Source organism: Schistocerca piceifrons, chromosome 3 (assembly GCF_021461385.2).
Source record: "Schistocerca piceifrons isolate TAMUIC-IGC-003096 chromosome 3, iqSchPice1.1, whole genome shotgun sequence".
NCBI classification, from domain to species: domain Eukaryota; kingdom Metazoa; phylum Arthropoda; class Insecta; order Orthoptera; family Acrididae; genus Schistocerca; species Schistocerca piceifrons.
The window spans coordinates 846,009,962-846,154,140 of NC_060140.1; the positions used below are offsets into that span (position 1 = coordinate 846,009,962).

At 42.8% G+C, this 144,179-nt stretch overlaps 1 protein-coding gene across 1 annotated transcript; it reads right to left on the reverse strand.

Moving 5' to 3' along the window:
- Positions 1-16,499: 16,499 nt before the first annotated feature.
- On the reverse strand, positions 16,500-116,670 carry LOC124789669 (juvenile hormone acid O-methyltransferase-like). The gene is made up of 5 exons (XM_047257105.1): positions 116,639-116,670; positions 84,856-85,260; positions 70,752-70,884; positions 37,790-37,940; positions 16,500-18,459 (listed from the first exon to the last, which is right to left on the reverse strand). The coding sequence occupies exons 2-5, from the start codon at positions 85,245-85,247 to the stop codon at positions 18,245-18,247; spliced, it is 891 nt and encodes a 296-aa protein (XP_047113061.1). The 5' UTR covers positions 85,248-85,260; positions 116,639-116,670; the 3' UTR covers positions 16,500-18,244.
- Positions 116,671-144,179: the final 27,509 nt, after the last annotated feature.

Consider the following 144,179-nt stretch of genomic DNA (forward strand, 5'->3'; position numbering starts at 1 on the left):
TAATTTTGCTGTCTTTAAGTTAATAACTAAAACAAAGGTCAATTCACACTGGCCATCACACTGCACCTGATTACGTTATATTACATCAAAAAATTACACAGTTTATTTCAAATGGTGACATCCACACAGGCCGTCAACGCACAATCACGTCATTTTGAGGTTTCTTGGGGAAAAAATTTTGATGACGTCGTCTGCTAACATCAAAAGTTAACCTATTTTTGCGACGCTCACTAATGTTATAGTAGGTGATCTTGTGCTTTTGTTTCTTCTTCACCTTTATACTATTATTTTGCTTTGTTTCCGTGGCAAATTGCGAATGTTCCATGACGACTTGAATATTGTTTTCATTGAGTTCCCTTTCACAAGCGAAATCAGATATCTGAAAGGGAAAATGATTTAGGCCTTACAATAACAGAACTGAGCTGATGTCTACATGGTATATAAATAAGAACCTAAGTTGACAAAGCGGTTTTGATTAAACAGCATTTTAAGTAAAATAGTCAGCCCTAATGAAGGAGAAAAATACAGTTGTTTATGACTTTATTAATTAGGTAAGAAAAAATGCTAGATAAAGAAAGAGGCTCTATTTTTTCCTTATAAAGTTTGATTTATGTGTTTGGAACAATAGATTTTCGCTAGTAAACAAATATCGAAGTTCTGTAACGTTTTTTCACTTCTCAGCACTTTGCCATACAAAACTGATCAAGAACATTGGTTAAAGAGCTTTAACAGAGTTTTTTGGTAGTTCCTCAATTCAGATACTTTACATTGACTTTTTGTATCACGGATACTAATGCATAACCTCAGTTTCACCTTTCAGTATAGGGCTAAGCAAACTGGTGTGATGTGACGTGACAGACAGTGTAAATAAACCCTGACATGATGATGTTGTGACAGCCAGTGTCAATTGGACTTAATAGTCTAGTATCTTGTCAAATTTCGATTTTCCATATTATGTGTGTCTATAAATAGGCATGGTGCACAAAGTCTCAGTCAGCCAATGACCAGTAATGGGAACAGCAACTACTACACTGTCATCGAAAGTATCCGGACATCCACAAAAACATACTTTTTTCATATTAGGTACATTGTGCTGCCACCTACTGCCAGGCCTCCACATCAGCGACCTCAGTAGTCATTAGACATCGTAAGAGAGCAGAATGTGGCGCTTCGCGGAACTCATGGGCTTTGAACGTGGTCAGGTGATTGGGTGTCACTTGTGTCATATGTCTATACATGAGATTTCCACACTCCTAAACGTCCCTAGGTCCACTGTTTCCGATATGATAGTGATGTGGAAACGTGAAGGGACATGTACAGCATCAAAGCATACAGGCCGACTACGGCTGCTGACTGACATCTATCCAGACCATCACACAGAAATTCGAAACTGCATCAGGATCTACTGCAAGCTCTATGAAAGTTAGGCAGGAGGTGAGAAAACTTGGATTTCATGGTCGAGCGGCTGCTCATAAGCCACACATCACGCCAGTAAATGCCAAACGATGCCTCGCTTGGTGTAAGGAGCATAAACATTGGACGATTGAACAGTGGAAAAACGTTGTGTGGAGTGACGAATCACGGTACACAATGTGACGCTCCGATGGTAGGGTGGGTATGGCGAATGCCTGGTGAACGTCATCTGCCAGCGTGTATAGTGCCAACCGTAAAATTCGGAGACGGTGGTGTTATGGTGTGGTCTTGTTTTTCATGGAGGGGGCTAGCGTCCCTTGTTGTTTTGCGTGGCACTATCACAGCACAGGCCTACAATGATGTTTTAAGCACCTGTTTGCTTCCCACTGTTGAAGAGCCTTTGGCGGAGTGGTTACAAAGCAATAAGACCCCTGTAATGAACTTCACTGCACCGAGTCCTGACCTGAATCCTGTAGAACACCTTTGGAATGTTTTGGAGCGCCGACTTCGTGCCAGGCCTCATCGAACGACATCGATACCTCCCCTCGATGTTGCACTCTGTGAAGAATGGGCTGCCATTCCCGAAGAAACCATCCAAAACCTGATTGAACGTATGCCTGCGAGACTGGAAGCTGCCATCAAGGCTAAGGGTGCACCAACACCATATTGAATTCCAGCATTGACAGTAGCAAATTAGAATCAGATTGGAGCAATCATCATCATGACTTAAGAATTGAATTGCTTCCAAAAATGGATTTATTTCATTACAAAATAGGTAGTAACATAGATTCAGTTTGTTTAGGAAGTTTAGTTAGGAAGCAAAATATGAGATGTAAAAGAAAATTTGTAATCTAAATTTTCCAAACTGATATGGTGTACAAGAGGAGAGGAAATCATAAAACAATTTTAAGTAGCGGATGGCCCCTGTTGGTCATTCCCGTCAGAGTAAATCAGAGATGGCGGTAGGACAATCATGTTTGCTAATAATAATAATGAAATGATGTATCAAACAGAGCAGATAGAGAATGACTGCATAAAGAAAGTGAAAGAATGAGAAGGAACTGTAAATGCAAGTATTGCTACAGACAGATCAACATGTTTCAGATGAACATAAAATTTTCAAAACTGACAATAAAGTAAATCGATCACAGCTAGATGAGACATGTAAACAGCGTTGAAAGAGTGTACATGCAGGCAGGGGATTAAGAGGCTGAAAAAGTAGAAGCTGACAAAGTAAATAAAACTGTTACAAAATTTCCTTTAGTAAATGTATACAAAATTTTCGAAATTGACAATAGAGTAACCATTCCGCAAGAGATAGTTTCAGTGTGAATGCAGCATATGGAATGGTATTTGTAAACTGTAAAATGTTCAAAGATCTTGATGTGAACTTTGTTGCATGTACAATTGATTTGGACAATGAAAGTAGGATATCAACCAACATTTACAGACTAGGCTGTGAAGTAGAGTGTCAAATGAATCTTAAGTAAATTGATAAGTAGGGGTTCAATGAAGTGCAATTAGTGCTTCTCCAGCTGGGTGAATCCATTCTTAATTTCCTGCTTCATTTGCTTCTCCCACTGTCCCGCCTGTACATTATGAGAGACTAAGAGACTGTAATTATCTTCTGCTGATTTCAGTCACTCTCAGTGTTACAATGTAAATGGATTTTTTGAGTGCCAGTGAGTACTATCATTGCCTTTTTCGGCTTACACTTTGTTTTTTGATAACTCTATGAATCAGATTAAGACTTTTTTCTGAATGGGCCTGTCATTTATTTCCATTATAACAACACTCTTAGAACTATGTGGTATGATACAAAATTGTAACTTACCGCACAACCACGAAATAACATTTAACAAGCAGTAGGCTGTTCAGCTCGAATGGTTTCTGGGCGCTACTTATGAGTAATGACAAGCCACAATACAAAACAAAATACAAGAAAACAAACTTTTCCATGTTCACACCCACACAAATTTCGTGCTGTAACCTTGGCTTGTCAGAACTTTCTTTCGATCGCTGGACTTCTACAGTACCTCATAGCAGAATCTGACTGACAGTAGCTCAGCCAGGCAACTGCCTTCTCAGGTAAACAAAAGTGAAAGTATAAGCAATTTGAAAATAACTAATAAGTAAACATTTTTGACTCCAATGTTTTCCTAATGCTCTAAAAGGCAAAAATAGTTTTGAAATTATCAAAAGAATGAAGTATCAACTATAAAAGTTCTACTGTAGATTCAATTAATTAAACTTTTTGTATATTTTACATTTTTATTTGAAGGTAAAGTAAAACTTACCCCACACAAAAATCGTTTTAAACACTTATCTCTGTTACTAATGGATATGATTTGAATTATCATATCATTATCCTATGAAACCAGACAAGAAACATTTTAAAGTTACCAGAAGGAGTGACATAGCTCACCCAGTGTGAAAAACAAAAAGTTGGTGAGGGATTTAAGTTGAAAATCTGTACTTGGATATGTGTACATATCATGGAACATGCATGTTTGATGTGGCTAAAATAGACTTAGTTGCTAATTAAAACATTGGTCTCACTTTGATTTAAATTTTTTTATTATACTTCCATCAAAATTTTGTATATGTTGATTGAAATTAAAAAACGTGTATAATTACTGAGAGACACCTGGTGGATCCCTCTCACTATTTTTGTTACATTTAGTGTACATACTGACTAATTCTGTCAGTTTGAGAATGTACACAAATTTGAGGAAGGGAAAGGTTGTATCTATCCAATTATTTTGTAATGAGGGAAAGTCAGCTTCATTTTCGTTTTGTACTCCTTGTATCCACAGTGTCTGTGGTGTTTGGGATACTTTGCATAGCATAGACATCTCTGGTGGTAGGCTGTAGCACCCCCAAAGCAGGTGTACCAACAATGAGTGGAGCACTACTCCGAAGAGGCTGACAGGTGCCACAGGACACAAGCTAATGGTCAAGTCATGGTGAATTAGGTTGGCAAGAAAAACAGCACTTTAGAAGGAAGCTGAGTTTGACAGACTTCCACAGTGCACAAAGGAGAGTAATGGTCACCCGTTTTTCCAGCATTGTGGAATGGCAGCTAACGGGACTTGGTTGTAATGCACAATACAAAGGTACAGCGTTAGCATTTTAAGTAATAGTGAGATTCAAAACATGCGTGTGTGGAAAAATTATGGATGTTAAATCTTAATTTCGTTTTCGTGAGAAACTTTATGTTAGATCATGCTCACAATCACGCTGAACACTGGCACAAAAGGATTGTAAGTTATGATGCCTCACAAGTGGAGATTGTTAGCTGCAATTGTAATAAAATCCACATGTGAAATAGATAAATATGTTGTTGATTAAGACCGATTTTACATGTGAAGCTTTGTGTGAATGCATGATCTCACTGGTGCCAAGTGAGGTCACAAAAGGTTTGTAAATTATAGTCTCTTTCAGGTGGAAAATATTAAGCTGTACTACTGTAACATGTGTGTGTGTGAAAATATTTTGCATGTGGTAACTTTTGAAAGGCTCTCGTGTAACTTATGATCAAATACAGCAAGGATGAGTTCAAAAAGTGATTTCTAAGCCAAAAAGTGGAGTACTGGATAATGAAAGGTGAATTTCTGTTGTAGGTGGACCACTTTGTAAGAGTTGATATTCCACTTGGTATGTTCTCTTGATGGACCTCCATCTAAATTTGGTGTCATACTGGTGGATTCCCTTAGGAAAATCAAACTGAGATGACATGGTAGAACGTCTGTCAATATTGTGTGGAAGGTGGCACATAGAGAAATGCTCGTAGGTTTCAGTGTGGAAAACCATCCAGCACAACAGAGCTCAGCCAGTTAACCTGTTTCTGGTCCAATTTACGTTAACAGTCGTATTCTCTTCTGGAAATTGTGTTTAAACGATGTGTAAAGAAACAAAGTACTGTCCCTTTTCGTGAAATCTGTTCAAATTTAGTATCCATATGCAGATTCTTTGTGCTGGAAGTATTTCTATCTCGTGTTCTTTTCTTGTAAATTAATTCACTGTAGAAATATTTCCAACGAAGGGAAGAAAAACTAGGGACTTTGCTGGCACATTCTCCTCTTTATCCACTTCCCAGTTCTTGGTTTTCAGAGAGAATGCCCTGTTAATTTGCCAGGTAGAGAATCCATTGCAACTGGACACCGTCTTTAAATGTGCAATCTCTGTAGGAAAACTATCTGCATCCGACACTGTATAGGCTCTATGTACAGGGTTTTAAGCACACCCATGGTTTGGGATGGATGATGGCAATTTGAAGAGTGCAGGTACAAATCAGTATGAGTGGACTTACGACATTTCCTTCAAAATGGCAGGAATCCTTAGTAATTTTCAGGTGAAAGTGATTTTCCGCGCACCATCTAAAATTTCAGACCTTCTGGGACCGGTGAAGGTTAATTTGTTGCTGGGGAAGACTGGAATTTACAAAATACCTTGCCTGTGTGGTATGGCCTATATAGGATAAACAACATGCACAGTGGAAGAATGCTACACACAACATAAACGCTACATTTGCCTTTTGCAACCCAGCAAGTCTGCAATTGTTGAACATTGTATGCCCAATGGACATTCAATGGAGTATGACAAAACATTAATTTTGGCCACAGCAACATCTTTTTGGGACTCCATTATAAATGAAATCGTTGAAGTAAACACCGTGGAAAATCTAATGAACCTTGACAACGGCTACCAGCTGGATAATGCGTGGAATCCCATCTCCGAGATTTGCTTCAGACGAAGACGCCAGAATACCCCAGTGGCTGCTGTGAGTGGCAATGTCGAAGATAGTTGATCTTCGCAGATCCACCAGAGATGGCACTGCTACCGGGAAGTGTGGTCCATCTGTCATGACTCTGACGCATGTGAGGCGTGTCAGCACACTATATAGGGAGAGCGTAGAACGTCTTCATTAGTGGTTGACGGTTCACATAAAGATGACTGGCTGGTGTCCAGTCGAAATACCGTGGAGTGAAGTTTACAACGAAACGTTTCAATCCCGAAATCTCTTCGAACATGTACTTCACTGTGAACATTTTAAATTTCACAAGAAATAGATGATTTTACCGGAAGAAGTTAAAAGAGCATCGCTCCTTCATTTATTCTTTGTGGCTTTGCATTCAGACCTTTACAATTTCTGTAAGTTTTGCTGTGTTAAATATAGTCTTTGAACATTTGTCAGATACGTTTATTACCGACTGGTTTTTTACAAATGTGTCATACTTTTCTTTTTATGCATCATTACCTTATCAATTATGAGAATAGAAATTAGAGCACAAAAAGAAGTAGTGATATAAAATGCTTTAAAGGTCATATACACAAATATCCTCCAATACTGCAGCCAGCTCTTGCATTAGAACATCTATTTTAACATCGGCCACTTCCACTTTATATGTTGCAGTCACAGGATGTCTATATTTGTCTGAAATGAGATTCAACGCTTCCACGCCGATGTCTTCCAACATTTCTCTTGTCATCACATTATCTTTCCCATACAGGAGAAATGGTAGCTTTGCCTTGACACCATGTCTCACAGTGACGAACTTGGAGAATTTATTACATGGATACTACTTAAATTAACCACACACCTCCATCTTTAACATTACTGACCTTCCTTTTTTAATCACTTCTGACAGTCCACTTGACCACACATTTTAACTAGTGTAATGTTTTTGCAAAACGTTTCTGAGCTAGTGTAAGTTCATTTAAATTCTTCCTGCGATGGATCATATCATTTTCGTTGTAATTTATGCAGCCAATGTTAGTACAACATCGCCCAAGTCATTCAGTAGTAACTACAACCAAAGCATTTGTCGGTTGGTCCCGTTTCTTCCCTACTAAGTGAGGGATGTTCATTAATTTGGAGGAATCCATGTTGACACATTTCACTACCACAGAAGACATTGCTTGCAGCTGTAAAAAAGCACTCCGACTTCAGGCCACAAGAGGCCCATCAGGATCATTCAACCGCCGTGTCATCCTCAGGTGAGGATGCAGATAGGACGGGTGTGTGATCAGCATACCGCTCTCCTGGTCGTTAAGATGGTTTTCTTTGACCAGAGACGATACTAGTCGGTCGAGTAGCTCCTCAATTGGCATCACGAGGCTGAGTGCACCCCAAAAAATGGCATCAGTGCATGGCGACCTGGATGGTGCAGCTGTAAAGCATCATTTTATTTTCTAAACAGCCAAGATGGCGGCACTCTGGCGACTAACACCATGTCACAGCTGTTCCATACGTTATTTTTTAACTGATACTGCATAGAAGTGAACGGTGCAGAGCACAGTGGAGCGCAATGTAAATATTGATTGTTGGTGTTTAGTATACTTAAACAGTGCTGCAAACGGACAATTACATGATCCATTCTGTTCCCAGCTATAAAATTCTATTGCTGCTAAAACTTGTAGTCATCCATTCACTTGATAAAGTACTACTTCTATACATAGGAATTTAGGCAGAATAAAGATTGCTGACATGCACTCTGTCCACCTACCTCGACCTGTTTTCTTACTAGTGCACTATGATTCTAAGATACGCTTTATTTGGGTTCCAAATGCTGTGGAGCGTGAGGTGGCATGAAACGCCTGTATATGTGTGTTGGTCGTGTCGCTGCCTGCTTCAAGAATTACCACATTGTAATTTGTCATTACTGCTTCCACATAATAATGCACACACAAGTTAAAAGTTAAGCTGGATCTTATTAAAACTACACCAAGCAAAAAGAAAGGAAGAGTCGTTTCTGTGTACATAAATCTGTATGTAAAATTTAATAAAGACATTGTACAGGAATATTTTTATTGTATTCCCTGCCTTACTAAAAAATTCTACAAAATCTCCTATTTATAATGAATGTACATGTATGAAACTGGGTAATTGGATGATCTTGAAACGTAGCTGCAACTAGGTAGCTGAACTTACGATATAACGCTAGTGTCTATCCTATGTAAATATTTATTGATAGACTCCTTCTTCCTAGCTGACCTCTGGTGCCACTCCTGCTGATTCTGACAGAGGCGCTTCATACTGGTGACATATAAAAATGGTAAATGACTGCATTCAATCAATTATGCTTTCCCAGAAAATTATTTTGAACAATTAGTTCATGAGCCCACTCGGAGTGCAAATGATTGCGAAAGCATACTTGATCTCTTAGCAACAAATAATACTGGGCAAATAGTGAGTATCGTGACGAATACAGGGATTAGCGACCACAAGGCAGTAGCTGCTAGGCTGAATACCGTAACTCCTACAACCATCAAAAAGTAATGCAAAGTATATCTATTTAAAAAAGTTGATAAAAATGCTCTTAACGCCTTTTTGGGAGACAGTTTTCACTCCTTCCGATCTGATCATGTAAACGTAGAAAAGTTGTGGAATTATTTCAAAGAGATTGTATCGACAGCAATTGAGAGATATACCACATAAATTAATAAGTGATGGTGCTGATCCCCCATGGTACACAAAACGGGTAAGATCGCTGTAGCAGAAGCAACGAAAACAGCATGCCAAATTTAAAATAACGCAAAATCCCCAAGATCGGAATAGTTCTGCAGAAGTTCGAAGTATAGCGCGTACTTTAATTCGAGATGCTTTTAATAATTTCCGCAACGAAACTCTGTCTCGGAATCTGACAGAAGACCGAAAGAGATTCTGGTCATACATAAAGCACACCAGTGGCAAGACGCAATCAGTACCTTCACTGCGCGATCACAAAGGTGAAGTCACTGATGACAGTGCCACTAAAGCAGAGTTATTAAACACGGTTTTTCGAAACTACTTCACCAAAGAAGATGAAGTAAATATTCCTGAATTCCAATCAATGACAATTGCCAAGACGAGAAACATCGAAGTAGATATCCTCGGTGTAACAAAGCAGTTTAAATCACTTAATAAAGGGAAGGCCTCCGGTCAAGATTGCATACCAGTCAGGTTCCTCGCAGAGTATGCTGATACAATAACTCCATATTTAGCAATTATATACAGCCGCTTGCTCACAGAAAGTTCCGTGTCTAAAGACTAGAAAATTGCTCAAGTCATACCAATACACAAAAATGGAAATAGGAGTAATCCGCTGAATTACAGGCTCACATCACTAACGTCGATTTGCAGTAGTGTTTTGGAACATATACTACTGTATTCGAACGTTATGAAGTAGCTTGAAGAAAACGATTTATTCACACATAGTCAGCACGGTTTCAGAAAATATCGTTCTTGTGAAACACAACTAGCTCTTTATACTCATGAAGTAATAAGTGCTATTGACAGGGGATGTCAAATTGATTCCATATTTTTAGATTTCCAGAAGGCTTTCGACAGCGTTCCTCACAAGCGTCTTTTAACCAAACTGCATACCTACAGAGTGTCGTCTCAGTTGTGCGACTGGATTCGTGATTTTCTGTCAGAAAGGTCACAGTTTGTAGCAATAGACGGAAAGTCATCGAGTAAAACAGAAGTAATATCTGGCGTTCTCCAATGAAGTGTTATAGACCGTCTATTGCTCCTGACCTATATAAACAACATAGGAGACAATCTGAGTAGCGCTATTAGACTGTTTGCAGATGATGCTGTGATTTACCGTCTTGTAAACTCATCAGATGACCAAAACGAATTGCAAAATGATTTAGATAAGCTATCTGTATGTTGCGAAAAGTGGCAGTTGACCCTGAATAAAGAAAAATGTGAAGTTATTCACATGATAAGTCACACAAGTCTTAAGACTGTAAATCATACGGGGGTTATCCACAAAGTACATTACGTTTTGGAATTAAAAATAAATAAAATATTGGAATTTTTTTTAATTATATACAGATGAAAGCCACACTTAAATACTACTTTTCTACATAGTTGCCATTTAAATTAAGGCACTTATCGTAGCGATGGACGAGCTTGGAAATTCCTTCGTCGTAAAATTCGACCGTCTGCACCTTCAACCACGTGGTTACCTCTTCTTGAAGCTGTGGGTCGTCATCAAAACGCTGCATAGCCAACCACTTCTTCATAGCTGGGAATAAGTGGAAGTCGTTCGGTGCCAGGTCGGGACTGTACGGCGGATGAGGAAACAACTCCCACTTAAAAGATTCGAGAACTTCACGAGTGGCATTTGCCGTGTGGGCCCGCGCGTTGTCGTGAATCAGCAAGATCTTTGAGCCCAACTTTCCCCTGAGCTTGTTTTGTATTGCTCTTCTGAGGTTGTGCAGAGTTTGGCAATACCTTTGAGAGTTTATTGTAGTGCCTCTTTCCCGGAAATCCACAAAAATCACACCTTTTCTGTCCCAAAAGTGGTAACCACGTGGTTGAAAGCGCAGGCGGCCGAATTTTATGACGAAGGAATTTCCAAGCTCGTCCATCGCTACGATAAGTGCTTTAATTTAAATGGCAACTATGTAGAAAAGTAGTATTTAAGTGTGTCTTTCATCTGTATATAATAAAAAATTTATCCAATACTTTATTTATTTTTAATTCCAAAACGTAATGTACTTTGTGGATAGCCCTCGTAGTATCAAAATTAAAATTTCTGGAAATGGGGGGGGGGGGGGGCGAGCTTGCACGCCATTGGTGCCGAAAGGGCCCATCAGACTAACGCCAATGTCTACAGAGAGAGGGGGAGGGATGATGTGAACATGAATTATTATGAAGATATTTGTAATTGTATCATTGAGAAACGTCACTAACATTACTAAGATCAACTGTTTGTTTCGTATAAATGGGTTTACTGACAGTTTAATGCAAGAATCTATAAATTTCATTGGAGTACTAAGTCGCAAAATATTCTGAATTTGCTCATACAATAACGAACTATCAAGAATTACTTTTGTGCCACAGACGTGTAATCAACAATTATGATATGTATAGTGCAACAGATTATTTTACAGAAGTTTCAGAGAATGCAGGTGTGTATTTCTGAGCTTCTGGTACATCATTCGAAACTCGCCTTGCTGCCTCTTAATCATAACATTCAGATGCAGTCTGTTTCACTGTGGATGTGGAGTGGTTGCAGTCTATGTACCATTAAACGTTGAATGACCAACATAAACTTTATTATGCTCTGGTTGGCCATTAGTGACTATACAAATGCAGCATACACATTTTATTTTGTAATGCACCATGTGCAGGTATAGGCAATGTGGTCAAATATAGCAACAAAACAAAGTGCCAATACATGATTAAGTATGAAAGATGATCACAACATGTGCTTATCACATTGCTGTATATCTGATAATGAGGATGATTTATAATTTCTTAGAGAAAATCTTAGAAATGATATATATTGTACAAGTTTTAATTTGAATAAAGACAAAAAATATACTTTATCTTACCTTGTATCCATCACATAATAGTGTACAGCAAATTAAAAGCCCAGGGAATTTCATTACTTTAGGATCCTGTTAACCTCTGATAAGCCAGAAATTCGAAACAGAACCATGAATTTAAGAGGCAAATCAATATTACTATGGTCTTAAGATAGTTCTGAAAAGCAAATTACTTGTTTGGAAATCGAAACCATACATTTTCAAATAATTAACCGTACCAATTTTAACCTATGGATCCAAAACTTGAACTTTCAGGAGAAAGAAGACATCAAATTAAGGATATTTTAACAAAATATCTTAAGAAAGATATTTAGACCCATATGAACAGTGCTAATAATGAATGCAGAATATTATATAATGATAAAATTTATAACATACAAAGAAGCATGTACAATAGCCAATATTAAATCCAAAATATTCTAATGGATAGAGCACATTATGACAGAACCATCAAGTAAAACCACAATGAATGTGACAGAACTTCTAATTGGAAGTTGATCTTTTTAAGATCCATGTACAAGATTCTAGGACAATATTCAAAGTGGCAAAAAAAGTAACTGGGACAATGTAAATAATGGAAAATTATTGTCAGGAGAAAGCAAAATGGCTCAACATTATTCATAGCAAAGGAACTTCAAGTCTCGTGGAGCTTAATAGTAATAATAATAATAACAGACCCCGTGGAGGCCCGGGAAAAGAATAGGCCACCGGTATGTTCTGCCAGTCTTAAAAGGCGACGAAAAGAAAAAACCACTAATACAGCTAACCCCCATTTTAGTGTGATTAATTGGTTCAGGGCAGCACTAATGAAGCCTCGGACAAAAGCTGTCATGGTTGGGGATGACGCTTGAACCATATGCCCATCCACAATGGTAACGACACTTCTAGCCACACGGGAAAGATTTAAATCCCAATAGAGGTGTTTTGCAGGATGTGCTTCCTGCAACCACTCTAGAAGGAAAACAAAGACAGAGGATGAGATGGTCTGATAAAGTTAACTGACACCTCATGTTCTGTTATTACCAAGCAACAAACTTCGGAACCAACACAACTGGATACAGATCACAAGTATACACAACATTTATTACCAGATACCCAGAATTAAAATTTTTAACAGAACAACGACTAGCTGATCAGATCCGTGTAATAATAATAAATAACAGAATACCCTAGTCAGAATTAGAAAACATCAAACAACAAGTACAACACATACTGGAACAAAATAATGTGCAATCAGAAGAAGAAGAAAATACAGTAATGGACTCAAACATCCCAGAGCAAACAAACAAAGAACAACATGCATCAATTAAACAATCAGAGGAAAACAAAATCTTAAGGCAGCCACCAGAACAAGCACAAATAGAACACGAAGTGACACACATGTTAGATATAGAAAAAAAATTTCAGCTGACATATATAGAATAGATAGACACAAATACAGACATTAGACCATTCTTGCATAGTCCACCAAATAACCCACAAGTTGAAACAACAATAACAACTATCAACACAATCATAACACAACAAAATAAATGAAAATACAACTATGGAAGAGTTACAACTACTGGTTTATATAGGAGCACTCATTACACTAAATATACACACTAGGCAGAGATCAGAACCAACCAACACACAGAAGAAACCCACAAAACCAGCATGGCAACACAGGCTACAGATCAGAATAGAAAAACCAAGAAAAGACATCGGACAGCTAACAAAATTTATAATAAATGAAATATCAGACAAAAAACAAAAAAGGTTAGGTAAAATCTCACAACAAGAAGCGATAGAGCAATTAGATGAAAAGAAGCAGAAATTACAAGCATTGGCCAAACGACTTAGAAGATACAAAGAAAGTGAAAATAGAAGGAAACAAAACCAAACATTAGACACAAACCAAAAGAAATTTTACCAGACAATAGATAACACACACTTTAAAATAGACAATCCACCAAACTCAACAGACATAGAACACTTCTGGAGCAACATATGGTCAAACCCGGTACAACATAACAGGCATTCATGGTGGATACAAGCATAAACAGACACATACAAGAAGATACCACAAATGCCTGAAGTGATAATTTTGCAACATGAAGTCACCCGAGCGATTAATTCTACTCACAGTTGGAAAGCCCCTGGAAAAGATAAAATAGCAAATTTCTGGCTAAAGAAGTTCACCTCAACACATTCACATCTAACTAAATTATTTAACAGTTACATTGCAGACCCATACACATTCCCTGATACACTTACACATGGAATAACTTATCTGAAACCTAAAGATCAAGCAGACACAGCAAACCCAGCTAAATATCGCCCCATAACCTGCCTACCAACAGTATACAAAATATTAACTTCAGTCATTACACAGAAATTAATGACACATACAACACAGAACAAAATTATTAATGAAGAACAAAAAGGCTGCTGCAAAGTAGCACGAGGATGTAAAGAGCAACTGATAATAGACGCAGAGGTGACATATCATGCTAAAACTAAACAAAGGTCGCTACACTACGCATACATTGATTACCAAAAAGCTTTTGATAGTGTACTCCACTCATGGTTACTACAAATACTGGAAATATACAATGTAGATTCCCAAACTGATACAGTTTCTAAACACAGTAATGAAAAATTGGAAAACCACACTTAATATCCAAACAAATTCAAATAATATCATATCACAGCCAATACAGATTAAGCGTGGAATATACCAAGGAGACTCATTAAGTCCTTTCTGGTTTTGCTTTGCTCTGAACCCACTATCCAACATGCTAAATAATACAAATTATAGATATAATATTACTGGAGCATACCAACACAAAATCACACATTTGCTATACATGGATGTTCTAAAACTACTGGCAGCAACAAATTAACAACTCAGCCAATTAGTAAAGATAACAGAAGTATCCAGCAATGATATAAATATGGCTTTTGGAACAGACAAATGTAAGAATAATAGCATAGTCAGGGGAAAACTCACTAAACAAGAAGATTACGTATTGGATAACCACAGCGACTGCATAGAAGCGATAGAAAAAACAGATGCCTATAAATATCTAGGATACAGACAAAAAATAGGAATAGATAATACGAATATTGAAGAAGAACTAAAAGAAAAATATAGACAAAGACTAACAAAAAGAATGAAAACAGAACTGACAGCAAGAAACAAGACAAAAGTTATAAATACTTATGCTATACCAATATTGACCTACTCATTTGGAGTAGTGAAATGGAGTAACACAGACCTAGAAGCACTCAATACACTTACACGATCACAATGTGACAAATATAGAATACATCACATACATTCAGCAACAGAAAGATTCACATTAAGCAGAAAGAAAGGAGGAAGGGGATTTATCGGCATAAAAAACCTACATTATGGACAGGTAGACAATTTAAGAGAATTCTTAACAGAACGAGCAAAAACTAGCAAAATACACAAAGCAATCACTCATATAAATACATCAGCTACACCATTGCAATTTTATAACCACTTCTACAACCCTTTAGATCACATAACATCAACAGATACAAAGAAAGTAAATTGGAAAAAGAAAACACTACATGGCAAGCATCCGTATCATCTAACACTGCCAAACATCGAACAAGATGCATCCAACACATTGCTAAGAAAAGGCAATATATACAGTGAGACGGAAGGATTCATGATTGCAATACAGGATCAAACAATAAACACCAGATATTACAGCAAGCACATTATCAAAGATCCCAATACCACAACAGATAAATGCAGACTTTGCAAACAACAAATAGAAACAGTAGATCACATCACAAGCAGATGTACAATACTAGCAAATACAGAATACCCCAGAAGACATGACAATGTAGCAAAAATAATACATCAACAACTTTCCATACAACATAAACTAATAAAACAACACGTTCCCACATACAAGTATGCACCACAAAATGTACTGGAGAATGATGAATACAAATTATACTGGAACAGAACCATTATAACAGATAATACAACATCACATAACAAACCTGACATCATACTCACCAATAAAAAGAAGAAATTAACACAACTAATCAAAATATCCATACCCAATACAACAAAAATACAGAAGAAAACAGGAGAAAAAATTGAAAATACATCCAACTGTCTGAGGAAGTCAAGGACATGCGGCATCAAGATAAAGTTGACATTATACCAATTATACTATCAACTACAGGAGTCATACCACACAATATCCACCAGCACATCAACGCAATACAGCTACACCCAAATGTATATGTACAACTACAGAAATCTTGTATTATTGATACACATTCAATTACCAGAAAGTTCCTAAATGCAATGTAACATATACTGTACAGTTAAAAGGAAGTCATGCTTGATCAAGGCCCGCATCACTATCCATTTTTGACCAGACATAACGTCTGAGAAAGGAAAAAAATCATAATCGTAATAACAGTAATGAATATCTATGTTCTGTGTTATATATTTAGTGTAGTGTGGTCACATTTGCGTCTTAATTTATTTAAATATTTGCTGTGATGCAACAGAGACAACCATTATATTATTCTGTTTTAATGTGTCCATTACTTCTGTATAACGTGCTTAGTGAATAGACCATTGTAATTTGCTAATGAGACAAGAAATTGTGCTAATAGATTTTAAGGAGTTACATTTCAACATCATTTCCAAATATTAAAAACTCATTTATTAAGTCTGCTGTGAATATACAATATAAGAAATAAAATACATTACTGTCTTCATTGTTGAAGTTGAAGTCAAAACTGCATTGTGGCTACTAAATCCAGTAGGCTTACAAAAGTGAGAAAATAACAACTCATAATGATGTTGGGCTCCTAAGATCTTTGCTGATAAACAAGAATCTGATGTCCTCAGCCAAAGATGAAGGTTGTCCTATAAGACTCATAGAAATTACTTGAATTCAAATTTTACGTAATTTCAGTACATGCTAGGGATAGCGTGTATAGGAGACAAATAGGGTGTAGCAAAATTAATTTCTGTTTTCAAGAATGGAAAGAGACATGATCCCAATACTGATAAAAGTATTAACGTAGTTTTTCAAATACTGATTGCAACATGCATTGGAAAAATTACTGAAGAACAAACAAGTTTCTGGAAAGGAGAATTCATAGTGAGAATATATTTACTGTTGAATTCAGCTCTACTTCTGGCTAATCAACGTTTGCTTGACGTGTTTGTAGCGACTAAGCGATGGACGCTTCAACTGATTCTTTGTAACGTTATTAGAAGCGCCCGTCAGACATCCCTCTTAAATGTAGACAGAACAGAAATGCCATAGTTCTAACTCTAATTCTTGTCATAAAAAGGAGTTGATTACAGCCTACAACTCGGTACTACGTAACAGAAAGTTGGCAAGGAGCATATACTACCAACAAGTTCACAAAAACAGAAAATAAACAGAATGCATAGAAAACATATAAAGGCATAAAGAACACAGCATTCCTGGCGGCTGGGCGTAGAACTGCTCAGAGAGCTGCGATTTGCTGGTTAAGAACACTGTACCATGCCATACACTACACATCACTGAACTTTGTGTTGGCGCATGGCAGCTAATGAGCGGGTCACAACACTATAATAAAACAGACAATTTAAAGAAAAGAGATTTCAACTTGGAGACATACCCAGAACATCAACAGACACGTATGTTCCTTTGGGAATCAAATTAGGAAGCAATGATACACGAACAATTAATGCTGAAGGCCAAGTAATCATTCAAGAATGTGAAGACATACTAAAGAGGGCCAAATGTAAGCTACATGCCTTAGCTCTACATATAATTAAAAGATTTGAACAACTGAAATTAAGGTTATGGTCTTTGTAGGAAGAAAATCAATGAGATCAAAAACCTGCATCAGTAGGCAGAACATTGGAACATACCTATGATTTCCAGTACTTTGGCTGTGACATAATCTATGAAGAGAAAAATTCAAACATACACCTGTCGGCTAATATGAGGAACAATTGCAAGAATACTCAAGGGGAAAGCAAAGAACGAGACACATGTGAATTTTTTTAAAGTAACAGTAGTTTGCAACCTGTATGGAGCAAAATGTTGTGCTCCAAGAAAAAAAGATTTCTTGCAATTGGGAATATCACAAATGAAATTCCTCAGATCTGGAGTTGGTTGTAGCACAGAAGGTAAACTATTTACTTATGGGCAGAATTAGATGTCGAATCTACAATAGGGAAAGTTGCACAGCACAAAAACGATGGAAGCGATGTGTTTTGGGTTTGTCGGAGAGTAGGCTTCCAACGAGTCGTATACCATACAGCTTTCGGAAGACGATCAGTGGGTAGGATGCAGATGTATTAATAATACCAGAACCTAAATCTAAAAAGTTTAAATGCAAGTTTAGTATACTGTGAAAGACACAGATTACACAAATACCAGTACATGTAAATACCCTTGACACACTTGTGCTATACAGGGTACAGAACAGTAAAATGTTCTCTACCCAAGCCCGCCTAGGCACTTTGGTGCCTTTGCTCGTCAGTTTTCACGGCGTGCGCTACCAATACGCTGAAGTTCCAACGATGCAGGTCTGCTCCACCGGTACCGACCCCACGTTCGACGCTGAGGGTCCCGTTGGCGTAGCAAGCACTAACTATCTCCTGGAGGTAGGTCTCTCGCACTGCTGCAGGTATTCTCACCGTGAACGGGATCACCGCCTTCAAGGAGTCTGTCAACATAAAGAGCATACAGTCATCACACCGAGAACCTCTGTGGCCAAGGCAAATAAGTCGTGCTCAGACGTATATGGGCTAGTATACAGGGCGACTTTCTAACTTGTGCAGAAAATTAGATATCATAATGTGACTGTAGGCTTTCTCAGCCTAATAATTGTTGGTAGTCTCGTAAAGTTTTCTGCCGGACCATATATATATATATATATATATATATATATATATATATATATATATATATATATATATACTGGCCATTAAAATTGCTACACCAAGAAGAAATGCAGATGATAGACGAGTATTCATTGGACAAATATATTATACTAGAACTGACATGTGATTACATTTTCACGCAATTTGGGTGCATACATCCTGACAAATCAATACCTAGAACAACCACCTCTGGCCGCAACAACTGTCTTGATACGCCTGGGCATTGAGTCAAACAGAGCTTGGATGTCGTGTACAGGTACAGATGCCCATGCAGCTTCAACACGATACCACAGTTCATCAAGAGTAGTGAGTGGCGTATTGTGACGAGCCAGTTGCTCGCCCACCATTGACTAGACGTTTTCAATTGGTGAGAGATCTGGAGAATGTGCTGGCCAGGACAGCAGTGTATCCAGAAACGCCCGTACAGGACCTACAACATGCGGTCGTGCATTATCCTGCTGAAATGTAGGGTTTCGCAGGGATCGAATGAAGGGTAGAGCCACAGGTCGTAACACATCTGAAATGTAACGTCCACTGTTCAAAGTGCCGTGAATGCGAACAAGAGGTGACCGAGACGTGTAACGAATGGCAACCCATACCATCACAACGGGTGATACGCCAGTACGGCGATGACGAATACACGCTTCCAATGTGCGTTCACCGCGATGTCGCCAAACACGGATGCGAACATCATGATGCTGTAAACAGAACCTGGATTCATCCGAAAAAAATGACCTTTTGCCATTCGTGCACCCAGGTTCGTCGTTGAGTACACCATCGCAGGCGCTCCTGTCTGTGGTGCAGCGTCAAGGGTAATCGCAGCCATGGGCTCCGAGCTGATAGTCCATGTTGCTGCAAACGTCGTCGAACTGTTCGTGCAGATGGTGGTTGTATTGCAAACGTCCCTATCTGTTGACTCAGGGATCGAGACGTGGCTGCACGATCCGTTGCAGCCATGCGGATAAGATGCCTGTCATCTTGACTGCTAGTGATACGAGGCCGTTGGGATCCAGCACGGCGTTCCGTATTACCCTCCTGAACCCACCGATTCCATATTCTACTAACAGTCATTGGATCTCGACCAACGCGAGCAGAAATGTCGCAATACGATGAACCGCAATCGCGATAGGCTACAATCCGACCTTTATCAAAGTCGGAAACGTGATGGTACGCGTTTCTCCTCCTTACACGAAGCATCACAACAACGTTTCACCAGGGAACGCCGGTCAACTGCTGTTTGTGCATGAGAAATCGGTTGGAAACTTTCCTCATGTCAGCACGTTGTAGGTGTCGCCAACTAAATTACAGGCCCATACCATTAACGTCGATAAGCAGCAGGATTCCGGAACATACATTGTGTTCGAACATTATACCTCGAAGAAGATGGTCTATTGACACACAGTCAACACGGATTCAGAAAACATCGTCCTTGTGAAAAACAGCAAGCTCTTTACTCGCACGAAATGTTGGGTGCTACTGACAAGGGATTTTAAATGGATTCCGTATTTCCGGATTTGCGAAAGGATTTTGACACTGTACCACACAAGCGGCTTGTAGTGAAATTACGTGCTTATGGAATATCGTCTCAGTTATGTGACTGGATTCGTGATTTCCTATCAGACAGGTCGCAGTTGGTAGCAACTGACGGAAAACCATCGAGTAAAACAGAAGTGATTTCTGGCGTTCCGCAAGGTAGTGTTGCAGGCCGTTTGATGTTCCTTATCTATACAAACGATTTGGAAGACAATCTGAGCAGCCGTCTTAGGCTGTTTGCAGATGACGCTGTCGTTTATCGACTAGTAAAGTCATCAGAAGAACAAAACAAATTGCAAAACGATTTAAAACAGATATCTGTATGGTGCGAAAATTGGCAATTGACTCTAAATAACGGAAAGTGTGAGGCCATCCACATGGGTGCTAAAAGGAACCCGTTAAACTAAATCTAAAGGAAATAAATTTAACCAAATATCTCGGAACTACAATTACAAAGAACTTAAATTGGAAGGAAGACGTAGGCAATGTTGACCAAAGACTGCGTTTTATTGGCAGGACACTTAGAAAATGTGACAGATCTATTAAAGAGGCTGTCTACATTACGCTTGTTCATTCCTTTTTTAGAACACTGCTTCGCGGTGTGGGGTTCTTACTAGACAGGACTGATGGAGTATATCAGTAAAGTTCAAAGAAGGGCAACACGTTTCGTATTATCGCGAAATAGGGGAGAAAGTGTCACTGATATGATACAGGGTTTGTACATCTACATTATCGTGATTACTCTGCTACTCACAATAAAGTGCCTGGCAGAAGGTTTAATGAACCACATTCAAGCTGTCTCTCTGGCGTTCCACTCTCGAACGGCGCGTGTGAAAAACGAGCACTTAAATTTTTCTGTGCGAGCCCTGATTTCTCTTATTTTATCGTGCTTATCATTTCTCCCTTCGTAGGTGGGTGCCAACAGAATGTTTTCGCAATCGGAGGAGAAAACTGGTGATTGTAATTTCATGAGAAGATCCTATCCCAAAGAAAAACGTCTTTGTTTTAATGATTACCACTCAAGTTCACGTATCATGTCTGTGGCACTGTCTCCCACATTTCGCGATAATAGAAAACGAGGACATCATTAAAACAAAGGCGTTTTTCATTGAGGAGGAATCTTCTCACCAAATTTCAGTCACCAACCAACATTTTGTTGACGCCGACCTATATAGGGAGAAACGATCACCATTATAAAATAGGAGAAATCAGTGCTCGCACGGAAGGATATAGATGTTTGTTACTTCCGCGCGCTATTCGAGATTGGAATAATAGAGAACTGTGAAGGTGGTTCGATGAACCCTTTACCAGGCACTTAAATGTGATTTGTAGAGAATCCATGTAGATGCAGATGTAGATATAGATATAGTCTGCACAGCCTATGGTGTGAAAGTTGTTACTGTTTGACGGCTGGGCGCCGCTAGCGCTCCAGGCGATGAGAAAACAGTCATATGCGCCGTAATGATAATGTTTGTTTATAATTATTTTCTACTTTATTAACGAATTAGTTCTCATATTTATGTGTTCCATGTGTTAGTAAATTACGAAGAGACATGGATTATCACGAAATACATTTAAAAACAGCCTAACCACACTGATTCTTGCTGAAAGCAAGAGAATATAAACATGTATTTCTTGCACGAGGAGCATATATTTCTGTTGTTGTCTGTTGTTATTAACATAGGTACTTTCCTTGACACTTAAATTTTTTTTATGGAGTCTAATAATTCACACTTTCTTACATTTTACTTGATCTTCTAATGCACCAGTATTTTCGCACATGATATTACCTCTGTTTCAAAAGCGAATGTGTTGAAGATTCTTGCTGTTTGTAGTCAGATTCAGCAACAATTGTGGAATTGATTTCTTATGTGCTAGGAAACAGTTTTATTCCCTTTGGCAATTTATTATCTCGTCTACGTGATATTTCCTTAAGATACATCTGTGAAGGCTTGTTTGGTACGTTAAATAATGTAGGTGTTACACTCCATATAGGTTTCTCACGTTCCACATTCACTGTTTTGGCTGAAAGGGCAGCAAACAAAACTCCGCTTTGTTGGGTAGACATTCGGCACGCTTCTGCAAAAGGTCGGGTCCTCTTGTAATTAATTACTATAAAGTTTATCTTATTAAAGGAAAACAGCATTATTCAGCAAATGTCTGTACGTTACAAGAGAATCCTAAGTAAGCTGTCCCCTAACGTGTCGTTTTGTATCTCCCTGGATCCTGAGGAAACTAAATAATGACAAATGTGGTTTCATTTTTTACTTATTTTAGTTTTTCATGGCATTACACACACTGCCTGTTGTAAATACAACGTTACAATTCAATTTAAATGTTAGTGTCCGCACTCACCCGATATCCTATTCGGAATTGTCATTTTCCGGCATTTTGGGGCGCTACTATCGCTGTGTGTAGCAAAGAAGACAGGGAGTACTGGACTGTTATGGTTTATAAGAACGAAATTAAGAATAATTATTTTGAGTATCCGTCAACCTAGTATGTGACCTTGTGATTTACTTGCTTTCGTTTTTTCGTAAGCAAGTTCTAAAGTAAAGAAATACCTAAAGGAAAAGGCATTGAAAGGTGTGTGGGAAATGCCATCAACTACGTCACAGTCACAAGCTGACATTCCAGAATCATAGATCTATAGATCGTTTACGAATACAAGTGCATTTATTTGTTGCATTTGCCGCAGCTGGTATAAATTTAGAGGAATTCCTTAAGATCGTGGGTACTTGTTGGGAATGTTAGCAGTGGCAGAATCGGATCCGCAGCTCGATCGTCCAAATTTCGTGAGTCCAACCACCACGTTGTAAATTTTCATTTCAGTTACTCTGTATGATCATTTTCCAATATAGCTTTAATTTTATTTTCTTACTGTCCTTTCTTGGAATAATTTAAAAAGACTGTTTGGTTTAATGTCAGTCGAACTAAAGTCGAAACAAAGATATCTTTTTCAGTTACTTGTTTCAACAAATATACCTTTTGTTATGAGGGTAGTCAAGTGTTTTATAATAAACGCAATGTGAGTCCGGAGGAAAGGTACATGCTTCGAGGGGTGTGGTATAAGATTAGTGATTGTGAACAAAGAACTTCATATGGACATGTGCCCTATTCCGAATGGTTTTCGAGATAGAACACATTTTATATAACTTTTTTACGTTTTCCTTGAATAACTCTAAAATCACACCCTCCAGTGAAAACTATATTAAATTTCTTACAAAAAAGGTCCTATTCATTTTTTCTCTCTAGATCTAATGGTTTGTGCAAAGAGAGCTCGAGAATGTTGAAAAACTCGCTCGAAGCGCAAATGCTGTAGCTTACATAGTTTTTATAGGCCAATTTGAGGTAGTTTCCCGACTCACGTATCAAACTGTTCGTCTCAACTTGCTCTACACTACTGTGGCTCATTGTAAACAGTGACAATGCTTGATAGAACAGAAAATAAATAACAATGAATGTTAAGTGAGTTCTATCTCGGAAACCATTCGGAGTAGGGCTTAATTAAGTTCATATGAAGCTTTTATTCAGTATCACTAATACTATCACCCCTCAAAGCATGAACCTTTCCTCCTGACTCACCCTGTATATTTCAGACTATCTTTTCTTTGCTTAATTCATAATCCTATTTCTGTGTTACTGTGTCTATCAACTGAGACACGTTAAAAGTTGTTTAATGTGAGACCAGATCATTACACATCTGTAATATGTACTCAAAATTGCGCCATTGTTAAGGAACATCATAGAATTATCACATTCAGCCGCGATCTCTTTTTTGTTACCCATTGCGCCAGGAAGTTTATCATTGAGTTCGGCGAGATCTTGTGAAAGCGAAAGCGAATCGTAATTCTTTATATTGTAAGGTGTCAGGCAAATCCAACACCTTCCATGAAAACCCTGACACGATAAGCAAATCCAGTAGTATGTCACATAGCTCCGAATAAATCGTGACATTAAATTAACCAAAGTAATACGAGTAACGAGTGAGCAAATGGAATACCACAGACTAACACAAGAATGCCTAAATGCATTTCATACCTTCCCACCGTGAGACAGACGCAGTTTCGAGGGGAGAAACGAGAACAGAAGCCGAGAGCAGAACCGTGTTAAGCTAGAAGGCCCTACGGTAAGGGACGGACACCCACGTCGCAGGTAACCACCAGGACCACCTCCCAGCCCATGTTAAAAGCTAGAGCCCTCCAGAAGAACAGTATAGATCTTATGATAACACTAAAAGGGCCACACCTGCCACAAGTTTTAGCGTGAGACTTTTTCGCGTCTCTGTTACACTGCAAACCTAAAAAACATTGCCACATCACGAAAAGTAACCGCCAGGACTACCCCCCAGCCAATGTTAAAAGACAGAGCCCTCCAGAAGAACAGTGTAGATCTTACGATAACACTAAATGGGCCACACCAGCTGCAAGTTTTAGCGTGAGACTTTTTCGCGTCTCTGTTACGTTGCAAACTTTAAAAACATTGTCCCACCACGAAAGGTATAACGTTTCTCATTGGATAGACAGAATTTTTGTAGGCGGAGCTTAAGGTTAACATTGAGACCCTGATTGGCCAGATGAAAACACAGCCAGACAGTTTTTTTTAAAAACCAACTTCGGTAAATTGTAGTAAGGAGAAGTTAGGAAAGAGTTGCTTCCGAGGCGGCGAGATGCGTGGAGCTGTGCCGGCCGCCACCCCATGACGAACACCGACAAGGTAATGAACGCACGCGATGCCGCATTTTTGAGCGCATACGGCTTCACTCAGAACTGCAGAAGTCTCATCTGTTACATCCCCTTTTTACGTAATACTAGTGTCGATCGTCAATTAAATCTCATGGTATTCACATTTGCTACGTAAGTTAAAATCTGAAATGCAATGATTTCTCTGTTATATAATTATTGAGAAGCCACATCAGCCACTGTAATTTACGACAAGTTAGATAAGTAATTAAAGATAATTGAGGGTCACTGTAGACCATTTTGATAGTTTTCTCTTTTGTGAAACTTAAACCCAGATTATAGATGTGATATGGCATAGGTCATCCTTCGATCCATTGTAGAACTTGGAAACCCATTCAGGGAATATTCGTTCACATTTTTGTTGAACGCAGTTGGTTTTTATCATCCTGTATTAAAACATTTCCTTTTATCAATAGTGCAATTTATAAACAATGTTTTGTGAGTAGAATAAAATATCCAGTGGTAAACTTAACTGCTTTTTCGACGTTATTTTACCAGCTAACTAAAAGTAGGAAAGCCTTGAACCCCTCCACTAAATTTAGTTAGTATTAAGATTCTTTTACAGGGAGTGCAGTGGAGCTGATGCTGAAATCATTAAGTATTTGGTTATATCATCGCTAGTCTCACTGAACTCTTCTGAACTCTACATGTCATGTGTGGTCTGGCGTCTCCTCACCAGCAACAGGTCCCAGGTTCAAACTAGTCAATTCCCTAAAAAACACGCTCAGAGCGCTGTTGCGCGAAAGTGGTAGGGAGACACGACGTAGAACAACAGACACCACGCAGAATGTTAGAGAATGGCGACCCTGCCAGGATGGTAAAATACAATGATTGATGGTCGACCACATGCCTAACTAGTTCAGAATAATATCTTGTTGAAAAATTTTTGTAACAAAATTTTTTTCCTAAAGTTATAAACAGTCGAAAACAGTATCTGCAGCGGTAGATAGTAGGAAAGTATTCAATAGAATGTGAGACATTTTAGCAGAGACAATAGCATAATTAAGTTGTGAATTTTAATACTGTTAGAATTAAGTTCTCTCTCCAATGCAAGCGCACAGGTGGCGGATACATCGTTGACAAGTTGGTTCTGACCCAACAAGTAAGTGAATGGATTGTCAAGTCGTGTGTGCAAAACGTTTATGAAACGCGTGAGATCGTATGAGCGCATGTTGACGCGAAGTGGGGCGCGTGAATTGCTTTTAAAACAGAAAATAAGGGATTCGGAAAGATTAGCTATGACAGATCGAGACCTTGACCGAATTGAGGTAGAGACCCAACATGAAGATGGATAGACAATAGAGGACAGTACAACAGATGATGCAGTATCGCGAGAAATAGGACAGATAACGCACCATAACGAGGATAATGTACGCCAAGGCACAGAAAACCTAGGTCAGCATACGACAGAGGAGCAGGAAAGTAGAGAGACAGCCGATGAGGATTCTAACTTGCGTCTTGAATACGTAGAACCCATAGTACAAGTAATCAGAGCTCCCTCACCACAGAGTACAAGGAATTCGAGCAGAAACGTGTCACCGCACAGTTTAATGCAATCGGTTGCAAACCAACACTTGAGCGAAAACACAGAGCGTAGGACGTCGGAAGAAAACGCAATAGGACCCACCAATCTGGCAGAATTATTACAATTAATGACGGAACCCATGGCAAGACAAAATAAAGAAATTGCGAACCAAATTAAAATTCAGAATGCAGAAACGACGAAACAAATTGCAGAAACCACGAGACAAATGCGTGAGATTAAAGAACAAAACAAAAAAATTCAGTTACACCTAAATCATTTTGAAGACGAGGCAAAAGAATCTCGAGTAGTGATAGGAAACTTAGTAACAGGTCACAATAAATTGAGAACAGACATTGACAAGGTATAAGCGGACGTACAAACATTGCGTAATGACACTCAGGACGAGATCTAAACATTACGTAACAACACCCAGGGACAAGTCAAGAAACTAGAGAAACAGATAAACGTAATTACTAGACAAGCAGCAGGTACAGCGCGTGAAATTGTTGAAAACAGTGTGTTACACAAACGTATCACAAAAGCAGCGCTGAAAAGATATGATAACCGCATAGTCAAAATAGAAGCGCAAACGAAGCAACAATTTCAGAAATTGCGAACAGAGTTGTTGCATAATTATTAAAGGGCGTAGTGAGCAGGATCTAACAAGCACTGAGTCTGCAACCACATCCGTATCTACATCTACATCTACATCTACATTGATACTCCGCAAGCCACCCAACGGTGTGTGGCGGAGGGCACTTTACGTGCCACTGTCATTACCTCCCTTTCCTGTTCCAGTCGCGTATGGTTCGCGGGAAGAACGACTGTCTGAAAGCCTCCGTGCGCGCTCTAATCTCTCTAATTTTACATTCGTGATCTCCTCGGGAAGTATAAGTAGGGGGAAGCAATATATTCGATACCTCATCCAGAAACGCACCCTCTCGAAACCTGGCGAGCAAGCTACACCGCGATGCAGAGCGCCTCTCTTGCAGAGTCTGCCACTTGAGTTTATTAAACATCTCCGTAACGCTATCACGGTTACCAAATAACCCAGTGACGAAACGCGCCGCTCTTCTTTGGATCTTCTCTATCTCCTCCGTCAACCCGACCTGGTACGGATCCCACACTGATGAGCAATACTCAAGTATAGGCCGAACGAGTGTTTTGTAAGCCACCTCCTTTGTTGATGGACTACATTTTCTAAGCACTCTCCCAATGAATCTCAACCTGGTATCCGCCTTACCAACAATTAGTTTTATATGATCATTCCACTTCAAATCGTTCCGTACGCATACTCCCAGATATTTTACAGAAGTAACTGCTACCAGTGTTTGTTCCGCTATCATATAATCATACAATAAAGGATCCTTCTTTCTATGTATTCGCAATACATTACATTTGTCTATGTTAAGGGTCAGTTGCCACTCCCTGCACCAAGTGCCTATCCGCTGCAGATCTTCCTGTATTTCGCTACAATTTTCTAATGCAGCAACTTCTCTGTATACTACAGCATCATCCGCGAAAAGCCGCATGGAACTTCCGACACTATCTACTAAGTCATTTATATATATTGTGAAAAGCAATGGTCCCATAACACTCCCCTGTGGCACGCCAGAGGTTACTCTGTAACAGCACCGGAAAAACAAGCAATTAACGCGATTCCAATCACAGGCGGAAAGTAACATACGTGAAATCAAACAGCCTGCACACCAACAAACACGTTTCGAAATTCTTGATGAACAAACGGCATCACAAACACTTGCGGAATCACAAATGTATGTTTCAAGACAGTTTGGATCGTGCAATGAAGCAGCAAGGTTAGCCAGACAAGATACCGAACCAATACCTGACAATGGAAAGCCAGGTCGCGAAGAGTACAGTGCAATGCATTCAGCTATACGTTCACAACCGATGGAAGAAAATTATTGTGTACCATTCCAACGATACTACGGAAGAGTAGGCGAAAGTTACAGTGGACAATATCAAATGGATCTATCACAACCGGAAAGAACGACGGGAGAAATGATCAGAAACAAAAGTGGCAAAGAATCGCGAATTTCATATGGAACTATGACGAAGTACGACAACGATCATTTCCTCACAGTCAGAAACTTCAACACTTTCGAGAAGGAAACTTATTACATCCACGAACTTTTATTGATCAATTCCGAGTAGGATTACCAGAACACTGGACGCTAGCACACAAATTAGACTTTATATGTGCACACATGTCAGGAACAGTCGCAGAAACCATGCAGAATATTGCAGCGACATGCCGATCGTACGAAGATTTAAGAGAGAAGTTTCTCTCACGATATTGGTCCAGCGAACCACAGAACAGAGTGAAGTACGAAAGTACGAATTATTACAGAACCCATATTTTGAAAATTCAGGAGAGAAGAATCCCGTGAAATTTTTCAAATTAATGGCAAAGAAAAATCAATGTTTAGATGTACCATACAGTGACGGAGAGTTGATTAAATTATGCGCGATGAAGTTACCATTGAAATGCCAGCAATCATTAGTAGGTCGCGGAGGCAATGACGTCGAAACATTTAAAGGTATTTTAAGGGACTAGAGTTCATATTTTCGGAAGACGACGCAAGAAAAAGACGAAGCGCACGTGTAAACGAAAGCAAAAAGCAGTGGAATCCACAAGACACAGTACGAAGAAACAATAATTACGAACAACGTGATAACTTCGCACCAAGAAACGACAATAGATCTCAACAAAGAACCGGTTATGGATTTAGAAGAGAATATGGCAATAACTATAATTCACCCAGGAACGGCAACAACTATTACAGAGGGAATAACGACAACCGGAACGGGTATTGGAGCGCCAATAGACCGACAAATTATCAACAAAGAAACCAATATCAACAAGCGGAGCAAGAAAAGAGAATACAGATAGAAGAGGTGGAGGTAAGACCACCAAACCCCGATAAACGTTCGAATTGACAGCTAAGCGCCCATGCCAAAGGGAATGACGCACCGACCCAGGACAATTGCAGCACCTTGAAGAGATAAGTAAATACCTTATCACAAGAAGAGAAGAAGGAAGAAACAAATCCACAGGGGCCAGATGAAAACGAAGACAGGAAAATAACAATATCGTGTTGGGACGAAATTAATTGGGAGAATACTGACGAGGAACTCTTCTGAATTCTACATGTCATGTGTGGTCTGGCGTCTCCTTACCAGCAACAGGTCCCAGGTTCAGACTAGTCAATTCCCTAAAAAACACGCTCAGAGCGTCGTTGCGTGAAAGTGTTAGGGAGACACGACATAGAACAACAGACACCATGCAGAATGTTAGAATATTGGTCCGTAGAATTGTTTTTACCAACAGGAGTGTCTGTAGCGCAATAACCTGCAGCATCAAGAAGAAGGCACTACATTAGCTTTTTTTAGGTTTCCTAACGACACTAGGATTGTTTATATACTATTTTCTTGTAACCTATAGATATTTACTGGAGAATGTCATGTTCTTTAAGAACAAAAAATGTGCTAATAAACAGGAGAGGACTTGACCTTTTGCAGAAAGGTGTCGTGGATCCACTCAAAAACGTGAAATTTCCTTCGATACGATTCCAGCCAAATCAGTGAATATGAATGTAGGTAACGTGTATGGAATGCAATACCTATATTATTTAACGTAGCAGACAAGGTACTATAACTGTAGCTGAAGAAAAAAGCCACAGTCGTGATAATAAAAGAACAAAAGCAATAAAACTGTTTCCCAACGCAGAAGAAACCAATTCCCCAGTTTTTGGTGCATTTGAGTCACAAACGGCAAGGATCTTCAACACATTCGCTTTTGAAACAAAAGTAATAACATTTACAAAAATTTTTATCTATTAGAAAGTAGAATGAAGTGTAAGACTGTGCGAAACACCAACTCCCTAAAAAGTTATTGCATGTCAAGGAAAATGCCTGTCATAATGAGAACGGACAACAAAAGAAATATATTCCTGTCATGTGTGAAATATGTTTTTTATATTTTTTTGATGTCAGTGGAGTAAGCTGCAGTTATACACATATTCGAAAGTATTTCTTCATAATTAAGTTGTTGCTAACATCACTGAGTCAGGGATATTAAGCTGTCTTTACATGTATTTCATGCTCATTCATGTCTCTTGATAATTTAATAATACTTGGAACGCAAAAATTTAGTAACTATTTCACTTATTAACTAGAAAAATAATTAAAAACGAACTTTAATTTTATGGCTGCTTTCTCGCCGCTTGGGGCGCTAGTGTCCCAGTGATGCAAACAGATGATAATCGGACGGAGCCAACAAGTCTGGAGAACAAGCCGCATGACTGAGTACTTCCCAATCTAACGCCTCGATCGTTTACCTGACCCGTTTTGCTGTGTGTGATGGGTCGTTATCATGGAGCAATATTACTTTGCGTTGCCTTTTTCCATATTCCGATCGTTTTTCACGAAATGCTCGATCTGAATCGATCGTTTGCTGTTGGTAGCGATAAGTGTTAACGGTTTCACCAGGTTTTAGCAGCTCATAATAGATGACGTCCTTCTGATCCCACCAGACACAGAGCATTGTCTTCTTTCCAAAGTGATTTGGTCTTGCAGTGGATATCGATGGTTTTCATGGATTCACCCATAATTTACCACACTTAGGATCCTCAAAAGATATCCATTTTTGATCACCTGTCGCTATTCGATGGAGAAAGGACTTTTTTATGTATCTGGCGAACAGCATTTCACAAGTGGTCTTTCGATTTGCTTGCTGTCTTTCATTCAGTTCATGCGGAGTCCATTTTCTCACTTTCTGCACCTTTCCCATATCTTTCAATCGAAGAGAAAAGGCTTTCTGCGTCACATTTAATTGTTCCGCGAGTTCCTGTTGAGTTATATCATCTTCATCCAATAAAGACTGCAATTCGTTGTCTTAGAACTTTTTCAGTTGTTTCCCATGCTCGTCGTTTCTCACATCAAAATCACCACTTTAGAATTTTTTTGAACCACTCGAAACACTATGTTTTCTCAAGAGCATGTTCGCCGAAAGCTTCGACAAGCATTCGATGGGATTCTGCAGTAGTTTTCTTCAAATGGTAACAGAAAACCAATGCTGTCCGCAAACCGTAGTTCGTAAGCACAAAACCCGACATGTTTACGGGTTTGAAATAGATACCGATGTATGCAACTTGGGTTCCTGTCTGTTGACATTCATCGTCAGCCGTTACAGGAAGCAGATGGCGCTGCAGACGCGGTCTCACGGGCCCTACACTGACGGCTAACGCCATCTACAGGGAAATTCCGTTTTCATACTTCTACACCTGTTATACATAGAATAATAGCACTCTTGACGATACTCTTGTCTCTCATTAATACTTGCCGTCAAGGACAACATATTGGGTTCCATTACTTAAGGAGTCTTCGAGCCAGTCACATATCAGGGAGTCTATTCGGCATGCTCGTACCTTTGTTAACAGTCTGCTATGGGGCACTATGTCAAACGCTTCTCTGAAATCTAGGAATATGCTATCTTCTTGTTGCCCTCCATCCAAGCTTCGCAGGATATCCTGCGAGAAAAGGGCAAACTGAGTTTCTCAATTGAAGACATAAAGTCTGCAAATGAGTCCGCAGTCATTTTATTGCACTTTATTTGTAAAGGCCCGTCTTGGTCACGTAAATTTTATAATTCACAGTTACCGGTTTCGGCTAGTCCTATCTTTAGATCATAAAATATTCTGATCTAGGTATCAATGTCAAAATCTATATATGTAGCTACACAGTAAGTGTTTTTACTATATGCCTACATGTACAGATTTCGACGTTCATACCTACATCAGATTATTTTATGATCTGAAGATGGCAATACCTGAAACCCGGTAATTGTGAGCTGTAAAATTTGTGTGATCAAGACAGAACTTTACAAATAAACCTGAGATTCACTCGATTGATGCTTTGACAGCCCGTGCTCATTTGTGGACAGGAACTTTTCTGTGTCAAGGGTATTCATTACATTCAGACTGAGAATGTGTTCAACAATTCTGCAGCAAAACCATGTTAAGGATATTGGTCAGTAATTTTGCGGGTCTATTCTTTTTCCATTCTTCTATACAGGAATCACTTGACTTTTCCCCAGCTGCTTGGGACTTGCAATGAGCGAGAGATTCACGATGAAAACACTGTGCACCGCAGTTAAAATATCACTTTTTGTATCCCGTTGCGACGCATACGTTCCGCATTTGGCTCAAAAGTGACTGTAGCCTTCTTCTGTGATGGTGGACGAGTCACACGATGTGAACGTCGTCACATTTCCTCCTACCCACATTTCACCCCTTCTTTTGAGACCTCCGCGATAGAGATCAGAATAGCGACACCCAGGGTTGAAATCAGGCGGTTTTCTTGTGGGTAGACGAGGAAAACATGTCAGACACACTGTCGCTCAGAATCCATACGAAAAGGCCCTAAGAGGTGGCATAAAGGGCATCAGTCAAACACCCCTTCATTCAGGGCGTTGACTCCATCAGATATCGCAGTCGAAAACGACTGTTTGCAGTGTGATGAGCTACAGGAGGGCGTTCTTGACAAATTCGACATTGCTGACCACCCCCGCCCTCCCCCCAAGACGATTCAATCCTAATCTAAGAACATCTTGGGGCTGCAACCCCGTTGAACGTCATCTAACCGCTTTGGAGTGTAGTGCGATTGCAGTTTTTGCTCTGGCATACAGGATGGAACCACTAGGGACCATTCAAAACAATTCGACAAAGTTCGGACGTGATCCAAAGCAGAAAAGGGTGTTTAAGCTGTTTCAGCCCTCATATTTCGAGCCCTCCAGCGGCGTGATCACAGTGGGTTCCAATATTGACACATGCGTGAATAAAGCAGCAAAGACTCCCTCAAAGACCTCCCCCCCCCCCCCCCCACCCTCCCTCCAGAACGTCAACACCCTCAGTGGCACCCATACACCTTTGTTAGTGCTTTAAAAATGTACGTGTCAGAGTCTTCGACAACCATGCAGCAGAGGGGTGCTGCATTGCTGTTCTATCGCCTGAGGGCAGACAACCCTTTCGTCACACCTCAGGTGGGTTTGCCTGCCCCCAGGCGCTAGAACAGCATTGTAGCACCACTCTGCTGAACGGTTGTCGACCAAGCGAGGTACTCGTATTTGGGAGGACGACAGTTCAAATCTGGGTTCAGCCATCCTGATTTAGGATTTCCATGATTTCCCTAAGTCGCTTCAAGCAAATGGTTCCTTTGAAAGTGTCATTTCGGCCCCTTATCAGTTAGATGCCCCGCACAACAAACAAGCAAGGTGGGCTACTGACCTCCCTTCAAGATGGTTCAAAATGGTTCAAATGGCTCTGAGCACTATGGGACATAACATCTGAGGTCATAAGTCCCTTAGAACTTAGAACTACTTAAAGCTAACTAACCTAAGGACATCACACACATCCATTCCCGAGGCAGGATTCGAACCTGCGACCGTAGCAGTCGCGCGGTCCCGGACTGAAGCGCCTAGAACCGCTCGTCCGCCGCGGCCGGCTCTCTTCAAGAGCTCAGATCAGAATATCGCCAGTGGATGTAAACCTCAACAGACTTTCCGCATAAACACGGCACTACTTCGTGCAAAGGCATGTGACACAGATCAACCAGTTGGATCTAATGAAAATAAGTGTAGCACTCCGCGGAATCAGTGATGTAAGCGCGCCAGCATAGTCAGATCGGCAGCGTGTACATTCAGTTAGAACAGTTCCGACCAATACCTACGCCGGCTCTTGCCCAGTAGACACTCGCCGTAGTGTTCCGTGGAAAGTTGTATCTTGTTGGGCGTAACGCCACTTTGTAAATTGTGTAGCGTAGTATTTTGGTTATTATTTCTTTTCATTGTCTTGTACTCTTAGTTGGCTTTTGCCACCACCAGAATTATTGTTTCTTGCTGTTCTAGAGTTTGGAACTTAGTGCTCGAGAAAAAGGCGTTTTAGTTTAATAAAGTGACCTCAAACGTGATCGTTAGTTCCTTCCTGCTGACCGAGGACACTACAGAAAGGGCACAGATGACTTCCTTCCCCATCCTTCCCTAATCCGAAAGGACCAATTGGGGCGTAGCGCCTTCGCATCGCTCCTGTCACTTGTTAGGACGATGTCGTTATAGGCATGAGTCATCGACAGATGTCACCAGCTGACATGGACCTGAGTTACAGAGCTGCACGTAGTTGTACTAATATAGGCGGTAGAGGTCAGCAGTTGACGGACAGTGCTAGCAGTCGTAGTCAAAACAATGTTGTAAAGTTATGTTTGATTAATATTTAATGTATTTGCATAATTATAATTGTTTTATATGTGTAGTAATTAGCAGTGTGAGTGTTGTATGAGTGAAGAAGAACAGAAGTAAATGAAAATTGTTTTGTTTATTCACGAAGTACCAGTTAAACTATACTGGGGATTTACTAAAATTGAATTTGCAGTCAGTTTATGGTACTAATAAATCGTGAGTAGAACACAAATTAATCGATAATTTCAGTAGGAGTAATTTTATGTTTGATACTTTTCTAAATTTATTTATTTAGCAATTGCCATAAAAAGAAATGTTTTACTATGATTGGTCACTGAAGTAAAGCGCGGGTTAGCGCGGGATAATACTGCAACCTGATTTGCTGTTTGTGATATCAGCCAATCAGAAAAATGCAGGCTCGCGCCAATCTATGACGGGAACAAAGCCTTTGGTGTGATCTAGGGGGGGTCGTGGCTGAGGGTTAGAACTAGTAACATCTCATTCAAAGCAGCTCCGACGAAAGTACTGTAAAATCGCGGAAAAATGCTAATTACGAGTTCGCGAAGTAGTACAAAGTGTATTTAAGTGAATGGTATAGTGGAAGTCGTGTGGAATTTCGGATGGAATATCAAAATTATTGCTTTTGACTGTTAGTTAAAGCCGCGTGGCATGTTTTGCGATCTAAGACTGGAACAGATGTTACGTGTAGAGCAGAGTGCACAACATATGAGCGAGCATTTTCATAGCTAAACGATCTGGTGAACTCTATTAACTTCAGTAACGGGTGTAAATACCATAAACTGGCTACGTGTGTGATTGTGGTGTGTGTGTGAACATTACATTGTGTTGCCACTTAGTACGGACATGGCAGTATTAACTGTGATCTTTATCGTAAAAATACACCTGAAAATTTACATTGCCAAGTTAAAACTTTTATTTCAGTAGCTAGCCACATCCCGTTTACCGGACAATTCTATGTATGTTGCGACCTGCAATATACAGTAGTGGTCTAGTATTTTCTACTACAGATTTTAGCTAGACAAATGAACATTGCTGGACACTGGCAGGGCGGTAAAAAGTAACATGCCGCACCGCACAATGACCTCGCTGTCTGGTCGCCTCCCCCAGATCAACTAACCAACGAACGGTTGTCGAAGACTGACTGGTAGATTTTCAAAGCGCTCAGCAAAGATACTAGAGTGATACCGAGGTTGTTGCCAAACTCGCGGGTCTTAAACGGACCCTTTGATGATTTATTCACGCATGTGTCAGTGTTGAACCCCTACAAGATCGGGCCAGAGGAGGGTGCGCGCGATGTGGGAGGGCCGAAAAATCATAAACATCCGTTGTCGCTGTGTACGTGTACCAATTTCGTCGAATGCTTTCGAACTGTCTCTAGTGGTTACACTCACTACTGTCGCATGTTCGTATCCTGCCTCGGGCATGGATATGTGTGATGTCCGTAGGTTAGTTAGGTTTAAGTAGTTCTAAGTTCTAGGGGACTGATGACCTCAGATGTTAAGCCCCATAGTGCTCAGAGCCATTTGAAGCATTTGTAGATGAAGGCTCGTGCAGTGCAATTGTCTTTGCGGTTTGTGCGATCTGAATCTAAGTATCGAAGTAAATCAATTTTTAAACCCTAAAAATCATCGATGAAATTACACAGATGGCCGATCTGTAGTCGTTGCTGCCGGCGGAACTACTTTCAGAAACCAGCTGCAACAGCAGTACTTAGCGTGGAGCTGAAAATATTACGTAGCACAAAGCGTAGTGAGTGGCGGTAAAAAAGAGCGCACATTACGTGTAGCAAATGTAGCAAGAAATCCGTCAAATGGGACAAAGTGCCATGAGTTACTCACTACTTTTACTGCACTAGCAAAGAAATAGTATGAGCAAGATAATGTGGTTATCAACAGCTGAGAGAGAAAGAGGGACTGATTTGCACAAGGGTTCACGTATGTGAGATCCACAACTGGGTATCTTTATCCACGTGGGCCCATTTTTCCGATCCTAAGACAAAGGAATACTGTGGTCCATTGGAATTTAAATAAACATGCAAGGCTAGAAATTGCTCCAAGTGAAACATAATTAAAAATTAATATATTCTGCAAGAAATGTAAGCTAAGTTTGAGTCGGAAACGTGGTTCAAGCAAGGAGCATGTAGCCATGTCACCTAAATAAGTGAAACACCAGACCAATGTCCGTAGAACACAAAAAGTTAGCTCAGAATGGCGTCCCTTCGACACACTAATCTCTCTCAAACTGTAATCTGCGCTAAGGTCCCTGATTGACTCTGACGAGGCAAAGTCCTCGTCCTCCGAGAGACTTACTATGTGCGGCTGCACAGAATTAATGTGGCAAAGAGCTAGGCAGAGTCCTTTTAAAAGTACATTTTGAAAGAAAACAGAAGACTGGCGAGTTGAACGTTTGCACACTTCTGAAACAAGTTGGCACAGATAACTGATGGGTTGCATTGTCGTGGTACAACGGTAAGTACCATCCAGAATCCACACAAAAAGAAACTGGAATGTAAGATGTGGTTATGACTGTGAGCAGCATGTAGTGAGGCATGGTAGACAGACCAAGGTTAATCATGCTTAATTGCAAGATCTACAAAAATTCCGATGTGAAAACCTAATGGAAGGCGGATAGATGACATAAGAAAAAATGCAAGAGTGACGTTATGCGCTAGCAGACGAAGATTGTGATGTGTGGGTAACCCTAAAGTAGCCCTCCATTCAGCTGTAGGTCTCAGATGGTTGCTGATAGGAATTCATTTTTAAAAAAATTAGTTGGAAGTAAACTTTTTGGGTGAGAAAAGCAAGGGCAGGCCAGGAAAGAAAATACTTGATGATCAACTAGCGTTAATGCAATGTCACAGCTATCGAGAAATGAAGAGGAAAAAACAATATAGAGAACTTGATGATCAACTAGCGTTAATGCAATGTCACAGCTATCAAGAAATGAAGAGGAAAAAACAATATAGAGAAGAGTGCATGCAGCGCCAAGGAAAAACGTTTAGAAATAGACTGATCGACACAAGCAGGTGTAGATGGTACCTATAATGTCGTGCTGGTGTGGGGAGGAGAAGGCGAAGTCATTCTCCTCACGACACGTCTTCACTGTGAGGCCGCTCTCAACCAGCAAGCTCCTCAGGTGCTGGACGCGGTCGAGCTGGAGATGGTACGGCGACACGAAATTCTTGTAGTCCTGCGAACGTAACGAAACAGGCGTGTTGAAAAAGCGCTGTTTGTAACCGTGCTTTCAGTAAGTGCACGCACTAGTCACGTCTTCGTCATGAACCTGTCTTACTTACAGCTGGTAGAAGTCACGCATCTTCACGTTGTGGCTGGTGGTGGGGGTTTACGAAGGTCAATGACAATGATTGAGTAATTAATTTGGTTGTCCGTTTTTCTTATGCCCCTCTGAACTGGTGAAGTTAAATCTCACCTGTGATTCTTCTGTTGTCCCGGCCGCGGCCGCCGTCGGGCTCCATCACGTCTGGCTTGCTTTTAGTGATTAACTGATCAAGAAAGAGACAACAGGGGAAGCCACAAACGAAGAAAACAAACAGGCAAATCTGATACGATGTTACACATAGTGTTTGAAGGCAACACGTTAAACGACAGGTAGGCTGTTACACGTGAATAACAGTAATTGCTCGCCGAAAAAGTTAAGAAACTAAGCTAAGAAACTGCGAAGACTCGTATTGCTGCAGATCAAGACACAATAATAATCAAATACACTACTGGCCATTAAAATTGCTACTCCAAGAATAAATGCAGATGATAAACGTGTATTCACTAGACAAATATGTTATACTAGAACTGACATGTGATTACATTTTCAAGCACTTTGGGTGCATAGATCCTGAGAAATCAGGACCCAAAACAACCACCTCTGGCCATAATAACGACCTTGATACGCCTGGGCATTGAGGCAAACAGAGCTTGGATGGCGTGTACAAGTACAGCTGCCCGTGCTGCTTCAACACGATACCACAGTTCATCAAGAGTAGTGACTGGCGTATTGTGACGAGGCAGTTGCTCGCCCACCATTGACCACACGTTTTCAATTGGTGAGAGATCTGGAGAATATGCTGGCCAGGGCAGCAGTCGAACATTTTCTGTAGCCAGAAAGGCCCGTACAGGACCTGCAACATGCGGTCGTGCATTATCCTGCTGAAATGTAGGGTTTCGTAGGGATCGAATGAAGGGTAGAGCCACGGGTCGTAACACATCTGAAATGTAACGTCTACTGTTCAAAGTGCCGTCAATGCGAACAAGAGGTGACCGAGAAGTGTAACCAATGGCACCCCATTCCATCAGGCCAGGTGATACGCCAGTATGGCGATGACGAATACATGCTCCCAATGTGCGCTCACCGCGATGTCGCCAAACACGGATGCGACAATCATGATGCTGTAAACAGAACCTGGATTCATCCGAAAAAATGACCTTTTGCCATTCGTGCACCCAGGTTCGTCGTTGAGTACACCATCGCAGGCGCTCCTGTGTGTGATGCGGCGTCAAGGGTAACCGCAGCCATGGTCTACGAGCTGATAGTGCATGCTGCTGCAAACGTCGTCGAACTGTTCGTGCAGATGGTTGTTGTCTTGCAAACGTCCTCATCTGTTGACTCAGGGATCGAGACGTGACTGCACGATCCGTTGCAGCCATGCAGATAAGATGCCTGTCATCTCGACTGCTAGTGATACGAGGCCGTTGGTATCCTGCACGGCGTTGCGTATTACCCTCCCGAACCCACCGATTCCATATTCTACTAACAGTCATTCGATCTCGACCAACGCGAGCAGCAATGACGCGATACGATAAACCGCAATCGCGATAGGCTACAATCCGACCTTTATCAAAGTCGGAAACGTGATGGTACGCATTTCTCCTCGTTACACGAGGCATCACAACAACGTTTCACCAGCCAGTGCCGGTAACTGCTGTTTGTGTATGAGAAGTCGGTTGGAAACTTTCCTCATGTCAGCACGTTACAGGTGTCGCCACCGGCGCCAGCCTTGTGTGAATGCTGTGAAAAGCTAATAATTTGCATATCACAGCATCTTCTTCCTGTCGGTTAAATTTCGCGTCTGTAGGACGTCATCTTCGTGGTGTAGCAATTGTAATGGCCAGTAGTGTAATACAAATTACAGAGAAAGTATTGAATGTCCCAACTCCTGAATTAAGACAGAGTGGACCGAGAGATGGCTGAATTACTAATAGTCATGAGAATTGATGAGACCAGCCTGCACTGGGGTCACTGAAATTGCTTTCAAGGAAACATGATATGATTTCTGCAACAGTCGTTTGGTGTACACGTCATCGTGCCGCGTCGAAATTACTACCGATTAGCACGCGGAAACTGTTCACTGACTGTGCTGGACTGTGTCGCGCGATCAATGGCGCCTATCGATGTAAGCAACATGTATATTTGTACATGATGACGGCAATACGCTCGCGGACGGTGGTCACGAACTTCCACCTACTAACAAGGTACCGCCCGAGTGCGAGGTTGCAAAAGGCCAACGATATTTACGGCATTCGACGCCCCACATATTGTCTACCACGCAACAGCAACAATGGTTGATATTGGAAGCAGGGGGCAGGACTGGAGGTACCCAGTGGACCCAGTGGAGAGCACAGCATGAGACTATGGAGCTTCGTTGAACTGCTTAATCGACAAGTAACTCACAGCAATGCTAACGGTGTTGATACAAAGCAGAGCAATGGCAACGATAAACAAAGAAGAGCAATGGCAACGATAAACAAAGCAAACGTTGCATTATATCTACAACAACGGTTGCCGAAGTTGACATTTCGTCAGAAAGGAAGCCCAGGAATGTTGCAGAACGAGAAAGAAGTGGCACATGAAATATTAGCGTTTCTGCGTGATCAGTCAGTGGAATGTTTGGTATCGTATATACTCGACAGTGCGTACATGTACATGAGGAGTACAATGATGACGACACGTCCTGAGCAAGTGGAAGTGGTACTGAAACAGGTGTCGAGTCATGTAATTCATCATCCTTGTCCGACAGGGATCCACAAATACCGTCCGCAGTGAAACGTAGTAAAGGACAATCGTTGTCCAACGAGCAGGTAGTAAACATAATTATATGCGTGGAACATCACCCGCAGCATAGTAAAGGAACAATTACACTCCTGGAAATTGAAATAAGAACACCGTGAATTCATTGTCCCAGGAAGGGGAAACTTTATTGACACATTCCTGGGGTCAGATACATCACATGATCACACTGACAGAACCACAGGCACATAGACACAGGCAACAGAGCATGCACAATGTCGGCACTAGTACAGTGTATATCCACCTTTCGCAGCAATGCAGGCTGCTATTATCCCATGGAGACGATCGTAGAGATGCTGGATGTAGTCCTGTGGAACAGCTTGCCATGCCATTTCCACCTGGCGCCTCAGTTGGACCAGCGTTCGTGCTGGACGTGCAGACCGCGTGAGACGACGCTTCATCCAGTCCCAAACATGCTCAATGGCGGACAGATCCGGAGATCTTGCTGGCCAGGGTAGTTGACTTACACCTTCTAGAGCACATTGGGTGGCACGGGATACATGCGGACGTGCATTGTCCTGTTGGAACAGCAAGTTCCCTTGCCGGTCTAGGAATGGTAGAACGATGGGTTCGATGACGGTTTGGATGTACCGTGCACTATTCAGTGTCCCCTCGACGATCACCAGTGGTGTACGGCCAGTGTAGGAGATCGCTCCCCACACCATGATGCCGGGTGTTGGCCCTGTGTGCCTCGGTCGTATGCAGTCCTGATTGTGGCGCTCACCTGCACGGCGCCAAACACGCATACGACCATCATTGGCACCAAGGCAGAAGCGACTCTCATCGCTGAAGACGACACGTCTCCATTCGTCCCTCCATTCACGCCTGTCGCGACACCACTGGAGGCGGGCTGCACGATGTTGGGGCGTGAGCGGAAGACGGCCTAACGGTGTGCGGGACCGTAGCCCAGCTTCATGGAGACGGTTGCGAATGGTCCTCGCCGATACACCAGGAGCAACAGTGTCCCTAATTTGCTGGGAAGTGGCGGTGCGGTCCCCTACGGCACTGCGTAGGATCCTACGGTCTTGGCGTGCATCCGTGCGTCGCTGCGGTCCGGTCCCAGGTCGACGGGCACGTGCACCTTCCGCCGACCACTGGCGACAACATCGATGTACTGTGGAGACCTCACGCCCCACGTGTTGAGCAATTCGGCGGTACGTCCACCCGGCCTCCCGCATGCCCACTATACGCCCTCGCTCAAAGTCCGTCAACTGCACATACGGTTCACGTCCACGCTGTCGCGGCATGCTACCAGTGTTAAAGACTGCGATGGAGCTCCGTATGCCACGGCAAACTGGCTGACACTGACGGCGGCGGTGCACAAATCCTGCGCAGCTAGCGCCATTCGACGGCCAACACCGCGGTTCCTGGTGTGTCCCCTGTGCCGTGTGTGTGATCATTGCTTGTACAGCCCTCTCGCAGTGTCCGGAGCAAGTACGGTGGGTCTGACACACCGGTGTCAATGTGTTCTTTTTTCCATTTCCAGGAGTGTATGAACAGATTTCGATTAAGTCTGCAGCAACACGATAGTGTAGTGCATAAGAAAAACTACGGGTAGTCAAGAAACGACAAGGCGCACTTGTTACAGAAACTGGTGTTTGCGCATGTCGAGTGTCCTCGACACAATTTACAGGATGTGTATGACAGTGACCTACTACGTTATACACTTCAAAAAATTGGAAGACATAAGATAACGAAATTCCAAACAAAGCGCCAACTTGACGATGCACAGGAAACTGTGGAATCGGTGCGAAAATTTGTAGATGAGATAAACTTATCGTATCGCCCAGTAACGAATTCGTTTTAAACTCCGATCGATTGGGATTTGAAGAGGAAAGTTGTATCAAAGGAACCCTGGAAATTAGAGGTAGCATGAGTTGTATCATGATCAAGTAGCCTCATTGCCTTAACGCATCCGTATACAATTATGCCGACTGTTAATCTGGATGGTAAATTGGCTGGAAAATTATTTACTGTGCTGCGAGAAGTCTGAGGTGCTCTGCTCCCTGCTATTCTTTCTCGTGTGCGTGATCTTGCAAGGGCAGTAGGGAATATTTACGCCACAGCAAGCAACAGTGGGAAAATGGACGTAAGAGAACTACAACTATGGTATGAGCAGTGCTTTTCGACTATAGCTGGTCAAAATAACTTGCTTTTGCTTGACTCCTGACCTGCGTATAAACATCATGCTCCTTTAGAGCATCTATCCCTCCCGAAAAGTGAGTGGCACTGCAATTCTTACGACCAGGAACCACTCGACAAATTCAGCCTCTGGATGTTTGATTTAACCGTGCATATAAAACATTATCGCACTACCTGCAGCTACGCCTTAAAGGGTAGCCAGTTTCACGATAACCTGCACGACATAGTGTTTTGCATTCGGCTGCATGCCAACACATTCCGTAATTTCTCATCACCCCGTTACATGCAGTCATTAAGAGTGGATACCTAGCTGAACGTCCTGCACGGTTTGTAACTCCAAGGAATTCGCCTTCGAACTTGATATGAAGATGGTATTTGTTCTTTCGGACATGTCCGAAAGAACAGATACCATCGGTGACTATGCAGCTCTTTTAGAACGAAATGAGAATTAAATGAAGACCCCAAGCTGTCGACAAACGTTGGTATACATCAACGGGGACGGTTGAAAGTGTGTGCCCCGACCGGGACTCGAACCCGGGATCTCCTGCTTACATGGCAGATGGTCTGTCCATCTGAGCTACCGAGGACACCCCTTGCACGCTCCCCGTGAGACCCACATTCCCAACTTAATGTCCACACACTACATTCGTAGTGCCCCTGCCCATTACACTCATGTCCTAAAGAACAGATACCATTTTCATATAGTTAAGGCTAACTGTTCATTGCCCTTCTTCTGTGCTGGATGCACATGCATTGCCCGAACTCTTACGGGACTCGGTAAGATTGTCTGCCGCGAGTAATGAGTGTAATGGGCAGGGGCACTACGGATGTAGTGAGTGGACACTAAGTTGGGAATGGGGGTCTCACGGGGAGCGTGCAAGGGACAAATCCCTGCAGTGTCGCACTATCCTCTGTGTCCTCCGTGGCTCAGATGACTATAAAGAACAAAATACCAAAAAAAAAAAAAAAAAAAAAAGCCGGCACGGCAGCTCAGCATACTCGGTCAGAGGTTTAGCTACCCTCTGTAATAAAAAAAACTGAGTGAACGGATCAACGAACAACCTGAACAGGTGTCATCTGACGTCCGCACCGAACAAATTGAACTAACAATATAGAACAAAATGAGATAAAAAAGATGGATAGAGCGTCTACTATGTAAGCAGAAGATCCCAGGTTCAAATCCCGGTCGGGACACACATTTTTAACCGTCCCCGCTGATGTATATCAACGCCTGTCGACAGCTTAGGGTCTTGACTTAATTATCATTTCGATCTTGATGGAGCGAATCTTTGAGATCACTGCGGCGCTACATTGTTTGACCGGTGTTCGTGGTGCAAATTAATGGTTTGTTTTGAAGATTTCTTGAATGTCGACGATGTCCATTTTGTGTAGTGTAACACATACATTCCGTGGAAGGTTAATCTCTTCGCCTCTCGGACACTCATTTTGTGTCGCCCTCCTGACGCACGAGGTGAGTCACTAGCAGCTAATATTTTTCCTCGCATGATCATTAACACAACTCTTTCAAATGAGCCTTAGTAAAGATTGAACTTGCGACCTCGCACTTAAAGGGTTTCCTTGTAAGAACTGGCTTCGACTGGGATGTCGAGAGCGCCTCCCGTCATTTTAGTGTTCCAAGACCTACGGCACCGTCCACCTCCGCCGACAAGGAGAGGTGCTCCTTGACCAACCTAATAGGTGTGCCTCTCGCGTATTCGTTCAGACCCGTGAAAGCGCTCTTGGCGCCCTCACAGTTGGTGCACCTGGAATAGAAAGTCTTCCGCAAAAACAGCATGTGGCCCTGCCGGCGGCGAGGAAGATCTGAGATTCGAACTAACGACTACTTTAGCCTCCTAGAAATATGCCATGTTGTACCAATTTTATATTAATAAAACTAGGGGTCAGAAAATTATAACATATTCACGAGCCCGGAGTCATGTTGTTAGGCAAGGCCACGGAGGTACCTAATTGCTGGGGAAAATTCATTTGATATGATTTAATCGGCAGTTAATTAACTCGACTTTTAATCTACTGGGCCGATCAGCTCGTGACTAATATCAGTCGACTCGTAATCTAAAGACGAAGCTAATGTGGTACCAAAAGTAATGGTTAAATTTTATTAGGGCGCTCTTCCTTTGTCAGAGGGCTGCACTGGTTGCTGCTTTGCCTCCACGCGTTCTGTGGCAGGATATCACAATATATCGGTACTACAATGTGTATCATTGATGTGCCTTGGGAGTCTCCACTATGCATCTACACATACATCTACAACGCCGGCCGGAGTGGCCGAGCGGTTAAAGGCGCTACAGTCTGGAACCGCACGACCGCTACGGTCGCAGGTTCGAATCCTGCCTCGGGCATGGATGTGTGTGATGTCCTTAGGTTAGTTAGGTTTAAGTAGTTCTAAGTTCTAGGGGACTTATGACCACAGCAGTTGAGTCCCATAGTGCTCAGAGCCATTTGACCCATACATCTACACCTCCGTCTATACCCTGCAAATCACAGTGGAATGCATGGAACAGGGTACCTAGCGCTGTGCCACTTATTGGGGCTCCATCCCATTCCGTAATGCATGGAGTGTGTGAAGAATGACTGCTTAAATTACTCTGTGAGCACCGTAGTTTGTCTGATCTTGTACCCGCAGTCCTTACGGGATCGACACGTGCGGGATTGTAGTATACTCCTATATTCCTCACTTTATACTGGCTCTTGAAACACCTACTATCGGCTTCCCAGGATTCTCGACATCTACCTTGAAGCGTGTGCCATTCTGTGTTTTTCAGCACCTCCATCTCGCTGCATCGTGTGTAAAACCAACCAGAGACAATACGCGCTGCCCTTATCCGTATACAGTCAGTATACCCTACTAGCCCTATCTGGTATGGGTGCCACACACCTGAGCGATATTCTATGATGGGTCACTCAGTTGTTTTGTAATCCATCTCTACTGTAGATGCACTGCACATTTTTCTCTATCCTACCAATGATTCCGTAGAAATGTAGGAACACGCGAGGCAATACTGACCCTACGACTTCTCATAACAGATAGGTTAAGCAAAGGCAACCTACGTTTCTAGCATTTGTAGATTTAGAGAAAGCTTTGACAATGTTGACTGGAATACTCTCTTTCAAACTCTAAAGGTGAAGGGGTAAAATAAAGGAAGCGAAAGGCTATTTACAATTTGTGCAGAAACCAGATGGCAATTACTCGTATAAGAGTCGAGGAGTACGAAAGGGAAGCAGTGGTTGAGAAGGGAGTGAGACAGGTTTGTAGCCTGTCGCCTGTGTTATTCAATCTGTATATTGAGCAATCAATAAAGGAAACAAAAGGAAGATTTGGAGCAGGAATTAAACTCCACGGAGAAAAAATAAAAACTCTGACGTTTGCAGATGACATTGTAATTGAGAAGATGAACGGAATGGACAGTGTCTTGAATGGACGCTATGAAATGAACTTCAACAATATCAAAACGAGAATAATGGAACGTAGTCGAATTAAATCTCGTGATTCCAAGGGAATTAGATTAGGAAATGAGACAGTTAAACTAACAGATGATTTTTTTTTTTTTTACTATTTGGAACGCAAAATAACTGACGATGGTCGTAGTAGGGAGGACATAAAATGCAGGTTGGCAACGTCAAGGAAAGGGTTTCTGAAGAAGACAAAGTTGTTAACATCGAGTATAAATTTTAGTGTCAGGGAGTCCTTTCTGAAAGTGTTTGTGTGGAGTTGTAGCCATATAAGGAAGAGAAACCTAGACGATAAACGCTTTAGACAAGAGGAGAATAGACGCTTTTGAAATGTGGTGCTACAGAAGAATGCTGAAGATTAGATGGGTAGATCACGTAACTAATGAGGAGGTACTGTATAGAATTGAGGAGGATAGAAAGTTTTGGTACAACCTTACTGAAAGAAGGGATCGGTTGGTAGGACACATTCTGAGGCATCAAGCGATCACCTAGTCAGTAGCGGAAAGAGGCATGGGGGGCGGGGGGGGGGGGGGGGGGGGGGTAAAAATCGTAGAGAGAGAGGGCAAAAGATGAAGACAGTAAACAGATTCAGAGGGATGTAGGTTGCAGTGGTTTCTCGGAGTCGAAGAGGCTTAGCTGCATCAAACCAGTTTTTGGACTGAAGAACACAACAACAGCAACAGCAACACGAATGAACAGAAGTCTGGTACCGGCATTACCTACGAGCGGGAGTCTCTGATCGTTCTATATCATGTCTTCCCGTATTGTTATATTTAGGAGTTTGCATGAATTAAATGATTTTAATTACTACTTACTGGTGTAGTTAGCGTATACATTTTCCTTCTAATTTTCTGAAGTACTACACTTGAAGCAAGTTTCCAATCTTTGGACCACTTTGAAATCTCATGGAGATGTAATATTTGTACAGCTCCTTTTAGGTAGTGTTTCATTACAGATAACAACGTAATTTACGAAATATCTGAGGTTACTATTGATATAGTATGCCATGTTACTAACATTAAGCAGATGAAGTGATATCGGACGTTCCCCAAGGAAATGTTGTATGTCCAACACTATTCCTAATGTTCCTAAATGGTTTAGGAGACAATCTGAGCAGCTGTCTTAGATCATTTACTGTCCAGAAAAGTCATCAGGAGAGCAAAAGCAACAAGAAAAGTATTTAGGAAAGATATCTGTAAGGTGCGGAAAGTGGCAATTAACTCTAAGTACTGAAAAGTGTGGGGTCATCCACATGAGTACTGAAAGGCACCAGCCAAAGTTCGGTTACACGATAAATCTCACAAACTTAAAGGCCGTCAATTAAACTATAGATGTCAATTACGAACAACTTAAATTGGAACGATCATTTAGATAATGTCGCAGGAAAGATGGACCAAAGAGGGCGTTTTGTTGGCAGAACGCTTAGAAGACGTATCAAATCTACTACAGAGACAACGCTTCTCCTTCCTTTTCTGTAGTATTTCTGCGAGATATGCGATCCTTGCCGATAAAATTGACAGATGACATCGAAAAACTTCAAAGAAGGGCAGCTCGTTTCGTGTTATCGTAAAACAGGGGAGAGTGTGTTAGAGATATGACACGCGAATTGGGGTGGCAATCATTAAAACAAAGGCTTTTTTCCTTCTGCCGGGATACTGTAACGGAATTTCGGTCTCCAACTTTCTCCTTCAACTGTAAAAATATTTTTTTTTTCATCCAGTACAAAGGGAGAAATTATCATCGAAAAAAGTAAGAGAAACAGAGCTCGCACGGAAAGAATTAACTGTTCTTTTCACCAGCGTGCTGTTCGAGAGTTTAACGGTAGACAAATTCTGTGAAAGTGGTTCGATGAACCCTGTGCCAGGCGCTTAGTTGAGGATTGTAGAGTAGTAATGTAGATGCAGATGAACAACAACAGTCCCACCACAAATTCCTGGAGCACGCCTGAAGTTGTCTCTACATCTGTGGATGATTTCCTATTCAAGACAGCACGTAGCGTCCTCGCTGTCCATGAAATATCCAATCCAGTCACGAATTTCTTTTGGTACTCCATATAATAGTAATATCGTTAATGAACGTAACTGTGGTACTGAGTCAAATACTTCTGCGAGATCAAGAAATTTTGCATCCGCCTGACTCCCTTGATCAGTGGCTTTCTAGATGTCTTCTGAGAAAATCACAAGTTGTGTTTCACATTGTAGACTTTTCGGAATCCATGCTGGTTGACATGGGGAATACCTGATTACGTTTCAGCGCAGAATATGTCAAATGGATGTCAAGTATATTAGGCGGTAGTTCAGTGGATCACTCCTGTTACCCTTCCTGTAGACAGGCGTGACATGTGTTTCGTTCCAATCACTAAGCATTGTTTTTTGTTATTGAGATCTACTGTATATCATGACTAAAAAAGAAGCTAACTAGCCGCAAATTCCTTATAGAATTTAATGGTTTTTTTTATCGAAATCAGAAGCTTTTTCAGTTGTTTCTCAACGCCACTGAAACATACATCGATATCACTTATTTTTGATTGGAATTAAACTGAAGCATTTCTCCTGGATTTTCATTTGCAAAGAAATTTTTGAAAGCGGAGTTCAGCCTTCCTGCTTTTGCTTTGTTACACTCAATTTCAGTTCCTGTGTGCCACTGAGAATCTTTACATATGAATGTGACTGGAATTTCTTTTGTTTTCCAAGATATCTTGCGATAATATTCTACTACGTTCGTCATTGAAGGCTTCAGAGATTGCTCTTTTCTAACAGTCGAACGTGTTGCAACTAACATTTCTGTATCTATAGTTCTACACTTTGTTTTACACCTATTGTGTAATAGTCCGTTTCTTCAGAAGTTTCTTTACAGAGACTGTGTGTCATGGACGGTTCCTCCCATAACGAAGTGTACTGCTAGGTACATGTGTATCCAGTGTTTGGTCAAGTATTCTTCTAAACTTCAGTTGCAGTTCCTCTTTATAGTCCTACCCACAACTAAATGTTTCAAGTTTCTCACTGGGATGTGACACAGCTCCTTTTTTATCTAGTTTACTGAACAGGTGAATCTTCATGTTTGTTTTAGCTGTTTTCTGTACTTTGTAATCTTTATTCTACAGCCGCCTCATGGTCACTGACATCAGTTTCAGCATGGACATCCTGAGCCTGGTTAAGTTTATTTCCTGCCGTTAACTCAAACACATTTCCCCCATGAGAGGGCTCCAGAACTATCTGCTCTAGCTAGTTTTCGAAGAAAGAATACAGTAACTGTTTCACAAAACTGTGATGCCAGATAATTGTTGGACGACTAAAGCCTTCTTTGGTGATGACAGTACGATTGTGGAACGTACGTCTTGACGAAGTGAGTTTTCTCTCAAGTTTTTGGTTACATCTGGGACATATCTTGGCGTTAACTGTGAATCTGTCGATTTGTAGCGCACCTCCTAATTCGCGTCGACAAATGCGATGTGATTCCATGTTTTTACCGCTCTAATAGGCTTTTTAATTGTCCGTGCATTGTGTAGGCAATCGGGTAACGGCGTTAAAGAGTTAGAATGCAAACGCACATGCAACATCCCAGTCGATCGTAGAAAACCGGTGGGGGACGTCTGCAAGCGCAGTAGAAACTTGAATGTACGGATACACAACGGTGGAAATCTCAGAACGTGTCAAAACAGTAATTTAGAATTCAGTTCTGTTGACAGCCTCGTGTGGCAGGTGGTCCGTACTGAAGTAACAACACAAATCTGCCATTTTTCTCAAGCACGGTAATTGCGACATGAGAGAAATTCCGTCCAGTGCTGTAAATATTCTTTTTTACACTTGGAACTAGTTGAAACACGGTTACAAACACACAGAGAAGGTTTAACTAAGATCGAGAAGTACTGTGTGAAAAAAACTCAAACTATTATCTATTAGGCGACTGTGTTTTAAGTGTTCACAAATGCGTATTTACGCACGTAGTATCCTATGACTGCAATATCAAAAAGTCATAATACGGTTAAGTCGACTTATACAAATAGCTAAATGTAACAATTTGAAGGGATATGAAATGGAATGATCATGCAGGCTCAGTCACAGCTAAACCAGGACACAAAATTCGGTTCATTGGCCCGATACTGGAAAAACGCAGTCAGGCGACAAGGCAGATTGCTTACAAGTAGAGTAGCGCTCTACCAAAACTGCGATTCGATAGTTTTGGTAGAGGACATAAATGACGTAATTAATGTTAGCATTACCGGTAATATTGGTAGCACTAGTAGCGTAGAAACGTAAATGTATGTGTAAGAGATGAACTGGGAGCCGTCGATTTCTCTTTGTCTTTTTGTTTGTTGGCTAATTATTTTGCACATAATCAGAACCGCATAAAATCAGTGTTAGTCCATTCTGTATCTTATATCCTCACAAGATATAAATTGCAATTTATAAATAATAAAATGAAATTGATTGCCTAACTTTTGCGTTTTTATGTAACTAAAGCAAATACGTTTGACGCAAATACAGTTTAAATGCACAAACAAACAAAATGTATATAATTATTGTTGTCATTTTGTACTTAATAGAATGTTTTGCATTACGATCAAAGGCAAGAGTTTCCTGTTATTATTGATAAACGCGGAAGTTCATTATGGGTAACAGAAACATGTTTTATGTAAACTCGACGAAAAACATTACAAATAAAGCCTCTATTAAACATTGGCAATTTTCATTTTGCTATAAATACTGTTTGTTTGTAAGTAACAGACGGTAGGATAACTATGTAGAACAAAAATGTTCTCTACGTTATATAGCCCTTTATATATCCTCAATCAGTTTCTAGCTCCCCCCCCCCCCCCCCCTCCTTTAAATTATTGACCTTGCCGTTGGTTGGGAGGCTTGCGTGCCTCAGCGATACAGATAACTGTACCGTAGGTGCAACCACAACGGAGGGGGAGGGGGAGGGGTATCTGTTGAGAAACCAGACAAACGTGTGGTTCCTGAAGAGGGGCAGCAGCCTTTTCAGTAGTTGCAGGGGCAACGGTCTGGATGATTGACTGATCTGGTCTTGCAACATCAACGAAAATGGCCTTGCTGTGCTGGTACTGCGAACGGCTGAAAGCAAGGGGAAAGAAATTACAGCCGTAAGTTTTCCCGAGAGCATGAAACTTAACTGTATGGTTAAATGATGATGGCATCCTCTTGGGTAAAATATTCCGGAAGTAAAATAGTCCCTCATTCGGATCTCCGAGCGGGCGTTCTACGGATCGGAGAGTGGAATGTCAGATCCCTTAATCGTGCAGGTAGATTAGAAAATTTAAAAAGGGGAATACAAAGAAAAGGACGTCTGGTCAGGTGAATACAGTTTTATAAATACAAAATCAAATAGGGGTGATGCAGGAGTGGGTTTAACATTGAATAAGGAACTAGGAACGCCGCTAAGCTACCATGAAGAACATACTAAACGCATTATTGTATCCAAAATAAATACCAAGCCCACGCCTATCACAGTAGTACAAGTTTATATGGCAACTAACTCTGCAGATGATGGAGAGACTGAAGAAATGTATGATGCGATAAAAGAAGTTATTCAGATAGTTGAAGGAGTCGAAAATGTAATTGTGATGGGGGATTTGAATTCGATAGTAGGAAAAGGAAGAGAGGGAAAAATAATAGGTGAATATGGATTCCGGAAAAGGAATGAAAGAAGAAGCCGCCTGGTAGAGTTTTGCACAGAGCATAATTTAATCACTGCTAACGCTTGGTTTAAGAATCATAAAAGAAGACTGAATACGTGGAAGAGGCCAGGAGATACCGAAAGATTTCAGATTCATTATACGATGGTAAGACAGAGATTTCGAAATCAGATTTTAAATTGTACGATATTTCCAGGAGCAGACGTGGACTCTGACCACAATTCATTGGTAATGAACTGTAGATTAGAACTGAATAAATTGGAAAACGCAGGAAGTTCGGAGGTTGTACCTGGATAAGTTGAAAGAACGAGAGACTGCTGAGGGTTTCAGAGGGGGCGTTAACAATGGTTGACTACCCTTGGATAGGACAAGAGGTAATGAATTTAACTGATGAAAGAAGAAAATATAAAAATGCAGCAAATGAAGCAGACGAAAGGGAATACAAACGTTTAAAACTGAGATTGACAGGAAGCGCAAAGTGGCTAAGCAGGACTGACTAGAGGGCAAATGTAAAGATTTAGAAGTATGTATATCTAAACGAAAGAGAGATACTGGTTACAGAAAAATTAAAGAGACATTTGCGGAAAAGAGAAGCAGCTGCATGGACATCAAAAGGTCGGATGGGAAACCGGTCCAAAGCAAAGAAGGGAAAGCTGGAAGTTGGAACTATATATAGAGGGTCTGTACAAGGGAGATGAACTTGATGGTAATATTATAGAAAGGAAAGTGGACGTGGATGAAGATGAGATGAGAGACGACACTGCGAGAAGGACTTGACAGAGCACTGAAAGACCGAAGTCGAAACAAGGCCCCGGGAGTAGACAATTTTCCGTCAGTACTATCGATAGTCTTGTGAGATCCAGCCGTGACAAAACTCTTCCAGGTGAAATGAAAGATGTAAGATGCAGGCGAAATACCCTCAGGCTTTAAGAATAGCTAATAATTCCAATTCGGAGGAAAGCAGTTGCTGACAAGTCTGAAAATTACCGAACTATCAGTTCGATAAGACACGGCTGCAAAATACTGACAGGAAGTTTTTACAGAAGAAATCTAGTAGAAGCCGACCTCTGGGAAGAACAGTTCGGATTCCGAGAAAGATAGGGACACATGAGGCAATACTGACCCTACTACTTATCTTAGAAGACAGATTAAGGAAAGACAAACCTATGTTTACAGTATTTGCAGACTTAGATAAAGCTTTTGACAATGTTGACTGGAATACTCGCTTTCAAATTCTGAAGGTAGCAGGAGTAAAATACAGGGAACGAAAGGCTATTTACAACTTGTACAGAAATCAGACGGCAGTTATAAGAGTCGAGGGGCATGAAAGAGAAGCAGTGGTTGGGAAGGGAGTGAGACAGGGTTGTCGCCTATCCACGATGTTATTCAATCTGTATATTGAGCAAGCACTAAAGGAAACAAAAGGAAAATTCGGAGTAGGAATTAAAGTTCAGTGAAAAGAAATAAAAAGTTTCAGATTTGCCGATGACGTAATTTTATCAGGGACAGCAAAGGACTTGGAAAAACAGTTAAACGGAATGGACAGTGTCTTGAAAGAAAGATATAAGATGAACATCAACAAAAGCAAAACAAGGATAATGAAATGTAGCCGAATTAAATCAGATGATGCTAAGGGAATCAGATTAGGAAACGAGACATTTAAAGTGTTAGTTGAATTTTGTTATTTGGGCAGCAAAATAACTGATGATGGCCGAAGTAGAGAGGATATAAATGTAAATTGGCAATGGAGAGAAAAACATTTCTGATGAACAGAAGTCTGTTAAGATCGAGTATGGATTTAAGTTTTAGGAAGTCTTTCCTGAAGGTATTTGTCTGGAGTGTAGCTATGAAAGGAGGTAAAATATGGACGATAAACAGTTTAGGCAAGAAGAGAATAGAAGCTTTCGAAATGTGGTGCTACAGAAGAATGTTGAAGATTACGTGGGTAATCACATAACTAAGGAGGAGGCAAGAAATTTGTGGCAACTCAGCTCTTGCAGCATCCGGAATTGTCTGGATGATGCTTTTTCGAAAGTCCGATTTCACCAGTCTCATACATTCTACACACCAACGTGAATAATCATTTTGTTGCCACTTCCGCCAATGATTTTAGATATTCTTATGGAATGTTATCTGTCCTTCCGCCTCATTTGATTTTAAGGCTTCCAGAGCTCTTTTTAAATTCTGATTCTAATATTGGATCCACTATCTTTTTCCTATCGGCTCCTTTTTCTTCTTGTATCACGCCACCCCTCACAAAGGTCTTCAATGTACTCTCTCCACCTATCTGCTCTATCTTCTGAAAACTGTAGAATGCCCAGTGCACTCTGAATGTTACCGACCTTGCTTTTAATTTCACCAGTGGTTGTATCGACTTTTCTGTATGCTGAGTCAGTCCTTTCGACAGTTATTTCCTTCTAGATTTCTTCAAGCTGTAGGGGACATTGACCTGGGCTTCCATTGAACCTGTGGTGCAGTAATCGGAGGCACAGTGACCGGTATGTACTACGTGAACATCATTAGAGACCACCTGAACCGCTTCATGCTTTATTCTTCCCGTTGCCGATGGCATCTTCCAACAGGATAATTATCCATATCAAAAAGATAAATTGTGTTACAGTGGTTTGAGGAAACCGTTAGTGAATGTGTTTCGTCTAATACGAGGCTGGGGGAAAATGTTTACTGCTGCTACGTACTGACGGAGTCACCGACTAGGAGGTAATTATTGAAATCGAGGAAAGTATCGAAACCGTTCTAGCCAATAAACAGTATTCATTAGACAATTGACGGGTAGTGTGCTCTACGCAGACATCATGGCAAATATGAACAAATATGCAGGGGAATATGGAAGAGAAAGACTCATGTGGGTTCGGGAAGAGCAGTAGTAAGAAAAACAATGGTCTGTCCTTACAAAGATAGCCACCCTGGCCTTGCTGTGATGGAACTGCAAGCGACTGAAAGCAAGCGAAAGATAAAGCTCTTATTCCTCTCGAAAGCATGCCGGTCATTCGTACGCTCATTCGTAGGGTTATGTAACCGGACTATCAGCTTAATAAGTCATGGTTGTCAAACACTGACCCGTAGTATTTGCAGAAGAATGGAAAAGTTGTTAGAAGCCGACTTCGGGGAAGGTCAGTTTTGGTTCCGCAGAAATGTAGGAACAAGCGAGGCAATACTGAAGTTACATCTTATCTTAGAAGACAGACTAAAGAAAGGCAAACTTACATTTATAGCATTTGTAGATTTAGAGAGAGCATTTGAAATGTTCCTTGGACTACCCTGTTTGCAATGTTGAAGGTAACACGGATAAAATATAGGAAGATAATCAGATGGCAGTTACAAGAGTCAAGGGAAATGAAAGAAAAGCAGCAATTTAGAAGGGAACGAGGTAGGGTTGTAGCCTATCCACGGTGTTAGGCAATCTGTACGTTCACCAAGCAGTAAAGGAAACCATAGATTTTTTTTTTTAGAATGAATTAGAGTATAGGGAGAAGCAGTAAAAGTTTCCAGGTTTGCCGACCGCATTGTAATACTGGCAGAGACAGTAAAGGACTTGGAAGAGGAGTTGAATAGAATGGCAAATGTCTTGAATTGAGGATATAACATGTGCATCAACAAAACTAAAATAAGAGTAATGAAATGTAGTTGAACTAAATCAGATCATAATGTGGGGATCAGACTAGGTTATGAGACACTAAAAGAAATAGATGAGTTTTGGTATTTGGACGATATAGAGAGGATAAAAAATGTAAACTGTCTACAGCAAGAGAAGCATTTCTGAAAAAAGAGCTATTTGTTAACATCACGTATAAATTTAAGTTTCAGGAAGTCTTTTCTGAAAGTACGAGGGTGATTTGATAAGTCTAGTAAAAAAAAAAAACTGTTTGTTTAGTAAATAGCTCATATTAGTTCTCGACATACTCTCCTTTCAGGGATATACACTTACTCTGTTGACCCTCCACATTTTTCATCCCATCGGAAAAAAAGGTTCTGTTGAACTCTGTAAAATGCTTTTTGACTACAACTATCGCTTCCTCATTTGATGACAACTTCTTCCCAGTAAGCCAAAGTTTCATGGTAGGGAACAGGAAGAAGTCATTTTAGGCTAAGTCAGCAGAGTAGGGGGGATGAGTAACCAATTCAAAGCCAATTTCATGCATTTCGCCATTGTTATCGCTGATGTGTGAGATGGTGCATTATCCTGGCGAAATAGTCCTTTTTTGCGTGCCAAACTTGATCTTCTTTCCAGCTAATGCAAATTTCAAACGTTCCAACAATGAAGCACAACAGGGTCAAGTCACGGTTCTGCCTTTTTGCAAGTAATCCATGAGGATTAGTCCTTGGGAATCCCAAAAAACATTGGCCATCACCTTACCAGCTTACGAAATGGTCTTTTCCCTCTTCGGCATCCTTTCACCAGACTTGTCCATTCTTTTGACTGCCGTTTTCACTCTGGTTTGTAATGATGGATCCATGTATCATCAACAGTCACACATCGACGCAGAATATCTCGCACATTGCGACCAAACATCGAAAGACATTGTGTTGAAATGTTGTGGCTAATGCGCTTTTGGTCGACTGCCAGTAATCGCGGAATCCACCTCTCACGCAGCTTCTTCGTAGCCAGTTTTCCGTGCAGGATGTTACGCACTAGCTCATTTGAGATGCCTACAGTCTCAGCAGTCTCACGAATTTATATTCGGCCGTCTTGCATTACCATCTCATGCATTTTGTCAACGGCTTCCTTGTGGTGACCTGTATTAGACTTCCGGACCGCGCTCCTTCTTCGGTGCTTGTCCGACCACGTTTAAATTCATTAATCCAAAAGTAAATGGCCTTCAATGAACTTCATCCAGTTGTGTTTTGATTCGTTCTGTAGTCGAACCCTACAAATTAAAATGTTTCATAACAGCATGAAACTCGGTTTTCTCCATTTTCAATTGCAGTCGACTCACTGACAAAGCCAGATGGCTGTCTGTACATTGTACGTCGTACATTGTTGTAATTATTTACACGATCCTTGGAATAATCAAGCTTACCAGCCATGAAAGCGAAACAGAAATGTTCCATTCCTTCATGGAAACGTAACAGACTTATCAAACCAACCTCTTATTTTTTGTACGTCCGTTCTCGTGATTGGAGGTTTTGTGGACTTTGGTCGTTCACTTATGTAATAAAGTGGAACACGTACAGCCGTACTTACGATGTTATTTATTGTATAGCAACCAGTTTCGGTGTTTCAGTGCATCATCTTCAGGCCGTAACTGACACTGAGGGGGTTAGCTCCAAGTGCGAGAATTATCGCACAATCATCTTAAAAGCTCATGCACCCAAGATGCTGACAAGAATAACATAACCAAGAATGGAAAAGAAAATTGAGGCTCTGTTAGATGACCATCAGTTTGAGTTTAGGAAAGGTAAAGGCACCAGAGAGGCAGTTCTGACGTTGCGGCTGATAAAGGAAACAAGAATAAAGGTAAATCAAGACACGTTTATAGGATTTCTCACCTGGAAAGAGCGTCTGACAATGTAAGATGGTACAAGATGGTAGAAATTCTGAGAAAAATAGGGACAAGCAATAGGGAAAGGCGGATAAATACAATATTTGCAAGAACCAGGAGGCAACAATAAGACTGGAAGACCACTATCTGATCCCTCCAACCCTGTTCCAGTTGCGAATAGTGCGCACGAAGAATGATTGTCGGTAAGCCTCTGTATTGGCTCTAATTTCCCGAATTTTCTCCTGGTGGTCAATACACGAGATGTATGTGGGGGGAAGTAATAAGTTGTCCGACTCCTCCTGAAAAGTGTTGTCCCGAAATTTTAATAGTAAATCTCTATGTGACGCACAACACCTCTCTTGTAACGTCTGCCAGTGGAATTTGTTTAGCATCTCCGTAACGCTCTCTCGTCAGCTAAACGATCCCATGATGAAACGCACCACTCTTCGTTGGATCTTCTCTATCTCCTCTGTCAGTCCTACCTGATAGGGATCCCAGATAGATGAACAATACTCAAAATCGGGCGAACAAGCGCCTTGTAAGCCACTTCTTTCGTGGATGAGATACATTTCCTTAAGAGTCTTCCTATGAATCTGAATCTGGCATCTGCTTTTCCCAGTGCATGTTTGGTGTGGGCATTCCACGTAAGGGCGCTCTGGATAGTTACGCCTGGATATTTTAGGGCAGACGCTGTCTCCAGCAGTTTGTCACGAACAGTGTAGCTGTATAGTAGTGGATTTCTTTTCCTATGTATGCGCAATATGTTACATTTATTTACGTTCAGGGTCAACTGCCAGAGCCTGCACCAGCCATCAGTTCTCTGCAGGTCATTCTGCAAATTCTTACTATATTCTGGCGTTGCTATTTCGGTATAGACAACTGCGTCATCTGCGAATAGCCTTAAAGAGCATCCGACGATTTCCACTAGATCATTTATAAATACTGTAAACAGCAACGGTCCTATATCACTTCCCTGTGGTACTCCGGATATTATCTTTACATGTGTCGATTTAGTTGAGTGCTATCTGCAAGAAAGTCTTGAATCCAATCGCATGTCTGCTCCGATACTCCGTGGTAAGGTCGTATTTTATGTTTTTCATTAAACGGCAATGCGGGACGGTGTCAAATGCCTTACTAAAATCAAGGAACACGGCATCAGCCTGAGCGCCGTTGTCCACTGCGCTGCGGATCTCATGGAGGAACAGAGCGAACTGAGTTTCGCAGGATCTCTGTTTGCGGAATCCAAGTTGATTTTTATAGAGGAGATGTTCATTTTCCAAAAACGTCATAATTCACGAGCATAAAACATGTTCCTTAATTTTACAACAGATTGACGTCAATTGTAATTGTATGGACCTGTCTTACGGCCTTTCTTAAAAACGGGAATGACCTGCGCTTTTTTCCAGTCGTTAGGTGACCTTTCCGAAAAAGAAACTGAACTACACTAACAGAGCCCGCATGTCCTGTCTATAGAGACTGTTTCAATAATGATTCTGGAGAGACTGATTGGTAAGCTGGTATTGTTACCTGTAACTATAACGTGTTCTAAAGGTTGCAAATTAGAAAAATGTCTTGATGTAAAATGAAGTAATTGAAACTTGTCGTTACTTAGCAATTATATCTTATGACAAGCCAGAAAACTGTTTCCTGTTTAAGCTCAGAAGACCTATATAGAATATCCCAAGTACAGTCTCACCACGAAAGATAACCGGTAGATGTGATGTACGTGTACAGACAAACAAGTGATAACAATTTCAGAAACATTCGACTGAGCTAGTCAATAACGCCCTTAAGCAAGCAGTTAATCTGCTTTGCTCTTACTGATGTATTTACTGGATGTTCTCCTGAGGGATATCGTGAAAAATTCAACCCAATTGGCGCGTTAGATCGTCAAATTCCCAAGCTGGTTTGAGAGCCCTGCTCATAATACTCTAATAAAGGTTCTCAGTTGGAGAGAGATCTGGTGATCTCGCTGTCTGAGATAGGGTTTGGCAAGCACGAAGACAACCAGCTGAAACTCCCGTCATTATCTTACTGAAACTTAAGCCCGAGATAGCTTGCTGTGATGGGCAACAAAACGGGACGAAGAATATCGTCGGCGTACCGCTGTGCTGTAAGGGTGTCGCGGATGTCAACTAAATGGGTCCTGCTATGGAATAAAATGACACCCCAGACCATCACTACTGGATGTTGGGCACTGGGCCGTATGATGGACGACACTCAGATTGGCATGCCACTGCTGTTTGGGGTGTCTTCATACACATCTTCCCTGGTTATTGGGGCTCAGTTCGAAGTGGAACTCATCACTGGAGATAATTCTACTCCAGTCAATGAGATTGCGCTCCGCCCCCTACATGTGAGCCACATGTTAATGGCCCTTCTGGTCACTCGAGCACCAGTTGTACATCGGATCGATGATAACGATGAACCCAGGGCTCTGAGTGCCTCTCTGATGATATCTCGGACCTCACATTCTTCCGTCTCCGTAGGGCGACTGCTTCCTTCCTGACGATGTGTTTGGCTGTGATTCACTCATTCCGCCAACACCATTAAACAGTCACATCGCTCCTATTCAAATGTCGACTGATTTTCCGATTACTTAAAATGACTTCCTTGAGCCAAACTACACGTCTCTCTCAAATGCTGACATCTGCTTATATTTTCAAGCATATGTTTGTCAGGCATAGTTACTGTCAAACCGTGTACACAGAACGACGTCCGCAAAGATTTTATGCCGTGGTATGCCAACACCGGCGACGATAGTTCAGGTATACGTGCCGACGTCGCAAGATGAAGATGAAGAGAGAGAGAAAGTGTATGGGGATATTGAAAGGATAATAAAGTATGTAAAGGGGGATGAAAATATAATAGCCATTCGCGACTGGAATGCAGACGTAGGGGAAGGAGCAGAAGAAAATGTTATAGGACAATATGGGCTTGGGATAAGGAATGAGGCAGAAGAAAGACTAATTGAGTTCTATAATAAATTTCAGCTAGTAATAGCGAATACTCTGTTCAAGGAGCACAAGAGGAGGAGGTATATACTTGGAAAAGACCGGGTGATACGGGAAGATTTCAGTTAGATTACGTCATGGTCAGACAGAGATTCTGAAATCAGATACGGATTTGTTAGGCGTACCCAGGAGCGGACATAGACTCAGATCACAATATAGTAGTGATGAAGAGTAGGTTGAAGTGTAAGACATTAGTCAGGAAGAATCAAGACACAAAGAAGTGGGATACGGAAGCACTGAGGAATGACGAGATACGGTTGAAGTTCTCTAAGGCTATAGATACAGCAATAAGGAATATATCAGTAGGCAGTACAGTTGAAGAGGAATGGAGATCTCTAAAAAGATCTCTAAAAAGAGCCATCACAGAAGTTGGGAAGGAAAACAGGCACAAAGGAGGTAACTGCGAAGAAACCATGGGTAACAGAAGAAATACTTAAATTGATCGATGAAAGGAGGAAGTAAAAAAATGTTCCGTTAAACTCAGGAATACAGAAAAAAAATTGCTGAGGAATGAAATAAATAGGAAGTGCAGGGAAGCTAAGACAAAATGGCTGCAGGAAAAATGTGAAGACAACGAAAAAGAAATGATTGGCGGAAGGACAAAACAACAGTCGGTGACATTAAAAGTTAGGATGATAACATTAAAAGTGCAACGGAAATTAGACTTATCTGATGTGATAGAAGAAGAAACAGGAGTCGATTTAGAAGAGATAGGGGATCTAGTATTAGAATCAGAATTTAAAAGAGATTTGGGGGACTTAAGATCAAATAAGGCAGAAGCGAAAGATAACATTCTATCAGAATTTCTAAAATCATTGGGAGAAGTGGCAACAAAACGACTATTGACGTTGATGTGTAGAATGTATGACTCTGGCGACATTCCATCTGACTTTCGGAAAAGCATCACCGACGCAGTTCCAAAGAAGGCTAGAGCTGACAAGTGCGAGAATTATTACACAATCAGCTTAACAGCTCATGCATCCAAGTTGCTTACGAGAATAATAAATAGAATGCATCCAAGTTGCTTACGAGAATAATAAATAGAAGAACGGAAAAGAAAATTGAGGATGCGCTAGATGACGATCAGTCTGGATTTAGAAAAGATAAAGGCACGAGAGAGGCAATTCTGACGTTGCGGGTAATAATGGAAGCAAGACTAAAGAAAAATCAAGACACCTTCATAGGAAAACAGCATTCGACAGTGTAAAATAATGCAAGATGTTCGAAATTCTGAAAAAAGTAGGAGTAAGCTATAGGGAGAGGTGGATCACATACAATATGTACAACGGCCAAGAGGGAATAATAAGAGTGGACGACCAAGAACGAAGTGCTCGTACTAAAAAGGGTGTAAGCTAGGGATGTAGTCTTTCGCCCGTTCTGCTCAATCTACACATCGAAGAAGCAATGACGGAAATAATAGAAAGATTCAAGAGTGGGCTTAAAATTCAAGCTGAAAGGGATAAGAATCGCTGCTGACATTACTATCCTGAGTGAAAGTAAACAAGATTTACAGGACAGAGTAAATCGAAAACAGGCGAAAGTGATGAGAAGTAGCAGAAATAACAACAGCGAGAAGCTTAACATCATAATCAGTGATCACGACGTTGTTGAAGTTAACGAATTCTGCTACCTAGGCAGCAAAATAATGCATGACGGGGCAAGAAGGATATAAAAAAGCAGACTAGCACAGGCAAAAAGGGCATTCCTGGCCAAGGGACGTCTACTAATATCAAACATGGGCCTTAATTAGAGGAAGTAATTTCTGAGAATGCATGTCCGGAGCACAGCATTGTATGGTAGTGAAACATGGACTGTGGGAATGCCGGAACAGAGGAGAAACGAAATGCTTGAGATGTGGTGCTGAAGACGAATGTTGAAAGTTAGGTGGACTGATAAGGTAAGGAATGAGGAGGTTCTGAGTAGAATTGGAGAAGAAAGGAATGTGTGCAAAACATGACAAGGAGAAGGGAAAGGGTGATAGCACACGCTTTAAAACATCAGGGAGTGGCTTCCATGGTATTGGAGGGAGCCGTAGAGGGCAAAAACTGTAGTGAAAGACAGAGATTGGAACACATCCAGAAAATAATTGAGGACATAGGTTGCAAGTGCTACTCCGAGATGAAGAGGCTGCCACAGTGGCGGGAAGCATAAAACCAGTCAGAACATTGACGACTCAAAAAATAAATAAATAAATAAAATAAAAAAATTGGGCATCAACATTCGTCATATGACGTAAAAAGTACAGTATTGCCTCCACCAAGGCTGGTGGCACGACGCATGTTTGGAGCTGCCGTTCGCTTCAATTACAGAGTATCCAGACACTACCATGAACCATGGGCAAGAAACGTGATTCATTCGATCGCGCGGCGCGATTCCTTCAATCCACGGTCCAGTCTCGGTCATCCCGTGCCCTCAGGACTCGTAATTGTCGCTGTAGCTCGATCAATGTGAGAACACGCAAGATTCGTCTGCTGCTGAGTCCCGTTTTCAACAGTGCGTGCTCCGAATAACTTGTGCCTGCCCCAGCACGGTATTCTGTCATCAGGTCTGCCACAGAACGCCGCCTATCCTGCTTCACAGAGCAGCCAAGCCTACGACCTCCACATTCCCTACCGTATAAGGGTGTAGAAGTGAAAGAGACTGCACAAGGCAGATCAATTGCTGGCCTTATACCCAAATTGAAATCATTGCAAACAAGGGAAACTCCAGCATTGGTTGTATAAATTTGAAACCTATTTCTTTTATTGTTGGATATAGATTTCAATCACACAGTGATCACTTTCAGTACACGACTATAATCATCCACAAAATATGACTTCAAACATAGTTGCTCAAAGTGAGGAACATGACAACTAGCTTAATTGCTGGGTATTTCCAATAGAAGAATTATCCATTCTTTGCAATACTTGTTGTGTGGTCGTGGTGCTCAAACTTCCCAATGGATTCCAATCTCAAGAGAAATCATATTTATTATTTTATGGCATGTATCGTATTGTGTATTTTACTGCTGGGTCGATTGTCTGGTTGTGTGTGAGCCGCGGCGCCATTGAGTTAGCACACTGTTCTGTCTGGTGGCACTGGCTCAAAGGTAGTATCGACTATCCCTCCTGCAGCCCCATTGTCAACATCTACGAGGAAGATTTGGTAACTGTGGGGTGTGCCCTTAGAACGTCTCTGCTTGCCGATATATACAGGATGGTCCATTGATCGGAACCGGGTCAAATATCTCACGAAATAAGTGTCAAACGAAAAAACCACAAAGCACGAAACCAGACGGCGCTGTGGTTGGCCCGCTAGATGGCGCTGCCATAGGTCAAACGGATATCAACTGCGTTTTTTTAAGGAGGAAACCTAATTTCTTATTACATATTCGTGTAGTACGTAAAGAAATACGAATGTTTCAGTTGGACCACTTATTTCGCTTTGTGATAGATGGCGCTATAATAGTCACAAACATATGGCTCACAATTTTTGACGAACAGTTGGTAACAGGTAAGTTTTTAAAATTAAAATACAGAACGTAGGTACGTTTGAACATTTTATTTCGGTTGGTCCAATGTGATACATGTACCTTTGTGAACTTATCATTTCTGAGAACGCATGCTGTTACAGCGTGATTACCTGTAAATACCACATTAATGCAATAAATGCTCAAAATGATGTCCGTCAACCTCAATGCATTTGGCAATACGTGTAACGACATTCTTCTCAACAGCGAGTAGTTCGGCTTCCGTAATGTTCGCACATGCATTGACAATGCGGTGAGGCATGTTGTCGGGCGTTGTCGGTGGATCACAATAGCAAATATCCTTCAACTTTCCCCACAGAAAGAAATCCGGGGACGTCAGATCCGGTGAAAGTGCGGACCATGGTATGGTGCTTAGACGACCAATCCACCTATCATGAAATATGCTATTCAATACCGCTTTAACCGCACGCGAGCTATGTGCCGGACATCCATCATGTTGGAAGTACATCGCCATTCTGTCATGCAGTGAAACATCTTATAGTAACATCGGTAGAACATTACGTAGGAAATCAGCATACATTGGACCATTTAGATTGCCATCGATAAAATGGGGGCCACTTATCTTTCCTCCCATAATGCCGCACCATACATTAACCCGCGAAGGCCGCTGATGTTCCACTTGTCGCAGCCATCTTGGATTTCCCGTTGCTCAATAGTTTATATTATGCCGGTTTACGTTACCGCTGTTGGTCGAACGACGTTTCGTCGCTAAATAGAACGCGTGCAAAAAATCTGTCCTCGTCCCGTAATTTCTCTTGTGCCCAGTGACGGAACTGTACACGACGTTCAGAGTCGTCGCCATGCAATTCCTGGTGCATAGCAATATGGTACGGGTGGAATCGATGTTGATGTAGCATTCTCAACATCGACGATTTTGAGATTCTCGATTCTCGCGCAGTTTGTCTGCTACTAATGTGTGGATTAGCCGCGACAGCAGCTAAAACACCTACTTGAGCATCATCATTCGTTGCGGGTCGTGGTTGGCGTTTCACATGTGGCTGAACAGTTCCCGTTTCCTTGAATAACGTAACTATCCGGCGAACGGTCCGCACACTTGGATGATGTCGTCCAGGATACCGAGCATCATACGTAGCACACACCCTTTGGGTATTTTGATCACAATAGCCATACATCAACACGATATCAACCTTATCCGCAAGTGGTAAACGGTCCATTTTAACACAGGTAATGTATCACGAACCAAATACCGTCCGCACTGGCGGGATGCTACGTGATACCACGTACTTATACGTTTATGACTATTACAGCGCCATCTATCACAAAGCGAAAAAAGTGGTCCAACTGAAACATTCATATTTCCTGACGTACTACACGAATATGTAATAAAAAATGAGGGTTCCTCCTTAAAAAACGCAGTTGATAGCTGTTTGATCTATGGCAGCGCCATCTAGCGGGCCAACCATAGCGCCATCTGGTTTCCCCCTTCAAGCTAGACGAGTTTCGTTCTTTGTAGTTTTTTCGTTTGATGCTTATTTCGTGAGATATTTGGCCCGGTCACGGTCAATGGACCACTCTGTATATACGGGTTCTCTGACCCGCGAGAGAGGCACGAGTTTGCGGATTGGCGGTAGCATCGCTGCAAGAGGTGGTCACGAGGTTCGAGCGGCCGAAGCCACGAGCTGTGCAAGGAGGGCCAGCGCACAGCGAAGATAACGAGTACTTCAGCCGGTCAGCGTCGACTATAAGCAGCAGGCCGACATCCCGTCGGTTGGTTGACAATACTCGTGTCAGATGACCGCTCGTGGGCGGGCGGGCCTCTTCTACCTGGCTTTCATCGGCACCACTCAGTAACCGTTGTGACGCACCGTGGATCCATGGAACTGCTTGCTGATAAAGGGGAGTAACATTCTGTAATCCTCGTGGTGATTTGTTTAATTTTCAACCTGCCCTCCTTATTATTTTCTCGTTTGTATCCAACCCTCAGGGTTTTACTCGGTCGGCTCTTTGGGCATAAATAAAGGCAGTAGTATTGTACTAAGACAAAAGCTGTAGTTTGAAAATTTGCCCCGCTTTTGCATGGCCTTTTCTTTTTAGTTTGTATCCGATCATTATTGCCCTAATTAACCAGCTCTTGGTCGTAAATAAAGCCGGAGCAATTGTACTAAGGCAGAACTGGGGAGCAAAGAAATTTGTTGTGAAACTTGACTAACAGAAGGGATTGGAAGATAGAAGACATTCTGAGACATCAAGATATCATCGATTTAGAACTGGACAGAAATATGGGAGGTGAAAACTGTAGAGGGAGACAGAGAGACGAGTACAGCAAGCAGGTTCAAACATTTGCAGATTGTAGCGGTTAGTTAGAGATGAAGAGGCTCACACAGGATATGGTAGTATGGAGAATGGCACATCACCAATCTTCAGACTGAGGATCACAACAACAAAAAAGTCTGTAGATGGAAGCTCCATTTGTAGTCGGGTCCATCGGTAAGAGTGTTGCCCATGAGAAGCAAGAGTATGAAGAGATTTCTGGAATGCAGTCGGTTGAAGTAAACTTCACTCCACGATATTTCAACCGGACACCTGCCAATCATCTTCAGGTGAGTCATCGAAGACTGATGGCTCACCGGCAGATGAGTGGCAGGTGTCCAGATGAAATATTGAAGACTGATGGCTCACCTGAAGATGACTGGCAGGTGTCCGGTTGAAGTATCGAAGACTGATGGCTCACCTGAAGATGACTGTCAGGTGTCCAGTTGAAATATCGAAGAGTGATGGCTCACCTGAAGATAACTGTCAGGTGTCCAGTTGAAATATCGAAGACTGATGGCTCACCTGCAGATGACTGTCAGGTATCCAGTCGAAATATCGAAGAGTGATGGCTCACCTGAAGATGACTGTCAGGTGTCGAGTTGAAACATCGAAGAGTGATGGCTCACCTGAAGATGAGTGGCAGGTGTCCAGTTGAAATATCGAAGAGTGATGGCTCACCTGAAGATGACTGTCAGGTGTCCAGTTGAAATATCGAAGACTGATGGCTCACCTGCAGATGACTGTCAGGCATCCAGTTGAAATATCGAAGAGTGATGGCTCACCTGAAGATGACTGTCAGGTGTCGAGTTGAAATATCGAAGAACGATGGCTCACCTGAAGATGAGTGGCAGGTGTCCAGTTGAAATATCGAAGAGTGATGGCTCACCTGAAGATGACTGTCAGGTGTCCAGTTGAAATATCGAAGAGTGATGGCTCACCTGAAGCTGAGTGGCAGGTGTCCAGTTGAAATATCGAAGACTGATGGCTCACCTGGAGATGACTGTCAGGTGTCCAATTGAAATATCGAAAAGTGATAGCTCACCTGCAGATGACTGTCAGCTATCCAGTTGAAATATCGAAGAGTGATGGCAAATCTGAAGAGGACTGTCAGGTGTCCAGTTGAAATATCAGAGACTGATGGCTCACCTGAAGATGACTGTCAGGTGTCCGGTTGAAATATCGAAGTATGATGGCTCACCTGAAGATGACTGTCAGGTGTCCAGTTGAAATATCGAAGAGTGATGGCTCACCCGAAGATGACTGTCAGGTGTCCAGTTGAAATATCGTAGAGTGATGGCTCACCTGCAGATGACTGTCAGGTGTCCAGTTGAAATATCGAAGAGTGACGGCTCACCTGAAGATGACTGTCAGGTGTCCAGTTGAAATATCGAAGTGTGATGGCTCACCTGAAGATGAGTGGCAGGTGTCCAGTTAAAATATCAAAGACTGATGGCTCACCCAACGATGACTGTCAGGTGTCCAGTTGAAATATCGAAGAGTGATGGCTCACCTGAAGATGACTGTCAGGTGTTCAGTTGAAATATGTAAGACTGATGGCTCACCTGAAGATGACTGGCAGGTGTACTGTTGAAATATCGAAGACTGATGGCTCACCTGCAGACGACTGTCAGGCGTCCAGTTGAAATATCGAAGAGTGATGGCTCACCTGAAGATGACTGTCAGGTGTCCAGTTGAAATATCGAAGAGTGATGGCTCACCTGAAGATGAGTGGCAAGTGTCCAGTTGAAATATCGAAGACTGATGGCTCACCTGAAGATGACTGTCAGGTGTCCAGTTGAAATATCGAAGACTGATGGCTCACCTGAAGATGACTGTCAGGTGTCCAGTTGAAATATCGAAGACTAATGGCCCACCTGTAGATGACTGTCAGGTGTCCAATTGAAACATCGAAAAGTGATAGCTCACCTGCAGATGACTGTCAGGTATCCAGTTGAAATATCGAAGAGTGATGGCAAATCTGAAGATGACTGTCAGGTGTCCAGTTGAAATATCAGAGACTGATGGCTCACCTGAAGATGACTGTCAGGTGTCCGGTTGAAATATCGAAGTATGATGGCTCACCTGAAGATGACTGTCAGGTGTCCAGTTGAAATATCAAAGAGTGATGGCTCACCCGAAGATGACTGTCAGGTGTCCAGTTGAAATATCGTAGAGTGATGGCTCACCTGCAGATGACTGTCAGGTGTCCAGTTGAAATATCGAAGAGTGACGGCTCACCTGAAGATGACTTTCAGGTGTCCAGTTGAAATATCGAAGTGTGATGGCTCACCTGAAGATGAGTGGCAGGTGTCCAGTTAAAATATCAAAGACTGATGGCTCACCCAACGATGACTGTCAGGTGTCCAGTTGAAATATCGAAGAGTGATGGCTCACCTGAAGATGACTGTCAGGTGTTCAGTTGAAATATGTAAGACTGATGGCTCACCTGAAGATGACTGGCAGGTGTACTGTTGAAATATCGAAGAGTGATGGCTCATCTGAATATGACTGTCAGGTGTCCAGTTGAAATATCGAAGAGTTATGGCTCACCTGAAGATGACTGTCAGGTGTCCAGTTGAAATATCGAAGAGTGATGGCTCACCTAAAAATGACTGGCAGGTGTCCGGTTGAAATATCGAAGACAGATGGCTCACCTGAAGATGACTGTCAGGTGTCCAGCTGAAATATCGAAGACTGATGGCTCACCCAAAGATGACTGACAGGTGTTCAGTAGAAATATGTAAGACTGATGGCTCACCTGAAGATGAGTGGCAGGTGTACTGTTGAAATATTGAACACTGACAGCTCAGCTGAAGCTGACTGTCAGGTGTCCAGTTGAAATATCAGAGACTGATGGCTCACCTGAAGATGACTGGCAGGTGTCCGGTAGAAATATCGAAGGCTGACGGTTCACCTGAAAATGACTGTCAGGTGTCCAGTTGAAATATCGAGGAGTGATTGCTCACCTGAAGATGACTGTCAGGTGTCCAGTTGAAATATCGAAGAGTGATGGCTCACCTGAAGATGACTGTCAGGTGTCCCGCTGAAATATCGAAGACTGATGGCTCACCCAAAGATGACTGACAGGTGTTCAGTTGAAATATGTAAGACTGATGGCTCACCTGAAGATGACTGGCAGGTGTACTGTTGAAATATCGAAGAGTGATGGCTCATCTGAATATGACTGTCAGGTGTCCAGTTGAAATATCGAAGAGTTATGGCTCACCTGAAGATGACTGTCAGGTGTCCAGTTGAAATATCGAAGAGTGATGGCTCACCTAAAAATGACTGGCAGGTGTCCGGTTGAAATATCGAAGACAGATGGCTCACCTGAAGATGACTGTCAGGTGTCCAGCTGAAATATCGAAGACTGATGGCTCACCCAAAGATGACTGACAGGTGTTCAGTAGAAATATGTAAGACTGATGGCTCACCTGAAGATGAGTGGCAGGTGTACTGTTGAAATATTGAACACTGACAGCTCAGCTGAAGCTGACTGTCAGGTGTCCAGTTGAAATATCAGAGACTGATGGCTCACCTGAAGATGACTGGCAGGTGTCCGGTAGAAATATCGAAGGCTGACGGTTCACCTGAAAATGACTGTCAGGTGTCCAGCTGAAATATCGAAGACTGATGGCTCACCCAAAGATGACTGACAGGTGTTCAGTAGAAATATGTAAGACTGATGGCTCACCTGAAGATGAGTGGCAGGTGTACTGTTGAAATATTGAACACTGACAGCTCAGCTGAAGCTGACTGTCAGGTGTCCAGTTGAAATATCGAGGAGTGATTGCTCACCTGAAGATGACTGTCAGGTGTCCAGTTGAAATATCGAAGAGTGATGGCTCACCTGAAGATGACTGTCAGGTGTCCCGCTGAAATATCGAAGACTGATGGCTCACCCAAAGATGACTGACAGGTGTTCAGTTGAAATATGTAAGACTGATGGCTCACCTGAAGATGAGTGGCAGGTGTACTGTTGAAATATTGAACACTGACAGCTCAGCTGAAGATGACTGTCAGGTGTCCAGTTGAAATATCAGAGACTGATGGCTCACCTGAAGATGACTGGCAGGTATCCAGTTGAAATGTCGAAGACTGAAGGCTCACCTGAAGATGACTGGCAGGTGTCCACTCGAAAAATCGTGTAGTGAAGTTTACGACGATCGATTGCAATCCTGAAATCTCTTCGAACATTTGATTCGCCGGGAGAATTTTAAATTTCACAGAAGCAACAGTTTTGGTCTGGGACTGTGTGAGGCACACAGTTCCAGTTCAGCAGACGGGTGAGTACCCTAACAGAGAGAGTAATGCTCATTGTCGTTTACGGCTCACCTGCATGTATTCGGCCCACTGCGGCATCTTGGAGAACTGTTCGTACGCGTCGAAGATCGGGCAACGGCCGACCATGACCAGCACGGCGTCACCTCCAGGGGCAAGCAGGTCGCAAATGTTGGACAGCGCAGTCCTGCGGAGAGATTAGAAACTACACCAGCAGGCGACGAGGGTTGCAGAGCAGAAGCTCCACGTTAGTAGCACGCACTTCTCACTTACCCCCACTACAGAAGATGTTTTAAAACAGTAGTTCTGCTTAAGAGCCAATATTAATACTGAAGGGCGACACCTCTGGCCTCTTACGATAGGGGTGGGGGTGGTAAAGCGATCACTCAAAGAAAGAAATTCAATTTTCGCCAACCCATGGCTACTGATAGACACTTACCGCTTACACGCTTTGATTCAACATATTATAAAGTATCACACGAAATATTTTTAAGTGAAAAAGAAAACAATATACTGGAACTACATGCATTTTCATGAAGGCTTACGAAGTGACTCATTTTCGGTGCCTAGGCGGGTACTGTGGCCAGTGCCATCACAACAGGATCCCATATTCGGTTTTCTGGCTTCGGGGCACACTTTCTAGTTATCTTCACGCCCTACTGTCTGAAAGAATACCAAGAGCCTGCAGCAGACCGTTTACAATCGGCCGTTTGTACTGGGCCAAATATGACAGAGATGTTAAAAGTAATTGAACTTAATTAATTCAAATTTGTCACAAAGGGGACGGAGAGGTGGATGCTAGCTTTGTATATAAAAAGGTTTAGATGTCAGTTTTATATGTTGTAAAGCATGTGTTTTTCGGAGGTAAATCTTATTGGGGTAAACACTTTGGCCACTTGTCCCGATCGGACGACATGTCCGCATTAGTGAGCCAACTATATTCGTAGGCCAAAGGACATTGTTTGAACATTGCATGGTAAAAAACTAACGGACCACACCTCGCCTGCCTGTCTCACTAATGACGATGGCGACGTACACTCAAACGCCAAAGAAACTGGTATAGACGTGAGTATTCAAATACAGAGATTGTAAGGAGTATGCTTCGCCGGCGATGGGCGAGGCATGACAGAATCTCTGACCAGAGAGTAGTTTATTGTTAGTTGTTGCTTGTCGCGAGTCTGCGCTAGTCTGCGCGAGTAGACAGTAGTAGTCAGTCGGATACAGTAGTAGTGGACAGTAGTAGTCTGCGGGAGTCGGCATGCATCGGCTGTGTGCTCTGCGCGACTCTGGTCAGGGTTCTGGAGGATGAGTATTGTTGTAGAAGGTAAAGAAGCAGCCTTGCGCATAATTAATAATGTATGTTAATTGTAATTTAATTTGTTCAGGAAAAATGCCCCAATAATAATTTTTATAATATGAAGTAAATCTTTTAAATAAAAGTATTCATTTCAATCTCCAATGCATTACCATTACTTGCAAGAATAAAAAAAATATATATATATATACGCCAGCATAGCACGAAGCTGTGTCGAAGAATGTATAATTAAGAGCAGATATATTTGCAGTCTTTTATTGAGGTAAGAATTTTTGCTTTTTTATTTAGAATACAGGGCCGAAGGTCAGCGCTGCTGTCCTTATAAAATTTACCAGATATTATTATTTCTGTTAGGAGGTTACATTTGATTCATGGTTCATTATTTAATCAATATTATTGTGGGTTCATGGTCAATTTTCATTCATTAATTTTTGTGTGAGGAGGTTACACTTGGCTCCATTTTGCATTTTTATTTAACAATATTCCGTGCGGAGAGGTTACAAGGTATGTAAACAGGCAGAATACGGCTCTGCTGTCGGCAACGCCTACTGTATATAAGACAAAAAGTGTCTGGCGCAGTTGTTTGATCGGTTACTGCTCCTACAATGACAGGTTATCAAGGATTAAATGAGTTTGAACGTGATGTTATAGTCGGCGACGAGCGGTGAGACACGGTATTTCCGAGGTAGCGATGAAGTGGGGATTTTCCCGTACGACCATTTCACGAGTGTAGTGTGAATATCAGGAATCCGGTAAAACATCAAATCTCTGACATCGCTGCTGCCGGAAAAAGATCCTGCAAGAAAGAGACCAACGACGACTGTAGAGAATCGTTCGACGTGACGAAAGTACAACCCTTCCGCAAATTGCTGCAGATTTCAATGTTGGGCCATCAATAAGTGTCAGCGTGTGAACCATTCAACGAAACACCATCGGTATGGGCATTTGGAGCCGAAGGTCCAGTCGTGTACCCTTGATGACTGCACGACACAAAGCTTTACGCCTCGTCTGGGCTCGTCAACACTGACATTGGACTGTTGATGACTGGAAACATGTTTGCTGATCGGTCGAGTCTCGTTTCAAATTGAACCGACCGGATGGATGTGTACGTGTACAGAGACGATCTCATGAATCCAAGGACCTTGCATATCAGCAAGGGACTGTTCAAGGTGGTGGAGGCTCTGTAATCTTGTAGGGCGTGTGGAGTTCAAGCGATATGGGACTCGTTATACGTCTAGATACGACTATGACAGGTGGCACGTACGTGAGCATCCTGTCTGATCACCTGCATCCATTCGTGTCCACTGTGCTTTTCGACGGTCTTGGGCAATTCCAGCAGGACAATGCCACACTCCACACGTACAGAATTGGTACAGAGTGGCTCCAGGGACACTGTTCTCAGTTTAAACACTTCCGCTGACCACCAAACTCACCAGGCATGAACATGATTGAGATATGAGGGATGCCTTGCAACATACTGTTCAGAAGGGATCTCCAGTCCCTCGTAGTCTTACGGATTTATGGTCAGCCCTGCAGGATTCGTGGCGTCAGTTCCCTTCAGTACAGACATTAGTCGAGTCCATGCCACGTCGTGTTGCAGCACTTCTGCGTGCTCGCGGTGGCTCTACACGATGTTAGGCAGGTGTACAGTTTCTTTGGCTCTTCAGTGTATATATCAAAATTTTATAAGCACTAATGAGGTTGACCAAGTTGGCATGAAGGGATGGAATTCTCTGTATGACGCTTTCCCTATTTTTAGCACCAACGTTAATGCTGTCTGATTGGTTCCACATTGAGTAACAGCAAGTGCAAAGCACTAAACTGTAAGAGTAGGGTACATAAATTAAACAAATGGCTACTGCTGCTGTAGATCGAAAGAACCAGCTTTGGAGAGTGATGCAAAATCTGGAAACTTCCTCGCGTGCGAGGCAACATAGATGATCACCATATACTACTGTCTCCCGTGAACAGTTCCGTGCTCGCCACCCCAAATCTGAAACTGTGAGACTAGTGTGGCATTGGGTGGTCTCGAACGACGGACTCCACCGCGATCTCTGCTATTTCCATCCTCTCTCCCATCTCCGAAACGAACTCCCCTCAAAATTATCCCGGAAAAGCTACTCACCCAAAATACGCTCCACGAGTAAGTACCACAGAAAATGCTCACTACCGACTGACGTGCGACAGGCACACTCTTCGCTAATCGGATAAACATATTCCAACACGCAGCCTGCCTCCGTGAGGAGGAGAAAGCATTTACCTCAAGAGAGAGGCTTGCCGCCTAAAGTTACAGTCGCCCACGGTACGTCTACTGACGTCATCGCCTCATTTGCTATCACGATGCTTTTTTTTTGCGCACAGAGGAAACCGCTTGGCGTGGGAAAAACTAAAGAGCTCTCAAAAACACTCGAGTGTGCTGGCGGCACTGCGTCTAGCACCCAGAAGTGCGGTGCTATTTCGGACTCTGAGGAGATACATTGTACAAGGCGATCAGGTACACTTGTCTCAAAGAAAGTTGATTATAAGGCCGCCCCGGAAACACGTGGAAATTCTTATGACATTTTTTCTGCTCACAGAAATCAATTTCATGGTCGCCGGCTCGTCGTGCGCCATGGCCTGAAAGACGTAAAAAAACAAAAGGCGTGCGGCAATGGGAAAAATGCGCCATGGTGGGGTTTTGTGTTAGCCGCCCCGTGATGCGAAAACAGCGACCGGTTCCCGCACTGCCCCCCCCCCCCCCCCTCCTACTCTGCAGCTGTACCAGCGTCTCCTCGTTTCCGCCTGCCCAGAACTGCAGCCTGCTAACACAGGCACTCTCCGAGCAGCGTGTTTGTCCCTGCACGGTGCCAATACAAACAGTTCTCAAAATTACTCGACAGAGAGAAAGAGCCGTCACTTCTAATGACCCACGAAAACTAAGCGCTTTACCACCACCTTCGACCACTTTATTAAATATCATATTGTCCTTCTGCCTTCATATTTCGATAATCCTGCGTTAGACTCGTATGTACTGATGACTGATTTAATTAAAAATGATAGGACGCAAGCCTCCTTGAGTTGCAGTCTTTCAAGAAGCATAATGTCGTACGGGCGTACTGACCTACGAATCTTTGAACACCGCAAGAAATCAACGTTATTGTTACACTGTACTCCTTCCTCATGCGCGTTTTCGGGGGGGGGGGGGGGGTGCATTCCGCCATGACTTTATTTTTATGGATGGCAGTGCGCTACCGGCTCCAACACAGCACGTCAAGGAGCTCTCGGGAAAGATATTCGGCGAATGAACCGGCCCGCCCGTTCCACCGACTCAAATCCCATCGAGCACGTGTCGAATGAGTTGGAGAGACGGGTTGCAGCACGTCCACAGGCACCAAAGACCACCCAGCAGTTGGGGGAATGGATCGCCCTACCACAGGAACTGCTAACCAACCTCGTGACCAGCATGGGAGCACGCTGCAGTTGCCACCTGTGGCGATCACACAGCCTTTTAAAAATTGTGTCCCGCCTTTTGTGAAGTCCAGGGAACCATAACAAATCGCAGTGACTTCAGTGTGTAACTCCCTCTCACGTGAAAGATATATTATTATATTTATTATTTAGCGTATGCCTAATATAGACATATCATGAAATTAAATTACATATACATATGTACATATTGACACACAAGAAACTTGAGTTTGTCTTTACAACTGAATATCCAGTCCTTCAATCCAGCGCACTGCATCTGGAGTTGCTAGCAGAAGTCCTCTTTGGCGCCGTGATAGGCACGAATCCTGCATTCACTGACAATGTGGTGAACAGTCTGGTATGGAGCCCCGCAGTCACAAGCTGGATCACGCAGCTTCTTCCACTTAAAGAGAGCATCCCTGCATCGCCCATGGCTGGTACGGATTCTGTTGAGAGTAGTCCAGGTCTTGCGTGGTAGGTCGAATTCACTTGGAAGTTTAGCACCTGAGAAGATGTTATGCAGGTGCACATCTGTCACTGCTTCCCACCGACATTTCCATTCTTCAAGAGGTTTTAAATCCTTAGCAACTATGTCAGCAGCGTAGCACAGAGTTGGATGGCGTGATTTCAGTCTCTTACGATTTAGAAGTGGCAGGTCGCTATGTACGGGCACCTTAGAATTCCTGGAGATCTTGTGGAATTCTCTCATAAGGGCAGCACATCAGTGTAGATCAGGAGGCATTATGCGGTTAACAGTGGATGCCAATGAACTGGAGTAGATCTGATCGCGCCAGATATTATGCGCATTGTCGTATTCAGCTGGGTATCAACAAGCCTTGTATGATGACTGTTCGTCCAAACAGGTGCACAATACTCAGCACTTGAGTACACCAAGCCCAGAGCTGAAGATCGCAGGGTGGTTGCTGAAGATCCCCAGGTAGTTCCGCATAGCTTATGGAGGATGTTGTTTCGAGTCCTCAACTTCTGAGCTAAGTTAAGAAGGTGTTGTCTGAAGCATAGTGTACGATCCAGGATGACGCCAAGATATTTTGGGTTCCAATTATATGCCCTATACGTGACTCCTGGGTGGTGCTAATTGAGCAACAGTGATTACAGGCAGCCAGACTATCCATAAGATCTCCTGGCAATGACATATCAACTAAAAATTATTATAATTTTACTCAGGTGGAATGATTCATGAGAGGAATCATTATTTCACCCTGAACCCAGTTATTGTATGAAGATCTGTGTTGAAAATTTCCTTTCAGAGACAAAAAGAAACCTCGGTGAAGTGCTATTATTATTATTATTCATTTAATTACTGATCTTATTTTATTATTATTGTTAATGATTCAAGGAATTAGTTCTTTAGTATTCAGTCTCTCTAAGAAAAGCGTTTAGGTCATCGAAATGAATAAATAACCAAACAGATTTCACTAGACGACGTTCATGTTCAGGGGATTGTCCACAGTAGACTAGAGATCTGCCACTGCACGCCGACTGTAAGCGGTACTCGATGTCTCTGCCAGTCGTCGAACTGTGTGCTGAATCTGTAGGAATCTTTGTCTACGTTAACTACGGTCCAATTCTCCTTTCTATGGAAGCCTGTCCGTCGAAGTGGATTTGTTCAAGAGTCTTTACACGTAGAATTTGCAGGTTTGAGCTTCCACAGTCCAAAGAAATGTCTCGTAGGCATGCACAAATATTTGAAAATGTGAAATCATAAGATGGAGAATAATTTACGCAATACACACCTTGTTTATGCTGCCGACAAATTGTTTTATTGGCTTATTATTCTCGCACAAAATCAGAAAATGCCTTCCAATTAAAGATGGCGGTCTCGCAACAATACCTTCTCTCTTAAGCCGTAATAAATTCGTCCATACTCATTAAGATCAGAAGCTAGGCTATATCTTTTCACAATAGTTAACATCGAAGCAAAGCTCTCCTAGTTCAAGGAATAGAGGAAGCGTCAGCGATAATGCTGCTTTCTCGCAGTCACTTTCGCGCGAGTACGCTTTAAATACTGTCTTGTGTACTTTGTATATTTCGCACTTGCGTCCTATTAATCTCTACGAGTGTCTATGAAGAAATGCTTTTCTGTTGTATCTCGCCGCGTGTTTCTTCCCGGTTCTTTACATCCTGTTCAGTAATTTCTTTCTATGTGTGCTCTAAGTTTCATCGAGCTATGTAGATTGCCAGTGACGCGTCATGCGAAGATTATTTTAGTGCTGAAGTTTTGCACAACAGTATACGAGGGGGGGGGGGGGGGGGGGTGAGAGGTGTCGTAATGTTTCTAACCTAACAAATAAAAAATGACAGAAATTTCATAACACCAGTTTATTTTTCAGTATACTACACGCGTACACTAATATACTCGCGGGCCCGCTCACTTAACTTCTGGAAACCATTCAGCTAAAAGGTCTTCGATTTTGAGTCCGAAAATGTGTTCACAGCATCAATCACTGCATCACCACTGTCAAATCGTCGTCCTTTGAGGTCTTTTTCTTTAGGTTTGGGAAAAGAAAAAAATCTGATAGACCAAAGTCTGGAGAAAATGGCGGATGACATAACAATTCGAACCCGCAATCACGCAGTTTCCAGCGCTGCGAGGGTTTGTTCGCCAGTGTGTTGTCCTGATGCAAAAGAACACCGCGCGCCAATTTTCCGCGACTTTTTTTCTTTATCTCTTCTGTCAAACGGGGCAGGAGGGTACAATAGTACGATGCATTGGTAGTTACGCCCTTTTCCAAGTAATCCACCATAATTACCCCTTCTGCAACCCAGAAGACCGGTACCATCACCTTACCGGCTGATTTTTGCACCCGCAACTTCTTTCGGGAAGGGGATGAAGGATGTTTCCATTGTTGTGACTATTGTTTTGTCGCAGGGTCAAAGAGGGGAGCCCAAGTTTCGTCCATTGTCACATACCTTGCAAGAAAGCCGTCTTCATCCGCTTCAAATTGGAGGAGTATTTCTTCACAACACAGCACACGCTGCCTTCTCTGATCTGCTTTCGAGTCTTTCGGAACGTACCGAGATGAAACTTTACACATTCCCAAAATACCAACAACAATGTCATGAGCACGCCCATGGGAGATTCCGAATGTGGTTTCAATGTGATGCAACGTTGTTAGACGATCCTGAAAAATCGTATCGTGAATTGCAGTCACTGATACATCAGTGGCAACGGTGACAGGCCTTCCGTTCCTTGGCGCATCTTCCACACTCGTTCTTCCACGTTTGAAGTCGGACACCCAGTTTTTTACTGTTGCATAAGACTTAACACTGTCCTCAAGTGTATTCCGCATGTCCTCCGAAATTTCCTTGCGTGTTATTCCCTTCAAATGAAGATATTCAATTATATCATGGTTCTTGACTCTCTCGATATTCGCCATTTTGCTTACACTACGGTATACAACGCATCCTAGCGGCAAAAACTACGAGGCTGGAGCCGCGAAATTTGACTTGCATACCCACGAAGGGTCACCGTAAAAGTAGGTGGTGCTGTTTATGCGAGACATTACGGTAACTATCTCGGGCTAGAAACTTTCCGACCGCCCCTCGTATAGAGGAATGTAAGTAATTTGGAAAAAGAAATAAAAGTCTATTCTCGCCTCCACAAGCACATTTATAAACTGTATCGGAATAAGAACTAAGGACCCATTATAGTCCAGCAGCACCTCTCAATAGCTGGCAAAGTTTGTCTATGATGAATGTAGTAAATCGGTATTGAAAGACATTCAGGATCTATGTGCATATTCCAGCAACATTCACTTTACTGTGAAAGCCAAAGACGACTCTGCACCGTGTTAGCCTGATGTTCACTTATTTTGTCTAAACCTTGCACTGTTCGCGCAAACCACGTCGTCAGAGTGGTGACTGATGGGATCGACAGTAAATATGAAACGCGTTCATTGTCGTTGCCATCGGCTACCGCATCGAGTGCCGACTTGGTTCTCGCGAGTGGTAGTTACAACCAGTAAGCCTCAGAGTCATTGAAGAATCAAACTACCATGTATAAAACTGGTTTAAATTTCCGATTACTTTACTTTATGAGTTAATGTGTTAAAAATTTGAAGTTACAGGTGTAAGGGAGAAGAAGCTTCGAAAACGTCTGAAATTATTGTATGTTTAAATTTTGTTGGAAGGCACTAAGTGCTCTCATTACCAAACGCTAAGTGAGTCTAGTCTGGATAAATTGCGCTCCGTTTTAAACGAGAGCTAGTTTTTAACGCATCTCAGTATTTATGATCTCACATCTGCTGAAGTGTGTGTCATACAATGATTCAGTTTTGTAGGCACATTCAGTAATATATGTGGATACCGTATACAAAATCTTCCCCTAATAGAGTTATAAGATAAGAACTAATAAATTAAAACATCATGCCTCATGCACAAATTTTACTTCATGAACATCAAAATGTAGTAAGCGATTAACTTATATACTTTCATTTTGTATAGGGGAAAGGGGGGTCAAAGAGGAAAAATTTCTTAAATGTTTGAAGTTATGGTAAATTTATATGAAAATGGATAACAGGGGAAGAAAGGGAAGGGATGGGTGGGTATTCGTGACTTCCCGCTGCAGAGGGCATTGTGGTAACTGTCCTACACAATATTTTCAGCATTTGGTATTGCATTACCACAATGCCCTGTCCGGCTGGAAGTCACGAATCCCCATCCATCCCTTCCCTTTCTTTCCCGATTCTGTATTTTCATATAAACTTAACCACAGTTTCAATCATGGAATACTGTTGACCCCGGAAACTATTAACATGGTTCAAATGGTTCACACACATCCATGCCCGAGGCAGGATTCTAACCTGCGACCGTAGCGGTCGCGCGGTTTCAGACTGTAGCGCCTAGAACCGCTCGGCCATCCCGGCCGGCAAACTATTAACATCCTGAATCATTAAACAGGTTAGCCACTTAGTAATACAGTGAGGTGGCAAATGTCATGGGATAGCTACATGAATGTACACAGATGGCGTTAGCATCGCTTGCACAAGATATACTCTGAAGAGCCAAAGAAACCTGGTACACCCGCCTAATATCGTGTAGGGCCCCCGTGAGCACGCAGAAGCGCCGCAACGCGACGTGACAACGACTCGACTAATAAGTAGTGCTGGAGGGAACTAACACCACGAATCCTGCAGGGCTGTCCATAAACCAGTAACTGTACGAAGGGGTGGAGTTCTTTTCTGAACAGCACGTAGAAAGGCATCCCAGATATGCTCAGTAAAGTTCCTGTCTGGGAAGTTTGGTGGAGAGCGGAAGTGTTTAAACTCAAAACAGTGTTCCTGGAGCCACTCTGTAGCAGTTCTAGGCGTGTGGGGTGTCGCATTGTCCTGCTGGAATTGCCCAACTCCGTGGGAATGCGCGATGGATACGAATGGATGCAGGTGATTAGACAGGATGCTTACCTACGTGTCACCTGTCAGAGTCTTATCTAGACGTATTAGGGGTCCCATATCACTCCAACTGCACACGCCCCACACCATTACATAGCCTCCACTAGCTTGTATAGTCCCCTGCTGGTATGCAGGGTCCATGGATTCATGAGGTTGTCTCCATACTCGAATACGTCCATCCGCTCGGCACAATTTTAAACGAGACTCGTCCAATCAGACAACATGTTTCCAGTCGTCAACAGTCTGATGTCGGTGTTGACAGGCCCAGGCGAGGCATAAAGTTTTGTGTCGTGCAGTTTTCAAGGGTATGCGAGTGGGCCTTCGGCTGGGAAAGCCCATATCGATGATGTTTCGTTGAATGGTGTGGTGAGCGTACTGTAAGACCTTCGGTACACACACCATCAAATTATTTGACTTGTCGCTCTAACGAAGTAGGCGAGTGTCAGCAATATGTCTCGTGGTCTTATTGTGGCGTGTTTATCTTCTGCCGTTAGGTCAGACGATAGAAATGGCACTTGCATGCTTAGAGTAGCAAATTGACCGTGACCAACTTTAAACAGAACTTGATTAATTTTCACACACATTTATTAAAATAATAACAAGCATAAAAATTACTTAACTTGGTTCTGGATGCTATTTACAATTGACAATCTGAAGTTCCTTTGGTATTGGTACGTTAATCTTATTCTCACATATATATCTCTGATACTTGGCAAAAGTGTCTAAACATTTATCTTCATGGCTATGTACAGGAATACGGTAATCTTATTAGATGCAGACCGAAACTTGACTACAGACTGGTACAGACAAATGCAGACTGGTACAGACAAATGCAGACTGACTAATCAGAGGTCTGTACACTCGTTATAATACCTTGCGTGTTCATGTATCACTGCGTGAGTGTGATCTGTGAGCAGAAAAGGTTCTACGTAAGCAGCAATCTCATTGGCTGCGTTACTTATTAATACGCGGATCAGCGGAAGCAGAATTTGGTCCGTCTCTATGGCAGCGCCATCTCGTAGTGTGGAGATGGATGAGCGCTGCGCCTGCGCTGTTGTGCTTAGCGGGGCGCGCTCTAGTGGGAAAGTTGTGTACTCGCTGACTACGCGGAACTATGCACACAACAAATGGTTCACACGCTGATACTTGTTGATGGCCCAGCATTGATACCTGAAGCAATCTGCAGAAGGGTTGCACTTCTGTCACGTTGAACGATTCTCTTCAGTCGTCGTTGGTACCGTTCTTGCAGGATCTTTTTGCGGCCGCAGTGATGTCGGAGATTTGATGTTTTATCGGATTCCTGACGTTTGCTGTACACTCGTGAAATGGTCGTACGGGAAAATCCCCACTCCATCGCTTCCTCGGAGATGCTGTGTTCTGTCGCTCGTGCGCCGACTATGACATCACTTTCAAACTCATTTAAATCTTGATAACCTACCATTGTAGTAGCAGCAACCGATCTAACAACTGCACCAAGCACTTTTTGTCTTATATAGCTGCCATTTCTACTCAGGTGATTCGTGTGAAAAGGTTTCTCACAAGATTATGGGCGCATGACGGGAATGGTAGTTGGAGCTAGACGCACAGGACATTCCACTCTGGAGATCGTTAGAGAATTCAGTATTCCGAGATCCACAGCTTTAAGTGTGTGCCGAAGATACGAAATTTCAGGCATAATTCTCACCACGGACAACGTAGTGGCCGACGACTTTCAGGTAACGACCGAGAGCCATGGCGTCTACATATACTTGTCAGTCCTAACAGAAAAACAACACATCGTGAAACTGCTGCAGAAAGCACTGTGGGACGTAAGACAAGCATATCCGTTAGGACAATGTGGCGAAATTTAGCGTTACTGGGCTATGGCAGCAGTGCCTTTGCTGACAGTACGACATCGCCTGCAATGCCTCTCCTGGGTCCGTCACCAGATTGGTTGGAGCCTAGACAAGTAGAAAACCGTGGCCTGGTCAGATGAGTCCCGATTTCAGTTGATCAGAACAGATGGTAGTGTTCGAGCGTGACGCAGACTCCACGAAACCAAGGACTCAAGTTGTAAACAAGGCACTGTGCAAGTTGGTAGTGGCTTCATGATGGTGTGGGCTATGTTTACATCAAATGGACAGTGTCCTACGGTCCAACTGAACCGATCATTGACTGGAAACGGTTATGTTCGGCAATTCACGTTCCCAAATAAGGATGTCAAGTCACCAGGTCACGAGTGTTTGTGGTTAGTTTGAAGGACATTCTGGACAATTCGAGCGAACGATTTGTCTTCCACAGATCGTCCAACATGAATCGCATTGAAGATTTACGGAACGCAATCGAGAGGTCAGTTTGTGCACAACATCCTGCACCGGCAACACTTTCGTAATTACGGACAGCTATGGATGCAGCATGACTCGACATTTCTGAAGGATACTTCCAGCGACTTCTACATCTACATCTACATCCATACTCCGCAAGCCACCCGACGGTGTGTAGCGGAGGGTACCTTGAGTACCTCTATCGGTTCTCCCTTCTATTCCAGTCTCGTATTGTTCGTGGAAAGAAGGATTGTCGGTATGCCTCTGTGTGGGCTCCAATCTCTCTGATTTTATCCTCATGGTCTCTTCGCGAGATATACGTAGGAGGGAGCAATATACTGCTTGACTCCTCGGTGAAGGTATGTTCTCGAAACTTCAACAAAATCCTGTACCGAGCTACTGAGCATCTCTCCTACAGAGTCTTCCACTTGAGTTTATCTATCATCTCCGTAACGCTTTCGCGATTACTAAATGATCCTGTAACGAAGCGCGCTGCTTTCCGTTGGATCTTCTCTATCTCTTCTATCAACCCTATCTGGTACGGATCCCACACTGCTGAGCATTTCAAGCAGTGGGCGAACTGTAACCTACTTCCTTTGTTTTCGGATTGCATTTCCTTAGGATTCTTCCAATGAATGTCAGTCTGGCATCTGCTTTGCCGACGATCAACTTGATATGATCATTCCATTTTAAATCACTTCTAATGAGTACTCCCAGATAAATTATGGAATTAACTGCTTCCAGTTGCTCACCTGCTATATTGTAGCTAAATGATAAGGAATATTTCTTTCTATGCATTCGCAGCACATTACACTTGTCTACATTGAGATTCAATTGCCATTCCCTGAACCATGCGTCAATTCGCTGCAGATCCTCCTGCATTTCAGTACAATTTTCCATCGTTACAACCTCTCGATATATCTTCTGGTAAACCTTGCGGGATGTAAGGTCGTGGTCCATGAAACTCTTCAGCTCCTAACGTTTCGTCCAGTGCTTCGCTGGACATCTTCAGAGGGGTGTTTCTCCTCCGGTGAGTCTTGCCGACTGACAGTCGGCAAGACTCACCGGAGGAGAAACACCCCTCTGAAGATGTCCAGCGAAGCACTGGACGAAACGTTAGGAGCTGAAGAGTTTCATGGACCACGACCTTACATCCCGCAAGGTTTACCAGAAGATATTTCATCCGGTCGTGAAAGCCTTCATACTATAACCTCTCGATATACCACAGCATCATCCGCAAAAAGCCTCAGTGAACTTCCGATGTCATCCACAAGGTCATTTATGTATATCGTGAATAGCAACGGTCCTACGATACTCCCCTGCGGCACACCTGAAACCACTCTTACTTCGGAAGACTTCTCTCCATTGAGAATGGCATGCTGCGTTCTGTTATCTAGGAACTCCTCAATCCAATCACACAACTGGTCTGATAGTCCATATGCTCTTACTTTGTTCATTAAACGACTGTGGGGAACTGTATCGAACGCCTTGCGCAAGTCAAGAAACACAGCAACTACCTGTGAACCCGTGTCTGTGGCACTCTGAGTCTCGTGGACGAATAGCGCGAGCTTTTTAGACGTCATGTCACGTGGAGTTGCTGCACTACGCCAGGGAAAAGGAGCTCCGGCACGATATTAAGAGGTATCCGATGACACCTGTCACCTCAGTGTGTAGATGCGTACCTCTGATCTGGCACCCAGTGCAGGCAGAAGAATGAGAAGACCTTGGAGTAGGGCCCCAGTCGCCACACCTCGAACTCCCGGAGGTGCGGCGTGCCGATGTCGAGAAGCTGGAAGTCGACTGTTGACTCGGGGAACCTCGAAGCGGCTTTGCGCAGCATGTCAGGGGAAGAATCCGCGGCGACGACGCGGACGCCGAAGGGCAGGCGTGGCAGCAGCTCCAGCACCGTGGTGTCTCCAGGGCCGCAGCCCACATCCAGCACAGGGAGGCTGCTGGACTCTGGACGCTCCAGCCGGTGGGACCAGTCCAGGCTGGAGCAGAGCTGGTCCAGCACCTGGGCTGCGAACTGGCACTGCCCGGCGCTCGCCGACACGTACTGCTCCGCGTCGGTCATGTCAGAGGGTTACCTGGAGAAGGAAGAAACAGACTTGGGTGTTATTCTGGATGAGCGCACAGCACTAGTTCCGTTCATACTGACACGATCGCCAGCTGGCATCTGGAGTGCGCCATGTATGAGAAACAGAATACAGTGGGGTACTGCCGAAGCTCTTAAGACTTGCGAAATATGGTGCCTCAGTTCCTTCACAATATTTTTTTAGGCACTGGATCAGGAGCAATTTTTTTGAGAATTATGAATCCTTTGGACGTCTACACTTCCAGAGCGATCATCATAGAAGTTCTACTGTCATCTATGCATACAGAGGTAGCTGTTATCAAGGATTCCATGATGTGGGTCTGTGATGCTGTCCACAAGCCATGTGCGTACACTCGTTGATGTGGTATCAGTTACGAAATTGTAGAGAGAAAGCTTTTAAAGCGCAACGGTTTAGGGCACAGGAAGGAAAGATCCATGACAAATGGCGGAAAAAAAATCTCTGCGAGAGTGTGGATAGGTACAGCGGGAGTTAGTGGATTATGCTTGGCAACAGCGCGGAGTTTATTGATGTATGCAAGAACTGGTTAGTGTTTGGATAGCTAACGTTCTTGAGAATGGCCGACAGCTGTGGCCGAGAGGTTCTAGGCGCTTCGGTCCGGAACCGCGCTGCTGCTACGGTCGCAAGGTTCGAATCCTGCCTCGGGCTTGGAAGTGTGTGATGTCCTTAGGTTAGTTAGGTTTAAGTAGTTCTAAGTCTAGGGGACTGATGACCTCGGATGTTAAGTCCCGTAGTGCTTGGAGCCATTTCCATTTCTTGACAATGTCTCCAGAGCCAACTACAGCGGTCTCGTTCCTGGGTCATCAGAGAAGTTAAAAAAGGATTGGGGTCCAACTCGGTGCAACTATTGTTTGCCTTGAAGGTCCCAACGCGGCAGGAAAATGCAAAAGTATACAGAAGAAAGACGAAATGGGAATTACGAGGGTCGTTCAATATGTAATGCCCCACATTTTATTTTCAGAACATATTTACTGTTAAGAATCAGAATTTGGCGAAATATAGATCAACATGTCTTGTTCATGTTCCATTTTTCTACGTAGTCTCCATCACGTTCTATGTCCATACGCCAACATTGTGGAAGAGAGCTTATTCTCTGCTGCATGACTGGCACTCTCGTCATCTTCAAAGTGTGTTCCCTGTAAAGAATCTTTAAGCGAACCAAAGAGATGGAAGTCCGCGGTTGCCAGGTCTGGATTGTGGTGTGGATGAGGCAGTTATGTCCAACCTATTTTGGCGATGTGTTCCCGGGTCCTCAGACTTGTGTATGGGCGTGCATTATCATGCTGGAGTAAGATTCCTGCTGGATTCTTGTTCGATCGAACACGTCAGAAACGGTTCTTGAGTTTACGTCTTCACGTATGCCTCTGAATTGATGGTTGACCCTCTTGGCATCACAACCACGAGAATGACGCCATCACAATCCCAGAAGACTGTCACCGCGACTTTTCCGGCAGAGGGGGTTGCCTTGAAGTTCTTCTTTTGTGGTGAATGAGGATGATGCCACTCCAGGGACTGCCTTTTTGTTTCCGGCGTAAAGTGGTGCACCCAGTTTCGTCCACCGTAACGATATGTGACAGTAAATTTGGAAGTTTGTGCTAAGTTCCTATGGGACGAAACTGCTGAGGTCATTAGTCCCTAGGCTTACACACTTAAATCTAACTTTAACTACCTTATGCTAAGGACAACACACATACCCATGACGGAGGGAAGACTCGAACCTCCGACGGGGAGAGCAGCGCGATCCGTGGCAAGACGCCATAGACCGTCCGGCTAGCCCGCGCTGCTCCGCGATAGAGAGGTCTCTCCGTTGGTCTCAAAACGCTCCTACAACTCAGATGGAATGTCGTTTCTTTTAATCTTGTGATCCCCTGCGAGTATTCCTGGAGCCCATTGTGAGCACCTCTTTGAATATCCGAGAGTCTCGATCATTGGAGACGCACTTGGGAAAAAAGGCGGTCCAGAGGTGGATGAGCAACAATATGGTGAGCAGGCGACGTTGGAGCTGCAAGAAACTTACAAGCCTGGCGCACCAGCAGGAGCTGCCGCCGGATGGTAAGTGGCGGTTCCCCAGCCTCAGCACAGAGGCTGGGTATGGGATTGGTCCGATAAGCACCCGTGGCCAGTCGAATCCCAGCATGGTGGACAGCGTCAAGGATCCGGAAATAAGATGGCCTCGCTGACCCATACACTGTGTACCCGTAGTCCAGCCGTGAACGCACAAGAACCCGATAAAACTGAAGGAGACGCGCTCTGTCCGCTCCCCAAGACCTGTGGCTGAGGCACTTGAGGATGTTCAGTGTCTTCAGGGTTCTGGATTGCAAGTCTCGTAGGTGTGGCAGCCATGACAACCTGGAGTAAAAAATTAGGCCCAGAAACCGCAGTGAGTCTCTAAAATGTAGGACAGTATCCCTCATATCCAAGGCAGGCAAAGTAAAAAGACGACGAGAACGATTAAAATGAACACACATACACTTATCGGCAGAAAACCGAAAACCCGTCTTTGCAGCCCACTCCTCTAACCACCGCACTGTTAGCTGCAACTGACGGCTCACGGTTGCAACACTGGAGGAGAAACAGAAAACAGCAAAGTCGTCCACAAATAAGGAGCACTGTACTGGACTCCTCACTGTAGACGTTATACTGTTGATGGCTATGGCAAAGAGGGTAACGCTTAAAACACTGCCCTGGGGGACACCGTTCTCTTGCTCAAAGCGATCAGACAGTGTGTTACCAACTCGGGTCCGAAAAAACCGCTGAGACAGGAAAGACCGAATGAAAATGGGGAGGCGCCCACGAAAGCCCCATTGATGCAGTTGTGCAAGAATACAGTGTGTGCTATCCCCCTGCACGCACTCACCTCGCTGTTGAGTTCACGAGTCATGCGTCGGTGGGAGGGTGAGTGGCTGGAAGTGACGGACAATAAGCTCCGTATAGTCAAGCCCACAACGCTTGTTTGATGTACTTCCTTTCAGCCTCGTCGACGGGACGAGGTTGTCCTCACTCGGCTTTGGATAGGCCACAGCCCTATGACGCATGGCTTCCCGCTCCGGCGAGAGGACCCTCCAATGTGTGGTGCTTGTGGCGTCCAGGTCTCTGTGCGCCACATTTTATTGGATTGCGTTTTATTTTCTGACCAGCGGGCCGCGGCTGACTTGCCAGCGGACCTGCCATCTCTTTTAGGCAACACTCGGACGAAAGTGGCTAAAGTTTTAAAGTTCTGTGCCATGTCAAAAGTTTTTACAAAGATTTTAGGGTGAGGATCTTATTTTGCTCACTGTGTGAAAAGCTCGCCCATATTTCATGTAAGTGGCCAGCCAATGACAATTTCCTGTGACATTCTTGTTGCTACGTTTTCCCTTTCCTTACGTTTTACTTTCTTATGTAGCATTTTCCTTATTTTCCTGCTTTCTTTGCGTGTGTGCTTTAGTTTTATTAGGTCTGTCCACATTCGTTCCTTTTAATGTGTGTCAGGGCGCTGATGACCTCGACGTTGAGCGCCCATAAGCCCCAACACACACACACACACACACACACACACACACACACACTTCCAGTGCTGACCGACAGCTCTAGAGACAATAGTCGAGTTCTGATGCGCCGGTCGGCAGGATAATGGCATCCGCACGATTCGATATGTCTGGAGCAGTGGCTGTGACAGGACGTCCAGAGCGTTGCTGATCATGGAGCTCTGTTTGTGCATTTCCTGAGGCTGTAACTTACTTTACCAATCGCTCAACTGTACGCCTATCAATTGCAACATCGCCATACACTGCACACATATGTTTAAGGATGTTCACCACGCTTTCTTTTTCTGTACACAAGAATTCAATAGCAGCACGCTTGTAATGTGAGTCGTATTTCGACGCGATATTGACGCTGTACTACGGCTCTGCCATCTGCCAGAACGATTCGAAACTTCACCGGCGCACAGAACAAACATCAAATGTGAAGCATCAACAAGTACGATTGTCTATGTAAATTAATGGCTTTTTTTTAAAAGTTGGGGCGTTGCTTATTGAACGCAGTGGAATACGCGAACATTGTGCTTCACATTACTACTACGGTAGTGTGCAGGACAAATCTAGTTTCATTGTGGAAAATGGTTATTGCGCGGCAGACATACAGCTGACATGACAAAGCTCGGTCCAAACGACATCGAAGTGTCCCCTGGAACATTCACCACACACTGCCAAAGATATGGGAGGTGCTAAGTACCATCTCCGTCGCCACTTGGTGCACCATCTCTGAATTGAGTCATATGTTGTCGGGTAGCACTGGCAATGTCCTATCGTGTAGTAAACTGCCTACTACGTAGTGGTTCCCTTGCCTCTCGTATGAAATAAACGTCACAGGACGAATAGTCAGGAGAGCGCGATAGGGGTGCTCCAGTTCTCTGCGGCCCCAGCGCCGGAGTAGCCGCCGCAAAGCATTCTGCTCTGCGTGGTTTAGCGTTTTCGTGCAATAAGGTTGCGCTAACCACAAGACGCGCACGTTTCTCCCTAACGCCACGAGGTAGCTGTCGCACTAGAACGTCCCTGTAGTAGCCTGCGCTCACCGTTTTGCCGTGTGGCACGAAGTACACTACTGGCCATTAAAATTGCTACACCAAGAAGAAATGCAGATGATAAACGGGTATTCATTGGACAAATATATTATACTAGAACTGACATGTGATTACATTTTCACGCAACTTGGGTGCATAGATCCTGAGAAATCAGTACCCAGAACAACCACCTCTGGCCGTAATAATGGCTTCGATACGCCTGGGCATTAAGTCAAACAGAGCTTGGATGGCGTGTACAGGTACAGCTGCCCATGCAGCTTCAACACGATACCACAGTTTATCAAGAGTAGTCAGTGGCGTATTGTGACGCGCCAGTTGCTCGACCGCCATTGACCAGACGTTTTCAATTGGCGAGAGATCTGGAGAATGTGCTGGCAGCAGTTGAACATTTTCTGTATCCAGAAAGGCCCGAACAGGACCTGCAACATGCGGTCGTGCATTATCCTGCTGAAATGTAGGGTTTCGCAGGGATCGAATGAAGGGTAGAGCCAAGGGTCGTAACACATCGAAATGTAACGTCCACTGTTCAAAGTGACGTCAATGCGAACAAGAGGTGACCGAGACGTGTAACCAATGGCACCCTATAACATCACACGGGGTGATAGGCCACTATGGCGATGACGAAAACACGCTTCCAATGTGCGTTCAGCGCGATGTCGCCAAACACGGATGCGACCATCATGATGCTGTAAACAGAACCTGGATTCAACCGAAAAAATGACGTTTTGCCATTCGTGCACCCAGGTTCGTCGTTGAGTACACCATCGCAGGCGCTCCTGCCTGTGATGCAGCGTCAAGGGTAACCGCAGCCATGGTCTCCGAGCTGATAGTTTATGCTGCTGGAAACGTCGTCGAACTGTTCGTGCAGATGGTTGTTGTCTTGCAAACGTCCCCATCTGTTGACTCAGGGATCGAGCCGTGGCTGCACGATCCGTTACAGGTATGCGGATAAGATGCCTGTCATCTCGACTGCTAGTGATTCGAGGCCGTTGGGATCCAGCACGACGTTCCGTATTACCCTCCTGAACCCACCGATTCCATATTCTGATAACAGTCATTGGATCTCGACCAACGCGAGCAGCAATGTCGCGATAAGATAAACCGCAATCGCAATAGGCTACAATCCGACCTTTATCAAAGTCGGAAACGTGATGGTACGCATTTCTCCTCGTTACACGAGGCATCACAACAACGTTTCACCAGGCAGTGCCGGTAACTGCTGTTTGTGTATGAGAAGTCGGTTGGAAACTTTCCTCATGTCAGCACGTTGTAGGTGTCACCAACCTTGTGTGAATGCTCTGAAAAGCTAATCATTTGCATATCACAGCATCGTCTTCCTGCCGGCTAAATTTCGCGTCTGTAGCACGTCGTCTTCGATGTGTAGGAATTTTAATGGCCAGATGTGTAACATCCAGATAGCTACCACAGCCTCCATTATACCACGAAGGTGTTATTGTGCCCATCCCTTTGAACATAGTGATGTCGTAGGGACCTATAGTGTGATTTATAGCGTGAGAAGCTGAATATCAAATCTTACGTAATATCGTTGTGTGAATAGAAACGATTATTTCAAGTCACTCAGATTACGTCGTTGATTGTAGGTAAGGTCTTGTCAGTACAACTTATGTAGTATTCCGAGAGTAAGCTACATTGTCTGAGGTTGCTTTTGACTTACATGTTTCAGTACTGTTGGATCCTGTTCATATGGGATATCTCTGACCAGTCAGCGGTATCTAAAGGGTGGCACAGTACAACTGGCTTCCAGTACAAAACATTTTTACGATATGCCGATCCCACAAGTGAAATTTCGCTTTCGTAATCCAGCTAGAAGCCCCAAGGCTGCAATAATTGCAAGACTCCATCACTGCTCCACGATGAAAAGAGATGGGGATAAATTATGCTTGCAGTTCACATGCACCGTTAGAGATTTGACTTGATTTACCAGACGGATATGTACACTATGTGATCAAAAGTATCCGGACACGTGGCTGAAAATTTCTTACAACTTCGTGGCGATCTCCATCGGTAATGCTGGAATTCAATATGGTGTTGGCCCACCATTAGCCTTGATGACAGCTTCCACTCTCGTAGGCATAAGTTCAGTCAGGTGCTGGAATTTTTCTTGGGGAACGGCAGCCATTTCCTCACGAAGAGCTTCAGTCATGGGTGGTATAGATGTCGCTCGGTGAAGCCTGGTAGGAAGTCGGCATTCCAAAACATCCCAAAGGTGTTCTATAGGATTCAGGTCAGCACTCTGTGCAGGCTAGTCGATTACAGGGATGTTACTGTCGTGTAACCACAGGTGCTCGATCGTGTTGAAACATGCAATCGCCATCCCCGAATTGCTCTTCCACAGAGGGAAGCAAGAAGGTGCTTAAAAAATTAATGTAGGTCTGTGCTGTGATAGTGCCACGCAAAACAAACCACAGCTGCACCATAACACCACAGCCTCCGAATTTTACTGTTGGCACTACACACGCTGGCAGATGACTTTCACCGGGCATTCGCCATACCCACACCCCGTCATCGGATCGCCACATTGTGTACCGTGATTCGTCACTCAACACAACATTTTTTTCACTGTTCACTCGTCCAATGTTTACGCTTCTTACACCAAGCGAAATGTCGTTCGGCATTTACCGGCGTGATGTGTGGCTTATGAGCAACCGCTCGACTATGAAATCCAAGTTTCGTCATCTCCTGCCTAACTGTTATAATACTTGCAACTGTCCCTTCACGTTTCCACTTCACTATCACATCGGAAACAGTGGACCTAGGGATGTTTAGAAGTGTGGAAATCTCGCGTACAGACGTATGACACAAGTGACACGCAATCATCTGACCACGTTTGAAGTCCGTGAGTTCCGCGGAGCGCCCCATTCTGCTCTCTCGCGATGTCTAATGACTACTGAGGTCGCTGATATGGAGTACCTGGCAGTAGATGGCAGCACAATGTACCTAATATGAAAAACGTACGTTTTTGGGGGTTTCCAGATACTTTTGATCACATAGTGTATGTAGGATTGATAAACACGTTACACGACAGTTTTTTGAAAAAAAGCTGCATGTAACCATTTTACAGCACTGTGTGCTGTGCACAGTAGAGGAACAGTTGAGATAGGATGACTGTTTGTATCAGCATGACAATGCACCCTGTCACGAAGCAACATCTATGATGCAATGGTTCCTGAATAACAACGTTCCTTAATTGGACTGATCTGCCCAGAGTCCCGGCGTGAACGCGATGGAACAGAAAGTCGACTTCGCTCCGAACCCCAGTGTCGATCAGCAGTACATTGTCCGGTTTCGGCTCTTGAAGAAGAGTGGACTGCTGCTCCTCCACACACATTCAGAGACGTAACCGAAAATGTCCCCAGCAGAGGTCAAGCCGTCATAGAGGCCAAGTGTGAACACGACCCATATTAAAACTATGCCGTCCGGCGACACCGGAGTGGTGTCGTGAGCATAGTATCTCGCAGTGGCCGGCGACAGCGCTTCAGCATCTTTTGCATTCTGTTGGTGTTTTGTTTAGGTAACAATAAGTTACACACGTCAACAAGTGTTTTGTTTTCATAAGTACTTGTGCCCTTTCATCATGGCGGACGAAAGAGATAATAGGATTATTTACGATGAATGTGCGGACGTCTTGTCTGACGTTCCGGACGACGTGGCTGATTGGGAAGAAGACACTGGATATCAAAAAAAAAAAAAAAGTGAAGGAGAATCATAGGAAGATAGTGAAATACGTCCAAGAAGAATTCGGCGAACGCTACGATTGCTAACTCATTCGGCTGAATCAGACGAAGAAGACAGTACACAGTGGCCAGACTTTGATTTATTGAGGACCAATAATAAATTTGAAGGATCCCCGGGTCCAAACATATTTCCCAAATATACACAGAGCGTCGAGGACATCGTACAATAATAGATTGTGACGATCTATTTGAATGTATTAGCAACGAAACTACGAAGTACTACGGTCAAATTTGCAGTAGAAGGAAACTGGATTGAAAAAATGCCAAATTTGTCGACGTTACGGGACCCGAACTTAGAACATGGTTTGCGCTTGCTATCGTTATGGGAATTGTAAGAAAAACAAAACTGATGATTATTGGTCAACGAATCCGTTGATAGACACACCGATATTTCGCAAAACGATGTCCCGCAACCGATTCAGACAAATATGATCATTTTTACATGTTTCCGACAGCAATAATAAACTGGATAGTGCCGACCGGCTTGTCAAAGTGCAATTCATAATTGATTATTTTTCCAAAAAGTTTAAAGAAACGTTTAATCCAAGTCAAAACATCTCAATTGATGAAGGAATGTTGCCGTGGCGTGGACGGTTAAATTTTAAAGTTCACAATCCGTCGAAAATTGCGAAATACGGCATACTCATTCGGATGCTGTGTGATTCGAGTACGGAATACATTTCCTCATTCAAGATATATTCCGGCGCTGGACAGCCTTTAGCAAAAACAGTGACGGAACTGTTGACACCTTATTATGGAAAGTGGCATCACCTCTACATGTATAATTATTATAACAGTGTAGAACTTGCAGAGAAGTTACTTGAAAAGAAAATTCGAGTTTGTGGAACGATACGGCAAAATAGAGGATTTCCGGAAAATTAAAGCGCGCAAAACTCCATGTGTTTGAAGCTTGTCATCAACGGAAAGGTGAAAAGCGGCCAGCGACAAGCCAAGTAATCCGACTTGGCGCTGCCGGCGCCAAGCGAATAAATTTGTACGAGACGTGCGGACGGCAGAGTGTTAATGTCCAGTAATAGGTGTCTGCATTCTTTTGATCAGATAGTGTGTGAGAACCTACGCACAGTTGTTCTACACCTATGTGTGCTGAACTGCACAGATCAAGGTCCATATCATTAGGTGCAGTATTCAGAACACTTGGACACTAATTACGCTCTAACCGAATGTTAGCTGCAATAATAAACTCGAGCAAGTACCTGAGATGTGGCCCCAAGCAGGCCCGATCGCCAAAGGCTCTTGTGCTGTGCAAAATTCTACTACTGCCTGTTTTCAAGAGGTTTCATGACATCTTCGACTTGTTCTGGGTTCGCAAAATGCCACCGATAGCTCTGTAAAATACCAGTGTCTTGGTAATTACGAGGACGTGCTTAAAAAGTAAAATCTCTACATTTTTATTTTGTTCTCCTTACCATTTGAGGTATTACATGTCATGCATATTACTCGGTGGATTTTCCTGGCCCGTTGTAAGTGTGTTGGTTTTATTTTGTCAAGTTGCGCAATGGATTGATCCAACAAGTACCCTTTGGCTCCTGCAAGAAACAATTTCCACCTCACACTACTACAGAAGTCAGACAGACGCTCCTAATGTACCAACAAGAACTGCTTGAAAAACATTCAGCAACAAATATCTTGTAGAGTCATCCGCTGTAAGGAAAAGACACAAAAATATTCTATATTATTACGTAACTAGTGGAATACTTGGGTACTGGGGTATTGCTAGTTAGTGTAAGAAAAACATTAAACAAACGAAAAATATTATTTATTGCAAAAAATTCTGAGAAATCAAGTGAAACTTTTTCTTATAAAATAATAAATTTCCGGGTTCTTTTCGGAACAGTAGATTGCCTCTTATGGATAGGAATGCTATTATTTTACAAAGTATGGGAAGGTTCTTTTCTTCCTTTCCTTTAAGAATGTTATTTACTCGGCTGAATGGCTTAGAGCCACGCCTACACAATTTGAATAATTTTTCTAGGTACGGTCAAGGCTGTCACATGAGAAATGTAATAGAGTGTACTGTTATGGAGGACAGATAGGGCTCACATACGCTACAGCGCACAATACCGAGAGCTGCAACGACTGCTGCCTGCGTCGCTCGCTGCTGACAAATAACACAACTATCTCTTTCTATCTGGATTGACCTTCGCCAATCAAACTCTCCCTACGCCTTGATGAAGTCAAGGACTCCTATCCGCCCCTAGACTAACTATTGGCGTGGTAGACCAGTCAGATAACCAGTCCACTGCGATGCCACTCAATATTCCCTCGCAGGCATTTACCTAGTACTCTGTCCATGTCCACACACTGCACAATAAGTGTGGCAGCCAACACAGTGAACAACGCTTAATCCGAGCGACTAAATATAGAGTATCACTCTGATTCACTAACGACAGAGGTGCTCTCCCAGTGAAGTACTGAGGAGAGACTTCGTTCCTTGCTCTTTGTGTACATGTACGAACACACTCGCTCTTGTTACGTGTTCCTGCTCCAAGAGTGACAATGGAATGGCCCCTTATTCTGGAAAAATTGCAAGGGTATATCATTCACTGTCTTCCCTCACTCCTCTGGCTCTTTGTGTCAGAAATATTCCGCCAATCAGGGTTGCTCTTTTAAACGGGAGAATGACGTATCATTTTAGTCGACCAATGCAGAAATATGTAGCATCTCCGTTAGGGATATACTGTCCTCCTGTGAGAACGCAACTACGCTCTCAGTCTGTCAAAAAATGCATCTTCTGGGTGCTCCCACACAATGTAGTGGAATTTGCTTTTAAGTCGAACACAGGGGTCGTTATCCCTTCGCTCTGGCAAAAGCTGTCCTCCCTCTGGGCGGTCGCTCCAGAACGAAGTAGGTATGTTGTTGACCCAACCCTCTGAAGGGACGGGCCTCCCAGCGGGCTGGTTGCCTCTTTAGAACGAAAAGTCCTGTGGCCGTCATGTTGTGTACACCAGCCTCGACTTTTTCAACCTCGGTGTGCACTTGCGATTTACTTATTAGATTTGCATAACACTTACATGAATTCATACAAAATTGACTCTACCTTATCGAGTTTGGGTTCGAATGAAGCGTCTTGATGTGCAGAATACGATTGTGAGGACGGAATATGTAAGAAATGAAGGTCAGGAGACCATGCCACCTTGCACCATGACACAAGCTGTGATCGAGCTTCAACTGTCCACACACGGAGCACCCTCTCCTTCAGCATGACAATGCGAGGCCAGACACGAGCGCTGCGACATCTACAACAATCCGGCGTCCAGGATTCATTGTCACCGACCATCCTCCATACAGTCCCAGTTTGCCCTAGCTGATTTTCATCTATTTCCCAAACTTAAAGAATACCTTCGAGGACTTCACTTTGATAGTGACAAAGCGGTGCAAGCAGAGGTGAGGTTGTGGCTCCGTCAACAATGTCAAACATTCTACAGTGACGGCATCAACAAACTGGTATCTCAGTGGGAGAAAAGTGTTCGTCGTTAAAGTGACTGTACTTAGAAGTAAATATGTAGACATGAATGCTAAAGATGTAGCATGTTAATAAATTTTGATGTATTTAAAAATTGTAATAGTTTCCACATAGAGAATCCAGAGGCATTACTTTTCAGCACGTCCCCATAGAATTAGTGGTAATATACCCAAGAACAGGGTGTATCAAAAGAAATCATCCGATTAAAAAAAATCATAACTATTATGTTATTTCAGATATGTGCGTGAACAACATACTGTTCGAAAGAGCAAACTCTCGAGTTTTACATGGTGCATCAAAAAGAATCATCCAACTTTTAAAAAAAAAATCTTAACTATTAAGTTATTTGATTTAAGGTGTATGGTCCATTTTTCTTTGCCGTGAACACTGTTACAGGAAGCAGATATCTGGACATTCTTGACAACTTTCTTTTCCTACAGTTGGAGACTGATTCGAATGACTTCATTTTCAAACAGGGTGGGGCACCGGCACGCTGGCATCTGGAAGTCCGGGAATTTTTAAATCAAAGGATAACTGAACGATGGATCGGTCGCCCTCGACCAAATGACTTTACTTTACTGGCCTCTGAGGTCACCGGACCTGATTGTATGTGATTATTTCTTGTGGGGGTTTATAAAACACTCTGTTAATGTGCTTCTGTTACCAGCAACAATGAATGAACTGAGACATCGCATAACAGCAGCTGTGGAAGCTGTAACTCAAGACATGCTCGCTGGAGTGTGGCAACAATTTGAATACCGCACTGAAATATCTGTCTCGTGGGCCCCTACCACCACGGCACAGCGCGTCCCCAGGTTGTGGATAGGGGATATGGGCTTCAGATATGAAGGGTAGTTGCGAATACAAAAAATAAACAGTCGCGGACAGCCGGTGGGGAGCAGGCGATGGCGTGATGAACCATCCCTGTTTCTTCTTCTCTTACTATCAAATCTATTCATCAGGAATCAGTAACATTAATGGGCACGGGTCTATTTGAAGTAAAATATTCCGGAGGTAAACTAGGTTCCCATTCGGATCTCCGGGCAGAACCTACTTCGAAGAGATTCAGGTCGAAAGGAACCTTCAGGTTGGGAACATGGAACGTTAAAAGTTTGAACAGGCCAGGAACGTTCCAGACATTTTTAGACGAATTAGATGCATACGATGTAGACATTATAGCTATTCAAGAAACTCGGTGGCAGGTGGAGAGTAGCATAAAGAGGGGTAACTATACATTTTTCTATGGAGATGCGGAAGCTCACAGTTTCGGAACAGGTTTCGCAGTAAAGAGAAAAGTGCCTCACGCAATCAGAGATATAAGGTTCATTAGTGACCGACTATCAGTTATAGTGTTGTCCGGCAGGTGGAATAGACTAATAGTAATTAATGTACACGCACCAACTGAGGACACTGAAGAGGTTGTTAAAGACGGCTTTTATGAAGAACTAGACCAACTGTGGGATGAGTTCTCCTCGTACGATACAAAATTAATCATAGGTGATTTTAATGTGAAGATAAGGAAGGAGGAAGCATTGCGGCCTAAAATTGGGAAAGAAAGTTTGCATAACATTTCGAATGATAATGGCACAAGGGTGGTTCATTTTGCTGTTTCAAAAGACATGATTGTTGAGAGCACATATTTCAAAAGGAAGGACATTCACAAAGCAACTTGGGTCTCTCCGAATGGACACACCCGAAACCAAATTGACCATGTTCTTGTAGACTGGAGATGGCACATTAGCATAGAGTATGTTAGGACTTTCAGGGGAGCAGACTGCGATTCTGATCATTTTCTCGTAGTTGCCAAAGTTCACCAACGGCTACCTATAGCAACGTCAAGGTGTCACAATGCAGAACTTGTTAGGTTCCACACTGACAAGCTAAATGATGAAAACTTTAGAACAAGGTACATGATAAAAATTTCAAATACACTCCTGGAAATGGAAAAAAAGAACACATTGACACCGGTGTGTCAGACCCACCATACTTGCTCCGGACACTGCGAGAGGGCTGTACAAGCAATGATCACACGCACGGCACAGCGGACACACCAGGAACCGCGGTGTTGGCCGTCGAATGGCGCTAGCTGCGCAGCATTTGTGCACCGCCGCCGTCAGTGTCAGCCAGTTTGCCGTGGCGTACGGAGCTCCATCGCAGTCTTTAACACTGGTAGCATGCCGCGACAGCGTGGACGTGAACCGTATGTGCAGTTGACGGACTTTGAGCGAGGGCGTATAGTGGGCATGCGGGAGGCCGGGTGGACGTACCGCCGAATTGCTCAACACGTGGGGCGTGAGGTCTCCACAGTACATCGATGTTGTCGCCAGTGGTTGGCGGAAGGTGCACGTGCCCGTCGACCTGGGACCGGACCGCAGCGACGCACGGATGCACGCCAAGACCGTAGGATCCTACGCAGTGCCGTAGGGGACCGAACCGCCACTTCCCAGCAAATTAGGGACACTGTTGCTCCTGGGGTATCGGCGAGGACCATTCGCAACCGTCTCCATGAAGCTGGGCTACGGTCCCGCACACCGTTAGGCCGTGTTCCGTTCACGCCCCAACATCGTGCAGCCCGCCTCCAGTGGTGTCGCGACAGGCGTGAATGGAGGGACGAATGGAGACGTGTCGTCTTCAGCGATGAGAGTCGCTTCTGCCTTGGTGCCAATGATGGTCGTATGCGTGTTTGGCGCCGTGCAGGTGAGCGCCACAATCAGGACTGCATACGACCGAGGCACACAGGGCCAACACCCGGCATCATGGTGTGGGGAGCGATCTCCTACACTGGCCGTACACCACTGGTGATCGTCGAGGGGACACTGAATAGTGCACGGTACATCCAAACCGTCATCGAACCCATCGTTCTACCATTCCTAGACCGGCAAGGGAACTTGCTGTTCCAACAGGACAATGCACGTCCGCATGTATCCCGTGCCACCCAACGTGCTCTAGAAGGTGTAAGTCAACTGCCCTGGCCAGCAAGATCTCCGGATCTGTCCCCCATTGAGCATGTTTGGGACTGGATGAAGCGTCGTCTCACGCGGTCTGCACGTCCAGCACGAACGGTGGTCCAACTGAGGCGCCAGGTGGAAATGGCATGGCAAGCCGTTCCACAGGACTACATCCAGCATCTCTACGATCGTCTCCATGGGAGAATAGCAGCCTGCATTGCTGCGAAAGGTGGATATACACTGTACTAGTGCCGACATTGTGCATGCTCTGTTGCCTGTGTCTATGTGCCTGTGGTTCTGTCAGTGTGATCATGTGATGTATCTGACCCCAGGAATGTGTCAATAAAGTTTCCCCTTCCTGGGACAATGAATTCACGGTGTTCTTATTTCAATTTCCTGGAGTGTAGGTTTGATGCTCTCAGGACACACGAAGATCAAGACGAGGATGTAAATAAACAGTGGATCACTGTGAGGAATAATATCAAAGAGGCAGCGAAGGTCACATTAGGTACACTTAAGAAGAATAGGAGAAAACCGTGGTTTGATGAGGAATGCTAGAAATTGGTAGAGGAAAGGAAAAAAGCGCGATTAGATTGGGATAGAGTGGGATACAGAAAACGAGAGGAGTTCTTGAACATGAGAAGGGAAGTTGGTCGTAGGCTACGGGCAAAGAAGAGGGATTATTTGAACAATAAAATTAAAAAATGAAACAAACAGTAAAACAAAAAAAAAAAAAAACATTAGGGAACTTTACCTAGACATAAATAGGTATAGGAAGGGGTTCAAGGCTAGGACAAATGAACTTCGAGGGGATGACGGGGGAATACTGAGAGACCCCAGTGCTATGTTAAGTAAATGGAGGGCGTATTTTGAGCATCTATTAAATGTACACCAGGAAGCAGGAAATGAGCAGGCGTACGAAATACATACAGCAGAACCCCAGATACCTGAGCCAACGTTAAAGGAAGTAAGAGATGCAATCAACAAATTGAAAAACCATAAACCCCAGGATCAGATTGCATAACTGCAGAATTAGTTGAAAATGGGGGACAGAAATTGGTGGAAGTAGTTCACAAAGTGATAACTAAAGTATGGAACTCAAAGATGACACCTGAAGAGTGGCAGGAGTCGATTCTGATCCCAATTTTTAAGAAGGGCGACAAAATGGATTGTAGTAATTATAGAGGGATATCGCTATTACCAGTGTGTTCCAAAATTTTCTCGAATATTCTGCTAAGCAGGCTTACACCATATGCAGATAAAATTGTGGGGGATTACCAAGCTGGCTTTCAGAGGAACAGATCAACTATAGACCAAATATTCACCCTGCGTCAAATTTTGGAAAAGAAATGGGAATACAATAAACCAGTTCATAAACTTTTCATAGATTTTACAAAAGCATATGATCCAGTATTGCAATCAAAATTGTACAGAATTCTTTTGGAACTTGGAATACCAAAGAAGTATGTTAGACTTATAGAAGCGACTTTGAAAAACACAAAAGGTAGAGTACGCGTGGGGAAACTGGAGTCAGAAGAATTTGTACTAAAGAACGGACTTAAGCAGGGAGATGCCCTGTCTCCGCTACTTTTTAATTTAGTCCTAGAATATATTGTACGAATGGCAGCAGCTAATTCAGAGGGTGTGGAGTTAAATGGAAATATTAAGATATTAGGGTATACAGATATCTAAACATCATTAGCGATAGGAAAGAATCTGTAACAGCAAATGCGAATGCGTTAATCAAGGCTAGTGAAGATGTAGGTCTAAGGATAAGTGAAGACAAAACTAAATACCTGGTTACTACTAGAATGCCAACAACAGTAGATCAGGAAATGTTAAGAGTTGGAGACATGCACTTTGAAAAAGTGAACACATTTAAGTATCTAGGCGTGGACATCACTTCGAGAAATGAGACTGAATCCGAACTGAAGAAGAGATTACAGGCGGGAAATGCGTGCTACTTCTCACTGAATAGATTACTTTCATCACGGATATTGTCTAGGAATTTAAAGATTAGAATATACAAAACTATTATTCTACCAGTTATGCTGTATGGATGTGAGACTTGGTCTCTCACTGTGCAAAATGAAAAGCCGTTTCGAGTATTTGGAAACAAAATTTTGAGGAAAATTTTCTTAGCAAAAAGGGATGACATTAGCGGAGAGTGGTGAAAACTGCATAATGAAGAGGTTCACGAACTCTATTCAAGCCCTGACATAATCAGTATTATTAAATCACGTAGGCTGCGATGGGCGGGTCACGGCAGTGCGCAGAGTACTGGTAGGGTACATAGAGGGAAAACGTCCTGTGGGGAGACCGAGGCGTAGATGGGAGGACAATGTGAAGGCTGATTTGAGGAGCCTAGGTATTGAAGGTGAATGGAAGGAAATAGCCCAAGACAGGGACAGATGGCGAAAATACGTTGCTGCGGTAATGGACTCTCGAGTTCGGTATGACCAGTGAGTGTGTGTGTGTGTGTGTGTGTGTGTGTGTGTGTGTGTGTGTGTGTGCACTGAAATATGCTGTGCATCTCAACGGGGTCATATTGAACACCTATGAAAAGATATGAAAAAAAACGTTTTGAGTTTCCCGTTCATCAAAAAACAAAATTCATTGTATATGCTTATTATTTTCAGAAATACAGATGTGCCAAATCAGATGATTCTTTTTGATAAACCCTGTATTATGATATAGAAATCTCAGTCTTTGCACGCGGCCGTTGTCCGGTGTGATGGTCATTTGTTTTTAAAATATGACAGTTCGCCGCCTATATGGAAAGCATTTCCCGCCACCTACCGAGCCAACCTTACGGCCTTTCCTACGAACTGTTTATTCAGTCATCCCACGACCGCCTGTAGCAGAGTATGACGCACGTTTTCTTCTGTACCAGTACTGCCTGTCGACTGAAGCCCAGCGCAACGAGAAATCCTGAGAAAACACGCCGCCTGAAATGAAATGTGCAAAATGAATAAAATATCCAACGCAATGTGAATGGAAACAAACTGTCGTTTTCCTTTTACTTGCTTATAAAGACACACACACACTATTTATTTCCCTGCCTCTGTCTCGCTCTTTTTCTCTCTCCCTCACTTTCTCTCATTTCCCTCTGTTTGATTTTCAAAATATCTGCGCAACGAAATATAAATTAATTTTAGTTTGGTTTTAGAAACATTCCTGTTGCTATCTTTCAAATTAGTTCAAATTGTGGCAGTTGTGGATTAGACTCACATCCGACCAGAATAAATTAATCGTGAAAAAATAACACAATTGTCTTGTGAAGAACAGTATTTCAGAACGTCAGTCTCATTTTCGAAGTAGAGTGAGTTGTTAGGGACTGATCTGACAAAGAATACTCTTGAGGAACAGTGTTTAAATCTCTTTTGTAAATAAAATCGAAATGTTAACATGTTCAAATACATGCGGTGAAAATATAAATGATAGATTCGTGTACGTCATAACACTATAGGTGCATGTGCACATTCCTTGTAACGTTCACCCGACAGTTGAAAAAAATTACTTGTATACTGATAGTGCTCGTTCTTTTATCTAACTTAAAATATGAGCTTGCTTACCTAGCATGAGGAATATTTCTGCAGTTGTTAGTATTCCTCATTGGCTGCAGTAATTGAGTACGAAGTGTGATGTGATACATGTTTGTACAGTAGCTCTTTTCTAAAATGTATATCACGTTTTGTACAATATACAATACAAAATATGTACTGTGATTTCCTGCATACAGTTCAAGTCTACATAACATAAGAAAGTGCAAATTACAGGACAGCGCCATACGAATGAACGACAAATATAGGGAACTCGTTGCTTGTTCAACCATAACAAAAATTTTACAATCTTAACCTCTTAAACAAAACTTCAGAGTTATAGTAAAATTATAAAGAAAACTTTTGGTCATTAGTCCACATTTGTAGTAGTTAATTTACAATCAGGAAGAGAAAAATCTCAAAATTCTATAAAAATCGCAAATACTATGTTATAAAAAGTAAAAACAGAGTCACACTGTTGTGGACTGGCAAGACAGCCAATCCACAGTGACGGGTAGCCAAAAGGCACGCGTTTAAGCTCACGCAAACTGGAGTGAGGTCTGGAACAGTTAAGGGAATTAATAGTAGCAAATGAAGTACGTAGTTGATGTAATACTTAACTTTAATCCATACTTGGAGAACATCGCTCTTGTTGATACATGAATGATAATCTCAATATAAACTGGTAATGGCGCCTTGCTAGGTCGTAGCAAATGACGTAGCTGAAGGCTATGCTAACTATCGTCTCGGCAAATGAGAGCGTATTTGTCAGTGTAGCATCGCTAGCAAAGTCGGCTGTACAACTGGGGCGAGTGCTAGGAAGTCTCTCTAGACCTGCCGTGTGGCGGCGCTCGGTCTGCAATCACTGACAGTGGCGACACGCGGGTCCGACGTATACTACCGGACCGCGGCCGATTTAAAGGCTACCACCTAGCAAGTGTGGTGTCTGGCGGTGACACCACACACACATTGCTTTCTCAACTATTGTTGTTAAACAATACAAGATATGAATGAATTTTTTTTTACTGTTTTGAACACCATAAAACACAAATGAAATACGACAGTACAGTGTAATATACACTGAAGAGCGATTTAAACTGGTACACCTGCCTCATATCGTGTAGGGCCCCCGCGAACACGCAGAAGTGCCGCAACACATCGTCACATGGACTCGACTAATGTCTGAAGTAGTGCTGGAGGGAATTGACACCATGAACCCTGGAATCCTGCAGGGCTGTCAATAAATACGCAAGAGTGCGAGAGGCTAGAGATCTCCTCTGAACAGCACGTTGCAAGACATCCCAGATATGCTCTGTAATGTTCATGTCTGGGGAGCTTGGTGGCCAGCGGTAGAGTTTAAACTCAGAAGAGTGTTCCTGGAGCCACTCTGTAGTAATTCTGGACGTATTGGGTGTCGCGTTGTCCTGCTGGAATTGCCCAAATTCGTCGGAATGCACAATGGACACGAATAGATGCAGTTGATCAGACAGGACGCTTACGTACGTGTCTCCTGTCAGAGTCTTATCTTGACGTATCAGGGGTCCCACATCACTCCAAGTGCAAACCACCACACTATTACAGAGCCTCCACCAGCCTGCACATTCCCCCGCCCACATGCAGGTTCCATGGATTCATGAGGTTGGCTTCGTATCCGTACACGTCCATCCACTTGATAAAAATTGAAACAAGACTCGTCCGACCAATAAACATGTTTCTACTCATCAACAGTCCATTGTCGGTGTTGACGGGCTCAGGCGCGGCGTAAAGCTTTGTGTCGTGCAGTCATCAAGAGAACACGAGCGGGCCTTCGGCCCCTAAAGCTTCTATCAATGGTGTTTCGTTGAATGATTCCCACGTTCACACTTGTTGATGGCCCAGCATTGAAATCTGCAGCAGTTTGCGCAAGGATCGCACTACTCTCATGATGTACGACTCTCTTTGGTCGTCGTTGGTCCTGTTCTTGCTAAATCTTTTTCCGTCCGCAGCGATATCGGAGATTTGATGTTTTGCCGGATTCCTGATACTCACGGTGCAATCGTGAAATGTTCATACGGGAAAATCACTGCTTCATCGCTACCTCGGAGATGCTGTATCCCATCGCTCGTGCGTGGAGTAATACGCCACGTTCAAACTCATTTAAATCTTGATAACCTGCCATTGTAGCAACAGTAACCGATCAAAGAACTGTCTTATACAGGGTGGTCCATTGATAGTGACCGGGCCAAATATCTCACGAAATAAGCATCAAACGAAAAAACTACAAAGAACGAAACTCGTCTAGTTTGAAGGGGGAAACCAGATGGCGCTATGGTTGGCCCGCTAGATGGAGCTGCCATAGATCAAACGGCTATCAACTGCGTTTTTTAAAAGTGGGAACCCCCATTTTTATTGTAGTACGTAAAGAAATATGAATGTTTTAGTTAGACCACTTTTTTCGCTTTGTGATAGATGGCGCTGTAATAGTCACAAACGTATAAGTACATGGTATCACGTAACATTCCGCCAGTGCGGACGGTATTTGCTTCGTGATACATTACCCGTGTTAAAATGGACCGTTTACCAATTGTGGAAAAGGTCAGTATCGTGTTGATGTATGGCTATTGTGATCAAAATGCCCAACGGGCGTGTGCTATGTATGCTGCTCGGTATCCTGGACGACATCATCCAAGTGTCCTGACCGTTCGCCGGATAGTTACGTTATTTAAGGAAACAGCTAGTGTTCAGCCACCTGTGAAATGTCAGCCACGACCTGCAACAAATGATGATGCCCAAGTAGGTGTTTTAGCTGCTGTCGCGGAGACAAACTGCGCGAGAATCGGGAATCTTGAAAACGTCGGTGTTGAGAATGCTACATCAACATAGATTCCACCCGTTCCATATTTCTATGCAGCAGGAATTGCATGGCGACGACTTTGAACGTCGTGTACAGTTCTGCCACTGGGCGCAAGAGAAATAACGGGACGATGACAGATTTTTTGCTCGAGTTCTATTTAGCGACGAAGCGTCATTCACCAACAGCGGTAACGTAAACCGGCATAATAAGCACTATTGGGCAACGGAAAATCTACGAGGGCTGCGACAAGTGAAACATCAGCGACCTTGGCGGTTAATGTATGGTGCGGCATTGTGGGAGGAAGGATAATTGGCCCCCATTTTATCGATGGCAATCTAAATGGTTCACTGTATGCTGATTTCCTACGTAATGTTCTACCGATGTTACTACAAGATGTTTCACTGCATGACAGAATGGCGATGTATTTCCAACATGATGGATGTCCGGCACATGGCTCGCGAGCGGCTGAAGCGGTACTGAATAGCATATTTCAAGACATGTGGATTGGTCGTCGAAGCACAATACCATGGCCCGCACGTTCACCGGATCTGACGTCCCCGAATTTCTTTTGTGGGGAAAGTTGAAGGATAATTGCTATCGTGATCCACCGACAACGCCTGACAACGTGCGTCAGCGCATTGTCAATGCATGTACGAACATTACGGAAGGCGAACTACTCGCTGTTGAGAGGAATGGCGTTACACGTATTGCCAAATGCATTTAGGTTGACGGACATCATTTTGAGCATTTATTGCCTTAATGCGGTATTTACAGGTAATCACGCTGTAACAGCATGCATTCTCAGAAATGATAAGTTCACAAAGGTACATGTATCACATTGGAACAACCGAAATAAAATGTTCAAACGTACCTACGTTCTGTATTTTAATTTAAAAAACCTACCTGTTACCAACTGTTCGTCTAAAATTGTGAGCCGTATGTTTGTGACTATTACAGCGCCATCTGTCACAAAGCGAAAAAAGTGGTCCAACTAAAACATTCATATTTCTTTACGGACTACACGAATATGTAGTAAAAATGGGGGTTCCTATTTTAAAAAACGCAGTTGATATCCGTTTGATCTATGGCAGCGCCATCTAGCGGGCCAACCATAGCGCCATCTGATTTCCCCCTTCAAGCTAGAAAAGTTTCGTTCTTTGTAGTTTTTTCGTTTGACACTTATTTCGTGAGATATTTGGCCCGGCCACGATCAATGGACCACCCTGTATAGGCGTTGCCGACCGCAGCGACGCATTCTGCATGTTTCCATATCTGTGTATCTGAATACGAATGCCTATACCAGTTTCATTATCAAATATCTGTAGGATTGTACTCTTGTTGCTTTCCCGACACCGTCACTGAATTAACCTTCCGTTTCATAAGTTTATGACTTGTTTCTCCACTTCGGGCAATACAGATCATCTGCTTTATTGCTGGTTTTCTAAAACTACATTTCTACTCCGCAAGCCATCTTAAGGTGTGTGGCCGAGGGTGCTTCGTGCATCGTTGTCACTTCTTCCCTTCCCTGTTCCAGTCGGGAAAGGTTCGCGGGAAGAATGACCGTTGGTAAACGTCATTGTGGGCTCGACTCTGTCTAATTTTACCTTCGTGGTGTTTCCGCGACATATATGCGAGAGGAAGCAATATATTGGTCGAATTTCAGTTTTTTCTATCAATCTCACCTCATACGGATCCCTGACTGATGAACGGGATTAACGAATAGGACGAACGAGGGTTTTGTAAGGTACTTCCTTTGTGGGTGAACTACACTTCCAATGAATCTCAGTTTGGCACCTGACATACCTGCGATTAGTTTTATGTGGCCGCTCCAGTTTAAACCGCCCCGTATGCATACTCCCAAATGTTTAATGGATGTAACTGCTTCCTGTGGTGGTTCGGCAATCGTGTAATCATACGATAATGGGTCTTGGAAGTCTATGTATTCGCAGTACGTTACATTTGTTTACGGTGAGGGCCAATATTGTCACTTCCTGCACAAAGCTTCTGTCCTCTGCAGGTCTTTCTGCATTTCGCTACAATTTCCTAGCGTCGCGACTTCACTGTATACAACGGCATCATCCGCGACACCCTTATGGTTCAAAATGGTTCAAATGGCTCTGAGCACTATGGGACTTAACTTCTGAGGTCATCAGTCCACTAGAACTTAGAACTTCTTAAACTTAACTAACCTAAGGACATCACACACACCCATGCCCGAGGCAGGATTCGAACCTGCGACCGTAGCGGACACGCGGTTCCAAACTGAAGCGCTTAGAACCGCACGGCCACACCGGCCGGCCACCCTTATGGAACCACCGGCATTTTTCACTATTTCGTCTGTGTATACTGCCAAAAGTAATGGTCCAACAATATTTCATTGGGGTCGCCCGATATTTGTTTTACGTCTGAATACTTTTCTCCATTGCGAATGATGTGGCGAATTCCGTTTGCTAGAAACTCCTCAGTCCAGTCGTATAGTTCGTCTGATATTCTGCATGCTCGTACTCTGTCCACTAGGCGCCAGTGATGAACTGTACCAAATGCCTTCCAGAAGTCAAGGAACACGGCATCTACCTGGGTGCCTCTGTCTACTGCTTTGTGGTTCTCCTGGACGAACAGAGCACGCTGGGTTTCACACGATCGTTTTTTCCGGTACCCATATTGATTCCTACAGTTCTACAGATTAGTTCTCCGGCCTTCTTACAAATGCCATGATAAGCAAGCATATAACATGTTCCAAAATTCTACAACAGAGCACATCAGAGATATGGGTCTACAGTTTTTTGCGTATGTTTGACCAGCTTTCACGAAAACAAGAATGACCTGCTCTTTTTTGCAAGCTTATCTTATCGGTTTACAAGAGGTTATGTTGTTTCAGATTTTTAATTCTCAGTATCTACTTAGCATTATTGGTATATCGATAAATATGTCTTTTGCAAATGTTATCTAGTTTTATTTCTTAACTCGCTGTATACGCTGGACATCAGATTTCAATTTCAAATGTTTTTACAAGAAAGGTGAAATCAGTATTCATATTAATAACACCAAAAGATGTAGCCTCCTTTGTATATACTCGATGTCTAAGTAAGCTTATCTTCGAAAAGAAACTGAGTGGAAAATAGTGGTATGACAAGTTATGTGTACTTTCTGTCAAATTAATTTTTGGGGAACAAGACGTACTAAAATTTCGCGAATCAGTTACACAAAAAATGGCGATTTAAGACTCTTGCCACAAGATGGAGCCATTTATGCCGATGCTGAAGAATTATCCGCAGTTTGCCATTTACCTCGAGCCTGTATGATCATTCCATTGCTACATGCATGTATTCGCGCTAGTTGACTGATTCCAGTTGCTGCTCACTTACACTGTAGTCACAAAATACCACTTTTCTGCGTTTTGTAAAGTGCACAGTTTTAAACTTTCCTTAATTTTTTATCATTAATTTTTCTTTGTAAAATATGTGATAAGTATTTTATATATATATATATATATATATATATATATATATATATATATATATATATATATATATATATACTTGGCCATCTTCTTCTTCTGTGCGAATGTACAAACAGTGCCCGAACTCTTACGGGAATCGGCAACGCGCCGCGAGTAATGAGTATAATGGGCGGGGGCACTACGAATGTAGTGCGGGACAATACGTTGAGAATGTGGGTTTCTCAGGAGGCGTGGCAGAAATGAATCCCTGCAGTCGCGATATGCTCTATGTCCTCGGTGGCTCAGATGGGTAGCGCGTCTGCCATGTAAACAGGAGATCCCGGGTTCGAGTCCCGGTCGGAACACACATTTTCATCTGTCCCCGTTGACATATGTCAACGCCTGTAAGCAGCTAAGGGTGTTCATTTCATTGTAAATTAGGTCAGAAAAACTGAGCCACAAAACGTTCGTACTTATCGATTCGATACATTTCATGTCAGCGAATTTAATTCAATTGACAAGGTAACTCTGAAAATTCTTTTCTCGCTGTGAAATAATTATTTAGCTTTTTTTTAAAATTTGAGTCCATGTATTCAGTTGTAGGGGCCAAATATGCACTCTATTTGCAAAAATTGATGGTAGTAGGCATTCATCATTAAATTTTCCTGTCTGATACCACTGATTCTTGCAAGTAGACCACACAACCGGTGTTTCTCAATGAATACATAGACTTAGATAAACACGTCGTGGTCGAGACGACGAAACAATTGTTTCTTAGGCGGTACAACAATTGAAGATACAGAAGTTAACACAGGGGATAGAAAAAACTATAGAAAACTTACAAACATAGTACAAGACAATGCCTAATGCCATGTAGGAAACACGTTGGAGTCCACAACAGCTTCCAGTCTTCGTGGAAGGGATAAATACAGATCCTGTGTGGTGTTACTCTCTATCAAATTCTGAAGGTGGCAGGGGTAAAATACAGGGAGCGAAAGACTATTTACAATTTGTACAGAAAGCAGATGGCAGTTATAAGAGCCGAGGGACATGAAAGGGAAGCAGTGGTTGGGAAGGGAGTGAGACAGGGTTGTAGCCTCTCCCTGTTGCTGTTCAATTTGTATATTGAGCAAGCAGTAAAGGAAACGAAAGAAAAGTTTGGAGTAGGTATTAAAATCCATAGGGAAGAAATAAAAACTTTGAGGTTCGCCGATGACATTGTAATTCTGTCAGAGAGAGCAAAGGACTTGGAAGAGCAGTTGAACGGAATGGACAGTGTCTTGAAAGGAGGGTAATGGAATGTAGTCCAATTAATTCGGGTGATGCTAAGGGAATTAGATTAGGAAATGAGACACTTAAAGTAGTAAAGGAGTTTTGCTATTTGGGGAGCAAAATAACTGATGATGGTCTAAGTAGAGAGGATATAAAATGTAGACTGGCAATGGCAAGGAAAGATTTTCCGAAGAAGAGAAATTTGTTAACATCCAGTATTGATTTAAGTGTCAGGAAGTCGTTTCTGAAAGTATTTGTATGGAGTGTAGCCATGTATGGAAGTGAAACATGGACGATAAATACTTTAGACAAGAAGAGAATAGAAGCTTTCGAAATGTGGTGCTACAGAAGAATGCTGAAGATTAGATGGGTAGATCACATAACTAATGAGGATGTATTGAATATAATTGGGGAGAAGAGGAGTTTGTGGCACAGCTTGACTGGAAGAAGGGACCAGTTGGTAGGACATGTTCTGAGGCATCAAGGGATCACCAATTTAGTACTGGAGGGCAGCCTGGAGGGTAAAAATCGTAAAGGGAGACCGAGAGATGAATACACTAAGCAGATTCAGAGGGATATAGGCTGCAGTAGGTACTGGGAGATGAAGAAGCTTGCACAGGATAGAGTAGCATGGAGAGCTGCATCAAACCTGTGTCAGGACTGAAGACCACAACAACAACATGGTGTTCATGGTAATCACATAACGTTCTTCCTGCAAAATAGCGGCAAGTTCAGTTAACAGTGATGGAGGTGGATAGCGGTCATGCACCTTTCTGTGCAAAATAGAGGATAAGGGCTGAATAATATTGAGATACGGTGAGTGTGTGGCCAGGGAAAATGCGACAGGCCATCCTCGTGTTCATAAAACCAGCCTGGACACAGGGGGCCCTGTCGTCTGGGAATACAGTGTCACCATTGGAAAACCAACATTGTACCACGGGATGGATGTGATCCACCAAAATGGTCACACACTCCGTGACTGTAACACAACCTTGCAGAGTAGAGAAGCAACTGAAATCACTCAACAGAGGAACGTCCACTGGACCTGGCGGGATGCCAATTCCATTCTACACAGAGTACGCGAAAGAACTTGCCCCCCTTCTAACAGCCGTGTACTGCCAAGTCTCTAGGGGAACGGAAGGTTCCAAATGATTGGAAAAGAGCACAGGTATTTCCAGTTTTCAAGAAGGGTCGTCGAGCAGATGCGCAAAACTATAGGCCTATATCTCTGACATCGATCTGTTGTATAATTTCAGAACATGTTTTTTGCTCGCGTATCATGTCGTTTCTGGAAACCCAGAATCTACTCTGTAGGAATCAACATGGATTCCGGAAACAGCGGTCGTGTGAGACCCAACTCGCTTTATTTGTTGATGAGACCCAGAAAATATTAGATACAGGCTCCCAGGTAGATGCCATTTTCCTTGACTTCCGGAAGGCGTTCGATACAGTTCCGCACTATCGTCTGACAAACAAAGTAAGAGCCTACGGAATATCAGACCAGCTGTGTGACTGTATTGAAGAGTTTTTAGCAAACAGAACGCAGTATGTTGTCCTCAATGGAGAGACGTATACAGACGTTAACGTAACATCTGGCGTGCCACAGGGGAGTGTTATGGGACCATTGCTTTTCACAATATATATAAATGACCTAGTAGATAGTGTCGGAAGTTCCATGCGGCTTTTCGCGGATGATGCTGTAGTATACAGAGAAGTTGCGGCATTAGAAAATTGCAGCGAAATGCAGGAAGATCTGCAGCGGATAGGCACTTGGTGCAGGGAGTGGCAACTGACCCTTAACATAGACAAATGTAATGTATTGCTAATACACAGAAAGAAGGATCATTTATTGTATGATTATATGATAGCGGAACAAACACTGGTAGCAGTTACTTCTAGAAAATATTTGAGAACGATTTGAAGTGGAAAGATCATATAAAATTAATTGTTGGTAAAGCGGGTGCCAGGTTGAGATTCATTGGGAGAGTCCTTAGAAAATGTAGTCCATCAACAAAGGAAGTGGTTTACAAAACACTAGTTCGACCTATACTTGAGTATAGCTCATCAGTGTGGGATGCGTACCAGGTCGGGTTGACAGAGGAGATAGAGAAAATCCAAGGAAAAACGGCGCGTTTCGTCAGAGGGTTATTTGGCAAGCGTGATAGCGTTACGGAGATGTTTAGCAAACTCAAGTGGCAGAGTCTGCAAGAGAGGCGCTCTGCATCGCTGTGTAGCTTGCTTTCCAAATTTCGAGAGGGTGCGTTTCTGGATGAGGTACCAAATATATTGCTTCCCCCTACTTATACCTCCCGAATGTAAAATTAGAGAGATTCGAGCGCGCACCGATGCTTACCGGCAGTCGTTCTTCCCGCGAACCATACGCGACTGGAACAGGAAAGGAAGGTAATGACAGTGGCACGTAAAGTGCCCTCCGCCACACACCATTGGGTGGCTTGCGGAGTATAAATGTAGATGTAGATGGGGCCCATGGAATACCACTAAATGGCCGCCCATGTCATCACTGAACCCCCGCAATGTTTCACTCTTGGGACGTAAACTCGACCAGAAGTTGGAAACAGTGTGAGAGAAGACGAGTCCGATCAAATGACTTCCTTCCACTGCTCCATAGTCCAGATTTGATAGCTTCGACACCACGTTTTCCTCTTACCGACATTTTCATCACCGATGAGTGGTTTTGGAATTCCTGCTCGCACCGGATCCCCAGCTTCTGGAGCTCCCTTCATGTTGTTTTGGTGGTGATAGGGTTCACGAGTGCGACGTTCAGTTCTGCAGTGACTTTTGTGCTTGTCGTTCTCTTATTTCCCGCGACAATCCTTTTCAATGACCGTCTGTTACGATCATTCAACGCAGACTTTCGTCCACATTCTGAGTTAGCGGAACACGTTTTTCCGCTTTCTCTCTATGCGGTATAAATCTTCAATATGGTGCCCCTTGAACACCAAACAGTTCAGCTACGTCGGTTACGGAAAAACCCACCATATGAGCACCAAAAATTTGTCCACGTTTCGAATTATCTTAGCTCCGACGTAGTGTATTCACAAGTACAGACAATACTGTTCCCACTACGACTGACGCTTGCAATGTAACGAGAACGTAGCACAGGTACCGTTTGTAGTGAAATACAATACCGCTATAAGCAATCTTGGCTAGCATCTGCATTTGCGTTGAAACGTTCGTTTTGTAACACCATAACTCTAGGACTGTACTGATTTATTTTGCTTTTTTGATGTTACATCGTTGAGCTTCTGTAAATGTTGTTAGATTGAATCGATAACAAAAAACTGTATACTCCTTTCTTTGTAAAAAATTTCATGTCATGATTTGATTCCATGTAATGTAGTATATCTGTCATTTAAATTCTTTGTCCCGTTTGGAGGGAACAAAACTTACTGTATATAATTGTAATGTCTGTGTGAATAATTTTTTGTAGAAATGTCAATATGTGCAAATGTTCTGTTTTATTTACTGTGTTTGGTTGCTGTTATGTAAACTGCTGATCCTCACATAGGGTTCTTAGTTATTCTGTATGTAAAAGTTGTTGTGGTTCCCCTAGGGAACGGAACTGTGTAGCGCGCGCAAATTGTGGTTGGCCTAGGTACAAAAGGTGGAAACAAGAGTCAGTCGGGGACGAGCTACCGAACTGTGAACTGCCGTTTGAAAGTTGCATATTGTGCTGGTTCCGAGAGAGGCTTTTTCTGCCACTTTCCAATGCCTCGGATGGATGAATAAATAGCTGGAACGATTCTGGAATTGGTATCCATCACCGCCACCAAGGAGGGACAGAGTCCAGCAATTCTGCCTGCAAATCCACCTACCAATATGCAGTTGCCACCACATTGCGCAATCACTGTAACGGAATACTATAATGATGTACAGTGAAGGATCAGCTCATTGGATGTGTTAGTGTGCTCAAATATCAGGTAACTTATAACTGAATTTATGTACCTACCTTGATTTTTTCCCTATCACAACACCTTTCAGGTTCCTCTCCATTTAAACCATGATTACCGAGTGTCCTAGTTTGTGGAAAAAATGAAAGCCTCAAAACATTAAATAATGTTGTTTGACCTTTGGTAAGAAGGGCGTGTTCAGATTTACTGTGGATTTAGTGAAATTGTGGGAGGTAGTAAATGTAGTCTTGTGAAAGCCTCCCAGGGATGGAAACAGTCTAATTTAAAGTTTTGTGGAGTTTCAAAGTCTCCTATTTAATCATTTACTTGAAAGTAGAAGACTGTGGTAATAAAGACAATTTGCAGTTTATTTTAAAGATTAAAAGCTCTTAAATTGAGGCTTATAAAGCGTTGCTTAGTTAATGATCATAGTGCTGCCTGTAGTAAATTTTAAAAGGTGAGTCAGTTTCTTGTAAATTTGTCAACATTGTGTCTCACTGCAGTAAAAGTCGTGAACTGCATTTATGGAAAGTTATACACTTATGTTTGCTAAGAAGCACTTGTTTCTTTTGAGTATTGAAAGTGCATATTAACAGTGTAATAAAATCCACAGGTTATCCTTTACCACTATTTATGAAAACAATAATTTCTTTATTCAAAAGACATTGAGAAGTAACTTGTTAGTGAATTCCATTTAACTTTCATTCTAAACAGAATAGTATTTAGTTGAGAGATACTTAACCTGTGACCAGTTCATAATTTTGCAGTGAACTACATTTATAATTTCATGCCAGCTAGGAAAATGTTTGAACAATAATACTGAACCTATGTCCAATTAATGATTCTGCAGTGAATGTTAATAGTAATGTTATAAAGATCATTCAGTTTGAACAAGCCCTGAAAGTAATAGCGTGTTTCGGTATCTGTTATATTTTTGCAAATAGTTTGTGCTGCTCTAGCTGTTAGCTTCAATCTTATCGTAAACATATGTATGTGTCAGAGTTCATTGCACTCGCGTGTGACCAAATATAGGTTGTGTTTGTCCGTTAAAGTTACTCATACCTACTTTCTTAAACGAGAACGTTAATCTTTTCCTTGCCTAATTAGGCTGGCGACCGTTTGCCTTATTCTTTAAACAGTATAGCTAGGCAAAAATATTGTTTGTTACTGTTCGAATAATTACGTAATTCTGACTTTCATTTCCGATAAGCCATTTCCGTTAGGTACAACACGGTCAACCTGGCAAAATTCCTCTCAGAGGGTAACACTGTTCTGTTGCGTTATACCATAATTGCTTTAATAAGATAGTTTTATTTCACAACCTGCCTCCAGCTTCGAGGTTATGGTATAGCTGTAGCAGAAAGGAGTGTTACAGTTTCTCATTGTTTTTTCCATAATTTTGTCCGATTCCTGTATGTCATTGTCGATATCTGAAGCTCGACATGTAAGCCTGGAAATGGTTATGGCTCGAATACAGACATAAAAATTACATTGTGGCAACTGTCAGTTAGTTTTCTGCCATTGTAAGGTGTGACCAAAGCATATTAAGTATGTGCTCCAGACAGTGCGCCTTTTATAAAGTCGCCAGCTGCGTCAGACGTACCTGGGGTGAAGTCGTGTGCGCCGGGTGTTGAGCGACGACTGAGTTACTCGATCAGCCGCGACAGCAGACCTCTAATGGGGTCTCGTTTAAAGCTGCTGGCGGTGCGAGGTCATCTCAGACGGTGCAGAGTAACAGGGCGAGCAGCGTTCAGCTAATCTTATCGCTGCGCTCCTTTCTTCAGATGTGTACGTCTAGATCTCCTCTCTTTTGTTCCCGATTCTTTGTTGACTCTTGGAGATATTTTTGATCGGTACCAGCAAACGGAAAACATCCACACAAACTCTGCTGTTATCACTGTAGGATCTTCCCCATGTATCTGACACTTCTGTTTCCCTGCTGTAGGCTGTAGAATTTGTTTATTCCTTTCATTTTTCTCGTTTGTCGTGGGACCATGTGAGTGCAACATACTCGTTCAGGGATCGAGTTGTAAGGGAACAGTATCCTTACATGATAGTGTGTAATATCGCCGACGCCAACAATGCGCAGTGACGCGCTCAGTCAACAACGAGTAGTTGTGCGTTAGCTGTGGTAGGAATCAGAGTTGGTGTATGGTGCTATGGGCGGCCACGTAGTAACGCGATTCTTGTCAATGGCGCACAGCACAGCGAATTAAGATGTAATGTATAGGTTAGGTTAGGTTAGCTTCACTGCTGTGGGCGGAGCTTGTGTAGTACGCATTTTTGCGGCTAGACATGTATAGCGCCTCTCATTGCCAGTTCAGTGCCGCCTGCATTGTCGACTAGTCCTGTTCTCTTCATCTGCACTGCGTGTTTTTGCTAGCGCTCTTTTGTTCTTGTATCGTTTGGTATGATGGCAACTTTAAGTGAACAATGTGCAGCTATGAAATTTTGTTTTACTAGGTAAAAATGCCGCTGAAACTGTTTTAATATTGAAAAGAGCTTACCAAGATCAGGCTGTGAAAATAAGTCTACGAGTGGTTTGCTACACTAAAAAATGTCGACAGATGACAAACATCGTTCTGGACGTCCATCAACTGCTCGAATCGACGAAAATATTGAAAAATTTCGAGAGCTTTTGCTCACATACCGACGACAGACAACTGATCAACTATCAGAGAATAGTGGGTTATCTTGGAGCTCGGTTCAGCGAATTTTGACAGAAGATTTGGGAATGAATAAAAGTTGCCACCAAGTTTGTTTTTCGGGTTCTCACTGACAATCAAAAGGAACGTCGAGTTGAAACATGTTGTGTAGAAACAACACCTTGAAACTGATCCACAGTTTCTATCAATGGTCATCACTGGTGATGGGTCATGGTGCTGTGGTGCTATGGGTACAAGCCAGAAACAAAGCAACAGTCAAGCCAATGCAAGACGTCATCGCCCCCCCCCCCCCAAAAAAAAATGCTGATTTGTTTTTTTGATGCCAAGGGCGTAGTTCATCCAGAGTTTGTTCCCCCAGGTCAGACCTTACCTTTGGAAGCTTTAAGAAGATTGCGAAACGGTGTTCGTCAAAAAAGACCCTATTTGTGGCAGACAGTGGACCGGTTGTTCCACTTCGACAACGCAACTGCACACACAGCCATCTCGTTAGACAGTTTTTGGCTGAAAATAGCATGGTTCCAGTACTCCGCCTGACCTGGCTGCATGTGAGGTTTTTTTTCCATGCATCAAAGGGGACATGAAAGGTCTCCGATTTGACAACATTCAAGAAGTCAAGAAAAAAAACGAGGGAGGAACTGTCAGCCATTTCCAAAGATAACAACAAAAAATGTTTCGAACAGTAGAAGCACCGTTGGGACAATTGTATTAGTTGTAATGGAGAATATTTTGACGGGGATAAGGTTGTTTTATAAAGAATTTTAAAATGTAAAGCTTTTAAAAAGGAATCACAACTGGCAGAAATAAAACCGCATCATCTTATACATAACATCGTCCATATCGTGCACGAAGGATTGCCGCTGCATCGTGGACAATATAGTTACAGCGTCACCACTAAATGCTGATGTAGATTTTAAAAGCCAATAACATTTGAAACGCAAGGAAACAAAAGACTTGAGACTGTATTCACAGTGTCTACAACAGGGTTGGTGATTGTTGCTGAAGAATCGGTTTTAGGATATATCGGTTCTTTTCGAGGCCTGTTTAACCAGAGTGTTAGAACCACCCAAAATATGCGGTTTCTAACATAACTAAGTTTCAGTTTTTTATTCCTGTTATTTCCTTAATAAATGTAGAAATCGGGCAAAATATGGAGAAATTTGGCTCCTTCAGTTTAAAGATACATAGAATCGAAATTTTTAGTGAAATACACAAATAAAAGAAAACTTAATCTGTTTACCGTTCGCCGCTTTTCTCGAAAAGTGATAACTGGTTGAATGCTACAAAAAAATCATCAGTTTTCCTTCTGTTGATTCTAATTTTTGAAACTCTTCTCAAAAATCGTGTTGTAACCAATCGGGCATTACGAATAATCAGTTCTAAAGACTGAAAAGTGAGATTGGAGTAGAATACTTTTTGTGTTAATATGTCCCTTCTCAAGGACTACCAGCAGATAAAGGCATAAAATGTAGACAACTGGTTGCAGTTTTTATTGAATATATTCCAGAAGCCTCCAAAACTCGATGTTTGAGTTAGACCATACCGTTAAATTTAAAGTTATTTCTTAGTGGTTAGGTATAAGCTTACATAAATTTAATGTGGTATCGACTGATGTAATCCATTTTTGATCTCATTTAACTGCCGAGGGGCTACATTGCACGCAATATGGGGAGTTCAAACTCGCAGATCCTTGATCAAACGATAATACGGGCGCCATGTTTTTGTATCGAAAACCTAAAATAAAGTTCCAAGTATAATCACTCATAGCCTCCAAATAGATCCTTTGTGTGTCTTTTTATTGTCTCAAAGAAAATTTCCAAACTTCGCCTATTTTTTGCTCATTTGAATGAGAAGTTGGCCTTAAGGGATCTAGCATTCCATGCGATTTTGTTTTTGTCGACAGTGATATCCTCCTGAGAAAGCATCACCTAGACATCCAAATACTTTACATCTGAAATATTTTACCCAGGACGTTGCCATCATCAGAAAGCCATACAGTAGCGCAGAATGTTCTCGTGAAATACGTATAACAACTGTACTTTCCCTTTGCTTTCAGCTGATGCAGTAGCAAGATAACAGGGCCATATTCTCTAGTGTTCAATCTCAAATCAGCCAGACTCCAGAATGTTGCCCCTCTGCAAGAACCATACCTTAATTTTGTCTCTGTGCAGACACCCCTCTGATGTCGCTGGGCTCATGGTACGGTTATCTGAATCACTGAGATACGCAAGCCACGACGCGTACTACGACATATAATGTATCTTAATTTCAAAAGGACTATAACAAATCACTTTAAAATGACTGTAAAGCCAAAACTGCGATTGTGGCATGATCTCTACTACTGTTGAGCCTTGTCGTTATTATGTTGTCACTTTTTACTGAGTGCGTCACAGCCGAGCTCTTTACTGTTTTTGGCTTATATTAACGACTGTGCAGCCCAGTGTTCTGAAACTGCTACACAAATAAATTGGTCCAAGTATAACAACTCTTGGCTATTTATTATCACTCGCGAGATGCCTTACATGAACACAGATGCACAAGAATGCAATACAGACGCATCTTAGACCATGACAAATTATCAGTTCCGGTAGTATATATGCTCCAGACACTAGGTCCATATTTGCGACGCAGCACTCTGGCTGTGCTGGTTTCAATGACATCTCTGTTTACCAATACAGTGGCGTTTCCCAGTATTCCTCGGCACTTGCCGGTAACTTTGTAATTGCGATGTCACTCGATCCGGAACACAACTGTAACAGTCCTGGTAACCCTCTCTTCGCAGGTTACAACTCTTCGCGGACTACTACACTGGTTCCGCACGATTGGCTGTCGCTGTCGTAGATAATGATGAGCTTCTCACTCGCTGGCTCTCCTAGCCGCATGACGCCATCGTAGTCTCCAGTTGGCGTCCGTGAGCGCTGTGGACAAGTAGCCCACTCACCGAAGGCGGTCTCTGTGAAAAGCTGCCGAGACTTGTGCAGGAGCTCACGCCGTCGCCTTCAAGGATGCAACCTGGAACACAAATGTGCTGGGACAGGTAGCCGGAGGACTCAACGTTATCAGTGTTGTTGTTGAGGTCTTCAGTCCGAAGGTTTTGTTTGATGCAGCTCTCCGTGCTACTCTATCCTGTGCAAACCTCCTCATCTCCGAATAATTAGTGCAACCTGAATCCGGGCACTGTATTTATCTCTTGGTCTCCATGCACAATTTTTTCTCCACACACTTTTCTCTAATACTAAACTTTACGTCTCTGAATGTGTCCTACCAACCGATCGCTTCTTCTAGTCAAGTTGTGCCACAAATTCCTCCTCAATTCTATTCAGTACCTCCTCATTAGTTACGTGATCTACGCATCTAATCTTCAGCATTCTTCTGTAGCACCACATTTCAAAAGCTTCTATTCTCCTCTTGTCTAAAGTGTTTATCGTCTACGTTTCACTTCCATACATGGCTACACTCCATATAAACACTTTGAGAAAAAAACTTCTTAAGACTTAAATCCATATTCGACGTCAACAAATTTCTCTTCTTCAGAATCGTTTCCATGCCATAGCCAGTCCACATTTTATGCCCTCTCTACTTCGGCCATCGTCAGTTATTTTGCTGCCCAAATAGTAAAATTCATTTACTGTCCTGTTTCCTAATCTAAGTACCACAACATCACCTGATTTAATTCGACTACATTCCATTATCGTTGTTTTCCTTACAGAAAAGAACTGGGCAGGAATACTGGGGAGACGTAGCCTGTTTGTAAACTGAAAACCGAGCAGCACTCGTGGTGGGGGTAATTGTCTTTCCCAGAGGAACACTACAACTGCCGTACAAGATGACTAAGAATCAGTTCGCTACTAGCAGAGTAGAACAGTGTGCAGAGATTTACATAGTTTATTTTCATATGCGTTCCTCATGTTAGTATTTTTAGTAATTCATGTCTGTATTCCATGTGGTGTCAACAGACTTAGTGGAAAATAAACAGTGCTGGACATGTCTGCGCACTGCATCACCAGACATTCATAAGCCGGGCTACGGATGGTCGGTATAACTTTGTGAAATACCCTGTAGTAGCTTTTTCTGACCTAGAGCGATGGAGAGAATCGGGAATCGCCTGCTCGCTCTTCAGTTTGCAGACCTATGAAGGAGGGAACTGCATGATCATAACCCTGCGACCTACCTTACGTCATGCTACTAACCTCTGCTCCTACCTTCCCACCGTGTTACAACCCCAGAGTACAATTTATCCAGCAATACGGCTCTGCTGCACTTTAGTTAACACATTTAAAATTTGTTCTCATCCCACTTTATTTTAACAGTAAAAATTAATTTTATACCGTTAAACCACAATTTTTAGAAATCTACGATTCTTCAATTCCCTACGACACGGAAACTATTGGTCCTGGAGAAAAAATGAGTGAGACATTTTTGTAGGAAATTAAATTTATGCCTGGAAACATTTTCACTAAGTCCAGCAAGTTTCGAGATACTTAAGAAAAACCTAAAAATTGACACAGCCCCCTCCCCCTCGCCCCCCCCCCCCCCCCCCCCGTCACAACCCATATGTTCACACGTCACGCATAAGAATTTTTAATGTATCGTTCATGGTATTGTCCCCTACCAATATAAAAAAAATTGTGACTACACGAATTTCTTCCTCCAGACAACATTCTTTTGTCCTTCGTTGACTGGGCTGTAATAGCACTTACAGAAGTGGGTATGAGAAATTTGAAATAGAGCAGATTATAAACATCGAAACCCTCGGAATAATGTCCTTCCACGTCAGCAGGATCCTAAACTCGTAGGACGTAATGAACGACATAGGGGTACAACAGTCTGTCTTGTACTGCCATCTCTGGGCAGAGATATTCGACCATCGCAGCCAAAGAGGCGTTGTTATTTTCTTGACTCGCGAAGGACAAACACCGTTAGACATCCATCGGAGAACGGAGAATGTGTATGGGGCAGCATGTCTGTCGAAAACCACCTTCGTGGAACGCTGTGACAAGAGATGCTGGAGTTTCATGATCTTGCAAGTCCCCATATCGTAAATATCGTAAGGCAGAAGGTACGACCAGCTCGTGGAAGACACTCGAACACCTGCGCCATAGTCCTGATCTCTCCCCATGCAGTTATCACGCCTTCGGCTAGTTAAAAAAAAGGGGGGGGGGCTCTGAAAGGTCGACGATTCCTGTCGGACGAATATGTGCAGCAGACAGTTACAGACTTCTTCACGCACAGGACCCGGCGTTTTACCAAACGGGTATCTTCAACTTCGTGCGTGGGTCAGGTGATTGCCTCAACACTCACATTGATTTAGCCTGAAGTAAATGACATTCCACTAGAACTACTGAGATCCTGATGTATAAAATATATGAGACAGGAAAAATATCGCCACAAGAAAAATGCAGTCATTGCAAAACCAAAGACGGCAAGATGCTGATAGATATAAATATTATCGAAACATCAGTTAAAAAAGCCTTGGCTGCAAAATACTAACACGAATTACAAGATGCATTCCATAAGTAATGCGACCAAATTCATAAAAAACCATTTATTGAATATATTCGTACAAATAATCAAAAAATTTGAAAATAGCACCCTTTTGCGTCGATACACTTCTGGAGGCGGTGTTTCCATGCATGGAAGGTATCCTGGGATGCCTTTTCCGCAATGTCCTTTAGAGCTGATTTAACACGCGCCTGGATGCATTCAATCGTGTCCCAATGTTTTTCTTTCATGATTCCTTTTAACCGACGAAACAAAAAAAAAGTCAGCGGGAGCTAGGTCAGGACTGTAGGGAGGCTGGGGAACCAATAGGGTCTTGGTCCTGGCCAGGAAGTCGTTGACAATGAAGGCGCTGTGACTCGGCGCGTTGTCGTGGTGAACTTTCCACGTGTCCTTGATGTTGCTTCGGCAGCGCGAGACCCTCCTTTTCAGACTTTTGAGCACTTCTAAGTAGAAAGCTGAGTTCACTGTAGTCCCAGTAGGTACGAATTCGTGGTGGAGAATGCCTCTGACGTCAAATAAGACAACGAGCATGGTTTTGATGCTGGATTTGCTCATGCGTGCCTTCTTAGGACAGGGCGACGATGGGGTGTGCCACTCTGAACTCTGCCATTATGTCTCAGGGTCGTACTCAGAAATCCACGACTCATCACCAGTGATAACTGAGTTTAAAAAATGAGGATCATTTTCACACATTTCCAACATTTCTCGGCACCGAAACACTCGCATGTGCTTGTGTCGGTTGGTCAACACTTTTGGGACGAGTTTGGCACACACCTTTATCATGTTCAAATCTTCGGTCGCAATGCGGAAAACGGTTGTTTTTGACATGTTTAGAGTTTGTGCTATTAATTGAAGGCTCAGCCGTCTGTCAGAGTTCAAATAATCGATCACACGCGACACATTTTCGTCGACTCGAGCGGTTGATGGCCGTCCACTGCGAGGTTCGTCGGTGATCTCCGCTCGGCCCTCCATGAACGACTTGTGCCATCGGAAAACTTGTGATTTGGACAAGCAATCAGTCCCAAACGCATGCTGAAGTAATGGAAACGTTTCGGTGGCGGACTTCCCAAGTTTAACACAAAATATGACAGCGTACCGTTGCTCTACAGAATGTACCATTGTGCCGTGTTACATAAACTCAAAACGGGGTTGACGGAAACGCACGTTCTGAGTCTCCGGCAGCTCGCAGCCGAATGAGACAAAGAGAGTTTTGAAGCTGACACCCCCCTCCACTTAGCCCAGCCGATTACAAGAAACTGTGGTGTACCATTGCGCCATAAAAAAAATGTTCGCGTTACTTATGGAAGGCACTCTGTGTTTAGAGAAGAAAGGAGAAATTAGTGTAAGATGACATCGGGGGAGATCAGTTGGAGTTGTGGTGAAATGAAGGAACACTTGATACGGTACTCGACTTGCGACTTATCGTAGAAGACAGGCTGAAGGAAGACCAACCAACGTTTATGGCGTTTATACACTACTGACCATTAAAATTGCTACACTACGAAGATGACGTGCTACAGACGCGAAATTTAACCGACAGGAAGAAGATACTGTGATATGCAAATGATTAGCTTTTCAGAGCATTCACACAAGGTTGGTGCCGGTGGCGACACCTACAACGGGCTGACATGAGGAAAGTTTCCAACCGACTTCTCATACACAAACAGCAGTTGACCGGCGTTGCCTGGTGAAACGTTGTTGTGATGCCTCGTGTAAGGAGGAGCAATGCGTACCATCACGTTTCCGACTTTGATAAAGGTCGGATTGTAGCCTATCGCGATTGCGGTTTATCGTATCGCGTCATTGCTGCTCGTGTTGGTCGAGATCCACTGTTAGCAGAATATGGAATCGGTGGATTCAGGAGGGTAATACGGAACACCGTGCTGGATCCCAACGGCCTCGTATCACTAGCAGTCGAGATGACAGGCATCTTATCCGCATGGCTGTAACGGGTCGTGCAGCCACGTCTCGATCTCTGAGTCAACAGATGGGGACGTTTACAAGACAACAACCATCTGCACGAACAGTTCGACGACGTTTGCAGTAGCATGGACTATCAGCTCGGAGACCATGGCTGCGGTTACCCTTGACGCTGCATCACAGACAGGAGCGCCTGCGATGGTGTACTCAACGACGAACCTGGGTGCACGAATGGCAAAACGTCATTTTTTCGGATGAAATCAGGTTCTGTTTACATCATGATGACGGTCCGCACATTGGAGGCGTGTATTCGTCATCGCCATACTGGCGTATCACCCGGCGTGATGGTATAGTGTGCCATTGGTTACACGTATCGGTCACCTCTTGTCCGCATTGACGGCACTTTGAACAGTGGAAGTTATATTTCAGATGTGTTACGACCCGTGGCTCTAACCTTCATTCGATCCCTGCAAAACCCTACATTTCAGCAGGATAATGCACGGCCGCATGTTGCAGGTCCTGTACGGGCCTTTCTGGATACAGAAAATAATCGACTTCTGCCCTGGCCATCACATTCTCCAGATCTCTCACCAATTGAAAACGTTTGGTCAATGGTGGCCGAGCAACTGGCTCGTCACAATACGCCAGTCACTACTCTTGATGAACTGTGGTATCGTGTTGACGCTACATGGGCAGCTGTACCTGTACACGCCATCGAAGCTCTGTTTGACTCAATACCCAGGCGTATGAAGGCCGTTATTACGGCCAGAGGCGGTTGCTGTGGGTACTGATTTCTCAGGATCTATGTACCCAAATTGCGTGAAAATGTAATCACATGTCCGTTCCTGTATAATATGTTTGTCCAATGAATACCCGTTTATCATCTGCATTTCTTCTTGGTTAGCAATTTTAATGGCCAGTAGTGTAGATTCTGAGCAGTCTGATCCAAGGTCTGGAAAGCCCATAAAGGGCGGGAGAGCGCTGTGCTAACTCCGTACCCCTCAATACCGCGTCCGAATAACGTCATCTGGGAGAGGGTGACACGATGTCGGCATAGCTTAGCTCTCCAGCATAGATAGTGGACTTTAATTTTTATTAGATTTAGGGAACTCCTGAAAATGTTGATTGGAATATATTCTTAGAAATTCTGAAAGTAGCAGGGATTAAGGGCGGGGAACGAAAGGTTTTCTACAACTTCTACGGAAAGTAGACCATAGTTGTAAGGATGGAATAAGAAGAAGACGAAGAAAAGGAAGCAGTAGTCGAGAAGGGAGTGTGGCATCGTTGTAGATTACGCCCGATGTTACTGAATTTGCATCTTGAGTAAACAATAAGGAAAAGGAATTAAAATGAAGGGAGAAGCAATTAAAACTTTGAGATTCGTCGATGACATTCTACCAGAGATGGCAGAGGATCTAGAACATTGGTTGAGCGTTGTAGATGGTGACTCGAAACGAGAATGTAAGATTAATATTTAAAAAACGCAAAGAATTCGTAACATAACGTACTCGAATTAAACGAGGCGATTCTGTGAGAAATAAAGTAGAAAATTGGTCTCAGTAAGTAGTAGAGTTTTCTTTTTTGTGGGCTATTAAATAATTAAAGTAGAGAGGACATAAAATGCAACATGGCAGTAGCAAGAAATTTGTTAACATCTAACAAGTTTGTGTGGTCATGATCTGCAGCAAGCATAGAAATATTCGTTTTGTAAATACAAACCTCCTTTTCTTGTTACAATGTATTTTATTTCTTTCCGACACTTTTCGCCTTTTACTTTAAGTCCTCGTCAGTTGAATCTAGAATGACACAGTTTTCTTTTAATATGCGATATTTGTAGATTATAAAACAGTTCACGTCTTGTTTTTTTACGTAAATAAGTGAGTACTTACAGTTATTCACAGTTTTGGTTGGCATCTGCGTTTCCTCTCATCTGGTCGTATGCTGGAGGTTGCACTATAACCTCAATTGCGAAACATAAGCATGTTTTCATGTTATGATCTTTTTTCTTCATGATTTTCATATTTTTTGCCCTAATTGCTGTTGAGCACTATTAGTCTTCTGTCATTAGTTGTAGATGTTTTTTTGCAGAAACTGTCCCTTACAGTCGTAACTACTGTGTTCAGTTTGTCTCATCCAGTTTGGTTTGCCCTTCGTACATGTTGCCAACCTACCGAAGTATATCCTGAAAACTAACGTCTATTCATTTCTTTTCGGTTTATATCTTTGTATGTGTGTAAGAGAGGAAGGAGATGTTTTTATTGTTGATTTTAATTATTTTCATGTTTTCTTCTCTAGTGGTTGGTTTGTGGTTATGTTCTCTTAGGTATTCTGCAAATGTGGAGTGGTTTGTCCCATATTTTCAGGCTGTCATGTGTTCTTTGCATCTGACATCAAATGTTCTACCTGTTTGTCCTATGTATCTGCCTTTACAAGTGTTACACTGTAGTTGATGTATACCTCCTTTCTAGTATATGTCTATGTCTTCTGTCAGTTTTCGGGTGTATTTTTGATAGAATTGTCTGTTGTGTATGCTATGTTTATGCCCTGTCCTTTGAGAATGTTGTTGATTTTATTTGTGAGTTTTGTGTCTGTATACCTTGTGTACCATCTTGTGGCTTCTCTTGTATTTTCCTTTATTTTCCTGATTATTACTTATAGTCGTTATAGTACCGAATGTTAGTGATTGTGGTTCATTCTGTTTTGTTGTTGTCCATGGTTTTGTGATTTCTGCTTTTACTTTACTTTTAATTTTGTTGTTTACCTCTGTGAACATATTACCATTGTAACCATAGTTTTTGACTATCTGCACAACCAGCATTTGAGGCTCACTGCAGAACGATTCTTCTGCCGCCAGCATACATTTCGAGTAAGGACCACGAAGATAAGATAAGAGAAATTAGGGGTCATACGAGGTGTACAGACAGTCGTTTTTCCCTCACTCTATTTGTGAGTGGAACAGGAAAGGAAATGACAAGTAGTGGTACAGGGTACACTCCGTCAAGCACCGTACGGTGGCTTGCGGAGTATGGTTGTAGATTTAGATATTATGTCAAGTTCTTTTTGGTAGTTTTCTTTGTAGAGTAACACTGTGTTGAATCTATAGAGCATATGTCGAAGTGCTGCTTGCTTTTGTGAGTGCGGGTAGTTTGAGGATTGGAAACGATAATGTCAGTTGTTGGGGGTTTACGGTAAATTTCAGATACATGCTTATTATTTTGTTTTTTGAGTGTTGTATCCAGAAAGCTAATTTGGTCATTCTATTCCCTTTCAATTGTGAATTTTATATTTGTATATACCTTGTTGGCCAACGGTCTTGGTGCAGAGGTAACACCGGTTTCCGCCTGATCGCTGAAGTTAAGTGCTGCTGGGCTTGGCTATCACTTGGATGGATGACCATCCAGTCTGCCGGGCGCTGCTGTCAGTCGGAATGCCTTCAGCCCTTGTGAAGCCAACTGAGAAGCTACTTGATTGACAAGTAATGGCTCCCATCTCGTAAACTCACATACGGCTAGCAGAGTGTTGTGCTGACCACATGCCCCTCCATATCCGCATACTTGTGGGTTGAGGAAGACACGGCGGTCGGTCAGTACTATTAGGGTGCCCCGAGACCTGCATGGACGGAGTTTTATGTACCTTGTTGATGTCTCTCTCCCACACACACACACACACACACACACACACACACACACACACACACACACATATTAACAGAACATAAATGGTGAGACGTTAGTTTTCAGCATACACTTCGTTAGGTTGGCAATTTGTACGTAAAGAAACTAAACCAGATCAGACAAACTGAACACTCTAGTTACTACTGTAAACTACAGTTCCGGAAAAATATCTACAACTAGTGACAGAAGAGTAACAGTGTTCCACAAGAATTAGGGCAAACAATATGAAAATTATGAAGAAAAAAGTTCATAACATGAAAACATGCTTTTGTGCTGTAAGTGAAGTTGTAGTGGGTCCTCCACCATGTGACCAGGTGAAAGGAATCGCAGATGCCAACCAAAAACGCGAAGAACTGTAACTAATCACTTATCTACATAAAAAACCGAGATGTGAAGTGTTTTATATTCTAAAAATATTGCATATTAAAAGAAAGTTGTATCTTTCTAGGTTCCACTAACGATGCCTTAAAGGTTTTTCTGAAGGTATGCATCTGGAGTAAAGTATTGCACGAAACTGAAACGTGGACGATAAACAATTCAGACAAGAAGAGAATAGAAGCTTTTGAAATATGGTGGCACAGGAGAATGCTGAAGATTAGGTGGATAAATCGCATAATTAATGACGAAGGTTTGATCAGAACTGGGGAGAAAAGAGATTTCTGGCACAATTTGATTAAAGGAAGGGATCAGTTGATAGGAGACATCCTGGGGCATCAAGGGATCACCAATTTGGTACTGGAAGGAATTGCAGGGGGTAAAAATTATAAATTGGGAGACCAAGTGATGAATATATTAAGCAGGTTCAAATGGATGTATTTGGTTTTTGCACTAGTTATTGGGTGACGAAGAGGCTTCTGCAGGGCATAGTAGCCTGGAGAGCCACGTGAAAGCAGTCTTCGTACTGAAGACAGCAGTAGCAGCAGCGACAATAACACCACCACCAACAACAACAGCAAAGAATCGCAGCTCTCATGTCACAGATTTTCTGAAAAACTTGAACTGGCAGACGTTTCAAGATAGATGCGAACTACCCCATGCAATAAAACTTAGAAAGCTTCAATAACGAGTGTTAAGTGTTGGTGTGACGAATGGCAGCTAGCTCTAAATGTGGAAAAATGTAAGTTATGCGGATGAGTAGGAAGATCAAACCTATAATGTTCGGACACTGTATTACTAGTGTTCTGCTTGACAAAGTCGAGTCGTTTAAATATCTGGGCGTAACGTTACAACGCGTTATTAGATGGAACTAGCATGTGAGAACTGTGGTAGGGAAGGTGAATGATCACCTACGGTTTATTGGGAGAATTTTAGGGAAGAGTGGTTCACTTGTAAAGGAGACCGCACATAGGACGCTGGTGCGAGTTATTCTTGAGTACTGCTCGAGTGTTTGGAATCCATACCAGGTCGGACTGAAGGAAGACATCGAAGCAATTCGGAGGAAGGCTGCTAGATTTGTTGCCCGTAAGTTCGAACAACACATAAGTACAAACAATCTTGTTGGAAGAACATCTGCAACTGAGCATTGTACGAGGTGCATTCAAGTTCTAAGGCCTCCGATTTTTTTTCTCCGGACTGGAAAGAGATAGAAACATGCGCATTGTTTTAAAATGATGCCGCGTTCATTGTCAATACGTCCCAGAGATGGCAGCACCGTACGGCAGATGGAATTTTACCACCAGTGGCGAGAATGAGAACTGTTTTAAATACTTAAAATGGCGACGTTTTCCTTCTTGAACAGCGAGCAAACATTCGTTTTCCGAATTTGCGTGGTGTTAAACCAATTGAAATTCATCGACAGTTGAAGGAGACATGTGGTGATGGAGTTATGGATGTGTCGAAAGTGCGTTCGTGGGTGCTACAGTTTAATGAAGGCAGAACATCGTGTGACAACAAACCGAAACAACCCCGGGCTCGCACAAGCCGGTCTGATGACACGATCGAGAAAGTGGAGAGAATTGTTTTGGGGGATCGCCGAATGACTGTTGAACAGATGGCCTCCAGAGTTGGCATTTCTGTGGGTTCTGTGCACACAATCCTGCATGACGACCTGAAAATGCGAAAAGTGTCATCCAGGTGGGTGCCACGAATGCTGACGGACGAACACACGTCTGCCCGTGTGGCATGTTGCCAAGCAATGTTGACGCGCAACGACAGCATGAATGGGACTTTCTTTTCGTCGGTTGTGACAATGGATGAGACGTGGATGCCATTTTTCAATCCAGAAACAAAGCGCCAATCAGCTCAATGGAAGCACACAGATTCACCGCCACCAAAAAAATTTCGGGTAACCGCCAGTGCTGAAAAAATGATGGTGTCCATGTTCTGAGACAGCGAGGGCGTAATCCTTACCCATTGCGTTCCAAAGGGCATTACGGTAACAGGTGCATCCTACGAAAATGTTTTGAAGAACAAATTCCTTCCTGCACTGCAACAAAAACGTCCGGGAAGGGCTGCGTGTGTGCTGTTTCACCAAGACAACGCACCCGCACATCGAGCTAACGTTACGCAACAGTTTCTGCGTGATAACAACTTTGAAGTGATTCCTCATGCTCCCTACTCACCTGACCTGGCTCCTAGTGACTTTTGGCTTTTTCCAACAATGAAAGAGACTCTCCGTGGCCGCACATTCACCAGCCGTGCTGCTATTGCCTCAGCGATTTTCCAGTGGTCAAAACAGACTCCTAAAGAAGCCTTCGCCGCTGCCAGCGTTGTGGAAAATGTGTACGTCTGCAGTGCGATTACGTCGAGAAGTAACGCCAGTTTCATCGATTTCGGGTGAGTAGTTAATTAGAAAAAAAAAATCGGAGGCCTTAGAACTTGAATGCACCTCGTACCAGAAACCTCTGGCAACACATAAGTGTTATGGAGATGCTTCGGGAACTGAAATGGGAATCCCTGGAGGGAATGCGACTTTCGTTTCGAGAAACGCTGTTGAGAAAATTTAGAGAGCCGGCATTTGAAGCTGAGTGCCGAACGATTCTACCGCCGCCAAGAAACATAACGCGTAAGGACCACGAAGATGAGACACGAGAAAATAGGGCTCCTACAGAGGCATACAGACAGTCGTTTTTCCATCGCTCTATTAGCGAATGGAACAGGAAAGGAAATGAGAAGTAGTCGTGCAGAGTGCCGTCCGCCACGCACCGTACGGTGGCCTGCGGGGTGTGTGTGCAGCTGTAGTTGTAGACCTGGGAGGAATAAACTACAATCCCATACGTGTAGCTCCTGAAATGACCGCGAAGGCAACATAAGACTAATTACAGGTCACACGGAGTCGTTTTTCTTCTCTTGCTGCATACATCAATGGAACGGAAAGAAACCCTGAACGTAGTATCGTCTGGCATTTACTTCACAGTGGTCTGCATAGTATACAGGGTGTAGCGAAATTCGCGCCCTCGGACTTCGCAGCGCAACTTCTCACATGCCAGTGATAAAAAAAAAAAAAAAAAAATGTCTGTCACAAAATTTCGTCCGGCGAGTACATCCGGCAGAAAAAGGATGTCAAAGAGTGACAATCTGGCAACACTGTAATCACATGTAAGGTAACTACCTCTGTCAGCACACAGTCCTTGTGCTGTGCATTTGGTGCACTGGATAGAGTTTTGGGTTAGCACACAGCATGTCGATGGTTCGATCCTGGGTTGAGGCCTATGTTTTTTATTTGGTAAATGCAGTGCAGGTGGCACGGTATCTGGCATCTTAATCGTCAACAGCGATTGCAGCGGGTCCGCTAGAAAACACCTACACTTACATACTAAAATCGTAGAAATGGAAGATTGGTCAGCTTTGAAAGAAGCCATTTTCATGTCATGGAATTTCACAGTTACCTCATCCACTAGATGCGAAACTTGTTTTCTTTGTATCCTCCTCCATTGGCCCCACAGATTAGTAGCAATTATTATTCTTGCCTGGTTCAGGTCCATACGTCGTTAGGGCCATACGTTACCAATAGGACTACCAATGAGCTTTGCGAATAATGTCCAGACTCGGTTACTATTTGTATGTGTAATCACCATGGTCCCATGCCTTTCAGCACTGAGTCTGGTAACTGCATGCTGTTTAGTATGTATTTCAATGCATTATTATTATTATTATTATTCTATCGATGGGATAGTGGAAACATCACGTCTATTACCGTTAGGGACACAGTGTAATTCGAAACAGAATATTTCACAATTAACGATGTTGGTATGGATCATGCAGAACAATATCTGTCACAGGGATAATGTGCATTACATGGAACACATGAATCTTTAGCATTTCGAAATTGATATTGTTTTTGTAGTTATTCTGTCCCATGACAGGTCATTTTCTTCAACTGTCTTTTTTCTTATTTGTCTAACCACTTATTTGTTACCTTCAAAATTACAAAATGTTGTAAATTTAGGTTATATGTGACCTAAGAAACGGCGGATATTACAGTATGAATTATCAGAATGAAATTAGCAAATAAAAACAAAAGCACCTCGACCCAGGATCGAACCCACAACCTCCTACATGCTAACTGTTCTTAACAGTTTCAGAGGAAACTAATGAAAACAACGGGAACAGGACAAATGCCGATAATAGTAAACGAATCACTGTGACATAATGTTTGTTTAATTGTGAACATTTCCTAACAAAAGATGTTCAAAAAGTACGCCGTCAACTGATTGCTTTTTGCAGCTCTTGTAGAGAGTTCTGTGTTGCTGATCTTAGCTCATTCGCACGGCCCATCACTTCAGCACATGGGCGTCAGTCACATATCCTCCTTCACCAGCACTCAGATGCAACCAAAACTACATCAGGCTGCCCACTGTTGTCTGTACTAATCATTTCAATGTTTGCGCATGGAGGACAAACGCATGTAAAACAGACCGACAAGTTCCCCCTGTGTGTCCATTCTCCATGTGTACATTTCGTTCTTAAGCTAACTCCACAAACAGTAATATAACGGAGTAACATCGGGTGACTCCGGTGGCCCAAGAAGTGACTCCACAGAGACCGATCCAACTACCAGGACAAGCTTCACTGAGATTCTGTGTCACTGGTCGTACGGATTTTCAAACAGCTGTATGTCAGATACGGCGAAGAAAAGGGCATACTTTCATTTGAAGTTTTTTGTTCAGCGACACCATCAAGGTTCGAAGTATGTACCTGTCGTCATGACTCATCTTGTGGTTGTACATGTCGGCGAGAAGAGGAAGGGGAGAAATTACGTTCGTTCAGGATGGGAGCTGGGGAGTTGGTGAGGTGTTAGAGGATTTCGTTGAAGCGATAAAAATTTTGGTGGAGTGGAAATGAGGCGACTATGGAGTGAGAGAGAGGTAGAGAGGCAGAGTTTGTACGACAGCTTTCCATGTTGGGTTACGGTCGAGGGTTAGTCAGACATTTTTAGTGTGTTGATTAATTGAATGGAACGATTGTTGACAGCGATTCAGAATTCATAACGCGCGAGTGGTTGGTTCCGTAATTATTCCATGCTTTTTTAAATGATTCATCTTTAGGGACCAATGGACGATGCGGTGGCTTAGGGAGATTTACATGCGACATAACTTCCAGAAGCCATTTCTCGCTCTCGTGTTTGCATGTTAACACCTGAAGCGGTTTTGCTAGACCTGTCAAATACCGGTTTTCTTATAGTCACTTGTTTTACACGAATGGCGTCTGGAAATCAGCTGATTTGTAGTCGAGACGGCGTTAAGAAGGTCCCTGAAAGCTCACAGCACTGTTGCCATCTTTCAACTGCGAAACCCTAATTGCTGCAAGAGAATGCAGTAGCCCCATACAGAGCTGTGACAACACTAAGGCGTTGCCATACAGACGTTTACAAAATCACATTACGATACTGGTTGAGGCAGATGCGTGAACTACCGCTGGCAGCCCACCCCTACTGTCGGGGGGTCAACTTAACGCCGACTGAGCTACAATCAGTACAGCAGCTGTTTGTCTCAACCTAATAACCCAATAGATAATTTAACGCTCACTCTAATATTTGTACTTCTCCTTCACTGCACAAAAAACGTCCAAATTAGCCGGAAATTTTTGAAAACCGACAACTATGGCCCATTTTCAAAATGGTTATGTGTCTACAATGGAGGGAAAATCGATTGTAGAAGTGGACATCCGGCAGTTATAACCGCATTTCTAGAATCGATATTGGCGTGTTTACATAACCAATCATAAGCGATATTGGGATACTGATTTACGAAATCCTGTTTTGGGAGCCCCATGTAAACACTGTGACTAAGAGATAGCACTCTGCTATCTGGAAAGCCGCTGAAACACTTTATAATTATTCTGAATTCTTCTTCATTGACCATAAGTGTGATGACAACATTTCATTCGTATTTTTCTTCTCCTCACAGCCGCTGTTTAGAGAAGTGTGATAACGATGCGGAACAAGTGTTCAGGACCCTACACCGCACCAATTTGTCGGACAACCGACCGATCGATGAATTTCGTTGCAGTATACATACATCCCTACCGATATCACTCAGCCATTACGTTCAATAACATTTATATTCTACGCGGTGCAGCTTGGTGTTACACAGAAATCGGGCTTTGTCTTGTCTGTTTTAGACCTAACAAGGCCATAAAACGCCAAGAGAAAGCTTTGGGCAAAGAAATCACTAATGCAGAAAAAGAAATTCACCCACGCTCTGTTGCGTAAAGAGCTGGGAACAGTCTTATTTAAGAATGATTGAAACATGTATTTTTCTTTCGGAGTTGCAGAATATCGTCAAACTATATTTGACGAAGAAGAATGCACTTATGAGACAAACTGTAAACTGCGAGGAGAGACTGTTAGCCAGATTACAATTGCCAGACATTGCTGGAGGTTACGAGTACCTAAAATTCAGTGCAGTTACATCACCACAGTTATTGTCTAGAATGATTCCAGAAACCTTCAACGTGATTTATAGTTGTCTGAGACAACTGTCACATTAAAGCAAAATAAATAAAGCAAACGATGTTCATGTTAACTTAATTAAACAATTTGTCTATGCACGAGTAGCATAAATGTCGTGCCCTATAAGTATAAGAAATTTCAAGTTAGAAGAAGAAAGATGGTGGCGCACATCATCTAATAAATACAGCAACAGATATGTAAGAAATGAAGCATTTACCAACTAACAGAACTGTAAAAAAAGTCCTGCGTTTTGCGCTTCAAAGCAGAAAGCACGACGACTTTTTCTAATGCGTCTAATAATAAAGAAAGTATATTTTATGAATAAAAGTGGGGCAACAGTCTGTATTTTCAGGGTTCCGGTTATGTTTCCAATACGCATCTGCCGGCCGGTGTGGCCGAGCGGTACTAGGTGCTTCAGTCTGGAAGCGCGCGACCGCTACGATCGCAGGTTCGAATCCTGCCTCGGGCATGGATGTGTGTGATGTCCTTACGTTAGTTAGATTGAAGTAGTTCTAAGTTCTAGGGGACTGATGACCTCAGAGCCATTTGAACCAATATGTATCGCAAATTTAATCTAAAATCTTATCTGTCTGTATTTTGGTTTTTAGATTTCATTTCGAGTAAATCTAAAAAGTAATCTATTTCGGTTTTTAGATTTCGTAATAAAACCTAAAAATCGAAATACAGAAGGTCGACGGAAATTTAGTCATAAAATATGTATCTTTTACTGTCTCTGTGTGCCACATGGAAGCATTATGGATTCGTTAAGAAATGTAACAACTGCTTCATTTCTTGCGTCTCTATTGCTATACTCCACGAAGGACATATCCGCCAAACTGTGTAGTCTTTAAAATTCTCCAGCAACTGTCATCAGAGTTGCGTCCACCTCGCATTCTGTCGTGTTGACCATATTTGAACAGGATTTAGTCCCGCCCGCACTGCGGGCACGTTTGTTTGTCGGGCGGCTGACAAGGCACAGTTTGTCGTGGGAAGTGGTGGGGGGGTGTTGGCTGTCGAGCGGTCATACTCAGCCGACTGCCCAACAAGAAAAGTTGGTCGGTCGGTTGGCCAAAGCGCCTACAAACGTCCGGTTTGTCGGGCGGTCGGTCTGTCGGTTGGTGCCTTCTGGCTCGCAGGGTAGCTTTGTGCTAGACCTGTCCGCCAGAAGGTGCTGTGTGGATATTGTTTACCTCGGAGCGTGTGTGCACTTGGCGGCGACAGTCTGTCAGCGGCTTAAGTGCGGAGAGCTTCCATGGAGGGGGAAGATGGTGAGTAAAGCTAAGTGTTCGCTCGTTATCGATATCCTCGAAATTGTTCTCTCTGAGGTGGCGCTGACGTTTTTTTGTTGGGAACGCCAATAACATGGCTAATCAACCGAAAATACGCGAGTAATTTATACGCTATTCTCGGCCTGTCTGATGGTTCTTTTATGTCAGAGAAATGATAAACGATAAGAGAGCAGAGGCTAGAGCGACCTGTGGCCGTTACAGTCTATGTTATGCATGTGGCAGAGTTTTCGCAGCAGCGTGGACCTGAGTTCTAAGCTGTCTAGTTAACTCTGACAGTAGCAAGGATTGATTTCCAAGATTAAACACATACCTAAAGCGTTACTCTGAAAGTGTGGCCGACCATATTGTTATGCATACTTATAATAACTGACAAAGAGGGAATTTTTGACGTCACACATGCGCAAACAGAACGAGAACAGAAGACTGACAATATTTCTTTTCCGTCTATATTTGGTTTCGGAATGTGTGTTGTATTGGCTGTAGCGTAGCCTGAGGTCTCGTTTAGTCACATAGGTGACAAGTTTGCTTGTGAGTTTGCAAAGCGGTGTCGGACGCTTCAGTTAGCCCTATTTACCTGTTATTCTCAATTTAAGGCAGCTCATTCCAAAATTTGTATAGAACGAACATGTGGTGGTGGTTTACGTCTTTCTGATGCGACAGGGGAGGCCAGACATGTATTTCTCTTATGTCTTTCGACAGATATCTCGATACTAGCGAATAAAATTCAAGCAGATATCGATGCTATTATCACTGCTCAGTCACTAAGGAGGAGGCCAGAGATCTTACCCTAAAACATTAGTAGACCTACGAGCAGGATGTAGCGTCCTCGGAAAAAGGATAAAATAAATTTCGTGTACCGCCACTTGTAATGAAGGGATAACTAAGTGGACAATGGCCCAGACTAGGACGTAGATGGTGCAGGCTCGACACCGATCCAAAACGGACTTCTCTTCCGTCTTTCTTCATTCTTAAACATTCACTTTTTGATAACAAACGATTGCCATTTTCATACGTTGATTACAAAATAGATGACAATCGATTTCATATTTAATAGGTTGTAGACCCATGCAAATTTGACAATTAAAATATCTGACTCGTAGTCATCACTGAAACATTGCTAACGTCGAGGTTCTTAGGCAAGTAGCACCTTAAAAAAGTGCTACCTTTTCAGTGAATCTAAGGCAAAATGTTTCGTTGAAATTACGAAATATTGTTTCTTCATCTTTTCATTTTTATCCATGCCATGCACAGTCAGTGATGTGATGTGCGAGTTTAAAATACAATGAGGTAGTGGATGGATTTTAATTGTATCCTTGCATTTAGAAATCACGCGCTTATTCTGAAACACTTTATGTGCATACCGAGCTACGTTCCTGCATCAGTCGTCGAACCTTCGGCAAATTCAGCACAATTAGCGAGTAATCGTGTTAAGCCCGTGGAGAATGTGGCCCTCTAAGAACAGATCTCTTAGTTAAATGTTCCATGGATCATTTTACACGATAGATCGTAATGATGTGGAAGGAGTCATTCTACATTCACGTCGTAGATTTGTAAATACGATTACACGCTGAAAATTTCTTTTTTTATCCTAACAAAAAGAACGCAGATACTAATGTGAGTTAGTAATTGCTACCCACCACCTTTTACACATTACAATAATAGAAATTCTTCCACGGAATAGTGGGAGATGTCAAGGAGAAATTTTCTCAGTTTGTTTTCAAATTTTACTTTCCTGTCCGTCTTATATTTTACATCACGGGGTGAGTGACCAAAAATTTTTGCTGCTAAAGACAACCTTAATGTGAAGTAATAAATATTTTTCCCTTGTGGTACGTCACTGTTACTTTTGAAGTGTAGTGGATTATTTACAACAAACTTCACGAGGTAATAAATATACCGTGAAACGTGGTCAGAATGCCCTACCCTTTACAGAGATGTTTAAAAGATAATTGTGGGTGAGCACCACATTTTATTCTTACAGCAAGTTTTTGCGCGAGAAGACTTTCTTTCTTAAAGATGAGTTACTCCAGAACATTATTCCATATGACGTTATTGAATGAAAATATGCAAAATGTCAATTTACTGATTTGTCTCCCAAGACTTGCAATGACTCTAGGCGCAATGGTGGGTCAACAAAGTTGTTGGGAGTTTCAAAATAATTTTTTTTCCTCAATTTAAATTCTCATCGATATGGAGGCCTAAGAACTTTAAAGTTTCCACCCTATTTATTATTTCGTCGTCATGTGTGACATCATGGGTGCAATACCTCTAGATGTGCAGAACTGAATATTTTGTCTCTTTTTAAAATCGAGGTTGAAGCCATTCGCAAAAAACCAGTCAATGATATTTTTAAGATATTCGTTTACCATTTCTTCTGTTTCAGTACGTTTGCAAGGATAGATTACAATACTAGTGTCATGTTCAAAAAGAACTAATTCTTCTTGTTCTATGCTAGACAGAACCTCGTTTAGATGTATGAGGAACAGTAGTGGACCTAAGAATGAATCTTGGGAATTCCATACGTGATTTATGCCCACTCCACTGCTTGGCTGTACCATCAATCCCATAAAACCTACATTTGTCCAGGAGAATACTGTGATTCACACAGTCAAACGCAGTGATCGCAGAAACTACCAATGCTTGTAAAATCTGGTGAGTGAACATGTAAATGGCATTCTCAGTAGAGTAACCCTTCTGAAACCCAAACTGCGATTTGTTAAGGTGAGATACTGTTCTAGAATATATCTCCTAAACAATTTTGGAGAATGTCAGCAGTGAATAAGGTCAGTAGTTACTGACATCTCTTCTCATCTTTCTTAAAGAGGGATTTAACAATGGCATACTGCAGCCTCTCGGGGAAAAATGCCTTGAGTTAGCGATGGATTATACAAGGTGAGCACAAAGTCTTGCCCTGATTATAAATATTTATAACAGGATAACCATTTGACATAATAAGTTACATTTGATGCCGTTACGTAGGTTAGTGTTACTATTTTTTTTAAAAAAAAAGAAAGACCACTTACGTTAGTAAAGCTCAACGTGTGCTCTCTTGGTAGCTCGGAGAATGTCGACGCAGTATCCCAGTTCCCGCCAGGTGTTTCGATACATGTGTTCTGTCACAGTACCCACAGCAGCTTGTATCCTAGCCTTCAGTTCGTCGACGTCAGCAACTGGTGTGACGAAGATTCTGTCCTTGATATAGCCGCAGGAAAGAAGTCACCACACCAGTTGCTGACGTCGACGAACTGAAGGCTAGGATGCAAGCTCCTGTGGGTACTGTGACAGAACACATGTTACGAAACACCTCGCCTCAACATTCTCCGAGCTACCAAGGGAGCATATTTTGAGGTTTACTAACGTAAGTAGTCTTAAAAGAAACTAGTAACACTAACATATGTAACGACATCAAATGTGACTTATTATTATATCAAACGATTATATTGTTATAATCAGAGAAAGACTTTGTGCTCACCCTGTATATTTCAGATAAGACTGCGCTTGTTACATGGGAACAGATTTTTAGTACTCTACTGGAAACACCATCAGTTTCAGTAGTAGTAGTTTGTGATACATTCATATGATTGAATTTCATGAAAGTTACATTTTCAACATACTACTGTGATTTTGCCCTTGAACTGTTTTCTCCTGTTCTTTCTACTATGTTTAAGAAATGATTATTAAATGCGTTTGCTATCTGTACTTCTCGACTGTTTGAGTAAAAAAAGGAAGGAAGAAAAAAAGAACAATAAAGGCAATCTGTCGCTTTAAAAAGGCAAAACTATTGGATGTTTGCAGATATACGACAGCATCTGATCGGTATTCTGAAATATTCTCTTACTTTTTCTATTATTGCAACGCATTCCAATACCGGCAAAAATAGAAAAATGAAAATATTTGAAGACGTGTATCGAACCCAAACACCCGACCGCACCAGACTAGCCTATACGCACTTGGCTTTCTCACCACTACAAAAACTGATTATATTTTAATGAACGGTAAAACCATCTCGTTCGCTTTCCGAACACGATATCTCCTGAGTAAAGCTTAACCAGGCTTCAAACGGCAGTTGAGATATATAGATCAAGGGAAGTGTCCGATTCCAGAGGATATTGTGTTCAGTGGAATTTGGGGAGTTTTTTGTTGTCGGTTTTTTTTCGTCGTTTTGTGCCGTTTGGTATGGTGCTGTGTGTCTACATTTGTTTATATTTACTTTGTCCCCAACCTCCAATTTCCCACGCTTGTCCCGTTAGATTGATTACGTTTTTTGTGGATGGTGTGTGTTTGTTGTCATGTTTACGTCATAGGTGCCGTATTGGAGTCCTAGAGGATGGTAGTTTCTGCCATATTTGTGACGTCATGAGTCAAAGCAGACAGGTGGAATCGAACGCTTCCGTATTTCCAAGTGCACAGTAGTGTCGGACGTGTCTGGTACATTACAGGAATAATATATACATACATAAAACATAAAATAGTAAACGTTTCTAAATGCTGTTTACACTTTTCACTGGTATTGGTACCGTTTCCCTTATTTACAAGTCGAACGTTAGTGTCCACTATCTCCCTCGTGCATCTCTGTTGATTACAAGCGCTGTTGGTATGTAATTCCTCGTGTGTAGTTTTTTTTAATGCAAGACAAATAGAGCGTAGTTTCAAGAAGTGCTCACTTCCTGTGAGAATACAGAATGGGAAATGTCGGCTCTACAAAAACTCGAAACGTAAACACGAGAGCGGAAAAGATATTGTTAAAAACAAGACATGAGCCTGTAGTAGCTGCAGCCTCTGCCATTTCAGACATTTACTTCATTAACCACAAAGTTCTACACGAAGGAGCAAACGAAAACAAACAGCAGCTAACGTCGTAAGTTCGTGGAGTTTTCTAGGAAAGGCTTATCACTTCTATTTCGCCGGAACCCATAGCTAGTTAGTGTTCCATAGGTCATTCGAACGAGTATTTTATCCAAATGACGTGGCACACATTTGTTTACAGAATATATTCACATGGTTGGTGTTAAAAGGGAAGAAAAAGAAATGAACACATTACTTTAGTCCTAGTCATGCAGCTACACTTTACAGACGAGGGTTTTTGGCTTTTTTACTGGTTGCCAGCTGTTGCGATGGAATGCGCTGTCAGTAGCTTCAATCTTCGCTGTATAGGCTAAGTAAACAAAAACATCCAGCATGTAACTACATGTTTATTTTGCGTGCCGTTTTCAGAACCATATAACTACAATTTGAATCCAAACCATTCATTTGCGGTACACAGATAGTGAGTATACTGGTGCCATATCAAAGCACTGTTCTATCGGTAATCATTGAAAAAGAATTGGCCGTCTGTGATTTAGGTATTTTCTTGCTGGTGTGTGTTTGGATAATTCTGTGCCATTTTTAATGGCGCATGTACTGGTTTTGATGATTGACTATGGGACTGTGCTCTGACATTGCTTTTATTTATTTATTCGTCCACTGTGGCTTCCGATAGGGACGGTCTCCGATCGATCATTTATTTCGCTTGGAATCCGCGGTTCGGCAGGCTCTTTCCCAGCGCCGCCATTTGGTTGCAGTATTTTTCGACCTTCGCAAGGACTATGACACGGCTTAGCGCCATCAGATCTTACTTACACTTCATTAAGTGGGGCCTTCAGGGCCCACTCCCGATTTTTATCCGCCAATTCCTGTTCCGGCGGTCGTTCAGGGTTCGGGTTGGTACTGTTTCTAGTTCTCCACGGAACCAGGAGAATGGCATCCCGCAGGGTTCCGTATTGGGTGTACTTCTTTTCCTCATTGCTATAGGTGGACTTGTGGCCTCTGTCGGTCCTCTGGTCGCCCCTGCCCTGTATGTGGATGATTTCTGCATTTGCCTCTTCGATGTCCTCTGCAGAGCGGCAACTCCAGGGAGCTATACGGCGTGCCTCTGCATGGACCCTCTCACACGAGTTTCAATTCTCTCCTCTAAAATCGCGGATGGTCCACTTCTGTGGCCGTACTACGATCCACCCCGATCCGGAGTTCTATCTCGATGTGGTGGTCTCACAGTTTCGTTTCCTGGGTCTTCTTTTCGACAACAAGCTCACTTAGCGGACCGCTCCGTCCTGCTCCGCTTTTATCGGGCTTTAGTGCTGTCTCGCTTGGACTACGGTTTCAAGTTTATGTGGTTCGGCTGCTCCTTCCACGCTGCACCTCCTGGATCTGGTCCACCATCGTGGTATCCGTTTGGCCACCTATGCGTTTCCTACTAGCCCTGTTGATGTTCTCCTGGTTGAAGCTGCCCCCCCCCCCCCCCCCCCGCCCTTTTCTGTTCGGCGGTCCCAGCTTATGGTTTCTTATGCAATCGCCGTCCGTTCCTCTGCCACTCATCCTTCCTATTCTATCCTGTTCCCAGACCATGGACGTCACCCACCTGATTCCCGCCCTCTGGCGGGTTTACCAGTTGGACTCCGCCTTGCGTCTCTTCGCCATGATTTCAGCTCCCCCCCCCCCCCCCTCCCGCCCCCTGGTTAGTAGTTCCTCGGCCCCGAATTTGGATGGATCTCCGTCGAGGTCCGAAAGATTCCATTCCCCCAATGGTGTTCCGTTGTTTTCTCTGCAGAATTTTATGGGCGTTTGATACTGTTGTTTTTTTACACCAGCGGCTCTAAATCTTCTGATAGTCTGGGACATGACTTCACATCCTCTGTTGCCACGGAAAATAATCTCCTGCCACCTACATGTGGGGTGTTTACTGCGGAATTGATGGCTATTTCCCAGGCCCTTACCTTCATGAAACAGTCCCAACTCAACTGCGTTTTGTTATGTACGGAATCAACGAGTTGCCTTCTGACTATTGACCGGTTTTTTTTTCCCGCCATACCTTGGTCTCGGCCATCCATGACCATCTCGCTGATCTTCACCGTGCTGCTTGTTCCGTTGACTTCCTTTGGGTCCCTAGCCATGTGGGTATCTCCGGTAATGAGCTTGCTGATCGTTTGTCTGGGGGAGCAGTCACTTACCCCCTTCTCTGAAACCCCTCCTGCAGCAGATTTACGGCTTCACATCAAATCGCCCTTCGCACAATCAATGCGTCAACACTTGGGAGGCTACCACCCTGTCTAATAAACTTCGTGTGATTAAGGTGACACCTGTCCCGTGGCGTTCTTCCTTCTGCCTCTCCCGAAAGACCTCAACCACCCTGTGTCGTCTCCACATCGGCCATACCAGGCTGACCCAT

Coding starts and splice junctions, on each gene's coding strand:
- LOC124789669 (XM_047257105.1), bottom strand. CDS start 85,247: ATGACCGACGCGGAGCAGTACGTGTCGGCGAGCGCCGGGCAGTGCCAG. Junction 70,885..84,855: donor CACTGGGTGCCAGATCAGAG/GTACGCATCTAC, acceptor ATCTCTCCGCAG/GACTGCGCTGTCCAACATTT. Junction 37,941..70,751: donor AGTGGGCCGAATACATGCAG/GTGAGCCGTAAA, acceptor TTACGTTCGCAG/GACTACAAGAATTTCGTGTC.